Consider the following 144,179-nt stretch of genomic DNA (forward strand, 5'->3'; position numbering starts at 1 on the left):
ATCCTGTGGCACCTTATAGACGAACAGACGTTTTGGAGCATGAGCTTTCGTGGGTGAATACCCACTTCGTCGGATGCAAGTAGTGGAAATTTCCAGGAGCAGGTATATATAAGCAAGCAAGAAGCAAGCTTGAGATAACGAGGTTAGTTCAATGAGGGCGGATGAGGCCCTGTTCTAGCAGTTGAGGTGTGAAAACCAAGGGAGGAGAAACTGGTTTTGTAGTTGGTTTTCACACTTCAACTGCTAGAACAGGGCCTCATCCTCCCTGATTGATCTAACCTCGTTATCTCTAGCTTGCTTCTTGCTTGCTTATATATACCTGCCCCTGGAAATTTCCACTACTTGCATCCGACGAAGTGGGTATTCACCCACGAAAGCTCATGCTCCAAAACGTCTGTTAGTCCATAAGGTGCCACAGGATTCTTTGCTGCTTTTACAGATCCAGACTAACACGGCTACCCCTCGGATACTCAGTCAAATAGTCATTTGAATAATCATGTTACTTTCTGCAAATAATTCTTGGTCTCTTCAATGTCCACGAGCTGTTAAATTGGGGATATTCAGTATCCATAATCTGAGGGCTGCTGGTTACTTTGGCGCAGTCCCATGGCACTGGAGAGCTGGGCTATAGACAGCAACATGAAATGCAACAAAGACAAATGTAAGGTGCTACACTTAGGGAAGAAAAACCAAATGCACAAATACAGAATGCGGGGAGGGGAGGTGGAAAATGGCATGGCAGCAGCACTGCTGAGCAGGATCAGGGGTTGTGGCTTTCACAGCCTCAACATGAGTGAGCAATGGGGTGCTGTTGCAAAAAAGACAAATGCGATATGAGGTTGCATTAACAGAGGCATAGCATGCAAGTCACGGGAGGTGATAGTACTGCTCTGCTTGGTGCTGGTTAGACCTCAGCTGGAGCACTGTGTCCAATTTTGGTCACCAATGTACAGAAAGGATCCAGCGGCAAGCAGCAAAGATGCCCAAAGGGAGGGAATGCAAGTCATATGAGCAAAGGCTGAAGGAACTGGGCATGTTTCGTTTGGAAAAGAGGCAATTAAGGGAAGGAGATATGATAGCAGTCTTCAGATACTTGAAAGGCTGCCATAAAAAGGCTGGAGAAAAGTTGTTCTCTCTTACCACAGAGGGCAGAACAAGAGGCCACGGGTTCAAACTACAGCACCGCAGATTTACATGACATCTCAGGAAAAACTTCCTGACTGTAAGAACAGCAGGCCAATGGAACAGGCGCCTCGGGAGGTTGTGGAGACTTCTTCACGGGAGGGTTTCAAAAGAAGGCTTGGTGGTTTAGGCACACCAAATCCTGCAGCTTGGCAGGGGGTTAGACTAGACGACCCTTGCAGCCCCCTTCTAGCCCGAGGATTGTTTCTGGCCTTTGAAGGGTTGAACCTAACTCTTAGGATCAGGTTTCTGGTGCAGAGACTCATGTTGGCGAGATCAACGCAGCTTTCCATGAATAGTCACTAACATTTGCTGACAAGTCGTCGTTTCTGTGAACATTCCTGCCAATCAGCTCGATCATTAGGGTGTTAGTGGAGCGCAAAAGGGGTGCGAGCAGAACCACATTGAAGTCAGGTGTTGCCCAGTAGCAGATATTCCTGGGGGATCATTTTGACGCAACCACCCAGCTCGCCTTAGAACGCTGTGAGGCACCCGCCTGACTTGGCAGCTATACGCTCACTAGGCTCATGGATGGACTGGATTTAGCTGCCCCTCCTCGTGTCAGTTTGGCTTCGAGCAGTGATCGCCCTTTCCCCTTCAGCTCCCTGGTCCCCCAGCCCGTTTTTTTGCCTTGCATTCCCTCAATTTGTCTAGCTCACAGACTACAGGGCAATGATTTCCCCACACACACACTCCAGCTGCGCAGGTGCAATCGGTGGCGTTGCGTGCATGTATCTGAGTGCCAAGCACAGCCCATAGACATTGGAAGGACCTAAGTCCTGGAGTCTTAAACTTGCACCTGTCCTGCCCAGGTCACAGGACCGCAGTGTTACTGGCCATGCAGGCTGGGAAGCCTTTGCAGAAGTTAAAATTCCAGGATTAGGCCAGCTAGTCTCTCTGCTGCCCAAGCAGGATTATGCCCCAGTGCTCTGACAAGCTCATCTTTAAATGGCTCAGGCCACGCTGCTGGGTCCATCTCCATAGTGCCCCGTACTGAGGGGTACAGGGCAAATTCTGCCCTCACGTTCAGCCAGCGGAATGGCACGGACTGTGTGGAGTCTCGGGCGGGCAAGAATTAGGAGCAAAGCGTTGCTCTGTTTTTAACCCTTGACGTGCCTTAAAGCTATGGCTATAGACGCTACAAGGCAGGGGTTCTCCACCGTCTTATGTCCGTTTCGGGGGACTGTGACTGAAGACAAGCAGTGGCGCCCCTCCCTGTGGGGCTGAAGTCGGGAGCTGTGGGGCTAAAGACTCCAGGGCTGGGGACTTAGGGCTCTGGACTCCGGCCACCCAGCAAGCATAGGCATGGTTTGACTTCTGTTTTGGGGGCAGGGCCCAGAGGGGCTCAGGCCAGCTCCACACGGCAGGACGTGGGGTGGAAGCACCACCTCCATACCCTGACACACCTCAGCAGGTCACCCAGCCAGTCTGGGCTGTGGGGAGGGGGTGCAACCAAAAATTATAGCTCAAAGCGAGAGGCTGGCTCAAAAAGTGCAGGCAGGGGATAGCTCAGGGTGCAGGGAGAGAGGTAGCTGGGGCCGTGTGCAGGCAGGGGGTAGCTGGGCTGTGTGCAGGCAGGGGGTAGTTCAGGGTGCAGGCAGGGGGTAGCTGGGCTGTGTACAGGGGGGTAGCTCAGGGTGCAGGCAGGGATAGCTCAGGGTGCAGGGAGAGAGGTAGCTGGGGCCGTGTGCAGGCAAGGGGTAGCTGGTCTGTGTGCAGGCAGGGGGTAGCTCAGAGTGCAGGCACGGGGTAGCTGGGCTGTGTGCAGGCAGGGGGTAGTTCAGGGTGCAGACAGGGGGTAGGTGGGCTGTGTGCAGGCTGGGGGTAGCTCAGGGTACAGGCAGGGGGTAGCTGGGCTGTGTACAGGAGGGTAGCTCAGGGTGCAGGCAGGGGGTAGCTAGGCTGTAGGCAGGGGGTAGCTGGGCTGTGTGCAGGCAGGGGGTAGCTCAGGGTGCAGACGGGGTAGCTGGGCTGTGTGCAGGCAGGGGATAGCTCAGGGTGCAGACAGGGGGTAGCTGGGCTGTGTGCAGACAGGGGGTAGCTCAGGGTGCAGACGGGGTAGCTGGGCTGTGTGCAGGCAGGGATAGCTCAGGGTGAGGGAAGGGGTAGTGAGAGGCTTTGTACAGGCAGGGGGTAGCTCAGGGTGCAGGGAGAGGGGGAGCTAGGGGCTGTGTGCTGGGAGGGCCCCCCCACCTGCAGGTGCTGAACTCCCTGAGGGCTCTGCGAGCCCCAGAGCCGGCTCCCCCTACCTGGGCGGTTCTTACCAGTGCACAAGCAGTCAAAGGGAGCTGGGAGCTGAGGAGCAGCTGTAACCCCAGACACCAGCAGGAGAAGGAGACGGGGAACGCTGCCACTGCCCTCTCCATGGCCCCAGCCAGAGCAATAGCAGCCACCCCCCTGCCCGGCTCCAGCTTCCGGCCTCTGACCTACCCAGGGGCTGGGGGAGAGACAGAGGAATGGGAGCTTCCCCTGGGAATGCCCCTTCCGGCTAAGGCAGTGTAGTTTGGATTGCAATGACCCTATGCCCCCCAACTCCACCCATGGGCTCGAGGCTTTAGTCCTGCAGGGAGAGGCAGGACTTCAGCCCCATAGCTCCCGGCTTCACCCCCCCTCCAGGGGGGCATCGGGGCTTCAGCCGGAGGCCCTCCTGAAATGACTTACCTCCGGTTGAGAACCGCTGCTTTAAGGTGTAGGTTCACATTCAGTTTTGTACATAGAGGTGATGCCTTAAAAGAGTATAGTGGTGGCATATGTTCCCTTGCAGTCACAAGCAGACAAACCGAGGGTGAACGTTGAATCTGCAAGTTCTTTAGTTAAAATAACTGGAAACGGTCCCAAGCTCCTGAGTTCAGATCTGGATGGGGACTCCCTCCCTCCCTCCCAAAGTCCATCAGGAATGTCTGGCTCTAGGCCTGAGGATTTGGGCCTGTAATGAAAAATAAGCTAGGTTACTTGTAGGACAGCAGCTTCCTGACGTTTTCCAGAACATTAGCCTTCCCATAAATGAACTTCAGCAGGGTTCCCTGATAAACAGAGTAGGTTGTGGATGGGTGGGATGTGTGCGAGAGAGATGCAAACTACATAGGGTACATCTACACTGCAATAAAAAACAAACAAACATAGCACCGAGTCTCAGCACCTAGCTGAATTGACTCGAGCTTGTGGGGCTCAGACTGTGGGTACTAAAACTTGCGCCATAGACATCTGGGCTCAGGCAGGTTCATGCAGAAAATACAATGCAAGCCGATGAGATTCCAGCCGAAGAAAAGCAGCATTTTCCCAATGATGCCGTTTTTCTCCATATCCTCGTACACCCGCCCAGACAAGTGGATTTATTTCCTCCCGCCAACACGTAGAGACAGGAGAAGAATGAGATTTGGCCAAAAAAGCCCTTGCTGGCTGCATCAGCTCTGCTGGAGGGTTTCCAGGCAATGGAACTAAACTTACCCCGAGCTGCCTAGAACTGTTCTTTCCTCCCCTGAGTGGGTGGCGGAGGAGAAACAAGCTCAACAGGTATGAAATTACCCTGCCCCAAAATCTTACAGTAGCAGCCTAGACAAGTCGGCCTACCAAAGCAATAGCCACCTTTCGCGCCTAGAAAAGAGGCGGGCACCTACAATGGACTGCAGACCCTGCAGCAGCGTCACCCACTCCGGCGACTGTTAGACAGCGTCACAACATTTGGTGTCTTTCTTAAAGCCCCAGCGCTTGGAGTCAGCTTATTTCATGAGACTCTCAGCTTTCGGTGAAAGAAATAAAGTTGGTCACTAGCCCTCATGGTTGTGGAGAAAAGGGGACCCTAAGGATTCAGTAACCTCCCCCCACCCCCGTTTATTATCGTTAACATCTGCTGGTTGTTAAGCCGGTTGGATGATCCCGGGAGTGCCTGAGGCATGGTTTTTTGAATGCTTGGGGGCAGCCAGAGGGAGGCAGCGTCAGAGCGAGTGGCTGGACTCAGTCAGTAGTGATGGCAGCAAGTGTGGGGACAGGCCCCACGAGCCAGTCACTGCACATACATGTCAGGACAAAGCCTTTGCTTTCTCCAGCCAGGATGCTGTCACCGGCGTAAGCCTCCCAGGCCTCAGGAGGCTCTGCACCAACGCTGACTAACTTGTTCTCCCTGACTCAGTCTTGACTGTATGACCCCACTCCTGGGTGGCCCCAGGCAGTGCACGTGGCCTGCTGTCCTCTGAGGGACATAACCAGAGCCCGTCTGCCGTCCAGCATGGGAAGCCCCTTCTCCTTCTGCGTCCCTGGCCAAGGATGCAAGGCAGGTGGGGACACAGCGGGGCCTCGCCTGGGGCAGCGAGTAAGGAACAGCAGAGGAGCCAAGTATTGCGCCTAACGTCTTCCCCGCACTGGTTGTCCCTGACTGGCCTGGCTTGTGAGTCCTCCTGCAGTCGCACCAGGGGCCACCCTCTCAGGCTGGGGGGAGGCTCTAATCAAACTCAGGGCAGAGTTAACTCCTGGCTGGAGTCTAGAAGTGGCCCCACTAGAAAAGAGAGAGGGGAATAAAACAACAAATTAAATCTCATTAAACATCAGAAAATTGAAATGAACCTAACTGGCTTCGCAGGCCGGCCCGCAGCAAGTGCCTAACTGCAGCCGTGCGCCGTGGATGGTGCTGGTGGTGTGTGTGTGTGTCCGTCCATCCGGTCTCAGGATAGCTCTACTGGGAGGGGACTTGCAGAAGGGAGAAGTAGAGCTCCGTATGAAAACACACGTGACACAAGCAGTACATTGATAGAATTACAGAACCCCCATCCCCCCAAGAGTAACCCGAAGAAATGAGCCTCCCCCAAAGTAATGGGCAAATCTGATCTAGTTACACTGCTCTAAGCCCCATCGTGTGGCTCTAGTTATAACAATGCCTTAAACTGGGCTGGCTTAATCCCATTAAGGAAGCAGGCCTGAGCTACACTGCTTTATCCCAACAGACCTGCAGCCCCGTGTGGCAGCGTTGTACTGGTATAACTAATTGTAGCGCTAAAGTGGCGCAGACTTTCTTGTGTCGCCAAAGCCAAAGGCTCCTAAGTGACTTGGGCACTTTGAAAATGTTACCCAAGCCCTTTAGCCCACGGTAGCTGGGCCATGTTGACGAACACATGCCACCATCACACCTTTGACGCCCAGCCCAGCAAGGCCTTTGTGGTAGTGAGATCGGCACAGGCGCCCAGCGCGCTGACGTGAGGATGCGGGAAACTGTTTTGCTGGTGCTGTTGTAATAAGGGTGTGTGTTGGGAGGGGGGAGGAGGGGTGGGGGGATGGCCTTGATGCACACACTAGTCCAGTGCAGGCTTCCAGACACAGAATTTTTTGGTGCAGTTTTTGCACAGACAGGCCATGGCACCTGCTCTTTGAACATTTTCTGGGGGAGGGCGTTCTCTCCCAGATCCCTCTTTACTCTGCTGGTTCCTGCTTGCTTTTGGCTGGCTCCCAGCACAAGGAGAACAGAGGGTGAAGAATTGGCCAAAAAAGGTAACAGTTTTAGTTTGGGTGTGTGCGCAACCTACCAGGGACGATGGATTCTTTCTAAAAGAGGGGGTGGGGGCACAAGGCCCCGCCCCGTCCATGCCCCCCCTGCCCCTCCTCGCCCCCCCCAAGGCCCCACCTCCCAGCCAAGCCAGATGCTAGAGCCAGGCTGGGGAGCCTGGGCTCCTCTACCTGCCCGGGTGGCAGGACTTGAGAGCAGCCCCCGGCCCTTCGGGCAGGTGGAGCAGTTGTGACTCCCCACAGCAGCCGTGAGTGGCTCTTACCCTGTTCTGGCTTCCAGCTGGGGGGCAGGGGGGGTTCAGAGCTGCAGCCAGGCCATGGTACGAGCTGCCAGGGCAGCTGTGGAGCGCCATGGACCCTCCACCTGCCCTGGGTGGGGGATCCGGGGACACAGGCCAGAGGCTGCTCTTGGGCCCTCCCACCCCAGGCAGGTGGAGGGTCTGCAGCTCCCCCACAGCTGCTCGGGTTCCCGGACCACTCTCACCTCAGCCGGCTCCAGCTTCTGACCTGGCTGAGGAGTGGGGGCCTCGGGGGGAAGAGGAAGGGCAGGAGGCTGGGCCCATGCCAAAAAGTGGACGGGCCAGGTCCCTCCCCTCCCCCGTTATCTACTCCCCACCTCACCCCCAGTAGCACCTCCCTCCTGAACTTGGAACCCCTAGCGCTCCTCCCACTCCTTCAGATGAGCCCACCCCTTTACCCTTCAGTCCTACATTAACATTGGAGCTACCCTACCCCCTGCCCCTTCTCCACACCAACTGAGTTCTTCTTCGAGTGATTGCTCCTATGCATTCCAATTAGGTGTGCGCGCGCCGCGTGCACGTTCGTCAGAAGACTTTTTACCCTAGCAGCACTCGGTGGGTTGGCTGGGCGCCCCCTGGAGTGGCGCCGCTATAGCACCGAATATATACCCCAGCCGACCCGTCCGCTCCTCGGTTCCTTCTTACCGCCCGTGTCAGTCGTTGGAACTGTGGAGCGCAGCTTAGCTGTCCTCCACTTCCCTAGCTTTTCACTCGTTTTTCCTATAGTTATAGTGTCTATAGTTCAGTCTTCGTGTTATAGTTAACTTTTATTGTTTTTTTAGTAATAGTTAGTGTAAATAGTGAGAGGGGTTGGGGCTTAGCCCTTCTCTCCCTCGCCCGGTGCCGGGCCCATGCCCGGCTCGCCGGGGTTCAAACAGTGCTCGACCTGCCGTAGGCCGATGCCCACAGGAGACCCGCACAGCTCCTGTCTTAGGTGCCTCGGGGAATCCCATTTGGCGGACAAGTGCCGCATTTGCAAGGCTTTTAAGCCCCGAAGGAGCGGGACATTCGCCTTAGGCAGCTCCTAATGGAAGCGGCGCTCACTCCTCCTGCACCGACTCCGCAGCCGGCACCGGGAACAAGTTCTGCCTCCACACCGGGAACCTCCGGCACCGCAAAGACCCCGCACCAGCTGTTGTCTCATCCACGGCACCGGTCACTCTCCCCGCGGGGGAAGAAGCACAAGACTCCTGTGGCACCCGCGTCTGGGGCGCAGTCTGAGCGCGCACCGAGAGCGGATTGCCCGGCACCTTCATCTGCCGCGGCACCGCCCACGACTGCACCGTCGATTCTGGCCTCACAGGGGCCATTGAGTCCGGTGCCCATTGACTCCCTGGCACCCACCGCGGTAGAGCTTATTGTGCCCTCTACACTGGAAACTTTCGCAACGGCGAGAGACCTGATTGCCCTCATGGACCCAGGACCGCCTCAGCCCCCGACACCGCCGGTGCGGGCCCCTCGGTCTCTAGGCAAGCCAGCCATGATGAGGCACCCCTCGCAGGGCACCGTCGAGCGCCGACGCTCTGGGTCGCGCTCCCGTGGACGATCGAGATCCGGCCGCCGATCACGGTCACGGCACCGTTCCCAGTCCCGGTACCGCTACCCATCAAGGCACCGGTCCTATTCACGGCACCGATCACGGTCCCACTCTCCGTCCCGGTACTCCTGGCACCGCTCCCGATCCTGGCACCGATCCCAGCACCGTGTCTCCCGTAGCAGGTCGAGACGCAGGGACTCTAGGCATCGGTCGACCTCCCGGCACCGCGCTGGTAGTAGGTCCTGATCTCCGTCGCGGTACCGCTATGACTCCCGGCACCGCTCTCCGCTGCGACATACAGCGCAGGGACGCTCTGCCTACGCGGACCCGCCCTACTCAAGCACGGCTCCGCCATGGCTGTCCAGGCACGCCTCGGCCTCCTCGCACGCCGGCTCTGCCTATTATGGGGACTCAGACAATAATAGCAGGGGTTCCCAGAGACATCACGCCTCGGACCACGCACCGCAGCAGTGGCCCTTCTGGACGCCTTGGGCGTACCATCAGGCCCAAGGCGAGCCCACAGTACCACCTCACCCGGTGGCTGCAGAGCATCGCGTGCCAGAGGCGACGATTAGCAGGCCTCCAGTGACCGATACTGAAGACGTTTCGGCGCCGGTTCCGGAGGCCCAAGCCTCTCCGACTCCAGATGTTGCCCAGGACCAGGAGCCGCTTCAGGAGCCACTTGTTCCGGGCCTTTCCTCTTCCTCTTCCCCGGATGAGGCAGTGGCTGGCACATCCGCATCTGGTCCACCTCCGATTGACCTTCGTTCGCTTCAGGAGCTCCTCCGGCGTGTTGCACAAAATATCAGCTTGCCCGCCGAGGAAGTCCCAGAGGCGGAGGACCCGGTCGTTGATATTTTGACAGCGGAGACCCCCACTCGTGTGGCGCTCCCCTTTATTCGCACAATCCAGGCCAGAGCAGACACCATCTGGCAATCCCCAGCGTCTATCCAACCGACCGCCAGAGGAGTTGAGCACAAATACATGGTGCCCTCCCAGGGCTACGAGTACTTGTATGTGCACCCCCCTCCCTCCTCACTGGTCATGCAATCGGTCAATGACAGGGAGCGACATGGTCAGCAGGCCCCCGCACCGAAATCTAGGGAGGCCAGACGTATGGACCTCTTGGGCCGCAAGGTCTATTCTGCAGGGGGCCTCCAACTGCGAGTAGCGAACCAGCAGGCCCTGCTAAGCAGGTACAATTATAACACCTGGCAGTCAGTGAGCAGGTTCTCTGAGCTCCTGCCTCAGGACTCCAGACAAGAGCTTTCAACATTGTCGGAGGAAGGCAAAAAGGTGGCCCGTACCTCGCTCCAGGCCTCGCTGGATGCTGCATCTCGGCTGCTCGTACGGTCGCATCCGGTATAGCGATGCGACGTATTTCGTGGCTTCAGGCGTCGGGCCTGCCGCCTGAGCTCCAGTATACGCTTCAGGACCTACCATTCGATGGCAAGGGCCTATTCTCTGAAAAGACGGATTCCAGGCTTCAAAGTCTGAAAGACAATCGGGTGATTATGCGTTCCCTCGGGATGCATACCCCCCAGACTCAAAGGCGGCCCTTCTGCCCTCAGCCTCAGCATCCTTACCCCCCACCAAGACCGAGGCAGGACTTTGCAAGGCGTCGAAGTCACTACACGCGCAGACGACAGTCCGGACCTCAAGGGGGCAACAACAATTCCGGCTCCGCTAAACCACCCGCGGGCCCGAAACCAAACTTTTGAGGGTGTGCCCGAGAGCAGCGTACCGATGACCTCCGAGGACCCATTTTTGTTTTACAACCGTCTTTCCTTTTTCCTCCCTGCGTGGTCCCGCATCACTTCCGATCGTTGGGTCCTTCGCACGGTGGAACTGGGATACCACCTTCAGTTTCTTTCAACCCCATCCTCCCACCCCCCTTCCTCGTCCCTCTTCAGGGACCCCTCTCACGAGCAGCTCCTCTTGCAGGAGGTACGCCAGCTCCGCACCATCGGAGCTATAGAGGAGGTACCAGAGGGCTCAAGGGGCAAGGGGTTTTATTCCCGTTACTTTCTAATCCCCAAGGCAAAAGGGGGTCTCCGACCTATCCTGGACCTACGAGGCCTGAACAAGTACCTGAAAAAGTTCAAGTTTCGCCTGGTATCCCTGGGAACCATCATCCCTTCCCTGGATCCCGGAGATTGGTACGCGGCTCTCGACATGAAAGACGCATATTTCCATATTTCTATATACCCACCGCACAGACGGTATTTGCGGTTTCTGGTGGGCCGCCAGCACTTTCAGTTTACAGTCCTCCCCTTTGGCCTCTCCATGGCCCCGCGGGTGTTTACAAAGTGCATGGCAGTAGTCGCAGCCTTCCTCCGCTGCCGAATTCATGTCTTCCCATATCTCGATGATTGGCTAATTCGAGGAACCTCGGCCGCGCAAGTGACCACGGCAGTAGACATCAAAGACATGTTCGCCCATCTAGGACTCTTGCTCAACGTAGGGAAATCCACCCTAGTACCTACGCAGAGAATAGAGTTCATCGGGGCATTGCTAGACTCCACTCTCGCGACAGCCAGTCTGCCCTTGCCTCGCTTTCACTCGATTGTCTCTCTCATTCAGACGCTCCAGGACTTTCCAACAATCTTGGCGCGCTCTTGCCTCCGCCTCCTCGGCCACCTGGCAGCATGCACGTTCGTGACAAAGCACGCCAGGCTGCGCATGAGGCCTCTTCAAACTTGGCAACTCTTCCGCCGCAACCCTCGGTGTCCTTAACAACGGATGCGTTGTCCCTGGGTTGGGGTGCACATCTGGGGCAACTTCGTACTCAAGCCCCTTGGTCTCCCCAGGAGCTGGCGCTGCACATAAACGTTCGGGAGTTGAGGGCAGTCCGCCTGGCGCGTCAGGCGTTCCAGGCTCAGCTACAGGGTCGTTGTGTCTCGGTCTTCACAGACAACACAACGGCCATGTATTATATCAACAAGCAAGGGGGAACTCGATCCTCCCCACTCTGTCAGGAGGCGATTCTGCTTTGGGACTTTTGCGTAGCTCACTCAATAGACCCGGTAGCATCCTTTCTCCCTGGAGTCCGGAACACCTTGGCGGACCAATTGAGCAGATCCTTCCTCACTCACGAGTGGTCCATCCACCCGGACGTCCTCTATTCGGTCTTCCAAAAGTGGGGGTTTCCCCTCATAGACCTTTTCGCCTCCCGTCAGAACCGGAAGTGCCAGCAGTTCGGCTCCCTGCAGGGTCGCTCCCCGGGCTCCCTCTCGGATGCGTTCCTGCTTCCGTGGAACGATCGCCTCCTTTATGCCTTCCCTCCGTTCCCACTCGTCCACCGAGTCCTCCTCAAGCTCCGCAGAGACAGGGCTCTGTTGATCCTAATTGCTCCAGCGTGGCCGAGGCAACATTGGTACACGCAGTTGCTCGACCTCTCAGTGGCAGATCCGATACCTTTGCCGCTCTATCCAGTCCTCATATCCCAGGACTTCGGCAGACTTCACCACCCGGACCTACAGTCCCTCCATCTGACAGCATGGCTGCTCTCTGGCTAAACGAGTCAGAGTTGCGCTGTTCGGACGCTGTACAGCAGGTCCTATTGGGGAGTAGAAAGCCTTCTACGCAAACAACATACCTCGCCAAGTGGAAGCGCTTCTCCTGTTGGTGCGTTCAGCGGGATTTCCTCCCGGATCAGGTGCCCATTCCCTTTATCCTGGACTACTTATGGTCCCTTAAGGAGCAGAACCTGTCGGTCTCGTCCATTAAAGTGCATATTGCTGCCATTTCCGCCTTCCATCCCGGAGACGCAGTCTTTATGGTCTTCTCTCACCATATGGTGTTCAGATTTCGTAGGGGCTTGGAACATCTGTATCCTCAGGTCAGGTCAGGAGACCTGCCCCTACTTGGGACTTGAACCTGGTGCTAGCTCGGCTTACGCGTCATCCCTTTGAGCCTTTGGCCACATGCTCGTTGCTGTACCTCTCCTGGAAGACGGTCTTCCTCGTCGCCATTACATCGGCCAGACGAGTTTCAGAGCTTCACGCATTCACTGCAGATCCTCCATACACGGTCTTCCATAAGGACAAGGTACAGCTCCGACCGCACCCAGCCTTTCTCCCGAAAGTGGTGTCTGCATTCCACGTCAATCAGGACGTTTTCCTCCCTGTTTTCTTCCCGAAACCACACTTGTCGCGTCGGGAGCAGCAACTGCACACCTTGGACGTCCGCAGGGCTCTCGCATTTTATATCGAGAGAACTAAGCCCTTCCGACGGTCTCCTCAGCTCTTCGTGGCTGTCGCTGACCGCATGAAGGGTATGCCCGTCTCCTCCCAACGAATTGCTTCTTGGGTGACGTCTTGTATCCGAGCATGCTATGACTTGGCACAGGTTCCCGCTGGACATCTGACTGCCCATTCCACTTGGGCTCAAGCCTCCTCGGCTGCCTTCCTGGCTCATGTGCCCATTCAAGAAATCTGTAGGGCCGCTACCTGGTCTTCCATCCATACCTTTGCGGCGCATTACGCCTTGATTCAACAATCTAGAGACGATGCTGCCTTTGGCTCAGCGGTCTTACACTCTGCGACGTCTCACTCCGACCCCACCGCCTAGGTAAGGCTTGGGAATCACCTAATTGGAATGCATAGGAGCAATCACTCGAAGAAGAAAAGACGGTTACTCACCATTGTAACTGTTGTTCTTAGAGATGTGTTGCTACTATCCATTCCAAACCCACCCTCCTTCCCCACTGTCAGAGTAGCCGGCAAGAAGGAACTGAGGAGCGGACGGGTCGGCTGGGGTATATATTCGGCGCTATAGCGGCGCCACTCCAGGGGGCGCCCAGCCGACCCACCGAGTGCTGCTAGGGTAAAAAGTCTTCCGACGAACGTGCACGCGGCGCGCCCACACCTAATTGGAATGGATAGGAGCAACACATCTCGAAGAACAACAGTTACAACGGTGAGTAACCGTCTTTTTCAGCTTCACAGAAACTGGCTGGATTCAGTGACTGATCAGAAGCACTGGCAGGCTCCAGTGGTAATGATGTCCTGTTGCCCCAGGCCTAGGGAGTTGCTACCATGCCTGTACTAGGCTCCTGCTGGAAGGTTAGGGGAGCAGGTGAGGAGAAATGGAGTCCCTGGTATGAAGAGGGAGGACACCAGATACTCCCTGAACATAAAGTGATAGCCTGACTCATTGCCTTGATGGTTGGCAGCAGATGGCTGCATGAGCAAGGGAGACATGGACTTTGGGAATGGAAAAGGTGCATTTAGATTGTAGTTGCTCTCTTGCTTTGGGGATGGGTACATTTAACCTCCTCAGTAGAGTGACAGCAATAGACTTGCATGACTGCCCCCATCCTTCCAGAGTGATCTAGGAGTCCCAACTCAAATACCATGGGCCTGAGTCTGATCCTGTCTACACTGATGTCATCACATGGCCCCTAATGGTGCTGCACCTAATTAAACATGGAGTGAGGTCAGAATCACAGCACCCCTCATTTCCCTCACTTGGGCCCTACAGCATAACAGCACAATCACTATTGCTTGAGCTAAAAGAGTAACTCTGTTATCTAGCAGCTATAGTAGACCCTTCTCCTATATGGGCCAGCCATTAAAGGGAGACACAGATCACTCTGCCAGTGTAGGGAAAACCCCTTAACTTATTGAATTGGAACAATAAGCAGAGCAGCTTTTAAAAAGGGGACAAACCCCATCCTAACCACCAATCTAGGCAGGGTAGAAACTGCATTCTACCAACAGATTGAGATGTAGACTGAATTTATACCCTATTCTGCAAAAGTAAGGATCCATGTGAATAAATGGCCAAGATGTTTTAAAAATTAAATGTCAACCAAACTGGTATTACTTAAAAAAACCAAAATCCCCACCCCTTTACTAATAGTCTCCAGTTAGGTAATTAGGCTAATGATGCCGAATATTGGATTAGGAATATTAGATTCCTTAAGTGCAAGAGTGAGCGTACAGTGCAGATGGGTGTGCTAGGGAGAGTGAGCACGCACTACACATCTGATCAGGTATCAAAGAGTTTGGGGAGATTGTTTGCTTTATCATTGCAGTGTTATATTTCACCCTTATTTAAATGGTTCCTGGTCTTAAGAGAAATAGAAAAGCAAATTCCCCCACTACATCATCACCATCCTGTCCATAAGCCTCCCACTCATCTCACTGGCCTCGGTATTTCTTGTGTCCTGTATTCCTGCAGCCACTTGTTACTATTGCCGAGCAACAGACCTTAGTAGCAGCTGGTCTGCAGCGCTGTCACAAGTGTTCTAAATGCAGTACCCTGCCATTGCTGGCTGTGATTCCGGTAACATGAGCCAGTTCTCTGTAGTCGAGATGGTGTCTGTGGCATGTTAAGACAGGAAAACTCACTGCTTTCCTGCAGTTTTGAATCCCCAACTCAAGCTGCATCGCCAGTGTCTGAACCTATGGCCCTGATTGAATTTGTAAGAGAGCACCACCACCTCCAGGAATATGCAAGGCCAAACATAACCAGGGTGATATGATTCAACCCCTATGTACCTGACCAAACAAAACCCAATCCTGATGTAGATTCTGCTCAGTGAGACTCATTATTGCTTAAAACTGCTTGAGCAAAGACAAGCCCTTGCCCTCCCCACTCCTGCTATCCTGGGAAGTAACCACCACTCAGCTAGAGCTGGGGTTTTCAGGACAACATTTTTAGTGGCCTCAGAGTGCGGCCACCAACTCTTGCTGGTGGCCGCTCTCCAATTTCTACCTAAAACACTTAATTAGCTTTAGGAAAAACAAATAAATATGCACATAGACATCATTGTAATTCCTTTATTGCCAGCTAGTAAGTCTGGTGCGAAAAGTGGTATTAACAAAACATACAAGTATCGCTTTTCATACCAGACTTACTCAGCCCAATCAAGCTCGGGGACAAATTAAGCCGTGGATGGGTGGGATAGGAGAGTGGGGGAGGCAATGGGGGCTGGAGCCTGAAACCCCACAGCCACAGCCCAAAGCCCTGTGGCAGAGGGACAGGGCCCAGGGACGGAGCCCAAAGCTGTGTGGCTGGAACCTGAGGCCTGCCGCCGTGCAGCCAGAGCTGAGGGCTAGAGCCCTTCTCCCCTGCCACCCCACAGCTGAAGCCCAAACCCTGGGCCCCACCACCCCTGGGAAAGTGGAGAACTCACCTGCTGCCTGTTCCCCGGGTGACTCCAGGGGGGTGCAGGGCTCAACGCCTGCTGGCAGCCCCTGAAAGCAAGACCAACTTCCAGGAGCAACATGGACGGGGAGAGGCCGTCCCCTCCACCCCCCAAAAAAGAAAAAAAAATCACCACAGTCCAGGAGGCTGCAAGAAAAGTCCCTGGTGGCCACATCTGAGAAATGCTGACCTAGCGGGATGAGAGGGTGACATCTGAAATCCAGCAGTGGATTATATAGCAAATGGTTCCAGCTGGCTTTTAATGCCTTAACTTAAAGTGCCTTCCGTCCCTTAAAATGGGACAGATTCTGTTCTCAGCTGCACCAGCTGAAATCCAGAGAAACTCCACAGAAGGCCCCAGGGTTACTCCAGGCTCGCCCCAGCGAGAGCAGGATTGTTCACTCCTCTCTGTAAACTGACGCAGCCCCGCCAGTCAAATGCAGCTACCGATTCTACATCTAACACTTGGTGATTAATGCTGCAGGACATGAGGCCAAGACCACACTGCTTCCACACTAAACTCAGGGCTGGCCCACCCTGCCCACAGCCAAACCATTCGGAGGGTGCTCCAAGGGCAGAATCTCCCTAGGGAGTGTCCTCTTATTGTTGTTGGGGTGCAGGGTCTGCTCCCCTGTGGAATTAGCCACCTCCAACCCTGCAGAGACAACTAATGGGAGTCAAGATCTATCCCTGTGGAGGCCTTGTGCCTGGGCGGTCCTGTTCCCTCACGCCCCTCATCCAGCCTGGCTCCAACTGAGCTATGCTACCAGCAGCTGCCACCGGCCCGTCTCCCTTACAAGGAAACTCGTACCATGGAGGGGGCTCCGTGGCAACGCAGGTCAAAGCTGTATTTACCTTTCCAGGGGAATCTCCACAGAGGAGCTAGGGGGTAGAGTGCGTGTGTCTCGCACGCACAACCGGTCCCATTCAACCCTACGTGAGGCCAACCCTAATCTAACGGGGCTGGAGACGTCTGGGGATGCAAACCCCCTTCCTCGGTCAATAGGTTTCCCAAGCCCGGTCTGGATTCCCTTTTGACACAATGTTTTGGTCATGAACATAAAAATAAGGGACAAGGGTTTTGTATATTTTAATTGTTTATTGTATAATATAAAACTACAAAAGTAAGACTGCTCATTTCCATGTACATTTGTCCAATTGTTTTGATTACAGCCCATATCTACATGTGAATACCGTAATCTGGGTTCAAATGTATATGTCTGTAATATTGCATAGAAAAGGCACAGCGCTAAGGTCTGTGGGGGAAAAAAAAAATACAGCCTTCTTTTTGACAATAACAAGCCCTCTTCAACCACCATGCACTGAACATGTCACACTATATATATATACACACCTTTTCCAGAATCTCTGCCTTTGCAGATTCTAGCATGGGTTACATTGTTAACCCTCTAAAAAGTTTTTGTTTCTTTTTAAAAAGGATTCCAGAATTTGCATTAGGCCTATTTCCTGAAAGAGGGGGGAGGGGAAGCTTAGACTGAACTAAATTTCTGAGAAACATTCAGACTCATTAACGTAAGCACTGAAAGCAACTTTCACAAGAGCAGGATGCTGAAATCCGTTCAAAATTAAATTAATGTTCACGCCTCTTCAGAGCGAGCGAACCCATTTCTCAGGCAGGAACCATTACAATTTGCTCATTTAGTTTTTGAAGAACGTGTAAAACTTTGGAATCACAACACTGAAGGCGATTAACATACAGCAGGGAGAAAACTACAATGGCTGCGGCACAAGCGAAGAGTTTAGTCTCGCACTGGGCCTTTCAGGTGGCGTCTCGATCATCTTATTTTGTAGCTCACTGCGAGGAACATGAATAGACAGATGCCTTTAATTTTTAATACTTTACTGCTCCTCGAAGTTTCTTTTAAAAGGAATCTCTCTTTGCTTTGCATACAGATATGTACAGTCCACTAGGCCTCTGAGCAGGGACTGTTACTGGGGCCCAATCCTGTATTGCTGGCAAAATTCCCACTGAGAACTACGTATGAGCAAGGACTGCCTGATCAGCAAGCAATAGTAAAATCAAAAGCCATGCAAAAAAACATGGTGCCCTTGGAAAGTGCATTTACCACTTTTTGTCTGTCTTACCATTTCGCACAAATGCAGTGTCAGTTCTGTTGCACTTTCTGGAGTAAGGGCATCACCCTGCAAATTCTTACTCACTCATAGAGCCCCCCCAGACTTCACGGGGACTGCTTGCATCAGTGAAGATTTAGGGGAAGTCTACACTACGGTGCTGTATGGGCGCAGCTGCACTGGCTGTAGCGCATCTGGTGAAGACGTGCTTTGCTGATGGGAGAGCGCTCTCCCATTGGCATAATTACTCCACCTCGGTGACATGCCAAAGCTACGTCAGCGGGAGAGTGTCTCCCACCGATATAGTGCTGGTGTGGACAGAGCGAAACTTGCGTTGCCCGGGGGGAGGCTTTTTCACACCCCTGAGCAACATAAGTTAGATGGACTTAAGCGGTAGTGTAGACCTGCCCTCACTCATGCACTTACAAGATCAACCCCTAAAGGAACAGCGGCGGTATGCGGACCTTGCTGCTGCTTCTACTCAAGACTCCACCTGACTTTAAAGGGCGCAAGAGCAGGCCCCTTTAAAGGCACGGACGCATTATGAGTCTGATTTTTAGGACTAATTTTGAGTATTAAAGTCTCCCTCATCCATACTTTTTGCATATTTCAAACAACCAGACCCATGTTGGAAAAGAGTGTGTGTGTGTGTGTGTTGGGGGGGGAATTAATGTGAACCTTGCATATCCCGAATAGAACCCAATGCATTTTCTCTGAATCAGGCTCCCATCCCCTTTCCATACAGATTGACATTCCTACAAGAGAATACATTCCTACCATACATTCTGTACATGTTACAATCCAGATGTTGTTAGCTCCACAATAAAATAAATATATTTACAATGAAAAAAAGGAATAAATAACTTATGAAAAAATCACTTCAAATCCAAAGCTCTTTTATTCTGCTCCCATCTTGTCACTTCATTGCACATCATTGTCAATATACATCACCTGGGTATTCATCTTTTATAAAGAATTCTTATCTTGACTGTTATACTCAGCCCTTTGCAAGAAGGCCATGCTATAGAAAGAAAGTTACTGCCAACGCAGAAGGTTCCAACAAGCATTTCAATCTATAGAATTAAAGGTTACAGTTCAAAATAAGAATTACCAACCTTTTGCCTAATTTTATAAATCAGGTGTTTTGCTCTGTGTGTATCTCCTGCCAACTTCCTTTAAGTACACCTCTACCTCAATATAACGCTGTCCTCGGGAGCCAAAAAATCTTGTCGCATTATAGGTGAAACCGCATTATATCGAACTTGCTTTGGTCCGCCAGAGCGCGCAGCCCCGCCCACCCGGAGCACTGCTTTACCGCGTTATATCCGAATTCGTGTTATATCAGGTCACGTTATATCGGGGTAGAGGTGTACTCTAATATTAAGGATTTCCCTACTTTATTACCAAGGATACACAGATTTCTTTTGAGAGGTAAAGAGTATTTTGAGAGTCTCTCTCCTGTTCTGCAATTACAAAGAGACTTCAAACAACCACTTTTAAACAGCAGTTCACTGCTCTGAAAATGGCGTTTATTTGAACTGTTGCCTAACATATGGTGCTTGTCTAAAAACACAATTAACTAATCCAAAGAAAGGGCAGTTGTTAAGAACTGATTTACAATAACTTAGAACAACCATAATCAACTGCTTACCATGTTATTGTTCTGAACAATCAACATTATTGCATGGCTTTAGGTTTTTGTATACAGATTGATACACTTTGTGGTAGCTATGGTTCCTTGGGTGTTCCAGTTACAAAAGTTGAGGAGTGTGTGGCAGGATTGTTCTCTTACAAGGAATGGAAGCTGCTGACTGAACAATAGCCAAACATTACTGGATGCAAAACAGAGCGACCCTACCCCAGCTGGCCCTGCGCCGGCAATTAAAAATGGTCCTTAATTTTAGTTGGTTGCTGCCATTCTGTTTGAAGTTAGAAAATACTATATTGCAAGCAAACAATTGTGATTATATCAACATCTTGTTGTGTCAGATAGTATTTCTCTTTAAAATAGACTAAAACTGGCTGATTAATTAGGATCTAGAAGCATTTCCTAATTGTACATGATGCATTGCATTTAGAGGAGCAGTTCCTTCCCTGAAAAATTTATTTGCTTTCTGTTATGTGTGTGCATTATATATATTTACTAGTAAATATATATGGCCTGTTTAAAGTGCCAATTTATAAAGCTGCCTTCTTAAAGGCAGACAAGACCCAATTTTATCCATGACAAGAAGTGAGCAGAATTGACTGAATATTGCCAAATGACATAAAACATAATTTAAAATTTCTTAAATAAATATAAAAGTTATTCCTAAAGAAGCCATAGGCATGTCAACAATATAGGTTGTAACCTGCACTCATCAGCTAAAGTACCATTGAAAAACTAAAATGCCATAGCAATTTCAGCAACAGGCATGATACATTGCAAACGTTTTTTTAAATTAAATGTACACCACAATGAATACAAAAATGCTATTGGTGCAGTAATGAGAAGACTTCTCAGGTGTTACGGGGGAAGGAAACATGCATAGAAAGCTGTGTCTGTATATTCATTGTAAAACAGGTCTATAAAGTGTAAAGCAGGTAACGCGGTTGATACAAGAAACGAACCCTAAAGGAGATGCCAAGTGATGTAACACGACTGGCTCCAGTTTCAACAGCAATGGATACTAAAATAAGTCCATCCAGTGCAGATAAGAGATGAGCTTCACTGCAGTAATACTGAAGTTGCATTTTTCAGCACTTATTAACACAGTGAGGGAGAAAGAATGCTCCAAGAAAGGGCAAGTGGAATCTTGAACGCAAATTAATTGGAACAAATACCATGTATATCTTCTTTAAGAAAAATTACAAAGAGATGTATTTGTAAATGGCGTGTATATTCCCATTAAAATTAAAAGCTAAGGAAATGCCGACTTGCTAAAATGGTAACACATTTCAAGTAACAAAGACAATTGGCTGTTCCAAATTTAGAAAAAACCCCAAAAACTTTGCTTAAAAATAAAAAGATTATACGTTTGCTTGACATACTGGCTTCAGGATCAGGTTTTCAGTAGCCTTGATCTCACAAGAGAACACTTAGAATGAAGTTTCACAATTATCTCCTGCCAACTGTTTAACATAGGTCTTGGAGTCGACATGGCTCTAGGTTTTCAAATCACAGTAGTGCACAGGTGGCTACAGCAGCGAGTAAATATTTGTGAAACAGCCCCCAGCCCTTTCTTAAAGCACTGCTTGCATTCAGGGAGACCTAACTGCAGATTTATTTGATCCATTTTTCTCTTTGCACCATACACATATAAAACATTACAACTCTGTATAAAAGTACAAGGGGTTCTTGTACATCAATTATGCAGGAACTATGTGAGCAAATCCTATCAAAATAGCTATTTTTTGTGTGTATAAACAGCATTTGTTTTTAGAAAAAACAATATAATAAACTGCAGAATCTGTACAAAAATATAAAATAAATTTGGGCAGCAGTTTCTAAACAGCCATGTAAATGCAACACTTAAAGAAGACTAGTTAATGCCTCCAAAGGGCTGAATTGCTAAGTCAACCTATACAGGGCTAAAATGCCAAAAAGGTACTGAGATTATCTAAATAATAAATTTTTTACCTCTTGCAATAAAACTTATAGAAAAAATAGACAAATATGCACATGCAAATGTACAGCTTTCCCCAACATAATCCTTGTGCTTCGCTTTTACAATTCAATTTTTTTGTCGTAATATCATAGTAATATTGTCTACAATATGTATTCTTTCCTATACCAGGGTATTAGGTCTTCCTTGAGGAACCACTTAAAAAAAAATACATTGAAAGTGGTCATACATGGATGAAGGCACTCCAACTCTGCTTGAAGCAAAAACTAGTGTGATCCTTTTCTTTTAAAAAAGGCAAGCAAGGACGCATGCACAGTGCTGTGAATTTGGAGGGGCGGGGAGGGAGGGAAGGGTTGTGAAAATACTACCAAGTGTATATACTGGTACATAAAAAGTCGTTATACTTTAAGACCCAACAAGCACCTCCATTATGTGATCCAGTTCTGTGAGGTCCATTTTGAAAGGCTGATTTGGGGTTACTGGTTGACTGCTATAGGGGGCTAGAGTTTTTAGGAGATCATCTGCTGAGACCGGAGCCATTTTTGAGGCAGCCCCTGTAGCAGATGTGCAAGGGTCAAAATCATACATAGATGTGTCAATGTCAGCAAACAGAATATCATCCAAGGTCAAGTCTGTAAGGAAACCTGTGGAAGTTGTTATTTCAAAATTGCCGGGTAATGAGTCCATGAGTTTTGATTCACTTGTTCTGCTCTCTTGGACTCCCTCAGACTTTTGAACATTAGACTCACTGGCGTTGTCTTTAGAGTCATCTGTTGTTGCTGCTGCTTCTGTTGCTGCTACTACTGCCTCGGTAGAGGTAGGTGTTGGACAGAGCTCCTCAATTTCGTCCAAGGCCGAGGAGAAACTGTCTTTTACCGGTTGGACAGCTGGAGGTGGTAGTTTTGTAGGACCATCATGTTGGACAGTCTGGGAAGTGCAAAAAGTGTCATCCTCAAGCAAAGAGGCTGGGGTGAGGCAAGACTCTAATGGTGTAGTGCTTACTAAGTCAGTGGGGTGAACTGGCTGAGAGGCAAGATGACTGAACGCAGGCTGAGCCTCTCGAAAGCTGTCACCCAGAGGGTCAGTAGGCTGTGAAGTGGTGATGAACACAGGCCTCAAGCTGCCTTCTTGTTTGAGTTCCTCCTGGATTCGCCTCAGCATGTTGTTAATTAAAACTGTCTTTTGCAAGCTTGGCTCTGTTAATGGCCTGTGGTTATAAAGTTTCATAAGGGAAATGTTGAAGATAGTCTGGCGCTGTAAGGTGTAAGACACCTTAGATGGACCGTCAGTAGGAGACACCACTTTGCCTTCCAGCCCATCTTCATGCTCGTCAAACTTCCGCTTTCCTCCTTTCCCCAACATATATCTGAAAAAGAGGTAGGGCGGGGGAAACCATTACAATAAATCATTTAAAATATTTATATCTTACAGCAAAACACTGTCTTTATGCTTCACACCGACAGCTCAGCGTCAAACAGTTTCTACCTACCCTAGGCAGATATTCTACATACCAGTGACACAGATGGGTCTGAATCAGATCCCACTCATACTGGTTTCCCACTAGAGTAACTCCATTGACTCCAATGGAGTTACTCCTGATTTACACTGGTGCAATAGAGAGAACAGAATTAGGCATAGATAGGTCTAGTCAGAGCAATAGCTATCTTAGTACAACGCTACGGCTGATAATTTAAACAAACGTAAGTTAGCAAATTCAAAGTATGGTTAAAGCTGCAACTATAACCCAGCCCTCTGCACACCTGTAGCATTTACACTATACACTGTTAGGTGCATTAGTTACATCCCTCTCACGCCAATGTGGGCACGCAGGGTGGAAACGAGGCTCTTCCATTCCTCGCCAGCATTTGCTGCTGCTTCCACCTGCTCTGCGGTGTTGAGGCTGACTGTTCTGCCCTCCTCCCTACTAGGTGTATGCCTTCAATTACAGCTCTCCTACGGGCATTAATTGTTCCCAATCATAACACTGCATTTAACGTAGGGGGTTTTATACTGAATTTCCCTTTTTATTTTAAATTAAAAAAATTCCAAGCAACTGTACACAGAGAGATTGCAGAGTCAACTCTCTGGCATTCCACATATATGCAAACCCCAACCTGTTTTAGTCCAATGATTAAAATAAACTCTAGCCCGGGAAATGCTTGTCTCACCTCTCCAAAGCACATGCATTACAAATGAGGGGGAAAAATCCTTTCAAGTCATTTAGTCCATCCTCCTGCCAATGCAGGATTGTTCTCTCCTGTGTATTCGCCCGTTTAGTGTAATGTTAACAGCTACAGCCACTATCAAAAAGCGACTAGTAGTTTAGGGCACTCAAAGTTCAGGGTGCCCAAATTTAGACTCCTTAAAGGGGCCTGATTTCCAGAATGTGCTGAGCACCCATCCTGCAGAAATCAGACACTCAATAATCAAAGCACTCAAAAAAAAAAAAATCACTGATCCTGGTCTATTAAGAGTATTTGTTTCTAGGCATTTCAATGTCCCAAACTGAGGCAGTCACAAATGCACAACTAAATTCGTCACCCTATTAATGCTGAGCACTAGGATCATGATGGTCTGACAGCCTACCTCTGCCACCACCTGCCCTTTGGGTGGGGGGCTCGTCCTGCATATTTGCAGTCACTGTGGATCTTAGGCCCTGACTTTTAAAGGTATTCAGCATTCCTCTGCTCAAGGTTGCAAGGCCTAGGCCTGGATTCGCAAAGGTACTGAGGTAAAAACAGTGGAAACTAGGCACCTAAATACCTTTGAGAATCCTGATCTAAGAGGCTGACATGGCTAAGTTCCATTTTCATTTTACACTCCTATGTGCCTAAATCACATTTGGGACTGGGACTCAGGCGTCTAAGTCACTTAGGCCTTGCAACACAGAGAAGCAATGCCTTTACAAATCTGAACTTCGTCATTTTCTATATTCATTTACTTAAAGGAAGGAGCTTCCATCATTTTGTTTGGGGCACTATTTCGGCTGAACAACAGGAAACTTTGACTAACAATGTTGTCAAAAAGTTTCATTTCACTCATTTTTCACCTTGTTTATTTGAAGAAACATCAGCTGCCTTTTTCCAGTTATTAGACTGTGTATAACATCCACATGCATCTGATGCGTATATCTCGCTAATCATACTGAATCAACAGGGAAATGACACACTACTGCACTTGCACAATGGGTCTTATTTTTAAATGCCTAATCAAAGCACCTTCCTCACTGAGGCCTACATCCATGTAAAGTTGGAAGCTTAAAAATTTCTTTTGAGGTATCAGAGGACATTTTTAAAAAGTGTCAGCGTGCGCACACACCTTCCTAACACTAAGATACATTTTAAAAAGGACCATCGGAATTTCATACAACTTTCCCAAGAACATAAATTGCCTTTGAACTAAGAAAGCAGCATGGTGCTTTGCCAATCACAGATGTTTTATCAGAAAGTTAGAGAGCATCTGAAAAGAGAGGCCTAGAAAGTGTCACTCCCATCTAACCAGAGTACCATAACTGTGACCATATTATTGCCAGCAGTATTCACTGGGTGGAAAAACATCATCTTTGAGACGCACAGTAATCAGCTCAGCAAACAAATTCTACCATCACAGTAAGATGTGCACCTTATGCTATACACTTGGTGTACACACAGTACTCAACTACTTGTCAACCATGTGGAACTTCCAATAGTTCTGGAAGCAAACAGAGGTTTGGTTTTGCTTGGGGTGTTTTTTGAATCTCAATTATTCCTCAGGAAAACAGATTGCAAAGCCTGATGTGGAAATATATTTTCTGCTACAGGTGGCCTCCAGATATTTTTTCAGTGCTTGTGAGATTTCAGTCTTGGTAATTTTTTCCCTACAATTAGGCTGCATGAAATGAATATAATTGTACAAGAAGTTTTATTGGACCTAATCTAAACAGTCGAGAAGAGAGGTCATCAATACATCTCCCTTACCTGCACCATAAGCTCCATCAACCCCATCTGAGGAAAATCCTGCAGGAGGGAGACACTCTAAGCTGCTCTCACTGCATCAATCCACTGTGGGGGGTGGAATATCGCGGGTTCACATGGCGTAGAGGGTATAGGGCCCTAGCAAGCCCACATGTGCACAAAAGCCTCCCCCTTTGCATTGTTCACTTGGCTCCCGCACTCCAGAGTGGCGCTTCACACCCAGGAGCTGTGCTGCCACTGGCTCCCTGCCTGCCCTTTCCTCTTACTGGGGCGAGGAGGATAAAGCAGAAAGTGAGGAGCAGAGAACTCACATGGTTTGACCCGGAGACAACACAGAGCTTTGTGAGAGTGCCTTGAAACAGGCCTAACGAGTGAGAGCACCGAGTCAGGCGTGAAACACTGCAGAGATGCACCTCCGGTTACCTGGAATGCTGCACCGACGGTTACTGCAATGAAGAAACGAACCACAGAGCTGCTGTCCCCTGGCCAGCCTGACACCGCACTCCCCCAAAGTGCAGGGTTCACATGGGGGGCTATGCAGGGGGTTGGTGGGGCAGTGTTTCCTTGTCTCAGCTTCCATTGCTCTAACATCCCCTCCCCATCGGACAGCGGTGGAGAGGAGGTGGCCTAGAAAGATTCTCGTTTACTCAAGGCCATCTCTGCTCAGGCCATCTCTGCTCATCGTCACCCCTTTCTCTCCATCTTTTTATTTAGGAACACGTATGAGGGGAGGAGAATCAGTCCCTGGGGTAAAACACAGAGTGGCAGATGAGATCAACTCCAGATGCACAGAGGGAAATTACAACAGAAGTATAAGTAGATCTGAACCCCGAACTTGACCCTTACACAATCCTTACTGTGTTGCCATAAAGGTCTAAGGCAGTGGCCCCCAAACTATTCACAGTCGCGCCCCCCTTACTCCTGTCCACATCTCAGGGCCAGGAGCAGGGCAGTGTGGTTGCAGCAGAGAGCTGCCTGAGTCCAGAATCGTGCAGGATTACACTTGGGAATGCACTCATGCTGCCCATGCTCCTGTGGCCGCTCCGTTTCTAGTGTGCTAGCTCGTGTATGTCTACACAAGCTGGGCATTTTGTCTTCCAGCTGCTATGCAGACAGACCCTAAGGGGACATCCACATAGCAATCAAAGAAGAGCCGTGGCCTGGCTATGGCTGGCCCAGGTCTAATGACTCGGGCTCAGCTTGGTTTCCCGGGCTCACAGAGTCTCAGAGCTCAGGCTCCAGTGTGAACCAGAATTTCTACACTGCAGTTTTCTAGCCCCTGCAAGCCTGAGTCAGCTGACCCAGGCTCTGAGACTCAGTGCCCCGGGGTTTTATTGTAGTATAGACATATCCCAAGAGACAACTTCTGCAGTCCTTATTCAAGCAGAATTTCCAGTTCACCTGATGGGAGTTTGGCCCGAGGAAAGACTGCGCCGCCTGTACCCACTGGTTTAACTCTTGTGCAGCTTTCATGTGAATTGATCTAAGATCTCCAATCTTTCTTCTCAGCCCCAAGCTTGTTTTAGGAGCAGTTTTAAAAGCAAAAAACCCTTTGCAGAGTGGAGGGGCAGGAGACAGGGTAAAAGAAGCGTGAGGGAAATACTCTGACACTTTCTGAAGTTTGTCTAACATTGAATCTAAAACAAGTGGGGGAAAAGTCAATCTTTATGGCTAAAAATAAATCCAAACTCCAGATCTCTTTTCTGGAGTTACACCTCTACCCCGATATAATGCTGTCCTCAGGAGCCACAAAAATCTTACGGCATTATAGGTGAAACCGCATTATATCGAACTTGCTTTGACCCACTGGAGTGCGCAGTCCCGCCCCCCCCGGAGCACTGCTTTACCGCGTTATATCCGAATTTGTGTTATGTCGGGTTGCGTTATATCGGGGTATATCGGTGAAATTGGCTGTCTACCAAGAATCCTTGTGCCTGGAATCTCGAGTGAACGTAAACTCTGAAAAGTAGCATTACCCCACGGAAGGCTGTGTTTTCTCTCAACCCTAGTGCCAATTTCACGGAATGCTCAGCCTTTTTTGTGTGTGTGTTTAAATTCTGCAGTGGCACGCTTCCTTTCCCTTTAAATGTGTGTGCCAAGAGCAGAATCGCAAGGCTGACAGGATACATCAAAGTAAGTGTTCTGAGCCCAGCAGTTTTAGAAGCTTTGTGCTAGGATGAGCACTGGCAGCGTTACAAGCAGAAAAAGGCTCCATTATTAGAAGACTATCAATAGAACATAACAACGGCCCTACTGAGTCAGACCAAAGGTCCATCTAGCCCAGTATCCTGTCTTCTGACAGTGGCCAATGCCAGGTGCCCCAGACGGAATGAACAGAACAGGTAATCATCAAGTGATCCATCCCGTCGCCCATTCCCAGCTTCTGGCAGACACAGGCCAGGACACCATCCCTGTCCATCCTGGCTAATAGCCATTGATGGATCTATCCTCCATGAACTTATCTAGTACTTCTTCTCCAACCTTGTATTTAAAGCAGAGTTTTTTAAATGGTGTGGGGTCTGCTGGAGAAGGTTTAAAGTTTGTCAAACCCTGGAAGTAGTTAATGTTTTAATACTAGAAAATATTCATCATACAAAACAAACCCTTCCTCCCTCCGACTAAGAGGAAAGCAGGCAGTTTGGGTGGCTAATACAGCCTTCCCATGCCAAGTTTTTTGTTTTCTAAACGAGCTGATTTCTCTAGTAGGCACCAAAGAGCACGGACCCTGAAGTAAGCTCCTAAAGTGACAAAGGAGAGACAGACACACACACACACACACAACCAATAAACAAAATAAACTTCTCTACATTGTTTTCCAGGAAGCTTAGAAATGACTGAAGGCTTCCTGTACACATGACTGTCTAGCTTTCACATATCATTCAGCCTTTATGTAGCTCAGTTCAAACAGAGCGCTGGTGGTGTCTTTTTTAAAGACAGAATGTATCAAGTAACTCATAACTTCACCTACTAACTTTACAGTATTTCCCCCCTCCAGAAATCCCCTACCAAATGGGTCTAAAACTTTCAATCTACAGAAGTAGCTACTTCTAGCCTACACAAGGAGATTTTCATTTCCCTAACTAGGGGACTAGAATGACTAGCACTGGAACTTAAAGCTAGCATTAAAAATATTTTAATTCTGGAGCATAAATGGGAGTTGTTTTGAAAAAATAAGAGTTTTTCCCAATTTCCATCAACTGCTTGTTCATTCTACATGACTCCCCCCCACCACCACCAGTGATCTTGGGTCTACATTAGAAAACACTTCAATTTTGCACATCTTGACTTGTTAAAGTATCGAGTGATTTAAAATAAAAGATACTGAGGCAATATGCACCACATAAGAAACACTCTCTCCAGCTTGACTCCACTGGACTTGGTGAAGAGCCCACTCCTACACTCCCAAGTCAAAACTCCTGTTGAGGAACTGAGAAGGCCAACTTACCGGTCCGGCCAGGCAAAGAGTAAAGATTAGTGTAAACTTAAATATATTCACGCCCTCCACATATAGGAAGTCACAGTAAGTCTGAGTCAGACAATTACAGAAGGCAGGGATAAACAACCCGACAAAATGCAGCACTGTCATGGACCATTTGGTATTCACAGAAAGGCAGTGCCCAGTAAGAACTCCAAAGTATATTACATCTCTTAGGAGCTGGTTTACAATGACCTCAGGACCTCTTCCTGGCTACATAGGTTCCTTTTCCTTGGTATTTGTATCCCATTTCTAGTCATCTCTTGCAACATATTTCTGTATTTGTGTTTAGTGCTATTCAGGTCAAGCCCAAAGATGACCGACTGCATGTTATGGCCACGTGTTTTAAGGTTTGATGTGGTCATGGGCATGAGCTACTTTTAAAGAGAGACAATGTAGAACTGATTCAGCCATTCAAAAGAAAAAGAAAAGTTGCTTTGAGATTTTTCCAGAGATATTAGCCACAAAGTAAGCTTCACCGGCTCCAGCTTTTGGAAGACCCAGTCCAATATGGCATCTAAGAACCATCCACTGTTTCAGTAAGTCTGAACTTGCTTTTTTGTCCTCTGCACTTTAGGATGATTACATACACTCTAGTAGAAGATGAACTTTACAAGAGTAAAGCTGGTGTCATTAGCACAGTGGGTTTGGTTTGGTTTTTAATTAAAAAGACAAGTGACGTTATTGAAAAACATCTTTTGCCCTTTATGAAGAATCTGGTTTTGTATCACCAAAGAGAAACAGTCTGAAGATGGTGGTTGTTCAGAGCCAACGGCAAAATGATTAGTAAGTGTGGGGAAGCTTGTAACATTTCTGGTCCTAATTACTGATATGAGTCCTTCACTTTCTAGAGAACACAGATCCATACACATCTCTGAAGTAGTATTTGCCAATCCTGGTCATCAGGGTATTCTTTGCTATTGCTGGGCCCAATCCTGAAGTCTTTACTAATTGGGAATTTTGCCTAAATAAGAACTGCAGCACTGGAGCCATAAAAAATAAAATGAAAAAGAAAATGGTTTGGTCATCTTGTCCCTAGACAATACAGGCTTGTTCCCTACTGTATATACTCCAAGGCTTTGTTTGCCCAGTTTAGTTTTAAACGTCTCCCATTCACAGTGGCTTTTCTTGGAAAAGCTATTCCAGAATGCAACAGCCCTCATTGCTAACGAAGAAATAAAAAGGTTATTTTAACAAGCAGTTTAACACCTCAAGAAATATATCCTACAGAATCGGAATTGGATTTTTAAGAAGCCATATCCCCAATCCTTTCACTTGCGCAGTCACCTTAGGAGTTCTTGATACTGAATAGTCTAAGACACACTCAAAGCTAACCCGGCGAGTTTTTTAAAAGGTACTCTCATAAATCTCAACAATTCACAGGCAATGATTTGTCCTCATGGGTCCAAAGTTTGACGGAAAGAAAAAACTAGGAGGAGCTGGTGTGTGCAGGGTGGCTTAAAGCAGACCTGGCAGCGTCTACTTCCTGACTGAAATCCTGTGTAGCTGAATCCACAGCACTTAAATAAAAAGTAAGAGAGGGGGAAAATGGATTATTTCACTTTCTTTTCCCTCAGAAAAAACTAAAGCCCAAATCCTGCAGGCTGAAAAGGCAATTGGGGAAATTTTCCTCTAACTCTGAGTACGCAGCTTTTCAAGCCTCAGTGGTGATCGCTCTGAGATTTTAAGTTTTTCAGGCACTTTCTGTGCTGTTTCTGTAACATGGAATATTATTTTTCTTCCCTACTTCAAATCTCAGAGGGACAAATTCTGGTGAAACTGAAGTCAGCGAGTGTTTTGTTACAGACTTCAATGGAATCAGGGTTTTGCACGCAATGCCACAGGAGCACGAGTAAAGGGTATTTTGTGTCAATTGGGTAGTTCAACCGGCAACACCATGCTCTGATCCAGCCCATCTGTGTTTGGCACAAGGACAGAGTGGGCAACTTTAAGCCTTCTTGATAATCCCAGATCCTAGGGTTGGTCAGGGCAGCCAGAGGGACAAGCTTAAATTATGCCCAGCCACCCCTGGGGTCAAGAGGCCATTTGGACAGTGAGAAGCGAGCAGAGCAAAAGCACACCTCTTCATACACCTTTTCCCTTGGCCACACCATGGAGTGAATCCCACACAGGGTCAGACCTGCCAGCTTTGTGGCTGATTTGTGTTGGCCAAGCAAGGCCCACGATCTGGCCCCTAAATTCCTGACAAGGAAGACATTGATTGTGCCAGTCTATGACCACCAGCTGGCCAGAGGAAGGAGTCAGAAGATTAAATCTGTCCATAAAGATGGAAGCCCTCCAACCTCCTAAAGGAGCGATGGACCCCTTCTCCCACAACCACTTGTTAAAGCTAGAAATGAAAGGTCATTACCAAGGATAAAAAGCGGTTACTCAGCTCTGGCTGGAGAAAGCCAACAAATCTAGCATCCATTTCTCACTTCACTTTGTATTTTTTTTTAAATCCACACGTACTGGGTTTTAGCCCAAGGAATTGGAAGAACAAATTATGTTGATTTAAAAAACAAAACAAAAACACCCACAGTCCTTAAATACACACTTTCTTAAAGATTTTGTTTGCTTGGTACAAAGGGGTTTTTAAATCCTAGCATAGCAATGTCACACTAGGTAGCTAGTACAGTACGTACTTCATGGTAATGAGCAACTAGATTTGATATGCTGCAGCTGGCTCAGAATCTGTACGTTAACTGTTTTTGCAAAACTTCTCAGTGTCTGATTCTGATCTCTATGATGCAGGCTGAACACCAGTGTGATTCAGCTTACTCCTAAGGAGTTTTACTCCAGAGTTACACTACTGTAGGCAAGAATCAGGTCCCAGGTCTTGATATTATGGGCACATGACGGGTGGGAGAAGCCAGAAGAGATGGAAGGCTATATGGAAAGGGATAATACTGGGGTTGCTCTCCTCTCTGACTTTTAATATTTCGGATTCCCCATTTACAGTGTTTTTTTTCTAATACCAAGTCGTTAGTTTTAGGTCAATTCTGACCCAAGTTCCCTCTAAGCCACGTGGCCGCGCAGCAAGCTATCAAGGACCATGCAGGCGGGGAGAGGCGCCTCTCCTCTGGCCCCGGGCTGCTGCTGGGGGGAGTCCTCTCTCCCCGCCACAGCCCCAGGGCAGCCTGCACCCCAAATCCCTCATCCCCAGCCCCACCCCAGAGCCTGCACCCCCCCGTCGGAGCCCTCACCCCCCCCGCACACCAACCCTTTGCCCCAGCCCTGAGCACCCTCCTGCACCCCAATCCCCTCATCCCTGGCCCCACCCCAGAGCCCGCACCCCCAGCCAGATCCCTCACCCGCCTGCATCCCCTACTGACTTTTTTTTTTTTTTAAAGGAGTAAAAATATTTTTTAATGAGCATTCACAAAACTCTCTCGGTTGAATATCAAAAAGTACAGTTCCGCACTCCCAGAGAGCACTGGGCATCACTCACGTTCACCAGCCTTCTCTTCAAAGTGCTAGCAAAAACTGTAAATGCCAGGTGGTTTGGGGGTGTATTCTGTAGGAAGCTACTCCCCCCCCCCCCCATTTGCTTTTGTGGGCTGGTCTACACTGGGGGCGGGGTATCAATCTAAGATACGCAACTTCAGCTACGTGAATAGCGTAGCTGAAGTCAAAGTATCTTAGATCGATTTACCTCGGGTCCTCACGGCGCGGGATCGACGTCTGCGGCTCCCCATGTCGACTCTGCTACTGCCGCTCGCTCCGGTGGAGTTCCGGAGTCAACGTGAGCGCGTTCGGGGATCGATATATCGCGTCTAGATGAGACACGATATATCGATCCCCAAAGTATCGATCGCTACCTGCCGATATGGCGAGTAGTCTGGATGTACCCTGTGTGTGTGTGTGTGGGGGGGGGGATTATAGCAAGTTTTAAACCTCAATAGTAGAGGCTAGTAAAAATGAACCCCAGACATGTCAACTCAAGCCAGAATTTTCAGAGGTGCCAGTCATGCACAACCAAAGTCATGACGGCCATTGTGTGTGTTTGGTTCCTCTGAAAATCTGGCTGGTTTTATACAGATACTGTAGTAGACGCGCTGACACCTGGTAAATTAAATAATCATGCTTAAACAAAAGAAAACAAAAACCCCACAGGGGAAATTTTTAGTAGCTATCTTAAGTAGGCTTTAGTGCAGCGTACTGAAAGTTATGGCAGTCGTAACGCTAGGATGCCAGCGGAAGTTTAGAATCTCCGTATAGGAACATGGGAAGTCCCGCCGTTATCGCTGGAGTTCTACTTTGCACTTCCAGGAGGTCTGAGGTCCCTGCAGTGACATCCATGTTAATTGGAAAGTAAGGTGAAGCCTTCCCTAACAAATAAGCAATGCAATTATAAAGCAAGTCAATAGCGTAAAGCCAGCTAACGTGTTCCAGTGATATTTTGAAACTGTAATCCGATACTACTGTTTCCATCCTCGTGCCTTGCCTGCACTCCCTTGTTGCATACTGTACTATTTGAGGCCCAGAGGGCAAGGCAAGCTCCTGCTGTTTATTAATGATCAGACGCTGCATTTCGACTGAGCTCCGCATGCACACCACCCGCACTACTTTCTCGATAGTTTCTTAAACTTGCAGATTATTGAAACCCTACCAGAAGGTTAACCTTTTTGGAACAACTTAAGCAAGCAACCCCTCCTCCCCTCCCCGCAACTCTCTCATTTTAAATCTCCAACAGTTTTTACTGTGCTAAAAAAGGCAAAGCCACTCGAAGCAAAGTCTCTACTCTTGCTAAGTTTTGCAGGAAGCATATGCTTCTATTAAATTAGAAACAGTTTCTAATGCTGTCAGTTTGCTAAGTGTAACCTTTTCTCTTGGAAGAAGAGAAGCTGGTTTAATGTTTTTGACAAACTGCACTCAGCAAACAAAACTGTGTCAGATAAAGCTGGAACAGGCTCCAATAAATATAATTTAAAATAAATTAGGGCCTCATTAAATAATCATTTGAAAGAGGGGCAGGTTTTGGATGTTATAGCTGTGTTAATAAGAGCGTTCATAATAGTAGAAATTGTATTAAGTTTTATTGCCCGAATACAAGTTGAAATCAAATTTACCCTCCCTTAGCTTGTTAAGCCATTAAAAATTACACTGAAAAAATTAGGAGGTGCTCCAAAGTACACAGGGGCTGTATATGGAAGGAAGACCAGGCCTTTTAAAATGGTCACTTGAATAGAAATCACGAGCAAATAGCACAGGCAGCATAACACAGGTGATTGGATCTTCTTTCTGATACAAAGGAGAACAAGTGATGTGTTTTTAGAATAAAGTATTAATATGTAAAACACACACACACACACACACACACACACTGCTTACTGTCTCGTGTGGAGCGGTCTTTAAAGCAGGAATGAACTGTTTTGGGGCAATACATATTATTTTTATGCCAGAGCCCCCAGCTAGCCAAAAGATCAGTTCTGACATACTCTACCTTGTGTAGATCTTCTCTTTCGCCTCCTTGAAACAGTGACCAAGGGCATCAGTCAAGTGTGAATGTGATCACGAGACTCAAGCCTACTCCCTTTAGGGATCAACAACTAGGGAGTTTCATGCAAAAATTTGCTACCATTGCTAACTCTGGCTCAGCTCCACCAGTGGGAGTGCTAGTATGGACCCTATGACCACAGGCATAATTTAGACCTGCTTGGGGCAAGAGTAGCTAACCCTGTTAAATACACTGGCAGCCCATTTACACCATTGCTACCACTGGCATTGGCAACGAGGGGGGAAATATTTGCAAAACACAGACACGGCCTTATCCTGGGGGCACCTCTTTGTCCAAAGTCCTCATTACTCTTTTCCCCGGAATAGCTGCGCACACTGCATACCAACGAAGGCAAAACCAGGATTCCTACATGGAATCTGCAATGCCGCCTGGGATGCTGGGAAAAAAAGAGCCCATTCTCCCCTGGCAGAACGGGAGCGTTAGCTCTGCAAGGACTTGTCTCAGCCAACGTGAAGAGCGAGACTGAGGTTATTCCGAAACTCGGATCTCCACGTGGCAGTGCTGAGGAAGTTGTCAGGCTTGGCAAGCACGACTCAAGTTATATTATGCTGTATACACATGGTTCAGACTCCTTTCAAATGGTGAATTGTGCTGCCAATATACAGTAACACCAATATCTCAAGCACCATGGTTTGGTTCCCTGCACTTCTTCTGAGGGAGAGAATAAGAAATGCATTAACTAAATAGGATCCAAGGCTAATCAAGGTGCATGGACCGTACAGAATAATCCTAATCTGATAAAAAAAACACACAGGTGACGCTTTTTGTTATCTGAAGCTATGCCATGGGGCCTATTCAAAGTTACCTCAGGGGGCTGAACTCAGTTACGACGTCTCTGAGCATGTCTCATATTAAGGGGCTCTCTTGTCCAGTAGTCAGCAACGCAACGGGCCACAATCCTGAAAGGAGAACCATATGGGCAGACCCTCGAATGGAACTGCACTCAAACCCATGGGTCTCTCTGCAGCATCATGCACTTCTGCTTGGAGAACCCGGGCCGCAGTTTCTCAAAGCCGTGAAGCCTCAACAGTTAAGATGACTGGGCACTGCTTTAGGGCCAAATCCAGTTGATTGTCCTCCGTTCTCACTGACTTCAGAGCCTTCAGGAATCCGTATGTTGAAGAGCCTACCAGGCAGGCGCGGCTTAATCGTAAATTAAATTCAAAACAATCTGAAAGACCTACTACACTAACAAATAGACCTTTTCCTTTCAGTTAAAATTGCAACCTGTGATCATGGTATGCTACTGTATACAGAGGATAAGGGGGATGCTGAAATATTTAACACTTATTTATCCCTCCCTTCCTCCTCCCTTGTAATTTTGTTAATGTGCTAAACAATGGGGTATGGCTGTGCTGTGTCATGTTCAGCTGGTTAAACAAGACATCTTTATTGGCATATACATGTCATGGTCTGGTTGATGTATTTAGTGTATTTAAAGAGCCAAAGTCTTCAGAGTCTATTCTCCCCTGTAAAGGTTAATGGGAGTTATGTGCGCATCAAAGGGAGACAAGACCCCTTTGTGTATAATGGAAGGTAGTTTTTCTCATGTATTTATAATTACTTGGATGGAGTCCTTGCTTTCAGCCCTTTCATAGAGTCTTTTCCCCAAAGGTACCTTGTTTTTCCCCCTCACATTTTAGGCCCTTAATAAAACACACTGGGAACACCCCCCCCCCCCACACTTAAAACATAAGCTGAAGTGTTTGCCAAAATGCATATTATAGCTTTGAAAATGGAGTATTGCATAAGTTACCACAGTCAAACTGAAAAGAAGCAACTAGATTGTTTTTTTTTTTCTGTAAAGAAAAGTGTGGCATAAAATGCAAACTACATGTCAGCAATGGGAAATAATCTTAGCTTCTGTCTTGTAGGTTTCATATGTTAACCAGTTTCTTGCCACTGAAAGTAAAAAACCGTGAACAGACTATAACAGAAAGTATTTCCATGATGCTGTTCTCAAAGCAATTGTTCTTATGTGCTTAGGAGTAGTTTTCAACATTTTTTGCTTTAATAAGCGAAGCACCTATCGCTTTAAACAAACAGACAGGTCACATCAATCCTCAGGATCATTAGTTTTACATACGTCATCTAATCAGAGGTAATTGTTATTTTTGTGCCAGGTACTGCAAACGGAGGGCTTCAAATGTTCTGATACTAAAGAATCTGTGCATTATTACATGTAACAAATCTTAATATGTAGAAAGGAGCATAAAACATTTTAATTTATTTCAATGGGAGGAGTAGCTATTATCCTGCCTCTACCACACATGTGTGAACACAAGCAGAAAAAAATGATCCCGAAGAACCAATGTGAAAGTTTGCCAAGCCAGCATTAAATGAGGTTAGACAAGTGGACAACTGTTGGCCTTTCAATCTAGTGCACTAAAGCTCTCGCATTTGTTGAAATACAGTGTGTGTTTTCATGTTTCCTGAAGTAGAATTCCAAAAGCTGATAAAGGGAACTTTGGCTAGCGTTGAACTATAATGAACCTATGGCAATAGCAAGTAAGAGGCAGAGAGATTTAATTTTCATGGTCTCTGTTTGATTCCACAGTCAGAATAACTAAACAGACACACAAAAATAGTATAATTATGAATATTAACCCACTCGAGCTGCATAATGTCCAGTAATTGAAGTGCTAATATCCTCAGAAAAAACTGTCATGCTAGACCTACATGGTTTTATCCAATTATCCTATTTTGGAACACTTATATTTTATGGCACACTTTAGGATCAATTCCACATTTAAAAGCCTGGCTAATACAGGTCAGTTAGCTTGGAATACTGTAATTTAAACACTGATACAGTGTGTGCATTTGGGGGATGGGAAGCTGGCCCACATTTCACAGAAAAGTAACGTTAGAAGAACAGAATAAAAAGAAAAGAGAAAGTGTTCTAAGTTGCATTTCTCCTTTAAGCCAGACACAAATCATACACCATAGCCAAGTTCCACATTACATTAGTTTTCTTTCAGAGTTAGAGAGAAGAAAAAAAAAATGTAACCCAACACAGCAACTGTGTATTGTGCATGTCTTTTTGCACTCACAACTGGGGCAACACACCAGACAACCAAGGCTTAAGTTTAAAAATACAAAAAGGTATAATATTCCCTTCTGTACATTTGCAATATTTTGTGCAATGAGTGTGTGTGTAATCTTAGAAGCACCAATGTCCCAAATATATGGGGGTTGGAGTGTTTCAGAGGCTAATGTATCTCATCACAGGAAGGTAACAGAAGCAAAATTACTGTATTGTAAAATAGCCCCCTGACTGTGAGTGATAAGTTACTGCTCTTGGCGAGAGGAAAGGCAAGGGGATATGCGCGGATTTGCAACAAATCACACTATAGTGAATGCTTAAATATTGCAGATTGTCACATACATACACACTCTCTCTCTCAATGCAATAAGGAAGCAAATTTTACTACTGCTGAAAACACTCGGGTGGATTTCATGCACACCAGAGTCTCCTTTTTATGATGAATTAAGGAGACTTACTCTAATAAAAGAAAAATGTATATTTTAAAATATTAAAATATTATATATTTTAAAGAACAAAATATTTTTCCAGGGGGAGGGGCTATCTGCAACACATGTGAAAAATACTGGGTGCATGAGAACACAGGAAGATGTTGCCATATTTATGAATTAGATTTAAGAACTTCATTTCTGCAGCTACCTACAGTTAAGACAAAGCTGCCTTTAGGCATTTAAAACTAGTCAGACCTGCTGTAGCAGCTGCACAGTCTGCTTCGAATATGCCCTCCACACTCCTTCCAACCCCCACCCCTACATATCCGCATAGTTTACCTCCAATCATGGGCGTTTCTTTCTATAGTGCAGTTCACTCAACAATCTTATTGCCTCCTCTGCAAGGGAAAGAGTTGCAAAAAGAGCAGTGTGAAAAGACTACTAAGAAAAAGTTGGATGTTAGCAAATCATAGATGCTAATCACATTTCAGTTGAAAGTCTGTTCGGGTCCTGCAGCACAATTGTTTTACCATGGATTGAAAATCATGGCTCAAAGAAAAATGTTTGGTTTGTTACAGATAATCCTGTCAGGTATTAAATCTGAGGAAATGAAATCCTTTCCTTAAACACTGTAGTGACTGAACACGTGTCCAATAGAAGGAAGGGTCTAAACCTACCCATTCAAAATTCCTTTGATCAAATTAGTACCATTTTATGTCACTCAGTTTTTTAAAAAGCAGTTTTTAAAGATTCCTGTCATGCATTTGTATCTGCTTCAAATAATTTTTATATATGTCGTAACACTTCTCTTTTGCTGTTTTTTTCTTAACAGGAAACACAGGAAATGGGACCAAATCCGGTTCATTCACTGATGTGTAAGTAAGCCCAGTAGGATCTGGCTCCCACTGATTACACAGAATGAGATGTAAAAACTGAACTCCAAAGCCCCATGGGAGAGGCCATCCCAGCTTTTCCAAAGGCACAACACGGCTGTAATGGGACTGAAGTTCTGGCTCAAAGACTTCAGTAGAGTTACACCAGTGTAACAGAGAGCAGAATCTAGCCATGTAATCTACCTACCACAGTCACATATTTATATTGTGGTAGTGCCCAGGAACCCCCGTCATGGCCCTGGACCCCCTTGTGGCAGGCACTATACAAATACAGAACAAAATGACTGCCCCACCACAAAATCCTTACAATCCAAAGGCTGTACAGTCACTTTGACTTTGGCTTCTCTGGACTTTTCAGTGACTGTGCAATCAGAATGTTGCAGTAACAGTTTGTGTTCCGTTTACATTACATATTATTTTTTGCTGACTGCACTGGTGATGCTGAAAAAAACAAAACAAAAAACAAACAAAAAAGGAAGACCTCAGTTGTGGCAAACATTAAAGTTCACTTCATTTATAACAGGTAAAAAAGTATATACATTAAAGGTCTTTCTCCATTTAGGAGAAGCAGGCCCTTCTGTTCAGAAGCAGCTATACTTTTCCTGATTGATCAGTGTACTTGTAAAATAACTATTGGTAGAAATATGTCAATTGCATCTATTTAAAAAAAACAAACCAACACCACACACCAACACCCCTACCATTCTCAGATTTGCAGATTCCACTTTTTATAAACTAATAATTAGTGCGAGGATCAGCTACACTACGTATTTGCACTATTACCAGCTGGCTTCCCTTTAAACTGGACCTTGCTCCCTTTTCTTTAGTGCATTCATGATCTTTGGACTCAGCAATTGAAGTCTGCTGTTTCTGGCATGGATTGATTTTTTTTTTTTTTTGGCCAAGAAACGGTTGCCGCTGAAGCGGTCTCCTTTTGCGCCAGGCTTACAAATATGAGCTAACTCATAAGAAAGCATACCTGCATTAAAAAGAACTTATAAAAGTAAGTGGGTCATCAGAAGATTGTCTATACCTTTGAAGGGATGCATTCCCTTTTATGAAAAGCTACGCTGTAGTATATGTTACCTAAATGCAAAAATGGTCATCACAACTCTGGATTACCTGCCTTCCTTCAGCACTCCTAGTCATGGACTATGGCAAAGCATTATTCATCAGTGTGAAATATAAAACAAAATTCTAAATTGTTTTTCAGAGAAATGATTCACAGAAAAAAAAGGCTCATTAATTATTGGCAAAGCAGTTCAACTAGATACTACTAAGATCTGCTGCATCCAATGGAGATGAAACTTCACTTAAAGAAAATGTCAACCTACATTATAAAGTTTGAGTTCTCATGCTGACTGCTTTTAGCACATTGTGCCCAGTTGTGTGATGTCTTTCAAGCAATCATTTTCAGTACTTGAGTCTTATGCATTATTTGTATTACTTCCACCAAAAACATTGTGAAAAACTCATTATCTTATATTTTGGGTAAATCATGCTAAGAATAGCAGATGTGTCTAAGGAACACAGGACACTTCACAATAAATTGGCATATACGCCTGTTTAATTCGATATATTGAAATGGTTTTAAAGAAAGACAAACCTACATACGTTTAGGCTAAGAAGTTTCTTTTGTTTGTCTGTTTTTTAAACAACTTCCGAGTGAATAAAAATCAGCTTGACGCGAAAGTCAAAAGGAGTACTTTAATAAGCACAAGGTATAGCTTCATTCTGCAAAGAGCGTAATTCTGCTTCTACTGAAGACAATTGGAAGTTTTGTTATTAACTTACATGGAAGTAGAATCAGGCTCTAAAGGAGGAAACTGCAGCTGGTATGTTAGATGCTGCAATACTTGTCAGGACAATGGAAGTGTTCCCTAGGATACATGCCCTAATGTACCTGTCTGGCACCACAAGCTACTAATCCTCCTTCCATCTCTAATAAAGGGAGTGACAGTATTAATACTAGCCCATAAAGGTAAATCAGGCTCCGAAGACACCAAGCTTGTTTTATTATGCATGAAAAAAATATCAGTTTTACTGTGAACAGGAAGAGCTACTTTTAATTAGCCTACCTAATCAACCGCTTAGTTTATAAAGCAATATATGTATGTTAAGCAGCAAGTTATAAGAAAACGTAATTAGTTATGCAATTACTTTACCATGTGAAAATCCTCATGGCACTGAATCAGCAAGCTAGGTAGGGTTCACACAACCCTTGTGTATAATTTCTATACCCTCTATACACTGTGTCTGGATGTAGGGAGTTTTATGCAGGTAAATCTCTGCACGCTGAAAAGAAAAACTATGAACCTGATTCTTCTGTCACTTTAACCCATGTAAAATCAGAAGTGGCTCCATTTACTTAACTGGAGTTACACTAGTGTTAAATTGGTGTGATGGGAGAATCAGGCCTCTGCACTGTGAGCATTACAGGTACGCTGTTGGGGCAGAATACAAAATCCACTGGAGTCAGTGAGAGTTTGTCCATTGATTTCAATACACAATTGATAGGCCCTGGGTGAGGGGTGCCTGACTGTTGCTTTGGACTCCTCTAAACCCGAATTGCCAAGTGCAGCAACTCATACCACTTTCTATGTCAGGACTTTGTAAAGGCACCAACCTCCACCTGGGAGGGAACTGAAACTAGCAATTTCATTTTGCACTGTCAGCTGATCAGAACTGGAGTCCAAACTATAATCAACCACTCCTGGATCCTCCATAACTGCATATGAACAATTCAGTACTTCCTATCAAAACTCTCCTTGCATCACAAAATACAAGAACTATAGCATGCAATATGCACTACAAATTAATGCCTTTCCCTCGAAAGATTCATGTTTCCAGAAGGACCAGTGAGTGACACACAAGAAACGCTAAAATCTCAGGATACCCCAACAGCCAGGAATCTCCTTTTACAAATCCCAAAATATTCATGCAAATAAAGCAGGTCACTTTGAAATCAATGGGCACTGCAAAAGAATAAAATAATTCTTGCCTTGAATAAAATGCTTTCAACATTCCCTAAATCTGTGTATTCCTTGATGTGCTGATATTACCTAAAAAGTGATTGAATCTTGTTCTCTAACACACACACACACACACGGCATGTTTTTCCTCTGCTGGCATTGCTTCTATCGAAGAGAAATGTAAATGCACTGCTGCTCGATTAAAAGACACAATAACCCCCTGCCCTGATGCCACACAGACACCAAGCATGGACTAATCCAGCTCTTCTCTAACCTATCTGGGACAGGCAGAGCCTCCACCAGGGTAAGTCGTTTCAGCTCCAACATATCTGAAGTCTTCTAGATTTTCAGAACCCTCCCCAAACCCTTTAGTTTGCCCTGCAAAGATACACACTTCCAGGGGGCCTCCCAAGTCCTGTCTGCCAGGGTCTGAAGGCAGTGGGGGAAGGGAGGGAGGAAAGGTGGGGGCAGATTGCAAGATGCAGCTTATATTGCACCTTGTCTCTTGCCGGTTTCCAGAGCTCTCCGGCCCCATACTGAAAGTTATTACAGCACAGACTGTTTCTGCAAGTTGGAGGTAAACATGGCTCTGGGAACACTAACGCGCAGCGCTCACAGAGCGCTGCCCAACAACCCCCCTTGAGAAAGTACGTACACACACACACACACACACACACACACACTCACTCTCTCACTCTCTCTCTCTCTCTCTCTCTCCTTTTAACAGGATCCTCTTTTCTGCTCATCCCCCTCAGAGCCCAGCCGCCTCTGGAGGGGGCAGATCCTCGCTCCCGAGGATTACAAATACTGCAAAAAAAAAAAAAAAGCACTAGACCCGTGGCTCCCCCCCCGCCCCCAAGTCACTTCTTGCAGAGTTTTTGTCTTTAGTGCTAACCAAAGGAAATCGATTGTTTGTAGACACAGCACCGGTGTCATTGTGTTATTACGTATTGACCCCCCACACACACACAAACAAAACAAACACACACTTTTCTCCCCAGCACCTGCAGTACCCGCCGCCCCCGGCAGCTGGACAGCAGAGCCCCCCCGCGCAGAGAGTTGAACTCACCACATGCAGTTCCACCTGAGAACTAAAGCATCAGGGTCTGCACGCTCCGACCCTACACCCGCTCCATATGCCGCTCGCTCGCTCGCTGGCGGGGACGGGTGGGATGGAGCTGCGGGGCGGAGGCAGCTTGAGGATTTAAGCCGCTGGTGTCTCCGCGCTGCCGCCGCCGCCGCGCTCACGGAGCATTATACAATGGAGGCGGGCGGGGGGCGGAGAGCAGCCCGTGCGCCCAGCACTCGCCGTGCACAGAGAGTGACGCGGGGAGCGAGCGAGGCTCCGGCGAGCTCCTCGCCCTCCGGCTCGCGGCGAAGCTCCGCCCCTGGGCTGCTCTCCCCCGCCCCCCCCTCCGCCGCCTGCTGCTCCTCCTCCCCCGGCTCCCGCAGCAGGGCTGGGAAAGCAGCGGCGCATCCCGGGGCCGGGCCGGCCAAGGCGAGGCGAGGCGGAGCTGCGCTCCCCGGGATCGCCTGCACGTGCCTGTGTCCCAGGAGAGCCCGGCGCTGCCCGCCGGGGGGGAGAGGCTGGGAGCCAGCGGCAGCACCCCCGAGCCCCCACCCCGGGGCACCTGCCGGGGTGTGCGCAGCGGCCCCGGGCGCAGGCGGGGACAAAAGGCAGGGGCCGGGGCGCCCCGCGCAGCGCAGCGCAACCACAACTATGACAAGCATTCGCGCTATCCGGCAACTTGGGACTGGTCAACAAGTCGGGCTGGAGCGCGGCGAGTTCCTGCAGCAGCGGGCAGGCTCCGGCGGGGGAACAGCAGCTGGGGGCCTGCCCCCGCAGCTCGCAGGCAGGCCGGGGGGGGCTGGCTGGAGCGCTGCCCGGCCTCAGTCATTGGCGTGTGCAAAAAGCGGAAGGGCCGATTGGGCACCGAAGTTGTGCTGGACTTTCTCTAGGTTCCCCAAGCAGCAGCCAGAAACTCCCACCCCCGGGGACAGCTAGGAGCTCCCGCTGTTAGGTGAAGGAGGAGAAATCCCAGCGAGTTGCGCAACTGAGGCCGGGGTGCAGCAGAAAAACACAAGCGGAGCAGTGGGCTTAGAAGGTCCCGAGCTCCCTTCTGCTGGTGGAAATGCTCTTTGCAACCTCAGAGCTCTTTAGAGGGGAGCCAGCAGTGTCCTGATGACCCCGCCCCCCAAAGCCTTCATCGAGCCTGTCTATGGGCTGCAAAAGGAAGGACTGGCCTAGATCAGTTCTCAACTTTTCCAGACTACTGTAGCCCTTTTAGGAGGCTGATTTGTATATAGACCCCCCTAGGTTTCACCTCACTTAAAAACTACTTGCTTACAAAATCAGACATAAAAATACAAAAAAGTGTCACAGCACGTTATTACTGAAAAATTGCTTTCTCATTGATACCATATAATTATAAAATACACCTATTGACAAACATTGTACTTACATTTCAACACATAGTATATAGAGCAGTATAAACAAGTCATTGTATGAAATTTTAGTTTGTACTGACTTCGCAAGTGCTTTTTATGTAGCCTGTTGTAAAACTAGGCAAATATCTAAATGAGTTGATCTACCCCCGCGGAAGACTGTTGAGAACCACTGGCCTAGACCCCCGTCTTTTCTATTTCAGAGTTAAGAACATGTTTTGGTTTTTCAGAGTTTTGTATTGTAGCTTCTAAAACTGTACAAACAGAAAAACAAGGTGCACACATCCCCCTCTATGACCATATAGTGCCTTGATCAGTGCACTGTACAAACAGTCACTAATGGAATCCTGTGCAGTTAATTATGTATTACACCCATTTTACAGAAGGGGAAACAGAGAAATTAAATCATGAACAAGGCAACACAGCAAGTCAATGGCAGTACTTGGATTATTATTAAATTCTTAGTTCACAGACTTCCTTTGGGTGTCTCAGAGCCACCCCTCAACACCTCACCTTTCCAAAAAAGGGTTATGTGGTTTTAAAACAAACTAGTAGAGACTTAATTAAATTAGCAGAGAAAACTGCACACTTGTTCTCTCTCATCTTGGAAATATTTTTTTACCTGGGAAATTAATTTAATTTTGATAGTGATTTTTCTCCCCTCTATGGAATCCTAGATTCTAAATTTGGCTTTACAGATATATGCCCATGCACAAAATTAGGCCAAATGGGTGTGTTCAAATGCATAAAGACTTGAGGGGGGGAAGCTTTGAACCATGTGTTATCTGCAAAGAAAGACTGTTATAAGTTACCTAAATGATTATGTTTTAAAATGCATTTCTAGACAGTATTATAAAAGGCAATACAAACACCTTAACATTTTAGCTGCAACTTCAAAAGCATCTCAGATCATTTTGGTCCACTAAACCAGTATTTTGTGACAATAAAGCTTTAAGACCTAACATAAAGGAGGTCATTAGTCATTAATATCACGACAAGTTTAGGTATTATGTTCAAAATGTTCTGGAATGATTTGCAATCAATCCAATTTATGGTCTTGTTGCAATTTTCAACCAGAGAACTGAAAGAAGAATCATACTTTTGAAAAAAGCTGAATTTAGCTGGAAGCTGCATGCACATAAAATCCACAAAGTCAAAACATTTTGAAATGAAAATTACAGTAAGAAACCACTGAAGATTTTACTAATTTTTAAATTATAATTTAAAAAGACAAGTAATTTATATTTTAAATTTCTAGTCTTTTAGGGTCGTTTTTAGATGGTACTTCACTTCACATGGTGATGGCATACATCATTAAAAAAATATTAGAACTGAAGCATTGGTGCTTCTCCATTTCCACCAGAGCTGTATATTTTGGAGGCCTCCTCATATCTTACTGTTCTTTCCCATTCTTCCCTCCCTATCAGCCACTCATTTTGAGGAAATCAAATGAAATAATACCTATAATCTCCTGTGATACTGAGGTAGCACTGAACCAGATTTGCAAAGCAATTCATGAACCATTTATTGAATTTTGATAAGTGGCTCATGAATTGATCGGAAGCAGGAAAAAATTAATAGTAGTCTTTCTGATGGCTGGATACTATCCAGCAGATAGGATAACCTTCTGTCTGCTTGAAGGAAGCAAATCTTTTCTTGAAGGCAAAAAAAAAAAAAAAAAAAGTAACTTCATTTTATTGCTGAATCGAACTGTGATATAAGCAAAGACTCAGGCAGGTTTCAGCATTCTCATAAGCCACTACATATTTTTACGTATATTTAAAAATAATTTTCACGTGCGATATCTACTCAATTTTGCTCTCTGTTGCGTGAATGAACATCCTGAGTAACCCTTTGATTTCAGTGGATTTACACCAGAGAAACTATGAACAGATTTGGCCTACAATAGTTAGATTTAACATTTCAGACAGTATTATGAATAGATTTTCTCCAATATCTTTCATAAAAGAAGGCTAAGGCACATAGTGGGTGCTACAACACCTACTAATACCAGTCCTACACTAGGTGATTAACTCTATAAATGGAGAGGCCAGATTCTGATGTGTTTTTTTAGGCTAGTGTCATTTTGGAGTAATTCCACTAAGCCCAATTCTTCTCTTAGTTACACCAGTGGAAATCTGGAGTAATTCCATTACTTTAATCAGAGTTACTCCAGATTTACACTGGTGTAATTAAGAGTAGAATCTGGCCCTGAGTGTGTTGCCTATACGATACATTCAGACTACAGAATTCAAAAAGTTTACAGTTAACTTACAGCTTCTGCACGCCAGTGAGTTTGCTACAACAAATGTTGGCTAAAGAAGCAGTTGGGTTTGGTTCCGATATCTAAGGGCCCAGTCTTGCAGTTATATATTGCATGGCATAGGGCCAGAGTCCATTTCATATCAGTTTTAAACTGGTATAATGCTACTGACTTCAATGGAATTGCTCCCAGTGTACACCAGTCTGAAGAAAAATCAGATCCCTTCTGCTTATTATGGTGAGCGACCCCACTGGACTTTTCTTGATGAGAGGTTTTTTGATCATGTTGTAACACAATTGTTCCCTCCAGTGGGAATTTAGTACACCCTGCGTCTGTGCACAAAAGTCCCTCAACTGAGTGTCGTCACACATGCTACGTAGCCTAGGAGCTTCAGCACAACTGAGGGCTTGTCTACACTACTGCGCAGGGTCAATCTAAGATATGCAACTTTAGCTACGTGAATAGCATAGCTGAAGTCAACGTACTTACATCTACTTACTGCGGTGACTTCAACAGCTGATGCTCACCCGTCGATTCCGCTTGCGCTCCTCGTTCTGGCAGAGTCGACGGAAGAGCGCTCAGCGGTCGATTTATCACATCTATACTAGAGATGCGATAAATTGACACCTGCAGGATCAACTGCTGCCCACCAATCCGGTGGGTAGTGTAGACAAGCCCTTGGGCTCCACTATGTCAGGTCAATATGTCACTGCCAGTGTGCTCAAAGGTTACACTACATATATCAGATTAGCCTACCATTGGCTGTCCCACACTGTGAATGTGGCTTCTCTGTAACAAAACTCTACTGCCTCAAGATCATCAGAGTGACCAGATCCTGCTATTACGGCTCTAGGGTGAACTCAACCTTAGACCCCTTTCAGTCCCTCTGAAGTACGTCGTTTAAGGGACTGTACTAGCTTCCTGCACCTCATGCAGAGTGGAGCCAGGCAGTGTAACCACTCTGGATGTCGGCCCCTCGGTTCTGAACCATGCTAACAACACAGGTTCAACTTGGTTTTGGCACCTGTAATACTTTCCTTTCAGGAGTGTGACAGTCTGTTTGCAGTGACATAGACAGACACAATGTCTTCAGAACAAAGCTTTCTTTATTCCGCAAAGCATACAGAGCAAAGGGGAAAAACAATAAGAGGCCCACACACGGGTCTTAGTTGTACCTTAAACTTTCCTTGCCAGCTGTTGCAAGTTCCCCTCAGCCCAGTTAACTTTGTCTCTACCAGGAGAAGCAGCCTATCCTACTGCAGCAGGCTCCCCATCTCTGTGTGTGTCAGATGGTCAGCGTTCCCCGACATTCTCTGGGTAGCCTACGACCACTCACTCAACCCCTCTTTACCCAGCATCTTTGAGGTTTAGGATCCCATTTGATCTTAGGCTCAGCCTTGGAAAGAGCCAGCCACTCTAGACCGGAGGGGGCCGGCTGGGGTATTCCCCAACTGATAGTTGTTTCCTCAAGGAGCTTTATCTATCTCTCTCATTGTTTCATTTCCTATGGATTGGTTTCCCCCTTTACAGCCTCCTTTGATTTAACTCCTGCCATTCAAGCAAGTTAATATCAAATAGATAATCTAAGGGGCGAATGAAACTTGTGACAAACACTACACAGAACTCCCTCATTCTCCACAATGCCTACAAGAGGGTCGCCTAAACCATGTCGGTCAGCATAGAAACAGCTGCGCACTGAGACAGGTGTTGCTGCACAGGGAAATAAGTCGATGGAGGCTTCTAGAACATGAAGGAATTCTGGAAGTTTGACCATAATCCTCCTGGGCATGCACAAATCCTCCCAGAGGGCAGTTAGCAATCACCCACAATGCACCACAGTTTGGAATGGTGTGAGCAATGTTTTCCCAGAAGGCATTGCTAAGTTGACTGAATGCAGACCTAGTCTGGATGCAGGGCATAACAACAAGTCTACTAAAACATGAACACAAATGCCACAGGAGGATAGCCTGCATTGTGTTTGCTACAACTGAGTCCAAGCATAGCCTCACACCTTCGCTTTGATTGGTAAAAACATCCACAGAACAGATCAGGCTCTTTTACGCTTTCAAATATGCTAATACTTCAATATCAAATAACGTTACCATTACAAGGCTCACCTTTGAACTCCTTACTTAGGCAAAACTCACCGGAGTAAGGATTGCTGAAGCAGGCCTGTCACTGGTATCCTTACCCAGAATCCAGGTGTTACGGCATTTACAGATGCAGATTTTTGGTTCTTCTCAAAGTAATTAGACTATTATGAACTGATCAATAACATTTGAATACCAAGATGCGTGCTAATTAGGAAACAACAGCAATACTGAGGCTGCAATATTAGTTTGAACATCTACATCTTTTAATTTTTCAAAAAGAATCAGTAAAAAAAAGTTTGTTACATTTCTAGTGTGATCCTCTACCTATTTTAAAATGTATTGGACACTAGTGTTTTGTGAGATTTCACCAGGTAATTCTAGTTATAAATCTAGTCGTTAACAGCATTCTCGCGGAATTATTTTGTATTGAACTGAATTCAAACAACAGTATTTGGTGCTAATAAAGAATTTTTTCCCCCCTCAGTTCTCAATTTTTGGACAAGATTGAAAACACAAGGGAGATGTTTTTTAAGACACGTTTTTAAAGAAGTGGAAAAATAGCAATACAGGAAGGAATCCTTAGATGGATCAATGTAAAACAAAGGAATACATTCTAAATAAAAGTACAGAAATGTTGGGAAAACACCAGAGGAACCAATCAGTCTATGGGCCAAATTAACCATTGGCATAAAGAGATTTAACTCGACGGAATCCAGCAGAGTTGGGCCACTAATTCTATTCCGAGCGTGCCCCGATGTGTGAATGGTACTGCTGTTTACTTACAGAGTGTGTTAGCCCAACAATGTCTGTAAAAAGGTCACCACACTCAGTTTTATTGATGCATTATTCACTTCCGGTTCATAATCAAAATTGGACTAAACTTCAATAACTCAGTGTACAGCAAGCTCTGCAGATACTACAGATCTTTTTGCAAGAATGCTTGTAATAAAGTCGCAAAGAATCCTGTGGCACCTTATGGACAGTCTGTTAGTCCATAAGGTGCCACAGGATTCTTTGCTGCTTTTACAGATCCAGACTAACACGGCTACCCCTCTGATACTTGTGATAAAGTCATTTCCACAATGATGTAATACAGAGACACATTTACTAGTGCAGATGCACCCAACACAGATCCTTAACATATTAAAACACAGTTTGGTTCTTTCTATGCAGGCAAGACCAAACATGTTATAACATATTTGGGTCATTAACATGAAACAGGGCTTGAATACCATAAATTTTTAAGCATGACTAGGACCAGATAGGTAATCACAAGCAGAATTTGGCTAGCATGGCTCGTAAAGGGAAATGCTCTGGTTCACATTTATCGATAGCAGTGACTTGCTCGTGCAATTTCAGTCATAGTAAGGATAAAGCCTAGATGCTGATGTGGATTGATAAACTCATTTAAACCCATACTGTCAGAGTTCCAACATGCTCTTGTTTATATTTGCTACGAACGTGCTTGTGCCGAAGAATAAATTTCAGTCTCGTTTATGTGTAAACATGCATATGCATGTACACATCAAAATGGATGACCATATTTCTACCTACTTTTGCTTAAAACAAAAAACAAAAACCACCAATGGTACATCAAGCTAAGCTTTCATCGTGTTTCTGAGGTTTGGCACTCCATTAAAAACTTTAGGAAACATCACAGGGAGTACAGATTCAAGAGGCTCCAACTGACATAGGCATTTTATTAATAACCCAAATTTGTAATGATATAATCCTGCTTCTATCATCACAAAAAAGTGCAAAAAGAAAAAGAAAAAACCATCATGCAAACATGCAGTTATCTGAGGGTCTGATCAAACAGTGAATGATCTACACCAGTGGTCCACAAGTGGTTCTTTTTGGGCTCAGGACCCACTTGTAAATGTTTATTTACTGGGTGGCAACAGGCCATTGTCTGGGGTGGTGGGTAGGACCGGGGGGGGAGAGGGAAAGAGATGGTTGGGTGCTGCCCAGCACTCACCCTACAGGGGCGGCTCCTGCACTGTGTGGCTGGCTGGGCTCGGTTCTCCACTCTGGGTGTTGCAACCTCTACGGTTGCGCAGCACTGCTCAAGTTTGGCCCCGCCCCCTTGACTGGACCCCTCTTAGAAATTTGGAATTGTGACCTGGCCCATGGGGTTGCAGTGCCACTCACTCAAATTTAGCCTACTCAGACTCCCATCTTCATGGGGGCTGGGTGGAACCTGAGTGCCACGGGGAGGGGCCCTGGAGGCTGCAGTGCCTGGAGCAGGGAGGTGAGCTCAACCAGCCCTGTGGGGCAGGCACCGCAGGAGCTGCCGCCCAACCCTTTGAAACATTCTGGCGACCCAATTTTGGGTCCCGACCCACAGGTTGAAAGCCCTGCTCCACACAGCTTCCCCTTACAAAAACAAAAAAAACAGAAGCTGAATCTGCACCACCAAATTCAGAGGATAAAGTGTCTGACAGCAACTCGCACGAGATCAGATGTAGCAAAAATTCCCACTGCCGTTCTGTTCCATTACAAATAACTACACGGCAGACAGGGCCTAAACTCACTGAACCAAGGCATTAAATTACATTTGCAAGTGTTTCACCTTCCCTCCCTTTAAAAAAAATACAATAAAATGTACAATCTTTGAAATCCACGTAAGTGAATAAAGCCTCATGTCCGACTCTTTACTGACCACAGCTACAGTAATGACTCACTTGGCCTTATTAGATTTATGTTAGTGACAAGATGAGTCAGCAAAATCCAGTACTGTATATGCAGGTAAATAGCTACTAGTCTGTGGAAGCAACATTTGCACTCCCAGCACCACCTGAAATCATCATTGTAATGGTCATTACCACATTACCCTCTAGACGATTAAATAAAAAGGACTCTACATAGGTAATAAAATTCATATATTTACCTTTTAATCATTTCTAATTCTTTCCCACTTCAAGTACAGCGTGCACAAGAGCAGTTCTCCATCTGTAGGAGAACTGGACCATTACCGTGATGGTTTCAGGTGGTGCTGGGAGTGCAAATGTCGCTTCCACAGACCAGTAGCTATTTACCTGAGACTGACGGCTCTACAAATCACTATTTCTAATTTAGAGGTAAAACGTAATATCCTTGTGGACAGACTCAAGAATCAGTGTCCAACGCAAGGGAGAGAAAGCAGTAGAGATTCCGAAACTGATGAACACAAAGGGTCATGTACTCCCACTCTTTCCACCTGTGCTAGCAGAGGGAAGCCAAAGCCACCAGAATCTGGCAGGGCGTGTGGAAGTGGGGAGAGGCAGCTGTGCTCCATTTATCCCCACCCCTCTGCTGTCACAGCCTGTGAGTAGGGATTCAGAGGAAGGAAAGGGGATATTACTGAGGCAGGATGGCATGGAGCTGCGGAAGCAGCTGCTGTATGCGGCATGCTCCTCCCTGGGCCTGGTGGAGTTCTCTGAGTGAGCTGAAAGCTGCACAGCTTTCAAGTAGCATTAACTCCCGCTTCTGTGCTTTCTAACCACATGGGAGTAGGGAAAGGAGAGGCAATACAGGACACTAGGGCGGGGGGGAGCTGAGGACAAGGCAGAGCCATTATGCCAGACAAAAGGAGTCGCTAAGTCACAACCCTGGTACCTGCCAGTCTGCAGCCTGGCTAGGCTCGGTGGGGCTTCCCAGCTGTGCCCTTGGGAAAGGAGAATGGGAAGGAAATTCCATGAGGCAACCCAGAGTCCCCCCCCGGCTTTTCCTCCTACTGTGGATATTTCAGCACAAAGAAAAGGCCAGGCCCCCAGATCGCCTCTCTTTCATTATCAGATGAATTGTATTTGGTGGAATAACTTTATAAGCAAATTTCTATCTAAGCACATTTCTTAATGCAAACACAGGAATTGCCATAAGGCCCATAGTCCATCTAGTCCAACAGCCAATCCTTGACAGTGGCCAGCATCAAATGCTTCACTGCCAAGTGTTAAAATCCCTGTAAGGAACAATTATAGACTAACATGGCTGCAGGGGAAGTTTCTTCCAACACCCTGTCAGTTAGTGGTTGGTTTCTGCACTGAAGCATGACTGTCTATATCTTTTTATTAGCCTATCTAATGTAACAGTGGATGATCTAAATCATTCATAGAAGTAGCTAATCATTTCTTGAGTACTGCTAAACCTGTGGCAATGAGTTCCACATGCAGATTTCCCCACCTGGCTCTGGACTTTAAAAAGGATTTCTGTTAGCCTTTAGTTTAAATATTTGTTGATGTTCTCTTCTGCTAACTCCCTTTACTCTAATGTTTAGCCAAGGTCACAGTGATAACAGCAGAAGCAAGGCACATCTTCAAGTACACCCTCCCCCACCTCCATCCCTGCTCAGTGCTCAGAAACCTCTCACATGCCAGTAGCTACCCCAGAAGGAAACTTTCTCTCACCCGATATGTTGAGATTCAAGAAGTGCAAGTACTGTACTCCTAACATAAGTAGTTATGGTGCCAATCAAAAAAGCTGTTTCCTAAAAATGGCTGACACTACTTGCTGGCCCCTTAATGTTCCAGAGAGCTTATTTAGAAATTTAAAAAGGAAACCCAGGGTTTGTTTTCTTTTAACAACACATTTGCTTTTAAATAATATTGTCTCCCCCAGGATGTTCAAGTGAACACCTCTAAAACTCCAACACATTTTGCTTGCCTTCTGTTAGCTGTCTCTTTTGGTGGGAGAAAAAAAAATGCATTCATTGTCTTGAACTTTGGGAATGTGAGTTGCCTCCCACTTTACTGAGTGAATCTTCACCTTAAGTAAATTGAAACAGGGAGATCTTGTTGAAATAAGCCTTAAAAAGTTTTAATCACACAATTTCTTGCTAGCTCGCAGTCATTCAGTAGCTAGGTGGTTCTAAATAAAGAATTCTAGTCAACAACAGGAAATAACTCCCACAGAAAAAAAGGCAGAATACAAACTCTCACCAACTCTTGTACACAGCTCACAACGGCCTTTTGTTTCATGCACAGCACGTCTAAAATCTTTACTTTTCAGAACATGTTCTTACTAAAAAAAGTTTTCTGAACAAGATTTTCAAAACGGACTTGTTCTCAGTCAGAGACATTTCACAAGGGCCTGATTTTCAGAAAGTGCGGGGCACCTGCTGTCTGAAAATCAGACCCTTTTAAAAGGTGTCTCCAGCTGGGAATACCACAAGTCACCAGCCATTTTTAACAGTTTAGGCTTTAATCTAGAATGATCTACTTCTAAATGATATGTTATTGGCCTGATCCTGGAAACGCTCTTAGTTGCTTGCTTCTTCAGCATGTTCACTTCAGTGAGACTACACGTTACCAGGATCTGGCCCTACAAGTAACACAAGCAACAATACAAATCTGAGTCTACATATTCTGGGGGGAAAAGGAAACATTTATACTGATTCTTTTTACACCACATTTCTGTAATTCAGATTAACCAGTTCAGATTGCTGGGCTACTCTGGCCTTCATTCTACCAATTAGACAGATTGACAGGAGCGGAAGATGTTCACACTGACAACTCCTCGAGGTTCCCCACTCAGTCTAGCCTCCAGTTCAATGTTTCTGTAGAAAAATGCAGAGAAAAAACTATCCCATCTGCATGAATCAGCTGAAATGGAAGAATTCTGGAAGGGTGACTGAGGCTTCTCTACATGAGCTGGGGTGTAAATCTATGTCGCACTGCCCGCTGCATGCTACCTTTCCACACAGACCCTACTGACATGCACTTACAGTTCCTTTGGGTGCTTCGATTTAGTCCCACTTTGAAATGTGACTAAACCAAAATGCATTAAGAAACTGTTAGTGTGCATCAACAGGGTCCACAATGACTGTTAGTGCAGGGTAGATTTACACTCCAGTTTGCCACAAACTAAATGTTCATGTACACAAGCCCTATCTCAAAGAAGTCCAGCTCAGCCTGGCCCAGCTGTGGACACAAGTAGTTCTCTACATTGCTATGTGGAAGACCTGGGTTTGTTGTTTCCAAAGCTGGCTGGGGCTAGATTTGTGGTAGCTCCAGTGCTCAGTCTCTTCAGGAAGGAGCCCAGAAAGGGAGTGCCTTGTGTTGCCCCACGGTAACAAGAAGCATTAATGAGCTCTGGAAGGAATCCAATCTTGCAGAAGTCTTCAGCCAGAAGGATGACCAAGATGCAAACCCTAAAAATATGCTGGGCTATCGACTGGGAGCAAAATGAGGAAGGACCCTTAGGGGTCCCAATATGATGAAATGAGAAAATCCAATTTACAAGTAGGAAATTTCCCTTCCTGTGCACACTGATAGGTTCTGCATAGTTGTCTCACCCTGCCATTAGTTAACAGGGTGAGAAAGCTAAGAGGAATATACATAGCGAAAGTTAGTGCTAACTTTAATGAGAGCAATGAAAACTCTACAGCCAAAATCCCGCACTAGCAGCGGCTCCGACATCTAGTCAACTGCATCTAGAAAATTGATACAAATCATACGCGTTCAGAACTCACTCACTCACTCCATATTCACATAACAGAGCCATTAAGGAAACCTGGGTTAATAATCTGTATTTTTTAAAAGTCCTTCAATTTTCATTGACCGTATTCTGTTATTGTCAACATCCTGGCTGCAAAATGTACTAGGATTTGGGGCAGTGGGGTTTGAGTGCACATCCCTGTGCTCTTAGTTAGTGGAAGTTTGCTATTCTCAGCCTCAAAAAAAAAAAAGGGGGGGGGAGGGTACAATCTGCTCTATCAGGAGGAGATTTTAAACTAAAATTTCCTTTCAGAAAAAAAAAAAAAAGGCTCTTGACCCAAAGGGTGGATGATCACGCTGTCACAAGGTGGGCTAGGTGCCCACCTGTGCCACATTAACAGCCTTGGTGTGGCCTGATGAAGGACAGGGATCCTGTAAGAGCAGCAGGAAGCGACAGTGAGAGGGAGAGGAAGCTGGGCAGACAGCAGGAGGCTCCTGCAAGTAGCGTGACCAGATGTCCCGATTTTATAGGGACAGTCCCGATTTTTGGGTCTCTCTCTTATATAGGCTCCTATTGCCCCCCAACCCTGTTACGATTTTTCACAGTTGCTGTCTGGTCACCCTACCTGCAAGAGACCCTGACTGGGAGAAGGGCTTGGGCCTGGAAGCCAGAGCCAGACCGCTGAAGAAGGCTGAGGGCCAGAACAGCAGAGGGTTTTGACTGTTCACTTTGCAAAGCTGGAGAGTTGAGCTTGCCCAGAGAACATTGTAGCCTAGTGTTTTATAGTTCTAACACCAGGAGGTTGTTGGCCCTTTCCTGGAGAAGAAAGGATTCCAGGTGGGAATACTGGGGAGTTCTTGCTGGGAAGAGGAGGGACGGACTCCAGCTACAAGTCCTTAAAAGTGGGCTGGGACTGAAGAGCCGCCTCAGGACTGGCAGAGCTGAACAGGCGTTGCACTGATGGACTATATTTTGGGACATAGATGACACTGGGAATTATTTTGTGTGTGTATTTGTTATGGACTTAGGACCAAAATCTGCCACCTTTACTCAAGTACAGTAGTACTTTACTCCATACAAAATAACATTTGATATCTCACCGAATGGTCAATCAGGTCAGAAGATTAAGGGCCTGATCCTGCAATGTAATCCTCACTCATCAAATGGTACCATTTACTTCTCGGGGACTACTCGGGGGAATAAGGGTTACATGGTCCCCATGTATAACCATGCATTATTGACTCAGTTATCCCCCATAGATCAATTGTGCAAACATGTAGATAGTTTTAAAAATGCATATTATTTGCTGGCTATCATGTGGTAGGCATCTTTAGGACATTGTTACAATTTGTAAATACTGTACATATTTAGAAACCATGCTTTAGGGTTACATGTCTCAAGCATTTCTACTTCAAAAGGCCAGTGCTATTATACCACATTATAACTTAATCCCAAAACAAATTTGATTTTAGAACTCCAAGCCTGGTTTGAGTCATACAACTGCGAGAAGTCAGTTTGAATTGGTCAGCTCGCTTTTCTTATTCCCCCACTCCCTTCATTAAAAATTTACAGAAAAGGTCAAACCAAATTTATTTTGTAAACAAAAACTGGCTCTTCGGCTGAAAATTCTGTACGTAGAGATTTAGCCTGGGATGAAATTTTGTGGCTGTGTTACGAACCCCTGAAAAAGTAGGTGTACAGAGTGTCGATACCATGGTCTTTGCTACTATCGAGAAGCCGTGGTGGTCACTGCTGTAGTGATCGGACGTGACTTTAGCACTTTCTAAAGGAAGAAAAGCTAAAACAGACAAACAAGTATCCAGCAGCAAATGCACAAAGTTCACAAGCTCTCAGCTGCTGGCTGAAATACTATAACTATTTCAGCTGATTATCTGACTTTTGAACAAGTACTATACTTCAGTGATATTTCAGCCCACATACACTGACACACAATGTCTGAAACTGCCATGATTCATCCTCAGTTCTAGTCATGCTCACAAGTGATGTGGCATGCTATATGTGCCTACAGTATCTGCGTAATTTAGCTTCATTTTCCTCAGCCCCCATCCTGCATTAAGTGAAGCTCCAGCAAAACACAGTCATCCACCTCCAACTCATCCTCCTACCTGCTTGGAGGATGCATACAGCAGGATACTGATGAAGAATAAAAAAAAGGATGACAAAGGTAGAGAGAGTTGTTAGAAAGCTTTCTAACATCTTCCGGGAGTCGAAAATAATAAGGATAATTGAAATAGTCACTGTATAGTGTAGTCGTATTGTAGCAGCTGCACTTATCTTAATTAATTATTACACATTTCATATTTTTGTGACCTTGTCTTTAAGTGACTGTTCGTATGAAAGAAGATTTCTCTCTCTCTCTCCTTTTTTATGTCACAATCCAGGTTTCATGAAGACACCCACAACATCTGCTGCTTTCCACAATAACCCTGCAGCAACCACTAGCTTTCCTACCCTGTCCTGGTCAGACTGCTCTGACTAGGCACAAGAGTTAGTGCATCCTCCCTACCAGTCCAATTGTAGATCTCTTGTATCCATGGCATCCAGTGGCTGCCAGCCATTCTGAATTACGTGTGGTGGTTTTGTGATCCAGCTTACAGATCACTGAAGACTGAGCTAAACTCCACTCGTTGGAGACATTAGGCCGGGTTTGAACAGAAATGAAAGACAAGCTCTTCATTTGACAAATCTCATATCTCACCGACATTCAAAATACACCCGTCACAGAATTACAATGTGATTCTAAAGTTACTTAAAGCGTAGTGATGCTTCAGCATATAAATTGTGCGTGATTTAGAAAATGTTTACACCCCTTTGCTAACATTTCCAACCTTTTTTCTTGTAACTAGATGGAAGAAATAAACACTCATTTTTATTTATTTGTTTACAATTTAAAAGGAAAAAATAAAAAGGTCAGTCGTGTTCCTTGCAGCAGCAGCAGCAGCAGGAGACCCCAGACAGAATGAGTCACCTCGCCTCCTTTAACACTGCTCTAGAGGGGCTGCGTGACTTCCCTCCCACCCCCAGATGTTATGAAACTGGGAAGAAGGGCAATTAGCATCAGAAGACAGGAGGGAGAGAAGGTGCTGAAATACTGTGACGTTAGGGGTCATAGAAGTACATAGGTAAATCTAGAGTAGACAAGAGCAACAACAAACGAAGAGAATGGGTAAGTTCCTCCATTTACGGGGTCACTGTGTCTGCCCGTCTGTCACCATCACCCACAAAACCTGCCAGCTAGCCAGTGTCACATTACTGATTCCCCATTCATGATCCTAGCTGACTCAACACCAGCAGGCCAGAGCAGAGATTAAGTTCCCTACCTGCCCATGGGCCCTCCCTTGCTCTCTAAACTGTCATTCAGCTCTGCCTGCCTGGCTTGCCAGCCGGCTTTCTGCTACACCCCTAGCTGTTGCCGGGCATGTGTGATTGACAGGCGTGAGTACAACGCCTGCTGGGGTGTACAAGCTGGCTGACCTGTCAAGACCCAGTGGATGAAGCTCATGAGGCAAACTGAGTTATCCACAGCCTGCAACAGTTGCATCGTAGTGGTGTGACTTGCCCCGAATGTAGCACTTTCTCATCAAGCAAGTTCAGTTCAAATCAAACCACGAATCAGTCAGCGGGACAACAGCAGTCTGGCTGGCTCCCCTCCCTGCCTTCTTTTACCAAAGCCCCTGAAGTGGTGAGAGCCACTCTGGATTTTATTTTCTTAAGGTACATTTTGTTATACTGCACTGGCCCAAATGCCAAATCATTGCCACTGGGTTTTAACTCTCCCTCATTCCACCAAAGAACCTGCTTTCCGCAGGGCTCGCCCAGTTTAGTTCTTAGCCACTCTGAGAAATATACTGAATTTTCTTGTGTTCGTTTGTTCCTGCCCCCTCCTTTCCTAGTGCTCACAAATCCTCACAAAACAAGTGAAAGAGTTGCCATAGCTTGAGGGGTGAGTGGTCACTGGCAGGAAGCGACTGGGGGGGGGTGTTAGCTATACAGTAGAACCTCAGCGTTATGAACACCAGAGTTACGAACTGACCAGTCAACTGCACACCTCATCTGGAACCAGAAGTACCCAATCAGGCAGCAGCAGAGAACAACAAAAAAAAAAGCAAATACAGTCCAGTACTATGTTAAATGTAAACTACTAACAAAATAAAAAGCAGCATTTTTCTTCAACCTAGTAAAGTTTCAAAGCTGTATTAAGTCAATGTTCAGTTGTAAACTTTTGAAAGAACAACTGTAATGTTTTATGCAGAGTTACGAACAACCTCCGTTCCTGAGCTGCTTGTAACTCTGAGGTTCTGCTGTACATGAGGGCTGGAGGAAAACCTAGTCCTAAGTTGGGAGGGTGCTGGCCGGAATCCCACATGGCTGTTTGACACGACATAGGGCTCTGCACATGCTGTGTTAGACCCTGAAGGCGTTAGGGGATTTTAGTAGTAGTAGAAGAGTAACACCTAAAGGCCCCAAGACAACTGGGATTTGTGTTAAGGCACAGTACAGACAGACAGTAAGGATATGTCTGTGTTGTAATCCAAGGTGTGACAATAGCACGGGTAGGTATAGCCATTCTAGCATGGCTACAAATAGCAGCACAGATCCCCTGGCACGGGCCGTACAGGCATGCTGGGGACACTAGGTATGCGCTCCTGTTGCTAGCCAGTGCCAACGCCCATCCCATCACTGCTACAGATAAGACGTACTCATACAGGTATGTCTACCTGTTTCTGCAATCACACCTCGGGTTGCAATGTGGACCTACTCTGAGATAGAGCTTACAAACTAAACAGACAAGACAAAGGCTAGGAGAAAGGAAGGATTAATCCCATTGTAGAGATGGGGAACTGAGGCACAGAGAAATTAAGTGACTTGCCCAAGGTCACACAGGAAGCCTGTGTCAGAAGTGGGCATCTGAACCCAGATTTCTTGCATTCCAGTGCCTTAACCACAAGTTGATCTTTCCTCTAAATGTCTAGTTTATAAACCAGACCGTAAGGGCTTCAGGGCAGGGACGGTCTCTCTTACTTTTCTATTTTATGATGTGCTCACTCTAGGTTCCTCCAGAACCTATAGGATCCTCATTCTGTGCACCTGGTACATACATCTAGATAAAAACATAAGAACATAAGAACAGCCAGGCTGGGTCAGACCAAAGGTCCATCTAGCCCAGTATCCGGTTTTCCAACCGTGGCCAATGCCAGGTGTTCCAGAGGGAATGAACAGAGCAGGTAATCATCAAGTGATCCATCCCCCTGTCGCTCATTCCCAGCTTCTGGCAAACAGACACCATCCCTGCCCATCCTGGCTAATAGCCATTGATGGACCTATCCTTCATGGACTTATCTAGTTCTTTTTTGAACCCTGTTATAGTCATGGCCTTCACAATGTCCCCTGGCAAGGAGTTCCACAGGTTGACTGTCCGTTGTGTGAAAAAAAAATACTTCCTTTTGTTTGTTTTAAACCTGCTGCCTATTAATTTCATTTGGTGACCCCTAGTTCTTGTGTTAGGAGAAGGAGTAAACAACACTTCCTTATTTACTTTCTCCACACCAGTCATGATTTTATAGACCTCTATAATATCCCCCCTTAGTCATCTCTTTCCAAGTTGAAAAGTCCCAGTCTTATTAATCTCGCCTCATATGGCAGCCGTTTCAGACCCCTAATCATTTTTGTTGCCCGTTTCTGAACCTTTTCCAATTCCAATATATCTTTTTTGAGATGGGGCGAGCATATCTGCACGCAGTATTCAAGATTGAGAGTGCCTCCGAGTCTAAGTGTCCCAAATTGGGCCTCCTGCCCCAAGCCTCAGAGAACATAGTTTCCTCATTATTTCAGCTCTTCCTGTCCCAAGGTAGGAAAGCTGTTGGTCTCCCATGTGGTAATGCATTATGTTGTCAACCCAGCCTATTTTATTTAATTTACTCAAGAAGGTAAGTGGCAGACCTCCTTGTGCAAAGGTTTACAATGTGATCTGAGAAACAGCAGTGGTAATCATATACAATGGCAGGAAAAGCCACCAGGGAAATAATGTTAATTCATGGGGATTTTTCCCTTCTCCCCTCCAGCAAGTGTTAGAGCCAAGAAATTCAGAATGAGCCTCTGTTAAATATCTCCTGGTTAGGCTAACAAAATGGGTCAGTGTCGGTTAGCCCACTGTTTCCCTAATAATGGGGTTTACACAGTTCTCAGCTTCTCTGAACATGAAAAAAGATGCTTCAGCGCTTAGCTAAAGACGGCAGGTTCATCAGTCTGTGCCCACAAGAAGTGCTGAAGCAGAGGGGAAAAAATTTGTTTGGTCACTATTATCATTTCTCCTCAGTAGAGATACAACAACCCCACCCCCAGACTTTGCACTGTATCTTGACAATGGTCTAACCAAGCCGCGAAAGACTTTTCACATGACAAACCACCAAAAATCAGTTCAGTCATTTGTGCGATGGAGAACACACGTGCAGTTTCAAACCCATTCACAAAAACTGTTGCCACACTAACTTTCAGCAAAGATTTTTTTAAAATGAGTAACGCCAAAGCTCTGAGGAGCAAACGCTGCAAACACTGCACCACAATGGAGCCCATTCTTCTCCCCATGCACGTGCATAACCCATTAACATGAACGGGAGTTGAGCTTGCCCAGAGAACATTGTAGCCTAGTGTTTTATAGTTCTAAGCTGTGCATGCTTTTTTTCCCCTCCCAGAATCGACCAAAGAGACCCAAGCTCCCAGAGTGAGGAGCTTACACTTTCAATATGGATTCTGATTAGCCAACTCATTCTTCCTCAACTGATGTACATCCCTAGTTGATTAGGTCACAACACACTTGTGTACAAACTGATGTAACAGAGATATCTTTAACCAGCTAAATAAAGGCATAACTTTCTCAAAACAGAAAGCAACTTAACTGGAGTCATGCATGGAGACTAACGGCTACTTACTGAAGCAGTCTAGATACAGAAGTGTAACAGCCACAAAAAAATAATGTTAGAGCTTTGAAAGAGAAACTGTGCACAGCCATCTGTATGTTAATTAAAAAAAGCTTCACTGTCATATACTTTTGGTTCATTTTGTTTGCTAGTTCTGCAGATCACAATGGTTCCCGAATAGTTACAGTTATATAACAACTGTCTCCCGGAGGCACAAAGGTGATTCAGTCTATGGGACGGAAAGGAATTGAAAAAGGTAACTTCTGCCCCACATAAAAGAAAGCAGAGCCCTTGTCCGCTCAAGTCTGGCCTATTTGCTTTAGTCATTAGAAATGGACATAAGTTATTTTTACACACACGGCTAAGAATTGCAGCAGAGATGGTTGATTTAGTGCTGATGGTTCCATGAGCTTCTGAACACCCGGGTAATGCCACCTAACGCTGGCCTGCATTCTGCTAGAATTTCTAATGATACACCTCTACCCCGATATAACGCGACCCGATATAACACAAATTTGGATATAACACGGTAAAGCAGCGCTCCATGGAGTGGGGAGGCAGGGCTGCACACTCCGGTGGATCAAAGAAAGTTCGATATAACATGGTTTCACCTATAATGCAGTAAGATTTTTTGGCTCCCAAGGACAGCATTCTATCGAGGTAGAGGCGTATATCCATCATAGTACAAATTATTTGCTTCTTAAACCCCCGCCACCCGCCCTGCAGAAAAAAAGAAAAAAGTCCAAAACACACACAACCACTCATGATGACCTGACTTCAGAAAATGCCCTTTTTACTTCTTATATTTAAAAGAAGATTTGCTTTACGGACTATGGCCCTGATCCTGCAAACATGTATGCACGTGCTTAACATGAGCATGTGAGTAGTTCAACTGAAGTCAAGCATCTGCAGGACTGGAGCCTATTCTTCCTGTTGCATTGAAGAATACATTATAGAGTTATGAATAAATAAAAATAATAATAAAAACTAACATGAGCTTTGACTGACACAGAATTCCCCCACCCCACCCTCGCACAACCCCAAGCTGACAGAAAAACATTTACAATTTAAAAAAATATATATATAAGGACTTGGCTCGACCAAGCTCCATTACCAGCTTTAGACCATGTTGGTTTTAAAGCCTAGAAACAGACTGGGTGTCATTTAATCTCCTAGATTAAAATCACTTAGCGAATATTGTATTGTTTTACTGTCCTTGTTGTCATTTCAGCATTCAGGGGCCTCACTGGAGTTCTTCTGCTGGCTAGTTTACAAGCTAATGAAACCTAGCACAGGAACAGCTGCCTGAATCTATGTCAAACTGCATCTGGCACCCATCTATCTTCCAGCCATCTAAATTCACCTCTGAAATCATACAAAAGCAGCCGCAGCACTCCCTGCAGCCACTCCAACACACCAGTCTTTGTCTCATCAAGCCTGTTAAGCAATTTATTTTTTAATTTGCCTTGTATTTTATAGTGGCAGCTTTTCAAAGGAAGGGGAGACGTTACAAAAAAAAAAGGAGTATGTGTGTAGAAAATAAAGCCTTAAAAAAAAAAAAGTGCTGTCAAGCTCTGACTATCATTAAACCAGTTTTGGCTGAAACTGTATGTTTAGGGGTTTTCCAATGGAGACACTCTGGTGCCTACAACACCCAGACAGGGAGGGGAGACTGCTATACAATTCTTGAATTGTTGTCACGGCTATTAAATATGCCATAGTACAAATACCCACCAGGGCTGAAGGTTTTCAGTGCATTGGCTCTGGAGAGGTATCAAAAATACTGGTATTAACTAGCAGATAATTTACAGTTACAAACTCTGAACAGAAGATTAAGTCAATGTTGGAAAAAGGTTATTAAATCACCCTTATCCCCCACAATTATTTGGCTTAAGTATCTTGTAAGTTAAAAACATTTGACATTTATCGTTAGTGTTCAATTGACTGAATTGCCCTTAGAAATTGAGGAACTACTTTCTGTCCCCCCTATAGCACACACTCACGCATGCACACCCAGAGCCTTGCATCTTACGGCTTGCTGCACTTGGGTAAAGATGTCTGTGTCAGTGCCGCAGACAAGCCACAAGTTGCTGACTAAAACAGGCGAATGAAAAACAAGTTAGTGAGTGAAAATGAAACTTCTCATTTCTCCCAAGAATAGGGTGTATTTTTCACTTGCTGCACTAGCACAATTAAGTTTAATGTTTGCAAAAGCTGCTCAATAGACAAAGTCAGGTTCAGCAATACAAGTGTCACTGCACTGCCTGTGTCAGAGCACACTAGCAGGCAGGCCTGCCTGTAGAAGGAAAAGGCCTGGCCCTAGTGTTTGAACACAGATTCTGGACTGGAGCCAGGAAGTCCCCAAGTTCTAATCCTGGCTTAGTCTCTCACCCTAAACGTGGGCATGTCACTTAGGAACGAATTTTCAAAGCAGCTTGCATGTACATGCAGCGGGACTTGTACGCACATGCTCTTCTGCACACATTGGGGCCGTCGGTTTTCAAAGATTTATGTGGGCATCTAGACAGACTGAAAAAACTGGATAGCCATTGTGTGCAGCCAACCCCTGGGTCGGCAGAGATTGCAGCTGCATGCACAACAGCGGGATCTTGAAACAGGGGCTTGTGTGCATCATCCAGCTCACATGTCTGTTTCTCCTCCCTGGGGGCATCGGCAGCTCAGATTGTCATTGTACCATAGGGCCAACAGTAGATGAAGCACCAGGCTGTTTTGACCAGATGCAAGCTGAATGTTACAAGCTGTGGAATGAGCAGGAGATGAACTGGATGAATAGGCCAGTCTCCTCAATACACATCTTTCTAAGACTTCGATATTTTCCTAAAAAAAAAAAAAACCCTCCTTCCTTGACTGGACCTAGAGCCCACACAGAGCTGCTCAAATACATTTCGAATAATTTGCAGTCGATGTCTGAGGATTGGGGGAGACGATTACTAGGACAAACTAAGACTACTTTTGCATATAGTCCTCCTATCTAGCCATGAAATTTGTTTATACTGTGGCCAGCACCACTGAACCTGAACTGCTTTGGCAGGTCCATGGCTCTGCACATTTCCAGTAACCCCCTTTGAAAACTCTGCGCATGCCCCTTTCTTGCTTGGGTCCCAGATTAAGCATCCAAGGCCTTGCACTCATGCAAGTGTTTGAAAATCTGGCACTTTATCTCTCAGCCTCACTTCCCCTCCATCTGCAACATGGAGGATGCTAATATGTGCTTACCAACCTCAGAGGGGTGTATGGATTAAATCTTGTGAGGCAACTTTGAAGATGAAAAGCTCTATTTCAGTTTGGTCTCCATGCCATCCAGTCCTATGGCCTCCCAGATGGGATTTGCAAAAAGGAGGCCTGTTGAGATGGTGGTCGTCTTGGTGTGGAGAACTGTCCACTAGGAAATGGACTGAGATCAACAACTCATTTTACATAGCAAAATGGGGTGCATCTTAACCAGTCAGCCTAGGGACAGAAATCACCTTAGCCAGCCAGTGGAGCTATAGTATACCGAATTTTTACAGGGTTCTTTCCTCCCCCATTTTATAAATGTGATAATGCCCAAAGTTGTGAGCATTCTCACATGCTGAAGTCACTGCTTTGAAGTGAGGTGCGCTTGTGGAACATTGTTTGTGTGACACGCAGCAGAATACAACAGTTGGCATATGATACAACAGTCATCCACAGAATAGGTTTGGGTGTCATCGTCTGATTTGTATCTAAGCTGGGAATGTCAATTTCATATTGACTCTGTCCTCAAAAAAGATTTTTATTATAATTTAGCATCATTGGTGTGCTAAGCCCTGCACAGGCAAGTTGTCAAAGTCTCAGTCCTGAGGAACATACAATCTAGAAATACAATGTGCTGATTAAGGGTGGAAGACAGAATGGTGACAAGAAGCAAAGTGACGTGGGACTGCTTTTCACTAGAGTAGAACCTCAGAGTTACGAACACCTCGGGAATGGAGGTTGTTCATAACTCTGAAATGTAACATTTTGTTCAACATTATCAAGGGTTGTTCTTTTGAAAGTTTACAACTGAACACTGACTTAATACAGCTTTGAAACTTTACCATGCAGAAAAAAAATGCTGCTTTCCCTTTATTTTTGAGTACTTTACGTTTAATACAGTACTGTACTGTATTGGGGTTTTTTGGGTGTTTTTTTTTTTGTCTCTGCTGCTGCCTGATTGTGTACTTCCGGTTCCAAATGAGGTGTGGGGTTGACTGGTCAGTTCATAACTCTAAGGTTCTACTGTACAAGATTTTACTAGGCCTCATGGAAGAAGAATGTTTGCAGAAGGAAACAGGAGGAGAACAAGATGGAAGCACAGCAGACTAGGGCTACAAAGGGAGAGTACTAAGCACAAGGACCCAAGTGGAAGAAGACACAGTGAGGTGAGTGAAGGAAATGAAGGAGTTCTGTAGCTTGGATTGAGCGAAAAGAGATGAGAGAGAATTAGGTGTCTGAAACTAAACTGTGTAGGCCTTAAAGGTAAAGACAAGGAACTTGTATTCAGTGTTGATGCATGGGTATATAGAATAGGATGCTATATTTAGGACACTGTACATGGTTACTACTAAACATGTCAAAACCCACGTGAAAGAAAAGTCCCTTAATTGAGGGTTACGTGTGTGAAAATCCACAAAAGTCCAGGGAGGGAAGCTACTAGTGATCTCAATCTCAAAAATTAAGAGCTTAGTTTTGGATGATTGTGGTGATATCATCCTTATGATGTCCTCCCACACCGGGCTCCATGCCTACCCCTTTCCCTTCCCCGGCCCCACAAAAATGGCAATAAAGCACTGAGAACCTTCAAACATGCTGAACACCTCCCTGCCAATGGGTGCAGAGCAGATCACCTGCAAAGGAAGCACCCATCTCTCACGGCTATAGAGTGTCATCATAATTCTACCCAGAATGTGGCTTCATGACCAGCACGGGAAATTAGCAGGGGGTATCTAACACAGGTATAATTCTTTCCTCTACTGATATATTGCCTTCTGGCATGTACATTTATTCCTTAAATATATTTTTTCCCAAACGACCATTAATTGGGGAAGCCATGATCAGCATGGTTAAGAACTGTCTCAGGTCATATTTATTTATTAACTGAATAAGTATGACAATTGAGTATAATGGCAAATGTATTGCCCACAGAGGTTCATTCCTTGAACAGAGAGAATATTTGTTTAAATAATCCTCTATTTCACATAATGTGCACCACAAAATTAGTTTCCTGGCAACTGAAAACTGGGACCATTTGACAGATAACTTTCAGCATCCTGTGTAAGATTTTCTTTGGCATGAATTGATGCATCCTTGATCTCCTTACTTTTTGTTGCCAATTTTACACAACTTCTTAGAGTGACTTTCCCTGCCAGAGGTATGGAGCTAGGCACTCGCATCCTGAATGTTTGCAGGATATTTATAATACACCCTCATGCAAAGATCCAGTACCCAGCTAGGCATCTAGAGAGCAGGGAAAGAAATACTCTCTCCACTGCCACTCTGCAGAGGACATTTCCACCCAATAACTTTGAAGGAGCCCTCCTTGGCCTTAGTGCATCATCATGGGAGAGGACCTGTGCAGCAGAAGATCCTGTAGGCCTGTCTCTTCCTTGATTCCTACCAACTCATTGCTCAGTGCTGCTGTGCAGGGAATTCCTGGGCAGCTGTATCTTTGCACGTTGCAGTAGGTGACCTGTCCTGACCCAGTGCTCTGTGCTGATGTGCAGGGGATCCCCTCCAGAGCTGTGACGCAATAAGCATGTAGTGCCTGCGTGGCCCACAAATCCAGTTCCTTCAACCCTCCCTTGCCTTAATGGTTCTGAATCCATGAGACTGCGAAGGAGGCGGGTGCTGGATGTATCCCTTGAGGCATAATTTGGAAGGGTATTACTGTTTAAAAAAAGAAGTATTTTAATGGAAAATCCAGACGGCTTTTAATTTAATGGCGCTGTTCCTGTGTTGGGTGTTTGTTAGGTAAACTTTACTGTAGGGAAACAGTTCTCCAAACAGGCCAGCCAAGAACTCTCACATTTGGTTATCTATAAATCAGGTCTGGAGAGAAAGGGAATGTGGTCCTAGGGTGGTGGGTTTCAGTTCAAGCCACTGCTAAAACAAGCCATGCAGGTAAACAGTGAAAAGACCCCATTAACAGTCAAAAGAGTCACATATATGGAGTTAAAGCCCAGAAACAAAACTACAACAAAATCCACTTATTTATGCGGAAGGGACGAGCGAGCTATCAGCATGCACTTTACAGACAAACAGGAGGAACGTAGGGTGACCAGATGTCCCATTTTTAAAGGGACAGTTCCGTTTTTTGGGACTTTTTCTTATATAGGAGCCTATTACCCCCCACCCCCTGTCCCGTTTTTTCATAGTTGCTATCTGATCACCCTAACTAGGTTCCTGTGGCAAAGAGCTTACAACCTAAACGGTATATAAAAAGAGGGCTGCAATGCAAGGGGCAGCAAGTGACTGAACCGTGAGGTTATTCTGATGTTTTGTGAGACAGTGATTATTCGTGATCTGTTTTGCTAACACTTCCCTGTGGACGGGATGAAGATTTACAGGCCCTGTATTTCACAGAGGAATTGTTCCGAGTTAAGGGTGGAGGCAGCCTTTGGATGGGAGATTCCGATCACAGGGAAGATGGTGCGAGAGATGGGAGGGACACAATAAAGCGTCTATTTGTGCAGCTTGGGCATGGCAAAGATAGCAGGCAAAACACCAGAGCACAGAGACAGGCTGGAGCGAAACTGTGCAGCCTGAAGGAAAGAATATGCTGCTTAAAGCGGGTAGAGAAGGCGCTCCAAGCCAGTGAAAGGATTTGAAGAGGGGCTAGACCTGACTAGAGCAGCAGGGAGCAGACATGATTTTTGCAGCAGCACTTTGGATGGATTAAAGGGGGCCGAAGGGAGAGCCTGGGAGGCCAGGGATGGGGAAGGTTGCAGTAATACAAGCAAACAATGATCGGGTTTGGACGAAGGTGTTAGCAGAGGGAACGGAGAGGAACGAAGGGAGTTGGAAATGGTCTGGAGAAAATACAGCAGGATTCGGCAACGGCATCGATGGGCGGGAGGGAGTCAAAAACAACACTGAAGTTGCAAGCCTCTTTTCACAGCATTAATTCAGCAACGAAACACTGAATCAAATGGGTCTGAACAATGGACTATTCATTGGGGGGGGGGGGATGTTGTTCCCTTCAGCCGAGTAAACTATTGGCCAGAGATTTTAAATATTTTTTAAAATTGCAGAGGGTGAACCACTACCCGATAGCTTTGTTCAGAACAGCTGCCCTTATGCCCAGTCACAGTATTGTGTGTTCTTTAGTTTTCTGGTGAACATGGGGTAATCGCTCTCTGTGTAAGTAAATAACTATGACTACAAAGTGACCCCCCCCACACACCCCAATCTGGAAACAGAGTGATGCACAAAAGGCCGCTACATTTTCAAATGCAGTTCTACTCTGGAAATCGACTCTGTTTAAATAAATAAATAAAACCTAAAGGCACCTTCTTACTCAACAGATGCTTCCTCGGTGTCACAGCTGATCACTTCAACAGCAGGCTTTTTGCTACCACTGCCTTTAGCACTGCTGCTATAGGAGAACGAGCTGGATTCTATTCTAACTTGCGCATCACCAAGAGGTGTTTAGGAAGTTCTAGTCAGAGGTTGCTTTCACTGACAGCCATGCAACCCCACTGAAGAGATTGCTTGGAACAGAGGGCAGAATTTGGCCTGCAGAATCTTTCTTGCTGATGTCAAGAGCCGGACAGACCCTAGCATGGCTTTCAGAGCCCACGATGAGGGTGTCAGACTGGCTATTAGAAAAAGACATCATTGGGCCTAGAAAGTATGATGGCTGGCACTCTCCGAGTACTGAAGATAGGCTTTCTGCTTGTAAAGTGAGCACCCTTGTTACGGAAGTCAAAGAGGACCAAGGAACCCCACAGTGACATTTCTAACTTGCAGTTCGGAACCACACTAGTTAGGGGCAAACCTCAGGAGGCTCCGTGCAGATAAACACTTCGGGTCAAACCATAACATTTAGCCACCAGGCTGTCACATGCACAACCACATGGCCACAGGGGGTGCTCTAAGATGGACGTGTCTCAGCCACAATGCTCCCCTGAGCAGCCAGCCCAGCATACTGGCGAACATGATATCCTGCTTATCTGTTCATCACCGCCCTGGCCCCTGAGCGTGGCCTCCATGCTTTTGGGGCTAGCATGGGGATGCGGCCCCCCCTCCTCTAGGTTCCCAGGGGCATAGGGAGGGAACAGTCCTTGTGCTCTGCAGAAAGCAGGGACTGCAATTGCAAGAGGCATTTGCATCATCCATACAAGGGGGGAGGAAGGCAAGGTTGCCTGTGCTTCCCTTCCCTGCACGCGTGCACGCGCACACACACACACACACACGCACACACACGGACCTGTCAGTCTGGCCGACCTATATTCAGAGATTAATAAGACCAGAAGGGACCTGTATGATCTTCTATGCTGACCTCCTGCATGACACAGGCCACAGAACCTCACCCATCAGTTTGTACATCGAGCCCATAACTTGTTTGTGCTATGGCATATCTGTTAGAAAGCAATCCAAGTCCCAACACAACTCTCCCTGAAAGCTCAACACCGCTCTCCCTGCAGGACTGTAGTGGAAATCACCTGGGCAAGGGGCTGTCTCACAAAGTTTCTAGTATTTCTTGCTTCTGCTGAGGTCAGAAATACCATAAGAGCCTGTCTAGTTGGTATTTCATCACTACTACTTCCACCAGGAACCAGGAGTTACTTCTATGCATTGCTAAAATGATCCTTTTAAGCAAGTCAGCCAAACTTTGGACTGTTTAGCTGAAGCTTTGCAGGAGAAAGCTCAGCTCCGTTCTTTTTTTTTTTAAATCCAAACAACTCTATCCAAGCACAGTCTTGGGAACACTGGAAATGACAGACCACCACCTCTTATGTTTTGTCTTTCATACAAAAATGCCATGGGCTTCATTTAGTTCTGGAATACACGGCCAGCACAGGGGCCCATCAGAGGAATGTCGGCCTGACTGGGGTGGGGGGGAAACTGTACAAGTAGCATTTAATTTGTAATTTAATATTGCATAAATGTAGTTTGTGCATATTCTATATTGCACACACCGTTTGCACACAAAGAGCACACCTATTACGCAGGAGAGAAGTGAAGGCAGATGAGGTGATATTATATAAAACAGAGCAAATCATCACGTTTACAATTTTCATATACACATGATATATAATTTCATATTGTTTCATATTTAGGGTTGATGTAGTTCACAAAGTATCTTAATACACCAGTCAGGCATCGTGAATGACTATAGTTTAGGGACTGACATATACAACGTGTCAGCTAAGCGACAGCAAGTATACCTTAAAAACACCACACTTCAACTCTCTGAAAATCTCCTGGGTAACTGGTTGTGCCTGGAGTCCACCTTTGTGGCCCCCGGCCATGAGTCCCATGGTTTTCCAGGTCTCTCTAACATTGATCTGAGCTTTCATTTTAAGAGGGGGAAAAAAAAAGTTTCTACCTCTTTTCATTGTGAAAAGAACCTTCAAAATGTGAACTGAAGGCTGGGGCTGAAAGGACAACACAACTCCCTCCCCCCCTCAGCCCCCAAGTCATTCATAGTCCCCACCACCCTCTCCCCAAAAGAACCATCTCACTGGGTTACCAAAATAGCTAGGAGTGACCCCAGCTGTGCCGAGAACGCCTGCTTGCAATACTTAGGCTACTATGCAGAATACACACTGGCAGATAACTATACTTCCCAAGGCTGCTCTCCTCACAGCTTTGCCAGTATGCCTGCACCACACATTTTTGTCTGTCACCTACACACCGAGGACTTCTCCAATCCCCTCCATCAAAAGGTGCAGAGGGAGAATGATTCACAGGCTGGCTTGCAGAGCCTGGCCTGCCTTTCAGGAGCACTACAATCCCCCGAAAAGCTACTGCTCCCTTCTCCCTCCATGCAGCCACCAACATACAGAAGAGAAGGAATAATGCCGGGATAGGGTCAGGGAAGAGAACCACTGGGGGAGGAAAGACCAAGAGAAGGCATGAGAGGAGATATGAAGGTGGAGTCAGACCAGAGGGTGAAAGGTTTGAGGGGAGAAGACTGGTGGGTGGAATGAAAAAGAGAAACAAACACTGAAGTTAAGAATTAGAGGGAGGACATGGCCAATTCAGAAAATAAAAGGAAAAAGAGACTATTTTGTAGACAGAAGAAATGATCAAACATTTAAAAAGGATGACGTTAGCCTGAGGAAATGCACTTACCTTGAAAATGATTACAAGGAAGATATACCAATAGAGAGACACAAAACAAGTGGAGGATAAGAAGAGGAAAGGAAAATAAGAAGGGAACAAACATGGAATCAGTTATTTTTGCCTTCACTCACACAGGTGCAACTCTCCTTAAAGTTCATGTTTAAGTGAGACAAGAATTGGGCCCCATATTTGACAGTCCCAGCAGATCATCTTCACACTAGGATTAGTGGCCCCCTCCACTCCAAAAAGGATATTCTAAGAATGCCTCTGACAAACCCTCCATCACAAGCAAGGACATGCAGTATCTAGACCAGGGGTCGGCAACCTTTCAGAAGTGGTGGGCCGAGTCTTCATTTATTCACTCTAATTTAAGGTTTCGCGAGCCAGTAATACATTTTAACGTTTTTAGAAGGTCTCTTTCTATAAGTCTATAATATATAACTAAACTATTGTTGTATGTAAAGTAAATAAGGTTTTTAAAATGTTTAAGAAGCTTCATTTAAAATTAAATTAAAACGCAGAGCTCCCCGGACCGGTGGCCAGGACCCGGGCAGCATGAGTGCCACTGAAAATCAGCTCATGTGCCGACTTCGGCACCCGTGCCATAGGTTGCCTACCCCTGATCTAGACTATGCTCATTGATTTTAAAATCAGATTACCAGACTCAAGGTACCGATCAACACACATTATCAGTTCAAATTATTTCAGCTGAAAATTTTTAATTTATCAAATACATTTTTTACTTGTAGGTTAAACATTGTAGTAACAAAACTTCTAAAAAGCATTGCACTGTCCCCTACGAAACAAAAATAAGGCTCCCCCAATCATGTACCGTTACCGCACTTTGCCTCCAAACTCCATGAAAATCTGGCATGAACTTCCCTTTCAGGCATCATACTTCCCAAGGACAGACTTATAGAAAAGATGCACTAGTTCCCTTACATCATATGTACATGGACTCAGGGGCAGATAAAAATGGCTGTGTGAATGTACTGTGTGCAGATGAAGCTGCAAGCAAATGTCTTCACTCTTTCTGATGTAATATGATACCTGGCTTTCGTGATCATTCCAGCTCTTGAATTAGGAATGGAAAATGTGAAAGCTCTTTCACAGCAACGGTTTAGGCACAAAAATCTCCATGCTCCTCTCTTATGATATTTGCTTTACAATGGACTTTAACACCTGTGATAGGTACACACGTGCACAGATCTGTGTGCAAAGGCTGCCAACCAGTGTCTCTTATACTGTGGTGCCAGTAAAGCCTGTTTCCCTGAATTTATTTCAAGTGCCATATTTTTAAAGGTGGCCTCCCCAGCTTTGCCGCTGCAAGTTGCAATTTTGTGGATGCAAAAAAAGCATTTAAGCAAATAGCTACCACTAGCTAGTTAATGTTGCAAATCACAGAGTTGGATATGTAACTGCCAAGAGCTGCTTCTGCAAAACCTGTTCCTGGAGTTGACTGCAGGAGTAAAATGAGAGGCTGAGTTGAGATCCCTACGAAAATCGTTGTCCTTAATTAAAAAAAAAAAAATTCCTTCAGTATACACGTGCAAGCGAATCAAGGCATCTTCGTGCACATCTGCTTCTTTATGTCCCCTCTCATAGAACTGGTAACTTTAATTCCCTAGTAAAGTCTGTGTTTTGTTTTGTAAGGGTTTACAGTCACTATACTTTGCAATATAAATCTAAATGCTTGGCTTGTGCGTTGGTGAAAGGTACGGTGTAGCCCAGGGATCGGCAACCTTTGGCACACGGCCCACCAGGGTAAGTACCCTAGTGGGCCAGGCTGGCTGGTTTACCTGCTGCGTCCGCAGGTTCGGCCGTTCGCCGCTCCAGGCCAATGGGGGTGGTGGGAAGTGGTGGCCAGCACATCCCTCATCCCACACCGCTTCCTGCAGCCCTCATTGGCCTGGGACGGCAAACCGCAGCCAGTGGGTGCCACGATTGGCCAAATTTGCAGATGAGGCAGGTAAAGAAACCAACATGGCCCACCAGGGTAACATGCCAAAGGTTGCCGATCCCTAGTGTAGTCGCATGCTCCAAAGGAGAAACTTTCTCGCGGAGTGTTGTGTCTAAGTGACTTCAATTAAATAATTATACATGTTGCCAAGCATTACTGTAAAATGCTGCAAGGCTTTTGATGGCAACATGATTTAATACAGGGGGTTCTCAAACTGGGGGTTGGGACCCCTCAGGGGGTTGCAAGGTTACTGCAGAGGGAGTCATGAGCGCTCAGCCTCCACTCCTAACCTCCTTTTGCCGCCAGTATTTATAATGGTGTTAAATATATAAAAAAGTGTTTTTAATTTATAAGGAGAGAGAGAGAGAGAGAGAGAGACAGACAGACAGACAGACAGACAGACAGACACACTCAGAGGCTTGCTATGTGAAAGGGGTCACCGGTACAAAAGTTTGAGAGCCACTGATTTAATGGGGGCGAGGGGGGGCAGGAGTGGCACAGCCCCACAATCCTGCTGAATCCAGCATAATAATTCCTGATGTCAGATTTGCTACTATTACTGTAGGAAAAGACAGAGTATCTTCTTTCCCCTCTGTTCTAACAGGGCTTCCCACTTAGGCTCAAGGTCTACAGGAGAACAGAAAAATGGTTCAATATGGGTCAAGAGAATTTGGTAGCTCTTGAGATTAGCATACTGATTGCTTCCTCCTAGAGACAGAGCTTTCCGTCTAGCTCAGGTGGCTTTTGAGCTACTCAGAGCTCTTCTTTAGGTCTGGCAGATCTCATCTTTCTGAACAGCTGAGAGGTTTCTAAAACTGCAGCTACTGTGCATATGGAATTTACTCTAGTGAGACCATCGTGGGGCCTCATAAATGTTTACATTTGGCAGTGTGGTGGGAAATAGGAGTTCATTATGCAAATTAATAATGAAAAATAAAAGCCTGCCCTCTGAAGTAAACATTAGGGCAAGGAGAACCTAGACTGCTGGGTCCCAAACTGTGTTTTATGGAGCGTTGGCTGGTCGTATGTTGCTGGCTTTCTCTCTCATTTCCAGCTGCTTCTACAGATGCCAAGGCTCTTCACTGCAAAGGAGAACTGGCAGACTAGTCAAAGCAGCTAGAGCAGTGGGTCTCAAACTTTTGTACTGGTGACCCCTTTCACACAGCAAGCCTCTGAGTGCGACCCCCACCATATAAATTAAAAACATGTTTTTTATATATTTAACAGCATTATAAATGCTGGAGGCAAAGCGAGGTTTGGGGTGGAAGCTGACAGCTCGCGACCCCCCCCATGTAATAACCTCGCGACCCCCTGAGGGGTCCCGACCCCCAGTTTGAGAACCCCTGCGCTAGAGGAAAAAGAGGAGGAAGCAGACTGGCTGTCTCCAATAAGAGACTCAGAGGCACAACTGCACTGCCCTCAGCCTCAGGCACCACTAGTATGAGTGGAGCTGCTAACCACCGGCAAAGGAATAATAACCAGGGAGAAAGGACTGAGGCAGCAAGATATTATGTCTAGGGGAGAGGGGATAGAAGAGGGCCAGGTTGCTGGGCAGCATCTTAAAAGAGATGAAGAATGGAGCCAAAGAGAGGAGAAAAATGTGGTCAAGAAAGAAGGGAAAGAATCACAGAGTAGATGGGAGGAGATGATGAGTAGACACAGTGTGAGCAACTTCTTTTCCCCCAGATGGGACTGACCACAATAAAGACAGCTAAAATGTGGACACACTTTCCTAATATTACTTTGCTATGTAGACAGTTGAGATGGTCCACAAGACAAATCTCTTTATTCAGATATGGTCCAAACCATTAAAAATAAAAGGCCCTCATCCCAGGCTCCTAGTGCTAACGAGTTACACATTGTGCTGTGTCTGTCTTTACTGTAGTGCCACAGTAGCAGTTCTGCATGTAACACAGAAACAGACCTATTGCTTCCAGCATGATCTCCCAAATACTCTCACCCCCTGTCTGTGGCCAGGGAAAGACTTGCCCTGCCATGTAATTTGAACCCATATCCTAAACTTTACCTGCATCAGTAGCCAGACATCTAAATCTTTGATGCCACAGTGCTGGCTTCTGCAAAACACTGCTCCTGAAAAGGAGCTATTCATGGAGCAGCTGGGAATGCTTCTCTCAAGCTTACTGAACATGGATATATGAGCTAAGATTTGCTATTACATGGATTTACAAAAGGTGCCCGTCTAGACCCATTCTACATGATTTTGATAAAGGGACATTTTCCCTTTTCCTTCTGTATTTATCGGGCCAACCTCCATGAAATGGGGGACGAGCCAGAAGGCCAATCGTGCAAAATTCTTTACAGGCCTGGACAAATGTAGCCAGAATCAGGCTCAGATGGGTCTCTGGTGAATGCCAGCTGCTGAGAACACGCTGCACCCAGCTTCCGTGAGCTCTCCTACTGGGACAAAACACAGCAGACATATCCCTGCTGAGCACAGGTGCCATGGTGGTAGCATTCAGGAAGAGGCCATCTTTGAGAGCGCCCGATTCTACACCATGCACAGCTTTGCACACCATAATAATTGGTCCCTTGAATTTTTCCCAGACACAGATTGGCAGCCAAAGTAAAGTATGGAGGACAGGTGTGAGATGCTCTGGCCAACACGTCCTCCTCCCAAGGTGGGCGGCTGCGTTCTACAATAGCAGCTCTTCTGGGAAAGGCCCACGCAGAGTGCCCTGCCACTGTATGGCCATGCGAAAGGGAGGCAAAACCGCATTTGACAGAAAATGTTGCAGAATCCTGGCAAGCCAAAAGATGAAAAAGGGCATCTCCTGGGTCACTAGAGAGTGGGAATCCAATAGAAGGGACTGTGATCCCCTTTGATAACTGGCAGGCAGATTAATCAACTGGGCGTGCACTCACTGACCCTGCAAATTTCTCAAAACTTTCTCCTTTGCCAACATGCTTCACCTCCCTCTTATCCAGGCGGTGCCAAGCTCACTAGATTTCACGCAAGTCACCATCTCCACCAGACACTCCACTTAGGTAGGTGCCCTAGGCAGATGCTAAGTGAGCAGGGAAAAGCTCAAACTGGGCCTGATGGGATGGAGACAGAAAGAGGAATGTTGTCAGTATATCGATAACACTTGCATCCCTCAGCACCCCACAGTCTTCATATATACACAGCAGCAAGAGAGCAAGACTGAACCCTTCAGGTCTCCAGACAAAAGTATCCTCATGGCACAGGATGGGAAAAATGTCTCAGGCTGCAATTACATTTCCTTTAATGCACGGCCTCTACACACACCTCTCCTGCGTCATCTCTCACAGTTCATTAGAAACTCATGGTGACCTGTTAGGATGATATGGGGAGAGGGGCCCATTTGATCCTAGAGCATGTCCTAAACTAGGGATGGGCAAACTATGGCCCCGGGGCCACATCCGGCCCTCAAGCTCCCGCCGGGGAGCAGGGTCTGGGACTTGCCTGTCTCTGTGCCATGGCTCTGCATGGCACATCCCCCCTCTGGCTCCTATGTGTAGGGGCAGCCAGGGGGCTCTGCACGCTGCCGCACCCAAAGCTCCCATTGGCCAGGAACCGTGCCCAATGGGAGCTGCAGGGGTGGCGTCTGAGGATGGGGCAGCGAGCGGAGCCCCCAGCTGCCCCTGTGCATAGAAGCCAGAAGGGGGCATGCCACTGCTTCTGGGAGCTGATTGAGGTAAGTACTGCCCGAAGCCTGTACCCCAACCCCCGCCTGTGCCCCAGTCCCCTGCCCTGATCCCCCTCCTGCCCTCTGAGCCCCTCAGTCCCAGCCCAGAACACCCTCCTGCACCCCCAACCCTTCATTTCCAGCCCCACCCTAGGGGCCCGCACCCCCAGCTGGAGCCCTCAGCTCCCCCCACTCCCTCCAGAGCCCCTCCCCACACCCTGAACTCCTAATTTCTGGCCCCACCTCAGAGCCCTCTCCCGCACCCCAACCCCCAATTTCATGAGCATTCATGACCTGCCATACAATTTCCATACCCAGATGTGGCCCTTGGGCCAAAATGTTTGCCCACCCCTGTCCATCACAGCAGGCCTATTGCACAGTAAGAAGGCTGGAAACGCTTTTAGCTTGGGCTGGAAGAGATGGTGCTCAGACCACGCACGTTCCTTATACCCCCAGCATCATACGGTAAAAATCAGGTCCAGGGTGTATCCACTTACACAATTAGAATCAACAGTCACATGGGATGACCTCAGGAGTGACATGAAAGTCATGAGATGCCAGGTCACTGGGCTAAAGATATTGTCTGCACAAAGTCCCCCAGGACAACCAGTCTTGGTGACACCAGTACAAGCACCTGTCTGCCAGCTTGAAGAGGACGCCTGTGAGGGAGAGGGATGTGCACCAATAAGATTGCCAGCAGATTGTCACAGGAGTTGCACATCAAGAGGGTGCACTTAAACAACAACTTCAACCTTGATATGGGGCTTCTTCTACACACAGGGCCAGATGGAAAACGCAACAGAAAATGGATGGTGCTGTGAAGGAGATGGTCTCCTCGCAGTTCATCTGTAGAACCATCTTTAAAACAATACGAATGCATTTTATCAGGCCATTTATGCCAGGACATTTAGAATTGTTGCTGGGGATTGGAATCTTGTAGACACATCAGACTAACAATATTCTTGTTTTTATAAAAAAACACTCTGGTATCAAGGTTATATTGTTCGAAAACAGTTCAAACATGCAGTTTCAAATCACAGTTTATTTGTAAAATGTGTATATCAAGGGGGGGGGAAACCAGAGCTCTGGAAATTTCATAGATCTACGCAACACGAACACAATGGTCAGCAGGATTTACTGTATTCGGAAGAATACTTGGAAGCACTGGGTGGGGTGCCCCAACAGATGCTGACCACTGCTACTGAGGGATGTAAAATAGAGGTGAGGCCAGGAAATGGGTGGGGAGGGGCGAACAGTGAAGGACATGGCCGTGGTCAGGAAATGCACTTGGCAAGAGGTGTGGAAAGCAGAGCTTAACAGGAGTAAAAGAGACACCACAAAGCAGGAGGAGGAGGAGAATTGCCAGCTATGGAGAATTGGGAATGGTGCCATTTGACAGCACATTATGACTAGCAGTTGCTTGGTGCTGGTTAAGGCCTGGTATCATGTGATCTGTGCTCAGATAAAAGGGAGCAAAGGAAAATGAAGACTAAGAGACACCTTTATAATAAGGTAATAAAACAGTTAAAATTAGGAGGTTGGAGCAAACACCTCTGTCAAGAGCAGTACATCGGAAACAACGGATTTCTATAGGAGGTTAGTTTTGCAGTAAAGGCAGCCACCAGTAACCTGGATTCCTACAAGCAAGTTAGCTACAGAGCTGTCCCTTTATAAGGCAGAGCTGAAATAATACTTTCCCCTTTTTAAGGATGATGCATCTTTTGAGAAGGGAATAAAGTAAGAGATCAGAGTGCAGGGCACTGTACCATTTTGACACCAACCGATGGCTCGGTAAGTCCCAAAAACAACATCAGAATCATCCTGCTGCGTCTGGATGCCAGGCCCAGCGATAGCAAGTAACCAGCCTGTGCAGGAGTTACACCCTCTTAAACGGGAGAGTGCATGTGTAATGTAGGTCAGAAACTGGAGCAACAACAGGGCAAAAGAACAGTAAGAGAGTCACTTGAAGGGATGCTCGAGTGTGTTTTCTAGTTCCCAAGATAAGGAGTTATCTAACCACAAACACCATCAGGGATCCAGTGGGATCTCCAAGACGTGAGCATAACCCAATTGTCCCCCTCATACTCACTCCTGGTGTCGTCTTATAGGACATGGTTCTTTACAAATACACAATGAGAAAAATCTCTGCCCAAAGAACCTACAATCTAAACAGAAACGACAAAGGGTTGGAGAACGGTCATATTATTAATGGGGAATTGGGGCTGAAAAATTAAGTCACTTGCTCAAGCTCGCACAGCAAGTGTGTGACAGATCTGGGAACTGAACTCAGTTCTCCAGAGTCCCAGTCTAGTCGTGCCTTTAGCACAAGACCATTCTTTCTCTCCTTAATGTCTCAGTCAACCAGAGGGAGGGACAGCTCAGTGGTTGAGCATTGGCCTGCTAAACCCAGGGTTGTGAGCTCAATCCTGGAGGGGGCCATTTAGGGATTTGGGGCAAAAATCTCTCTGGGGATTGGCCCTGCTTTGAGCAGGGGGTTAGACTGGATGACCTCACAAGGTCCCTTCCAACCCTGATATTCTATGACTGCAAATTCTTCAGGGCAGGAATCAATCCCTTTATTTATTCTGTGAAGTGCCTTAGATTTTGGGGTGATGTACAAATTAATGTATTCCCTCAAACAAACAAAAAAAAACTAATCTTACTTGGAAGGTAGGAAAACGTGCTGTCCTATTATTTAGGGACAGGTATCTGTATTTGGGGCAGCAGAAAGAAGAACATAGGGGCATACACAGTGCAGAAAAGAGTAAGAGAAAGTACAGTCTCATGGAGGCTAACTGAAAGCTCCTTGAGACGTTACAAATTAGTGATGTTTGCACAGTATTTTGTAAACGTAAAACAAATAAATAAGCATTAAATATTAGGGATTCCTCTTAAATCAAGCTTAAGAAAGTCTTAATCTGAAGGAATATTTCCAGCGACACCCAGTGCTTCTTGCTGAGCATTTAGGAACTGAGGATTCTGCACATTCGTTATTGCAAACTACAGTACAAAATGAATCATGAAGCTGGTTATTAGTGGAGTTACTGGACCAACCAGGTCAGAGGTTAGCTCATAGATGGGCAAGCCTAGAAGTGTTCATAAGGCTGGAGCTTTATAAACCAATGGGGTTCTTCACAGAGGGATCTTTTTGCCCAAGTGTAAATTAACCATTAAACATTTAAAATTACAAACAACATCCTTTGTGCACATATTCCGGGCACCCCATAACTGAAAGGTCAGTATAATGTACAAAATGTTGTCATTTGAAATACAATACTTCTATGAGAATTGTTTTGATTTAGCCAGCTTTTGGAACACAACAATTGACCTAACTTTGTGCAGCACGCTGACACAAGTAGCTGTTTAGAGCACACAGCTAATATAAATTTTTAATATATTGTGGTTTGACAATCTGATTCAACACGTGTCTGATTTAACATGCTTATCTGATTTCCCAACTACTAAGAAAAAGAAAATACTTTGTCAAGGATTAGCACTACGCAAATATTTTGTGATTACAATTTTTCAAAAGTTTGTTTAAATTGGCTCCTGAGGCACAGTAAGAGAGCCCTTCACAACGCAGTTTGGAGAGAACTGCAGTTTAAGAGCACTAGAGGATGTGTTTGCTCTCGGGGCTTACAGGAATCCCATTTCACCCTTCTCTAACTTCTACTAATTGATCAGCACAGAGGCAATGAATTTTGCCTTCCTGGATGGTGCACAGAAAGTTATGATGAGTGCTGTAGGTTAACACACCTCAGCATACTCAGTTTCTGCCATCTGAAACCAAACACAGTATTCGCTACCTGTAATTAGAGACACAGGTTTTTTTCACTGTTGATTGCAAGTTATTTTTATAGGGACTTAATAATTTTTCTCTGGGTCTTGGCACTGCCAACTAATTATCCTGAGCAAAACCCATGGGTGGTGGCAGACTTGCAGACATGCACCTGTATCTGTGATTAGGTGATGGAGAACTGGACACCACTCACCCACTGTGACAGTGACACACACACACTCTTCTCGAAACACCTTTCCAGGCCTTGAGAAAGTTCTCGGATGAAATCCTGGCTGCACTGAAGTCAACAGCAATTGACTTCAATGGAGCCAGGATCTCACCCCATCTTCAGCCCATCTCCTCAACCCCACCCCCTTTACGATCTCTGTAAGGTAAAGATCATAAGATAAATATCATCTTAAGGTAAAGCTCCTATTTCAAAGGCTGGTGGTCACAAGAGCAGCACTAAACTCAGAAGCTTCAGATCACCTGAGCTTTACTTTAATTTGCAAGTTTGAATGAACCCAAAGCTGAACATGAAGCTTCTGAATTTTGCCTGGTTTGGGTTCGAAACTAGAACAGACACTGCATTTAACAAGTCCCAAGTTCGCTCGAATTACTGCCAAAGATCACCAGGCCTTGTAATGAAAGCCAAAGCCCAGCATGTGTCGTCTAGTTTCAAGTTTTGTAAGAGAAGTTTCTCTCAGCATTAGTTATTGCTTGTTTACCTTAAATGTTGGGGGGTAGGGAGGGGGAGAAGGGTGTAAAGCGTGTGTATTTCAAGTGGGAACATACATCTCAAGTTCGTATCACTACAAATATTCCTGTGCCCAAACAATTTCTAAACAAACAAAAAGAACCAAATTGTGTCCTTATTTATATTCAAATCAAGGGCACGGCCTGGTTATAACCAAGGACAGAATTTGATCCACTGTGCAAAGTTAAGTCAACTAAAAAACTGGACCCAAATGCAGTATAGAGCATCAGGTAACCTGTTTGAATCCAACCCAGACAGAAACCAGATCCCAGTTGCTGGCTTTCCCTAGGGATATTCAAAGTCAACTTTTCCCCCAGAGAACTTCTCAGAACTCACCTCTACAGCTGGTACTAACCTGGCTAGCAGCATGCAATCAGAACAACCAAGGTAGGAATGGATCTGGAGACTAAGCAACCCTCATCCCCAGAGACAGACACTTCAGCTTAAGGCTGAGGTATGCTGGCAGGACATGTTGGGGCAGCTCACATGGATGCTACCTGGGCCACACCTGTTCTATGGGTAAGCAGAGGACTTCAGTCTCCGAAACCTTTGGTTAATCTGGCTCCTTTCACAGTCACTTAAAACCAGGCATTTGGCTGTAGCATCTATTAAGAGTGCATCCATGTACAACTTCTCTCACTGATATAATCAACATCAGTCCTTACATTTGTATGGCCTACAGCCATACCTTAGGCTGTGATCTCCTCAGTTCTTGCAAGCTGAGCAGGGTCAGGCTGGGTCAACACATGAAAGAGAGACCTTCAGAGAAAAATCCAAGTGTTGCAGGAAATGGAGTAGGTAAGGGATTCAATAGTAGCACTCTTCTTCCCTCTGACTCATGTTGTTGAACCAATGAGTATTTTTTAAGGTGAGATACTGAGAACAATGTCCTGATCATTAAAGATCTAGCAGTACTTTTTGCAAGAAAAAGCTCATGTGTCCTGACCCTCTCTCAGTTTAGGTTACCTGTTTACTTAAGTTCCCCATACACTTTCAAATAGTTACAATAAACTTTTCCACTTCCTGTCCTAAACTCTTGTATGTTGCTGTACTGTTAAACAGCTGCTGCATTCCACCCTACACCTGGCTGCTTTTCATTAGCAAGTGAAGTGATTTCTGTATGTGTATATGAATAGCTTGCAAAGTGCATTAGGATCCTTTACGATGCACGATCCATTATAAATGTGTAATATTAGTTACTTTTGTTAGAATTGCCAATGCGAGTGATTTCTGCATCTATGACCGACAAACAAATGCATTTAAACCAGATAAAGTGCACAAGATACAGTTTTTTCCAGCTGTAATTCATTCAAAAGTTCTAAAACTTTCTGTAAAAGCTAATGAGTTCATTTATGCGAGTCCCACGTGCCACCTAGCAAAATGACTGCTTTTACAGTATGTCATCTGGCAGTTCCTGCACTCCCTGCAAATTCGTCTTGATTTGAGATAGCACAAACTCTTGCGGGTACATTTCCCAAGGAATTATGTGGGATGCTAGCTGCACAGTTCCCACTGGAGCCAATGAGAGTCAGATAGCTAAAATCCCAAACAACTCTTTTTGAAAATTTACCCCATGGAGTCCGTCACAAAGCTTCAATAATGGGACTTCCTCAGGGAGAGAGCTTTAAACAGTTACAGAAACTGCTAAAGAGAAACTTACAATAGCAATAATAGCAACTTGCTTTCTAATCTTTGTACTTTCAGCTACTTAAAGGTGTTTGGAGTTACTCCGAAATGACCTCAATGTGACTGTGTATGGCATTCTACCCCGGGGAAAACAGGGCACTCCCATAAAGACTCTCCTTCCCCTTCATTAATATTTCCTGCAGATAAAGTTCAGATTTTTGTTATCCATGAATTTATAAATTAAATGTTTTCAATTCCTCAGTCCACTGGGTTGCTTTTAATTAGACCTCATGCCTGTGTCAGAATACGGCGTAAGAAACTCTGGAGTTACATTTTCCATTGATCATGTAGTAAACAGCCCATCAGAAAAAGTATCCTCCTAAAACATACATATAAAAATATAGGAGAGAGGGGGAAAACCAAAGCCAGCATAGCTCTCTCCTACCAGAGCCATCCTGCATCATCACACACATATGCTGTATGTATTTAGAAGAAAGATACAACAGGATTATTGTACAGGGGGTAATTTTGGTGAAATATGGGGGGAAAGGAAAGATTAATATTCCAGTACAATTTAAGAAAAAGATGCCTCTTCTTTTTAAGATAGGAAAAACCTTCCAAAAAGCAAACAAAACCTTTCAAGTAACTTCATATCAGAAGAACATACACATTAACGCTTCAAGCTAAAAAAGCTACAGATCTGAAGCAAAATGCTCTATGGCTATTCTCCCAACCAGATGTACTTTATAGTAATTGTCTAGGCAGCAAGATCACTGCTTATTTTGGAGTTAAACTAACAAACTTGGGCTAAATTCTGCCCTCAGATCCACACAAGCTTCTCCCATTGACTTCAGTTGTACAACATGAAAGTGACCTTGTCCCACATCTTACTTAAGACTTTTTTTTTTTTTTTTTTAGAAACAGAAAAATAAAATAAATATATCTCAGGGTGCAACTGAAAAGCTGCAACTTTGTGCCAAAACATAGTTGAGACAGACACTTTTTAACTTGGCTGGAAAGGACACAGTCCACTTGAAATCTAGCCAAGTGGGGGAGGGGAGGAACAGTTCACAAATTACTTTCAGTTCTATACCTGCCCCCATTGTCCCCTGTCAATTTTGGGGGTTTTATAATCACAATGTTTCTATTTTTTTTTTAATTCTCTACCAGTTGCCCTGTGAAAGACACACACACACACACCAGAGCAAAGAGTGGAACTAACTAGCTACAACCAAAGCGTTATCAAAATTCACAAAGTCAACAAGCTGGGAAAAGAAAAGCTTTCCCCTCTAATCTCTTTCAGTTATAGTAATTTTGGATATTACTTGTGTCAAAAGTAGATAAAATATTTTGGGGGCAAATGTGCGATTTAAAAACAAACAAACAACTTGATCCCTTTCAAGTTAAAAAAAATGTGCAGTGGGGGGGTAAAGAACCACCCTCCGCCTAAGACAACAAACTAAAAGGCCCCCCCATTCTGGAGAGTGTGCACTGTTATCACAGAAGCAGTTCTGTTGCTTTCTACTGAAGTGTTTGGTTGGTGAAACCACACCCTCTGTTTGGCACACTGCATATGCTGCTCCCCGCTCCCTCAGCAGGGCCCTGTGTTTGAGACGAGTACAGCAGAAAGGAAGTAAAAAGCTTTGGCCAGCAGCTGTTACTGCCGCTTACTCTCTGTCACTCACAGAAAGGGAAAGAAAAATGTTGAAGAGGCAGCAACTTGTTTTCTTTGTTGAGTTCCCCCCACCACCACCGCCCCGATCTATTATTCATTCAAATTGCCTTTGTTGTCACACATTCCCATTTTTAAGACATTGGTTCAAAGTCCTGCCTAAGAATTGCTTCAAAGAAAAAAAAAAACCCTATTTGTCCATTTTAAACTAAAGTGATCATTTTTACAACAGAAATAAGTGAATCTTCAGAGGAGGAGACAAGAGTTTCAGTTGAGCGCCATGAGATTTTTAACAGTAATGTTAACGCTATTCATAAAATCAGCCACCCATTTGCTCAATCACACGGACGTTATGCAGCTGCGTAAGGGCCTGCGCAATCTACCTAGCTGTCAAATTATTCAAATTCCTATTTGTGCTGCACAGGTTCATAAAACGCTGTTTCCTTCTGCTCTTGAGTTTCCCCACCCTCTGGTTTCCCTTCCTGACTTCTTCCTCCCAGTCTGTCTTCTGTGGCTTCCCCGCCAAGGGAGATCAGTACATTTCCTGTGCCTGCCGCTGCCCTTAAAAGGGCAGATCTGGAGGCAAGCAAGAGGGAGATCCTTTCCAGATTAAAGAACAGCATCAAGGTCAAGAATGATTGCCTGGCTGCAGAGACCTTCTCTTGGAGCTGGGATAGGGTACTTCATGGAGCTTTACTGTCAGGGCTAGGGTGGCAGGTGGGGTGACAGCATGGAGAACATTCCTATCTACTTAGTGCTCTGCAGCAGGGGAGACTCTGTGGCCCACTGGAAAAATGGAGTGGGGGAGGGTACATAAGAACGGCCGTACTGGGTCAGACCAAAGGTGCATCTAGCCCAGTATCCTGTCTACAGACAGTGGCCAGTGCCAAGTGCCCCAGAGGGAGTGAACCTAACAGGTAATGATCAAGTGATCTCTCTTCTGCCATCCATCCCCACCCTCTAATAAACAGAGGCTAGGGACACCATTCCTTACCCATCCTGGCTAATAGCCATTCATGGACTTAACCTCCATGAATTTATCCAGTTCTCTTTTAAACCCTGTTATAGTCCTAGCCTTCACAACCTCTTCAGGCAAGGAGTTCCACAAGTTGACCGTGCGCCGTGTGAAGAAAAACTTCCTTTTATTTGTTTTAAACCTGCTGTCCATTAATTTCATTTGTGGCCCCTAGTTCTTGTATTATGGGAATAAGTGAATAACTTTTCCTTATCTACTTTCTCCACATCACTCATGCTTTTATATACCTCTATCATATCCCCCCCTTAGTCTCCTCTTTTCCAAGCTAAAAAGTCCTAGCCTCTTTAATCTCTCCTCATATGGGACCTGTTCCAAATCCCTAATCATTTTAGTTGCCCTTCTCTGAACCTTTCCTAGTGCCAGTATATCTTTTTTGAGATGAGGAGACCACATCTGTATGCAGTATACGAGATGTAGGCGTACCATCAATTTATATAAGGGCAATAATATATTCTCCGTCTTATTCTCTTTTCCCTTTTTAATGATTCCTAACATCCTGTTTGCTTTTTTGACTGCCTCTGCACACTGCGTGGACGTCTTCAGAGAACTATCCATGATGACTCCAAGATCTTTTTCCTGATTCGCTGTAGCTAAATTAGCCCCCCATCATATTGTATGTATAGTTGGGGTTATTTTTTCCCAATGTGCATTACTTTACATTTATCCACATTAAATTTCATTTGCCGTTTTGTTGCCCAATCACTTAGTTTTGGGAGATTTTTTTAAGTTCTTCACAATCTGCTTTGGTCTTAACTATCTTGAGCAGTTTAGTATCATCTGCAAACTTTGCCACCTCACTTTTTATCCCTTTCTCCAGATCATTTATGAATAAGTTGAATAGGACTGGTCCTAGGACTGACCCTAGTTACCCTTCTCCATTCTGATAATTTACCATTTATTCCTACCCTTTGTTCCCTGTCTTTTAACCAGTTCTCAGTCCATAAAAGGACCTTCCCTTTTATCCCATGACAACTTAATTTACATAAGAGCCTTTGGTGAGGGACCTTGTCAAAGGCTTTCTGGAAATCTAAGTATACTATGTCCACTGGATCCCCCTTGTCCACATCCCTTCAAAGAACTCTAAAAGATTAGTAAGACGATTTCCCTTTACAGAAACCATGTTGAATTTTGTCCAACAATTTATGTTCTTCTATGTGTATGACAATTTTATTCTTTACTATTGTTTCAACTAATTTGCCCATTACTGACATTAGGATTATCAGTCTGTAATTGCCGGGATCATCTCTAGAGCCCTTTTTAAATATTGACGTTACATTAGCTATCTTCCTGTCATTGGGTACGGAAGCCAATTTAAAGGACAGGTTACAAACCCTAGTTAATAGTTCCGCAACTTCACATTTGAGTTCTTTCAGAACTCTTGGGTGAGTGCCATCTGGTCCCGGTGACTTGTTAATGTTGAGTTTATCAATTAATTCCAAAACCTCCTCTAGTGACACTTCAGTCTGTGACAGTTCCTCAGATTTGTCACCTACAAAAGCCGGCTCAGGTTTGGGAATCTCCCTAACATCCTCAGCCATGAAGACTGAAGCAAAGAATCCATTTAGTTTCTCCGCAATGACTTTATCATCTTTAAGTGCTCCTTTTGTATCTCGATCGTCCAGGGGCTCCACTGGTTGTTTAGCAGGCTTCCTGCTTCTGATGTACTTAACAAAATATTTTTTATTACCTTTTGAGTTTTTGGCTAGCCATTCTTCAAACTCCTCTTTGGCTTTTCTTATTACATTTTTACACTTAATTTGGCAGTGTTTATGCTCCTTTCTATTTACTTCACTAGGATCTGACTTCCACTTTTTTAAAAGATGCCTTTTTATCTCTTACTGCTTCTTTTACATGGTTAAGCCACGGTGGCTCTTTTTTTAGTTCTTTTACTGTGTTTCTTAATTTGGGGTATACATTTAAATTGGGGCTCTATTATGGTGTCTTTAAAAAGTGCCCATGCAGCTTGCAGGGATTTCACTTTAGTCACTGTACCTTTTAATTTCTATTTAACTAACCCCCTCATTTTTGCATAGCTTCCCTTTTTTAAATTAAATGCCACAGTGTTGGGCTGTTGAGATGTTCTTCCCACCACAGGGATGTTAAATGTTATTATATTATGGTCACTATTTCCAGACGGTCCTGTTATATTTACCTCTTGGACCAGCTCCTGCACTTCACTCAGGACTAAATCGAGAGTTGCCTCTCCCCTTGTGGGTTCCTGTACTAGCTGCTCCAAGAAGCAGTCATTTAAAGTATTGAGAAATTTTGTCTCTGCATTTCATCCTGAAGTGAAATGTTCCCAGTCAATATGGGGATAATTGAAATCCCCCCACTATTATTGAGTTCTTAATTTTGATAGCCTCTCTAATTTCCCTTAGCATTTCATCATCACTATCACTGTCCTGGTCAGGTGGTCGATAATAGATCCCTAATGTTATATTCTTATTAGAGCATGAAATTACTATCCATAGAGATTCTATGGAACATGTGGATTCACTTAAGATTTTTACTTTGTTTGATTCTACATTTTCTTTCACATATAGTGCCACTCTTCCCCCCCCTCCCCCCCCGGCACGATCTGTTCTGTCCTTCCAATATATTTTGTACTCAGGAATGATTGTCCCCCATTGATTGTCCTCTGTCCACCAGGTTTCTCCTTTATCACAAGGCACTCTAGTTCACCCATCTTATTATTTAGACTTCTAGCATTTGTGTACAAGCACTTAAAAAACTTGTCACTCTTTATCTGGTCTGCCCTTTTCTGATGTGTCTGATTCTTTATGTGAATGTTTCTCATCTGATCTGGCCCTTACATTATCCTCTTCCATCCTCTGCTCCTGACTATAACCTAGAGAATCTCTATGAATAGACTCTCCTCTAAGAGAAGTCTCTGTCCGATCCACATGCTCCTCTGCAGCAGTCGGCTTTCCCCCATCTCCTAGTTTAAAAACTGCTCTGCAACCTTTTTAATGTTAAGTGCCAGCAGTCTGGTTCCACTTTGGTTTAGGTGGAGCCCATCTCTCCTGTGTAGGCTCCCCTCATTCCAAAAGTTTCCCCAGTTCCTAATGAACGTGAACCCCTCCTCTCTACACCATCGTCTCATCTATGCATTGAGACTCTGAAGCTCTGCCTGCCTACCTGGCCCTGCGCGTGGAACTGGGAGCATTTCTGAGAATGCCACCATAGAGGTCCTGGATTTCAGTCTCTTCCCTAGCAGTCTAAATTTGGCCTCCAGGACGTCTCTCCTACCCTTCCCTATGTCATTGGTACCTATATGTACCACGACCACCAGCTCCTCCCCAGCACTACACATAAGTCTATCCAGATGCCTTGAGAGATCTGCAATCTTCGCACCAGGCAGGCAAGTCACCATACGGTTCTCCCGGTCATCACAAACCCAGCTATCTCTGTTTCTAATGATCGACTCTCCCATTACTAACACCTGCCTCTTCCTAGTGATTGGCGTTCCCTCCCCCGGGAGAGGTACCCTCAGTGCGAGAGGCAACCCCAACATCATCTGGAAGGAGGGTCCCAACTATGGGAAGGTTTCCCCCTGCTCCCACTGACTGCTCTGCTTCCCTGGGTCTTACATCCTCCTCAACAGCGCAGGGGCTGTCTGAGCGGAGATGGGACAATTCTACAGTGTCCCGGAAAGCCTCATCAACATACCTCTCTGCCTCCCTTAGCTCCTCCAGTTCCACCACCCTGGCCTTCAAACCCCGTACGCTGTCTCTGAGGGCCAGGAGCTACTTGCATCAAATGCACACATACGCCACCCGCCCACAGGGCAGGTAATCATACATGCTGCACTCAGTGCAATAAACTGGATACCCCTCCGCTGCTGGGCTTCTGCCTGTATTGTCTCCTGCAGCGACCTAGTTAATGAAAAGGTTCTGTTTAAATCAAGACGTTTTGAATGTGGTTTAGTTTATAGGTTTTAAAGAACAGCAAGTGAACTTTGCCCCCTTCCCACTCCCCTTCCAAACTCCCTGTTAGCAGCCCCTGTTCGCAAAGCATGAAGGCCATGATATTTATAGGGACAGTGGGATGCTTGCAGGAGGGCTTAGTTGCTCTACATAGCAGCTGCCTTCCTCAGTTCCGTAGCTCCCAGCTGCATAGGGGTAGGGTTATTCTCCAGTGGAGGCCGACACCTGAGAGATGACGACTGTGTGGTCGGTGACAGGGCCAGGGCAGCAAAAGGAAGGTTTGTAGCACTTCTAGGGCCAGGAGACCGCTTGCAAGCGCAGGTGTCTTCCCTGCCGATTTCCTAAACCTCACTAGCACTGCCTGCCCTCCTTCTAGCTCCCTAGCCTTGCACGAAAGAAGAAGAAAAAAGAGCCACCCCTCCCCCACACACACAGAGCAAAAGCTAATGTGAACTACCCTCCCCTGCGCCGCACTCACTCGAGCCAGTGCTTGGAGCAGCAGTAGCTCTCAGAATAGAACCCTAGGTACACCTGAACTCCAGTGGAAGGAGCCCCACGCCCAGTGTCCGTTACGAGCCATGATGCTGTCACCCCTGTTCTCCTTCCCTCTCTACATCTAGGCTTCCCCCTGCCAGCTCACTGTGACAAGCAGCACAAGGTGCCTCAGTGGGGTGGACCCTGAGACCTACTCTTCATCTTTGTGAGCCTCTCCCTCCTCACACCGCCCTGTTCATGCTCAAGGGAGCAGAATAAGGACACACCCCACTAACTGGGTAGGCTGCTGGGGTAGCAAGAGCTCAAAGGGAAGTAGATGGTCAGAGCCCCAGAGGAAGAATTCCCAGCCTTAGCAGTAAGGGAATGGAAGAGCAGAGAGCCAAATGCCAGCCAGCCAGCCACCACTACCTCTCCCCCAAAGTGATCATGGCAGAGATTCACTCAACAACGTCCCGCCACAACAGAGGACGAGTTTGTAAGAATTTATGGTCCACCGCTGACCTGAACAAACTTCAGAATTTAAGTCCCTCTCATTTCCATGAAGTCAGATCAAGGAGTGCTTCAGCCACGAACCCTCCCCCACTTCACAAACCTCGGGCTTGTGTACTTAGTAATTTGCTTCATGCCCAAGGGTCTGAAGAGAAGCCATCTTTGCAATAGTTCATCACTATTTTGATCATTGTGGAAATTCAGTAAGATGCCAGGGCAGTCTCCTGCGGCATTGCCAGCTCTTGTGGTCTGATTCCCATTCTTGCAATACCAGGTGGTTTTCTTAAAGCCCCACCTCCTGGAGTCAACCGATTACATGACAATCTAAAACTTCACTTCATTTTTAATAACATTAATTTCTAGCCCTTATGGTTGTGGAGAAAAGCTTGAAAACGGGAACCCTAAAGCTCAAACAGCAGAAGGCAAATAAAAATCTTTCTTTTCAAATGAATAGTTCCAGGATTGTTAATTATTCTCACGATTTCTGGGGGACTGATCCATGACTTTTTAACACTGGAGCTGGCATTACAGAGCACAGAAGTGTAGGACTAGAATGGACCTCAGTAGGTCATCTAGTCCTGTCCCCTGCACTCAGGGCAAGACTATGTAATAACTAGACCATTCCTGACTGGTGTTTGTCTAATCTGTCCTTAAAAACCTCCAGTGAGATCTTCCACAACCTCCTTAGGTAACGTGTATCAGTGCTTAACTACCCTAACAGTTAGGAAGTTTTTCCTAATGTCCAGCTTAAGCCTCCTTTGCTGCAATTTAAGCCCATTGCTTCTTGTCCTATCCTCAGAGGTTAATTAGATCAATTTTTCACCCTCCTCCTTGTACAATCTCTTCTGAACGTGAAAACTGTTATCGTGTTCACCCTCCCCATCTTCTCTTCTCCAGACTAAACAAACCCAGTTTTTTTTTCAAGCTTTCCTCACAGATCATGGTTTCTAGGCCTTTAATCATTTCTGTTGTTCTCTGGTGGACTGTCTCCAACTTGTCCACAACTTTCCTGAAAAGCAAATAGACATTGAAAACAGATAAAGCAATCTGACACACTTTTTAAAAGAATCATTTCAGTAAGACAGGAGGTCATAGAAAAAATTCATCATCAACTAACATTACTCTGTAACTCTGCCGGGCAAGTTTGGGACCATTGACACAAGTTGGGTCGAATGTGCTGCATGATATACAAGAGGCTGCCTATAAGCAACGAACCCTAGTTACAAAAACAGGGCAAACTGCCATCGTTACCTGGGGGCACCACATGTAGGGGGGTGAGAGATCCCAGAGCAGGGCCAGCAGTGCAGCCATCTCAAGGGCCATCTTGCAGTTGCAGAGCAGGAAGTCTTGGCAAAACAGCCTGCAAACACACGGCTTATTGTTCCTTGGACCGGGACTGGTCTGTAAGTGTCTGGCAAGGGATTACCACTGACGGCGTGTGCATTACGCACAGCCCATATCCCCGTTAAATTGCGCTGCGCGACCAGCATGTTAGATGGGCAAGAAGATGAAGCAGAAGAGCACCATGGCACTTACACATGGGAGTAGGGAGAAGAGGAGAACCACCCTATTCGTTCTTTCTTCTACCCTTTGCAGAACAGACAGCAGGATCTGGTCTGTAGCGAGGCCGCACCTGAGAACCGAAATGCCTTTGCCGCTAGCTGATATTGGAAATTTACACATGCTGCAGAGGGCCAGCACAAGGCCTGGTATGCCACTTACACCTCATATGGAAACTCTGGGTGAAATCCTGGCCCCATAGAAGTCAGTTGCAAAACACTCATCGATTTCAATGGAGTCAGGATTTCCCCCTCTGTGGGCGTAAGTACAAAAACCGTGCCGGACCGTGGGAGAACGAAGACACACAGCAGAGCCTGGGCTTACACAGTATGCCACCAGATCAGGATGAGACAGAAATGACAGTGGACGCAGGGCACTGAACCCCACAAACAGTGTGTAACCGCCCAGAATGCGTCCTACCCTCTTTGAACCGAGGTCTGAGGGAGATGTCTTTTTCTTACATTTCGGCAACACTTCTCTAAATTTCTCACGCCCACAAATTCTCACTGAGCTGTGCTTTGTTTGACACTCTGAGTCAGAGATCACCTGCACATCCCTTAAATGAGCAGAAAGGAGCTACGTGCTGGTCCTGAATAGATTGGTGCACAAACCTGCTCCAGGGGAGAGGCCTCGGGATCCACATTTACATGGATCCAGTGGCCCCCCCAGCTGGTGCAGAGGTGTGTGTAGCAAAATCAGTTCACTTGCTCTGGTTTGGGAGGGGTGAATTTCACCCTGCAGCCCCTCTACACTCCACCTGCAAAGAGTCCAAATATTTGGGCTTCAGGCGGGTGGATGAATTTTACCCAAGTGGATTACTTGTGAGCATTCTTAGCTTAACTGGGTTATCTTTCACTTACAAGTCTGCTACAACATAAGGGTTATCTGAAGGCTTCAATTGTTTTGTCTTATCTAAATGATCTGAGGCTTACACATAAGTCAAGAAGGACCAGATCCTACTACCACATGCCAAAAACCTTGCATGTGTGCCGAGTACTTTCTACCCACATTGATTTCAAGAAATAGCCTGGCTAACAGCAGGCTAGGGCTCTTCCAGGTTTAAGAGATACACTATTGTGCCTCCCTTCTGAGATCTAAACAATCCCCGTTTTACATTCTTTCTATAAAATGTGTGGGAAATACCCTATGGTTGTTTTCATCCTATACCAAGTAGTTTCTTTATGAAGCGATCTATGACTCTGCACCGATGGTTGTGAAAACACGTAACAAAAAAGGCCCCCTTCCTCGTCTCTCCCCTTCTTTGCCCCCCACAAATAAAGCCAGATTGTATTACTAACCCCGTTCATGTATACCCTTAAAAAGAGATTTAAACATTTTTGAAATTCAGAAAACTGTAAGGTTTACTATTGTTCTCATTCCCTTCTGGGGTTTTACAGATTCTGCAAACTCTCACTACAAAATCGACAAGGAATACATACTTTTTAGCTGTCTCCACAGCAGCACAAGGAATAATGCAGACATGCAGCTCTTTTACACAAGACAAATATTTTAACATGTGACTGAGAGTCCTTTTCTGGCCCGTGTTTTAACCATGGAAAGTTGTTTATAGCAGTTTGTCAACTTTTTGCTATAATATTCTGGTTTTCTGTCAAACAATACCGTGATTTTTCATGTTTGTTTTGACCCTCCCACTGTTACCAGCACAACAGAATTACAAACCATTCATTTTTAGCTGTGGATTTTGGCACAGGAATATGGTATGTTCATAATGCAAACGAGCTTTCAGTGGTAAAACGGAACAATAGAAAAGTCTTTAACTGTCTGGATATAAGGAAAACCAGTTGTTAATAAATTTAAGTCACAATGGTTCTATTTCAGAAGTACAATAGCGGCTTCAATAGCTGTACAATCAAAATATTTGTAGTGTTACACTAGAGTAAGTATTCACAGTTCCCGCTCCCCAAGGAGATCCTATGTAAAGGGAGGTAATCTATTGGTTTCCAACCACTGCCTACTGTTGGAGATTCCCTGAAACACTTCACTGCAGCCTAATTTAGCCATTATTTATTTAGCCATTCACTGTACCAAAGGCTACACCTCATTACTGGGTCTACATTTTGGTATGAACAAGTAAGTAGTATATGCAGTTGGAAGAAATATTCCTTATACTGGTAATACAAAGTAACAAAATACATAGAACCTTAGTTAGAAGCTTAAGATGTCAGGTTCAGTTCCCTGAACTATCTAGACTAAATAAAAAACAAAAAACCACTAAGAATTAAAAACCATAACGAAAAAGTGTTTAATTCAACACAATAGGAAAGTCAAATTTCATCATCTGCTTGATTGCCTGTTATACGGTACTTTAATTGTGCTGCGATCTCCAGTACAATCATGGCAACTCTACAAAGCAGTAAATATTTTAGAGCATGAATTGACAGAAAGGACTACTACATACAATGAGATCAGAATCAAAATACCTCTTTTATCCAGCACTTAAAATCACTTCTCCATTGCATACAAAGTTATCAGGAATTGCTCTATTATTTCTGTCATTAACCAATTTTTTTTTTTTCACCAAGTCCTCTAAAGTCCAGCCAGAGATTATCAAAGCCAACGACAGGCTTTCAACAGCTTGGCCCGTTGAAAATCTCTCAAGTTGTACTGCTATCACCACTGCACGAGCTGACGTCAGACTGTTGTTTACAGGAGATGGGATACTGCCAATTTCCACTGAGCTGAAGACAGCAGTGCCCGGCCTCTTTTGGCTGTGCACAAGCAAGAACAAACTCCTTTTGTGTGTTGGTGCACGTGGGAGAGAAAGAAAGAGAGTGCGCACATGTATGTGAGTGAATGCAGGCAAAATGCTACTTATTCTTCACTAGGACACCAAAAAAGCCAAAACAAAAACAATCTTCTCTAGGACAGCAAAGCCTCATTGTCAGACTGCAAATAAAAACATGGTTCTGGTTTTATCATATTAGATATCATACTGCATATGAAAACCACAGTTGCAAACACAATGGATAGCAAGGAAGTTTGGAGTTCTCCCTACTGCCCCTGTAAATACTCCCAAACTCTAAAAATGTTTGCCTACCAATAAAAGGATTAAGATGAAAATGTGAATACGCAATGTCAAAACTTTGCACTAAGTGACCAAGCATTACAGGAACCATTTAAAATTTCAGAGTAGCTACAGTTCCTTCCTCTTCTAAGACCAGGAAATCCCCTTGTCAGTGCTAACATACGTGAATAGAATCCACCATAGGAAGATATTGTGTCAAATTTACTGCCAGTAGAGAAAAAAATAAGAGTGCCTGACTTAACTCCCCCCCCCCATTTATGGTATTTCCTGGAACATGGCAAACTTAAATGTAGGTGTGTTTTCAGGGCGGGGCGGGGGGGAGGGGGAGCGATGGCAAAGCAGGAACGGGAGGTGCGGAATAGGGACAGTATCAGGTCCAGTCTTTCTTCAGCTAACTTTTACTTATTAATCTTGCTTTTAAAACAAACAAACAAACAAAAACAGCCAACCAACAACAGACAAATAGACAGATCCATATCAAGTTTACAAGTGCCACACCATAGCTTCTGCCTGTAAGAAAGTTTCAGTTAAGTGCTAATCGTGGAAAAAGAATGTGCACGTATTTGTACCTAAAGTGAAGCTTTTAGGATTCGAAGATGATCTAAGAGCCTGCATTTCTGTTCTCAGCCCCTATGGCTAGAGGCTACAATGCAAAAAGCTAAAATATCCAACCTTCAGCATAGAGTTGGCAGAAAGCATGTTAACAGACTTCCCAGAGGCGGCAACACGTTGCAGATTTCCTTTACAGGAGTCTACTTCCTCACAATCCAAAAGCCAACGATTGCCTTTTTCAAATACTCCAGGACAAAGTGGACAGGACAGCGCTTTTGCGATCTGTCTGAGATTCTGCTGCACCTCAATACTAATTAGGAATAAGACAGACACTTCCCTTTGTAAGCTGACAAAAAGAGCATTTCACCAGCACAAAAGCTACCTCTCCATTTGGACAGGATTCTCATTTCTGGGTCTTGTGCTTCTTAGTACAAGACAGGTGCCTCTCCCTTAGGTTTCTGAGCCCAAAGGATAATGGTAGTTGTGTACTACTAAGGACAAAGTCAGTCAGAACTTGCTTGACCAGTCTGTAAAAGAAGCTGTGTAATATGAATGTTACACAAAAAGGACTGTGCTGGTAATAGACTGGACCCATTGATAATACATAGTCAGGGCTTATGTGTGACTGAAAGGATATATCAAAGAGGACCAATGAAATGAGTCAGTCATGAATTGTGGGATATAGCCATTATTAGGTCATGGAATCCCATGGTGAACAGGTACAATACACAATATGTTATTGCATTGTTACTTGATGTGTTGTCTGTGCCAATCTTGGACCAGGGCTGAGTGGAAATTCCATGCAGCGCTTTTGCATTCTGCTTCCTGTATTTATTACAGATTTCAAAAACTTATCTTCAGTGGCAGCATGAGTGCCTGGCCACAACAGGACATCCCAGCCTCTGTTCTTGCATTTTTCTGTACTCAGATTGTGATTTGCATTTATGACCTCTTGCTGTGGTATTATGACATAACATCCTTTACACAGAAATCCATCATCTGTAGAAATTCCATATCCCAGTAAGTTTTTATGCATGAAAATACCTGGCCTTGACTCACTTTTTGTTTCTTATTTGAGCTTATCTAATTTTGTTGCAGAACTGGGTAGTTCTTGAATTGCACTTATTTCAAATTCCTCTTCCTACAGATCTTTGCTTTCAGTATTTCTAGACATCCAACCACATGAACTTACATCCACTCCAATTTTAGGCTCCTGGTTCATCTCAAAATATTTCAGTACAGATGTTTCTGTAACAGTTCTTTCTTTCTTTTTAATTCCATGAAGTTTTTCCTTTTCCCAGTCATACTATTGCCATTCTGTACTGTCCTCAAGCTGTGGTCACACTTAATTGTAACAAATTAGTAACCCATTTACTTAGTGATAACATGCCCACGAATCTCTATGTTAGGCCTCCTTGTTTTGTGGTCTTTCCACTAGTACAACTGCTTCAAGCTTTCTTGGGTCTGGTCAAACTCCTTTGTCAATGGGTGTATGTTCTCCCCAAATCAAGAGAGCATCAACAATTACCTTCCCTCAATGCAGATTAGAAGATGTGATACATGGAGTTTTCATCCAGAACTGAATATACTTTGGATTTTTTTAAGTCTAGACATGGTTTCCTCATCTACTTTCATGGGCTAGAGCAGGGGTTCTCAACCTTTTTCCTTCCGAATCCCCCTCCTCCTGACATGCTATAACAGCCTCCACGGCCCACCTGTGCCACAACAACTGTTTTTCTGCATACCCAGTAGATTAAAAGACAGGGCTGGCGTCAGGGGGTAACAAGCAGGGCAACTGCCTGTGGCCCCACACCACAGGATGCCCTGCAAAGCTGAGTTGCCCGGGATTTGGCTTCAGCCCCACGTGGTTTGGGCTTCGGCATTCTGCTCTGAGCCTCAGGGAGTCTAATGCTGGCCCTGTTCTCCGGTTTATTTTGGTGGTCCCCCTGAAACCTGCTTGCGGCCCCCCCCAGCGGGCCCCAGACCCCTAGTTGAGAACTGCTGGACTAGAGCGCTAGTGTTTGATGGCCTTATTTAGACTTTTTTGGATAGGTACACGTACATTTAAACTTTTTTTTTCCAGTGACCACACTGTTAATTCAGCTGCTATCTATATTGAAGCAATAATTAACTATTGTTTGGTCATTTTCATCTTTTGCTTCATCTCTCACATGTGAATATGGTGTATGTATCTTGGTGATGCACTGAGATCTCTCTCATATGTTGTATTGTATCCTTAATTCATCTCAGTCCATGAAACACCTCATTATATTCTTGAAGTCCCTATTCTGTACACCCATTTGAGCATCCGTATTTGTAGACTGTTCGTCAACCCTACATACGACACTCTTTCTAGCTTTACTGAGTAGTATCTGCCCTTATTCAGGCATGCCTGCATGGCTTACCCACATGGGTTCATTGTATGCCAGCTACATGAAACTAGCTTAGTTTATTTTAACATCAGGCAGTCACTAATGTTTCTGTATATGTTTGCTGTGATTTCTTTGCACTCAGCTCCAGTATCTATTTTCAAATTCATTGTTTGTTCATTTATTTCCAGGGTCACAGACCACTCCGTTGTAGAACCTTCCTTGGTCATTTTAGTTAAGTGACCCAACTGCATCATGATTTGATTTTTGTCCTTCAGCTGTATGTTCATGAACATCATTTGCTTTTATACTTTCAAATTGGTGCTGAGGTGATGTGCTTTTTCAAAATGGTAGCATACGTTATGTACACATTGTGCTGGACCCCTTGGCTTTATATTGCAATTATCTCTGCATTTGTTACAAACAAATCTGGGTCTGCCATTTCTGTTTACGAATGAATTCTGTCTTTATGGCTCCATATGTTTTTTAGTTAGCTACACTTCAGTTCTTCCACTGCTTATTAACATTTTCATTGAGGGAAAAGCGCAGTTTTCACCAACCCTGCAAATACCCACTGCTCTTTGCAAAGTCAAGGCTGCTGCTCACAATACCTTTTTCATCTTATCAGTTATACTACAAATCATTTGGTTTCCAATTAGTCCATCTGCTAACAGTTCAAAAATCACATGACTTAGCTTTATGCAAGTGTGGAGCACTATGGTAAACGAGAGCTAGCATAAAGAAAGTGTACCTTTCCGAAGTGATATTCCTGCATTGATCAAAGGATTAAATGATGTGTTTTTAATGACTTTCTAGCAGTTTGCAGTTCTCCCCATGCTTCCATAGGAATTAGCTGTAGATCTCAATTGCTGCATGTGTCAGAGTCAGAACCAAAATGCCCTCCCCAATTTCTCTGCAATGCCACTTGTTTTGAGAAAGATTTGGAAGTACTGCAACCACATCCTCCAGTTCTTTGCCAGGCTCCCTTCCAGGCCAAGGGATTCAGGTGGCTTCGTTTGCTCAATTTTTGTCAAGTATCTGGTTTACTTCCCATACCATTTAGCAGATGTCTGACCACACAGGAGTGCAAGTAAGAGACTGAACTTTGTTTCTTGACATGGGTCAGGGCTACAAAAAAAAATGCCGCTTGTCACATGACAGGGGTCAGTATCCACAAGCCACTCCTCCAGCTTTCCACCCCATCCCAGCTTTCAGGCATACTTTTCTGGTGTGTCCCTTCCTGCCTTCCAGTTGGGTCCATTCCTCACATTTGCTTTTCAGGAGCGAGCAGCCTTCTGGCCTCCAATCAGTCAGGAAGCACTGAGAGAGCTCCAGTCTCTGCTCTCCAAAGACCCTGGAGAAAACCGAGCCATGCTTGGATCTTTGTCAGCGCCTTGGTACTTTGATGAAAATTCCCCCTCCCCTTAGCCTGCCATAACGACCTCCTGGCAAATAGAGTCACTGGGCCAATGGCACCAGGTGAATGAGGAAAAGGATCTCTTCTAGGCACTTTCTGATCCTTTCAGACATGAGGGCCCCAGTTCACCCTGGCTCTCAGGGACCTTAGTCAACACCCAGTCAAGGAAAATTCAAGGGATTGGGGTGCTCGTCAATGGAAGGTTGAGTCCTCCCACTCACCATGCTGTGAGATGAGTGGGCAAGCAGGCAAAGGAGATACTAGGAGGGGCTGCTGACAGAGCAGGAGTCCTCCCCTATTAAACTGAGGGGCTGCACACTTGGCACGTATCCAGGATTGGTGACTGTTTAACTCTCCAGGGCTGAGGGAGAACGCAGCAATTCTAAAGCCCCAGCTGCTTCAGCCTTAGTGATAAGAGGCCCAGAAGGAGCTGGCAAAGGGCTGTAACTCTCCTTTGCTGTCTTTTTTCCAGGCTGTCACTGAAGCTTTTGTTGATAAGGCTCAGGTGTACTGAACAATAGTGGTGGAGCCGGTTGCAACTTTGCTGCTTGGTGGCAGACTAGAAACTGGCTCTCAGGAGAGAGAGAAACTAGTCAAGCCAGTCTCAGAACACCATCATTCCTTCTGGTTCATTGTGCCTGAGTGACAAGCTAGAGAGACTGGAAATTAAATTAGTCTAAATTAATGGGTATGTTGAGTGAACCAGATATTCCAAAGATACGGACCATGTTTTTACTTAGGCTGCATCTGTAATGGCAGTAGGGACCATGATTGTAGCTCTCGGTGCTGGCATCGCAGTCCCTTCCTTGCCTTATCCTTACCTCTGGCAATTGTGCATAGGGGTGAATTGCTCCCGTCCTCTCCCTAAGCCAGATGCCATGAAGTTGCAGGGAAGTGAATGCTAGGGGCCCATTACCGCAGCCCCAGCCATTGTGGGGTGGGCACATACCATGCCCCCCAATCCTCCAGAAACCAGCTCATTCTTCCAACTCCTACAGACCCGTGCAGAAAGGACAATCCCCCTCTAGTGAATTGACACCAACTTCCATGACTCCACACAGTGGGAAGAACAGGCATTCCAGCTACCACTCACTGGCTTTGCAGCAACTGACAGAACGGTGTGCTTGGCACGTCCCTACTCTCCAGTCCCAGACGCTACTGCTCCTGCATCCTCCCTGTTGCACAACATTGCTTGCTCTGCTCCTTAGCTGGCATTGTTCTTGGGAGGGGAAAAGGAGCAGGGTCTGGGGAGAATCAGATGATTCATGTTAAAATAAAAATTTAAAACAAATTTTAAAAAACAATTTTATATTGAATTTTTCATATTGCAGGGGGGAGTCTTTCCCACATGCTCAATTGCATATTGCCGCCCCAGTACCATGAGGGCCCCCACAAATGGAGACTTTCCAGCAGAAGCATCACAGATGGGCAAATAGAGGCTACAAGCAGGACCTCTGGTACTAGTTCTGAGAACTAGGTCCATAACAGTACGACGACTGTAGCTGCTTTTTAGCATCACGGTGAATTTGAAAAATAAATACTTGGCCCATATATGGCACTGCTCATCTTCAATGTTTTACAGACATCAGCAAAATCAGCCCTCTCAACAACTCTGAAGTGGGCAGGTATCACTCCTGTTCTACAGACAGGGGAATTCGGGGAGAGGGAGTAGGTAATTTGGTTCTGGTTACAGAAGTCAGCATTTGAGAACAAGCATTTGAACCCCAAAGATCCTGGCTCCCCATCCTATTATCTCTCTTCTCACTGTTACGATAAAGTACTATTTCCAGTGAAAAAAATAAACAAAAAACAAAACAACCCCCCCGCCCAATATTTGTGCTTACATGTTAAACAAGATGAATGGGGAAGGAAATCAATTGAACTGAGCGGGGGGCTACTACGCTTCCACCTTGTAGGTGTATGGTTTGAACTCCACTGTAGTAAAGTCCTTCGCAAACATCTACCTAAAAGCAATATATAGCAAATATTGACTTTTTTAAATGGAAAATTGCTAGCAGATGTCACTCTTATCAAAGGTTGACTTTCAACGGCAACTACTGCATCTTTGTCAGTTGTTCAATAAAGGTATCAGATTAGATACCTTGCTGACTTTTTCCTCAAGGACCAGGCTGTATGCACGGCCATACATATCATGTACAAAAACCATGCGCAAGTATCACACCACCAAGTACCAATAGGAGGAAGAGAATCTACTGCAGACATGTGGCTCAGACACTGCTGGGAGTTTCAGCATCCTTCTTCACACTGAATTCACTCTCACTAAAACTCATTGCAACCTAACTGCATGTGAAAAATCTCTGCTTAGGAATTCCAGCTCTAACAATTAAGCTTATGGACAAAATGTCCTTTTCTCCCCTTTAATGAAATTACTATTTATTTCAAAACTATGATGAGTACTTATTTCATTATGGTATCCCGTGACAACTCATCATTCACTGAACTTCACATTATGATACATGAGAAACTGCAGCACTAGCTTAGACAGTTCTATTTAAACGAGCCCCTGCAATTGAAACAAATCATTCCAACAGCAGTATTGAATTATGGAAAGGACCATTCAAAATCTGAAGACATAATATTCTTCAGTATTCATAGAGCTTAATATCTTCAAACAGAAATTACTCAAACTGATGTATCTCATTATTACGGAGTCAAAGTTCCTCCCAAAAGGAGAAAAATGTAATAGAGAATAAGAGACTGTCGGGGCCAGCATACGGAGAGATCAGGTCAGAGCAGAGATCAGTTCCTGTCCCTTTCTCCAAGCCACCAAGACTAGGAGTGCTACAGTCCCTCCTCTCATTCCATAGTGCTCCTTCCGGTACCAGTGAGCAAAGAACACTGCCCAAGCCCTCTTGGCTAAAAGGATGGTAGCTGTGATACAGTTTGAAAGTTGGAAGGAATGTAAAAATGCAGGGAGATAACATGTACTCCATAAAAGACTCTCCTGGCCTTTTTCCTCCCATGCCACTGGGAACAATGTCATACAAGACAAAAGACCTGATCAGGAGATATGTGGAACACCTCTCAGGATCAGGCTCTGCATTTTGTAGGTACGAGTGGGATAAGTTTGGGACTTAAATTGCTCAAACTGGGGCTGGTGAGAGGCTAGGAGCCCAATCTGATATGCATGGGAGCCCTCTAGAAAATGAAAAGCTCTACCATTGGCCTAGGCAGCTCTCCAACAGCTTCAGATGATTTCAGAGGCAATATATTAAAAATATAAAAGGAGATTAGGCCTTTCAGTGTCAGAGGCCAGAGTGGAAATACCCCAATTCTGACTCAAGCTGGTAGATGCTGAGCATGCGGTATATGAGAAATATGCCATCTGTAGTATATGTAATACTTCTTGGTGTATCTGGGGCCCCTATACGTTGTACACTGACCTTTCACATAGGAAACAACAGTGTGGAATCTGTGTAAAATGAAGTATGCCCGATATAACACGGGCCTCGGGAGACAAAAAAATCTCACCACGTTATAGGTGAGACCGCGTTATATCAAACTTGCTTTGGCCCCCCCTGTTCCTTGTTCCCTGACAGCCCCCTCCAGAGACCCCGGTCCCTAATCACCCCCAGGACCTCACCCCCTACCCAACCCCCCTGTCCCCTGACTGCTCCGACCCCTATCCACACACCCCGCCCCCTGACAGGCACTCACCGGCAGAGGTGGGAAGCAGAGCAGCCCGGCCCCAGCCCACTCCACTCTGCCCGCTCCTAGCTGCGGCGCTCCGCTTCCTGCCGACGGTGAGTGCGGGGAGGTCGGGGAAAGGACACCCCCTGCACTCACCTGTGGCGGGAAGCAGAGCGATGTGGCTGGGAGCTGGCGGAGTGGAGCTGGCTGGGGCTGGGCTGCTCCGCTTCCGCCACTGCTGGTGAGTGTAGGGGGGATCCCTTCCCCCAAGCCCCCTCCCCCGAGTGACATGGCTGGGGCCGGGGAAGCAGAGCAGGCTGCTCCCAGCCCCCTGCTAATCCCCTGGGCCACTCTGGGACTGCAGGGCCCCCAAAAGTGCCCTCCCACAGCTCCTGCCCCCCAGACCTTGGTGGGGGGAGCCCCTGACTGCCCCCGAGACCCTCTGCCCCTTATCCAACCCCTCGGCACCCTTAACACGCTGCTCAGAGCAGCATGTCAGAGCTTTATCGCCTTGTATGCGAACCCGTGTTATATCGGGTCGCGTTATATGGGGGTAGAAGTGTATGTGTCACAGTCAAGCATTGCAAGCCACATGCACAACATGAGGGACGTAGGATTGCCATCTCCTATATTCCCAGCCTACCAGAGCACACTGCTGCCCAGAGTCAGCCTTAAAGAAAACCAGTTTGCACTTTATACCTCCTGCTTATCGCTGCCTGACCACTAACCAGAGTCAAGCCACTGAACTAATTTCCAACTCTGAATGGCATCATTTCCTTTCCTTCTGTTAATATATATCAGGAAATAGGTATAATGGCCATACCTCATACATAATTAAGAGAGATGGCAGTGGTACTGTGTAATATAGATAGCATCCCCCACACCTGAGTTAAGTCAGTCAGTATCTTGTGTAAGCCATTAAAATGGAGGAGAGATGAAAGTAGCAGCTTGTGATATAGTACAGGAAAAGTCCTCCATTATGAAGACTTAGATACTCAGCATTAACACCCATGTGTATTTTGCTGTGGGCCCACCACATCAAGTGGCTTTCATCTACATACCTACAAAACCTCTGTGCCCAAACTACATGCTGTTTTTACAGAACAGCTTCAGGGAGAGAAAGATGCTGTTTAGAATTTCCCCTCATTTTCTATCTAAAGCCCTCGTATGGGCTCTCAACATTCTAGCATCTAAGCACCTCGCAATATTGAGTGCAGTTATCTTCACAGCTCTCTGAGACAGAGAAGCACTATCATCTCCATATTGCAGATAGGGACCTGAGGCAGAGAGAGACTAAGTGACTTGCCAAGGGCCACACAGGAAATCTGTGGCGGAGCAGGAACTGAACTCGTCTCCCACACAGCCCAGGCTAGCACTCTAACCACTGGGCCATCCTTCCATTACGGGCTTACAACTCATCTTTGCTTGGTCCATGAACACCTTTTGTTCCCTCTGTGCCTAAAAGCCAAGAGGATGATTTGGCTGCACATACTGCTATCCACACATCTGTCTCCTTCTCAGTTACTAAAAGCTTAGAAATAATATGAGAAAACCAAAAATACAACCACTAAGCACTAAGACACGTGAACAAAACCTCTCCCTATGACATAATTTAGTGTGTCATGTAAAGAGAAACACTAACAAAATATCTCCACTTACTACGTGATCATGCACTGTATATACAAGTCTGCATGGGGAGGTGGAGCCACTAACAGGGTAACAATCTAAGCTGCTTTTTAGTAAGTGGTTCAAGAAATATCTTGTGATTAAAGCAGAGGACTGATAATCAGAAGGTCTTCCTTCTACTACTACTTCTGACTCAGATTTCCGGGGCAGCGGAGGAATATCTGTGCTTCAGTTTCCTCATCTGTAAAATAGGGATAAAAAACTCTCATTCCACCTGACAGGGTGCTTGCGAGGTTAAGTTAGCTGGACCAGATCCTCAGCCCTGTCAAACAGCTGAAGCAGAGCAAACGTAGTCAATGCTGACTTAAGTGGCCAGGTGAGGATCCCTCTTGTGTAGCAGAATCCTCTAGGAGCAGGATAGCCAGCACTAAACTACCCCCTCACAGTCTCCAGCACAGGGGCTGGCCGAGGTCAGCCCCAGACAGCGTGGGCCCATTCCTGCTGAGAAGCCTTCAGATACGACAGTGACTTGTCGGCAGATTTTTTTCTCCCAAGAACTTGCATACCCCTCTATGCTGAAAAGGACAAGACCAGGGCCTCATTAACATCCCTACTGTGAGAACACCACAAATGCAAGCACAGGATTGATAAGCAAACAGCCCCTGCGGTATTTGCAACCAACACCCCCTTACGATATATTGAGCTTTCACAGGTTAAGCAAGCTGAACTGTTTCGACCAGGCTGTTCTCCTCCATCAGAGCCTGCAGTCTGACGTCAATGGGTCTTCTGCTCCTGAGTCACTTCGTTGCCTAAGACTGAGCTAAGAAGCCTAACTGTAGGTTGTTTTTGAACTTTTTGATCTATGTGCATAAAAAAGTTTCACAATAACTTTAACATATTGACAATCTAAATAACTTTTCACAGTTTACACTGAAGCAATTTTTTTTTTGAAGTGACAGATTTTATGCCACTAGGAGAAATTTGCTTAACAAAAACCCAATTTTATCCCTTTCAAATCAATGGGAGCATTCATGTGAGTGAAGCTATGTACCTGCTTGTGTGTTCACAGGATAACACTTCAGTTTTCAACATTTTGATTTTTGCTTACAGCAATTTTGTAAAATTCAAATACGATACCCACTGAGTGATGTCACTTAAAAACATTTAAAATGTACATTAAATTATAATCCGACATTGTAATAGCGTAAATTTTCAAATTAGTTTTCATGAAGCTTCAACCTGTTTTAAGTCAATTATTAAAAAAAAAAATCAAGTGATTTAAGTCAATGATCAGAATCACCTTTAATTAATCACTCCATCTTGCTGTGCTCAGGGCATTCAGTGCTATTATGTTATTACTTTACTGTGCGCAGAACGCTGAGGGTTAGAAATTATCTGAAGTCCTCCACCACACAATGGCACTGCCAATTACCTACCCAACTTCTCATCTCCCCACCCATCCCAGGATGTTCCCACTGCTCCCCTGCAAATTCGGCTCCCGTAGTTCTCACCCCTTCTGTCGTACTGTCAAATAAAGAAATAATGGTTTATTACCGTTGCTCCCAGGCCATGTTCTTTGGCCACCAATGAGACCACACACAACCACACTGTTTGTGTGTCTCCAGGACCGGCTCAGCACGCAGATGCTTGTGCAGTGTGCTCATTCACAAGACATTATGTTTCCAGTGGCAAGAAGGATGGGAAAATTGCCAGCCACTTGCTGTAACCTTTTTGTAATGCCACTTACTGGCTAATTTGAGGACGTGTTAGATACCTTCTTAGAAAAAGCTCTGCATTTCATCCTTCCAAATGGAGGAAGAATGAGAGAGAGAGAGAGAGACACACACACACACACGTAATGATAGAATTATGGCTGAAGAGTTTTTATTCTAAATTATTATAAGAACATACATAAGAATGGCCATACTGGGTGAGACCAGAGGTCCATCTGGCCCAGTATCCTGTCTTCCGACAGTGGCCAGGTGCCCCAGAAGGAATGAACAGAACAGGTAACCATCAAGTGATCCATCCCATCGCCCATTCCCAGCTTCTGGCAAACAGAGGTTAGGGACACCATCCCTGCCCATCCTGGCTCATAGCCATTGATGGACTTGTCCTCCATGCACTTATCTAGTTCTTTTTTGAATCCAGTTATAGTCTTGGCCTTCACAACATCCTCTGGCAAGGAGTTCCAAAGGTTCACTGTGCGTTGTGAAAAAAAAATACATCCTTTTGTTTGTTTTAAACTGGATTATTGATTATTTGTACTACCCTAGCACCCAGGGGCGGCTCTAGGAATTTCGCTGCCCCAAGCACGGCGGCACGCCGCGGGGGGCACTCTGGCGGTCGCTGGTCCCGCGGCTCCGGTGGACCTCCGGCAGACGTGCCTGCGGAGGGTCCGCTGGTCCCATGGCTCCGGTGGACCTCCCACAGGCACGCCTGCGGATGCTCCACCGAAGCCGCGGGACCAGCGCACCCTCTGCAGGCACGCCTGTGGGAGGTCCACCAGAGCCGCCTGCCGCCCTTCTGGCGATAGGCAGAACGCCCCCCCCCGGGGCATGCTGCCCCAAGCACGCGCTTGGTGCGCTGGGGTCTGGAGCCGGCCCTGCTAGCATCCAGAGGCCTCTGAGCACTGTTTGAAACATAAATATATGAGACAGCCCTGGCCCCAGTGTGCTTACAGTCCAAGTCCCTGGTTTCAGGTACTTACAACTTTCAGAGAAGTTACTCTTTGCACCGAAGTGTCTCATGATTGTTCTCAACCCAAAAGTAATGGAACTCAACATGGCATGCACTCAGTTAATGTTTTTTACTCCTGTTAGATGCAAAAGAAATTTTTAAAAAATCCCTACACAAACTCAACATTATATAATTGAGAGTTTAAATGAAAAAGAGCCAGAAAATTCAAGCGTACAATAGCTGCTAACATAATAAATCCAACCACACTGCAACTTGTATGTACATTGTAACTTACCTCCCCTTTTTGAATCCTTCCATTGGCTTCCCATCCGATTATACCAAACTCAAATTTAAGCTTCTGGTCACCACTCTCAAAGTTCTGTCTCTCCCTTCTTATCCTTCCTGTCAAACATTGCCTTGCCTCCCCCGCCTCTCCCCCTCCTCCCCATTCCCAACCTCGTTCACTCATTTTGTCAGATTTGCACAAAATCTGTGCCACACGCCTCCTTTCATGCAGCCCCCTACACAGGGTTTGACCTCCCTGAGGTCACCTGCAAGGCACCTAACCCTGCCTGCATTTACATCTCTCTTAAAAGCCCCAGCTCTCACACGCTGCCTATAGTAAATCTTGTTGATTTGTATATAAATTGCCTATTGTTATTCTCCTTCCCCTGACCTATGACTTTAGCTTGTGAGCTTCTTGGAGCAGGAACTGTCATCAACTGCCTGGCACGCAGTGGGCACTATTGCACATAAATAATAACACAAACACACACAAGTATATATAGTAAGATAACTAAATACTGGTCTCATCTTTGACCCAAAAAATGAGCACAGTAGTAGCTCCTGGAGGTGATGGTGGGGAACCCGCACCCTTTGCTCATCCAACAACTGGGAAAGTGTTCAGATTTGCCTTCCCCCAGACACGTTACCTCTCTCTGAAATGATCCACTGCCCCCTTTTCATTATAATAATTTCTAATCAGTTTTGTGGCATGGCAAAAATCCAGCATAACCATTAAAAACACACACGGAAACCACACACACACACACACACAAATCTAGCCTCTTCATTTAAAATAAATAACTCGTGTATGTAATGCAGATACACAATCTGGGGGGATCCGGGCCAGATGAATAGCCCCTTGGCTCTCCAGCACTTACCTGATGCTGATTTTTCATAAGGGGTGCTACTATCTCACTCCCCTTTTCCTCTGGAAAGAGGAAATTTCACTGTCCTCTCACAGAAGTCAAAGAAAGGGGAGCAGCAGAGAAACCTTCATTCCTCTCCCTTGGAGGCAGAGGGATGTCATTGCAGGGCCAGAGGGAGCCCTTGGGAGCTTTCTCTGTCCCATCCCTGCTCCTCCCATGAGCCTGGGAAAGCAGTAGGAGATCTTCCCAGCTTCTCCACTTCAGAACATGAGTCCAATTGGTGCATGGGGAGGGAAAAAAAAAAAAAAAGACTATCAGAGGAGAAAAGCAACAGAGCTACTGGTTAGAGTTCTTACTTTCCATGTGATCTGGAACACAGTACTTGCTACAGACTCCCCTTACCAGTACCTGAAGGAACCCGTTTGCCTGAGTAAGAGCAGTAAGGATTTATACTACATTCATAAATGGGGGAGATAGTGCTTGCTTCCTGCTCTTACTCTCAGGCAAAAGCAGGACCCTCGGAGGCCAGGATTCTCAGGCAAAGCCAAGGAGAGTGCTGCACCCAGAAAAAGAGAGGGAAGGAGAAATCAACAAGCACTTAAAGAAGAGCGGCTGCGTGAGCTTGAATTGCAGGTGATGAGAGAATGTGGGTGCGTGCAGGTGAATCACCCAACATGCGTGTATGTCCTGGACAAAGGGGGTATGTTGACCATGATGGGCATAAATCATCAACACGCACAGGAATATTAACGAGTGTGTGTGCAAAAAAGGACAAGTTAACAAATGCTCTGGAAACTGTAACTTTTGAATTTTCTGCACTGTGTACTTAAATCCCTAGCAGGGTCATTTTGTGTGGGTAACCACTTATGCTCGGACAACTATGATGCCGCCCCTACAGAATAATAAAATGTATGAAGGAACAAAGTTTAATCCATACGTTACCGTCCAAGAATCCAATATTTGCCCTGAGCAAGAAGGCAGTTCATCTAATTTTTAATTAACTACTGGAGGAAAAAAAGCCTGTGATTTAGGAGAGTGGATTTTCTAAGTTAGGGATGCCACGTATGCCATTATGTCAAACCTCTCAATCTAAAAGTTTGAAAGATAAGAAGCACTTTTCCCTGGGAACAAACTAAAATATTTGAGAATTAGGAAAATTTTAAATTTAAAAGTTTAAGCAAAACATAATTTTGTCAGTTTCAAAGTTAAAAAAAAATTGCTTGGGAAAGAAGGGGACTACTGCTACTTTATGTTGTTTCTGCCATTGCAAGCCAATTTCCAACTTGCTTTCAGTACTGATTGAACAGCATATACATCAGCTTCCTGCTTTTACCCTGCAGAGTCATCATAGCAAGATGACCCTGGCTAGCAGGAGCCTTAGATACGTCAAGTCTATTTAGAAACTATATTTTCAAATAGGCTACTCATCATGGTGAAAAGCGCTGCTTACCTTTCAAATTTTCAGACTACTGGGCCCAGTAGAATAGCTGATGTGGTCCTTTAAGAACTAATAGGAGATGTATCTTTTACCTCTATAGTATTCCTGAGTTGGATTTGTGCAGCATGTAAATTACAACACAAATGCACCAAATATTGCCTTTTCCCTGTCTACATTCATTTTTTAAAATATATATTTTGGTGCCTAACCTGACCGTACATGTATTCTTCTGGTATGTGAAGCCAGTGGGCCTAATTGTGATTTCACATATTCCTGTATAAGTCAGGAGAAAGTCCACTGAAATCAGTGATGCTGCATCAGTGTAAATGGTATCAGAAGAGAAATGTTTATGGCTACAGAACTGTCCCAAAATGCACTCTGAAAAGTCACTCAGACTCAGAGTGCATTTAAGATGGAAAAGAACAAATGGATGAGGAACGCAAAAAATAGAAAGCAGAAAGAGGTGAAAGGATGTGAGGTGGGTGGTCTACTGGACAGGGTACTGGGGTGGGGCTCTGGACCCATTTTCTATTCCTGGCTATCGTCCTCACCTGCTTTGTGCCACCTTGGGCAAGTCATTACACCTCACTCTGCCTCTGTTTCCCCTCCCACCCTTTGTTTATCTTGTCTGGTCAAGTTGTAGGCTCTTTGGAGCAGGGACAGCTACTATGTTTTTGTATAATGTGCCTAGCAAAACGTGATCCCAATCCTGACTTCAGCACCTAAAGGCTAATGTAACTCAATAATTGATAATACTAATAATGGTACTAAGAGGTGAAAGAAGGAGGAAAGAAACAAAAGGGATCAAGAGGAGAGGGAGAAGAGAAAACAAGAGAGGAAACTGAGAGGAAATGGAAGAGATGAGACAGAAAAAGAGAAGTAGAAGCAGGAGGAGTAAACACAGGCGTAAATATGCACATCTTCTATTTTATTTCAAGAAAAAATACCATGCATGTTCCTTACCCACAGTGTTAGTGCTTTATTTTCCCCAAAGTCTAACAAACTAAAAACTTCCCCAAAGTTTCTAGTATATATAGGAAAATGCAATACATTCAAATTTTAATTTTGACAAGGAAAATTCCAAGTTCACAAGAAATTTGATGTCAGAATTAATGCTCTTTAACTTCACTGTTAATGGCCGAATGGTTTAAAAGACAGAAACAACGGTGTGATTACAATTTCCTCTCCACTTAGAAGCCTCACATTTTATGTGACTTTATGAAAAGTAACCTCTTCGTTATTTCTTGAGATTCTGGCTTTATGTTATTGAATCTAACAAAAGTTTGTTCTGGCTCAAGTTAGAATTTCTTTATCCCTGTTTTTCACTTCTATGTTCTTACAACTATCCTTGAACTGATTCCCACAGCAGTGCCAAAGAAAAGTAGTGAAGGCCACAGGGTCATAATAAGTTTCCTTAACTACAGGCAATATTTTGGAGAATCAGGAACCTATTTGTAAAACGTGCTAACTCTGACTCCCATGGTCCTTTGGGAACACAACCTGACCAGAAGACAAAATACAGCTTCTAAAATGCAGATGAACACTAAAAGCCCCACTCTGACCCTCACTGGCTCTGTTTAATAATAGATTAACAACAAACAATAAAATACTGAAGATTACAAACATTTTCTCAGTTTCACCATAGAAAGGATTTTGGCTGGGGTGGAGAAAAGGGGAACACTGCTGATTGGGTGTGTTTCAATGCAGTGAAAAATGCAGATCCAAAAGAACCACCAGAACAGACTGGGGTGTGGCTCACTCCAATCTGCATTCCCTCTTAAATGTCAACATGAACCATATTATTAATTTTCCAAGTTGGTGACCTTTACTGTTGCATGCATCATGAATATGGCATTTTGAACAGTTTCTGTTCATACAAGAACAAGCTTTGTAAGCCCCCAACATACCAAATCTCAGTACTTTCACTCCTCACATGTGTCCTGAAGTAGGTTCTTCATAAAGCTGCGGACTTGGAGTTTGTTATATATTAATTTTAGGGGAGTTAAGAATTACAGTATAGATCACTAAGGCAGGCAAGTTTCCTCACAAGAAAAGATTCAGAATTCCTTATCTTGCTTGAATAAATGTTTTGGAGTATCTGGTTCGGGGTTATAACACTCTGGAGATTTTGAACAAGTTATCTTATTTTAATTAAGTAATGTTCATTTCAGTTGCAAAACACAAAGTCCCAACATTAAGGATTAACAGCTCCCATTTACCGTCCCACCGTATCTCATACAGATCACCAATACTTAATGTTTCATACATGCTACAGAGGAAGGCTGTCAATTTGTTAATTCTTTCTTCCCAGGTACTTAATGTGATTGATGGTCTAGTTACTTGTTTTGCTAATCCCAGAACAGGTGGACCTTTGAGGCAAGGCGAGGCTAACACATTTTACATATTCTACAGAGATCAATACCACCTCTCTCCACCCCACCCTCTAAAATAGTTAAGGTCACAATTTCTCTTTCAAATTTACTTTGGGTACATCACATTCTGGTATACTGGAACTTTCCATACACCTGAGTTACTTCAAAGCATGAGCATGAGTATGGAACCATAAGCCAGAAGCGAAGGAATATACAATATTTAGGAAATAGCAACCAATGTCATGCCAGCATGTCATCTGAAAAATAAGTGACCTTCCCTCTTGATTCTGCTGACAGACACACTGAAATCACTTATAGGCCAGCATGTTAGTGTGAGTTCTGGAAGGCAATCTAATAAATAAAGATTTAAAAAAACAAAAGAAAAAAATATTTATCATCTTTACACGTATTGTCTAAACTGAAGAGAACGCCTTTCTAAATTAACTATTTAGCATGCCAATGTGAAATGCTACCAAGAAAGAGCATTTTTTTCTTTTAATGTGGATCTACAATTAGAAGAAAAATCAGCATTTTATTGATTTTCATAAAATCATTTCCATGGCTTAACACACACTCACTAGATTGCTAAATGGTAATTTTCTAATACTATGGAATCTTCCCATTTAATTACATAACCTCCACTTGTTAGAGCCCAGGGCACTGTTTTTAACTTTCCAGAGGACTACTGTGATGGTCTTGCACAAAAGACAAATACCGAATATAAACTGAAAACAAATTATTGCTTATTTGGTATGGAAAGTCAGAGGAAAACTGGGAATCGTTTTCTAATGTCTTACAGTATGTTTACACACCAACACCTTAGAATATTGACAGTGTAAAAGAATTCCAATTTAAATTCTCCCTCCGCCATACTTTTTCTCCTGTAAGTATATTATGAATATAAAAACAGAACACAAATATCCCTGCAATTATGATTTCTATTGAGATTCTAACATGAATCACATTCAGCTCTCAAGTATTTCATAGGGGCAATTCAAAGTCAGATTTAAAGATTTCTATTAATTTCACTATAATCAATCTGAAGGAATTAATTCAAATATCATGTACTTCCTCTATATAAAATATTATTAGACTTTAATCATTTCTTCTACAAGCACTTTTGTTTAGAAAAGTTAGGGTGTAAAACTAATATCACCCTTCAAGCTGATGCGGAGGTTTTTAGAGACAACAAAGCAAAAATTAAAAGCAACAAAAAAGAAAAAAAGAAGAATTAAGCAAAGTTGCCTGTTCCATCAGCTTGTTTTGCCAAAGCCAACAGTTTACTACCTGCCAAATTCTGTTTTCCTTAAGCAGGCAAAAAATTCTCACATACTTAAACGGAAACTTTATTCAAATAAGGACTGCAGATTTTACTCAATAATTCTGTCTATCTTGACAGAATATGGTGAAACTCTAAAGTCTAGATACTCTCTTCACACAGCCACTATACTTACTTCCTATTTTGTATCCTTGTTACCGTGCCTCATTATTTCAGATCAAATTGTGTGACTAAGCAGTGCTGTCAAATAAAAAATTTCATGAAATGTTTGAGCTAAAAGTGGTATTTGTTTTTGTTTCCCATGCAGTTACTATTTTGTTACTAAGAAGTTCCTCCAGCATCCTGAAATGTCTGCATTCTTGTTTAACAAACAAACAAGATGACAATATCAATACAGAGTGGGAGAACCTCTAAAAATCTAGTTTGCATAATTAATGTTAATTACAATAACATCGCAATCAGTGACACAAAAGCGTAGCAATGTATACAGTCATAAAAGGAAGTGAAAACATGAAACAAACATGAAATAATTGTCTTTCATCCTGAGCGTGTCCTATACAAGTTTCAGGAAATTTATAAAAAAGTACATGTAATGCATCAAGACAGGAAACAACATCACTTCACTAGACAGGTTTTCTTCTTAACAATCTGTTTAGCACAGGTCTTTCTACTAAGACAGAAGTCAGAGGAGTAGCATTGTGAACACTTCCTACAACATCAACTGCTCTAAGAAAGACTATCGCACTGCTTCTGCTCCCATTGAAATCAACAATAAAATTCTTCATGCCATATTGTAAAAAAGCACCTCTAACACTGCATTACCAACTTGCCTCCCACAAGACCTTTAGTTTTCAAAGCTCTCTCCAGCACAGAATTTCATTACAAGATACTGAATTTCACAACAATCTTTTTCTACCTTCCACAGCATCAAGAGACACACCCAGAATACTTACTTGCTTGCTTATTTCATTTGTAGCATAGGGATCATCTTAAACAGTTATTTCTGGTGTAATCATTTAATAGAATAACTTCACACTTAGTTCTCAGAAAAATTTGCCATGACCCCAAGAAATATATCAGTAATCCAGTATATTCTTATTTCAAGGGAAAAAATATATATTAAGGACCTGATCCTGTCACCCTTACTCACACTGATTGGTACTTTAGCATGTGAGTAGTCACACCGGGATCAAAGGGATTACTCGTGTAATAAAATACCACTCCGTATGAGTAACAGTAGCAGAACTGCCTCCAATGAGAGCTGGAATCACAGTTTGTCATGTAAGTATTTGGAGGCTTTTTGAAAACAGTGGATTCTAATCTCTTCCCATACAGATGTAAATAAAGAGTAACTCCATTAAAATTATTGGAGGTGCACTAGTATAAAAACTGGTTTCAGAGAGGTGAAACAGGCCTATGTATAGGGCTCCACCAAATTCACAGCCATGAAAAACACATCACGGACCGTGAAATCTGGGCTCCCACCATGAAAACTGGTCTGTTGTGTGCTTTTACACTATACTACGCAGATTACATGGGGGAGACCAGCGTTTCTTAAATTGAGTGCCCTGACCCAAAAGGGAGTTGTGGGGAAGGGGTCACAAGGTTATTTTAGGGGGGGTCGCAGTATTGCCACCCTTACTTCTGTGCTGCCTTCAGAGCTGGGCGGCTGGAGAGCGGCAGCTGTTGGCTGGGCACCCAGCTCTGAAGGCAACACACCAGCAACAGTGCAGAAGTAAGGGTGGCAATACCATGCCATGCCACCCTTACTTCTGCGCTGCTGCTGGCAGCGGTGCTGCCATCAGAGCTGGGCTCCTGGCCAGCAGCCGCTGCTCTCCAACTGCTTAGCTCTGAAGGCAGCACCACTGCCAGCAGCAGCACAGAAGTAAGGGTAGCTGTACTACAACCCCCGCCCACAAGAACCTTGTGACCATCCCACAACTGCTTTTTGGGTCAGGACCCCTACAATTACAACACTGTGAAAGTTCAGATTTAAATAGCTGAAACCATGACATTTATGATTTTTAAAATCCTAAGACCGTGAAATTGACCAAAATGGGTCATGAATTTGGTAGGGCCATAACTATGTAATATTGACTCAACAGACCATATCTAAAAGGGCCCCATGAGAACAACTGTAGCAGGTATTTTAAAAAGATTTACACACATTGGGCAAATTCATGCTTGCTGTAAGTACATGGGGTCTGACATTGTTATGCAAGCAATGATTTTGGCTCATAATTTTTTTATTGTACATATCAATTAACAAAAAGTAGCTACCAAGCTCTGAATTTAGTATCTCAGCCATCTACGTTTTTTTTTTCCTTTTTCAATGTCATGGGTGACAACATATGAATTTCTCACCTGTCCAATCGCTGGGTTTCATTTCAGTAGTCACTGGCTAACGAAATCATAGCTATCTTGATTTCTTCTCATTTTAAAATATATATATATTTGTAAGGACTGTTGAAACTTGGTATACAAGATCTTAGTCTGGCACCAATTATTGATTTTAACAACGTTTAGTGGAAATTTCTAGTGACTGTTTTTAGCCACGAGTTAGAGACAAAATTGGAGTGTTGTAATAAAGGAGCATAAACATCCAAACACCACAATTCAAAACTGCTTTATTTACCTGATTTGAATGTTGTAAGTTATTAGTCTTCTATTTAAAATATTTTATACATAGATCAAAGTACTGTATACTTTTATACATAGTAAACATAGGTAAAGTACTTAGGCTTAGAAAGTATCTTCTGGAGATACGCTGTAACTACTTGTTGGGGTTGGGACTTAGTTTTTCATTTTAGCAACTTTGGGTATTATGGTTATACAAAACACAAATTAATGCTCCAGTCTCATTTTTTAATTATATATTAAACGATCACTACAAACAAACTCCAGGTAAAACTATTTTACACTAATATTTTGAATCTGAGTTTAGTCCACTAAAAGGACATTCAAACTGAAGGCTAAAAATCTAATTGGATACACTCATTTTCCTGTGATTCAGTCATAAGGCTCATACATTCCATATGTGTTGAAATATCTAGACAGATCAGAGTGTGGTAAGGATGCAATGGTAGAACAAATGAATTTCCCTGTTGGTTGTGGGTTCAAACACTTTACAACTACTTAATAGTTTCGTTTTAATAAAAAGGACATACACACAGCACAAAATTTCAAAGAGTTGAACTGCAGTATGATTTGGGCAGTGAGCTGTCTACTGCTCCATCAAAATACATTTCAATATGAATTACTTTGAAAAGTTGGTATATATATATATATATATATCTCACATAGATTTTTTTCCAATGTCAAAAAAAGAAATATTTTTATTTCAAAACAATGAATGTATCTATAGCCATTTCATGTGGATTTGTACTGATCACAGGTACTTTATAAAAATAAAAAAATCAAAATCTAGACAGACAAAAGGGGAGTAAGGGGGAGGGAGTAAAATAAGATAAGGAGAGAGAAAAAGGTATCATCTTTGATCTATGTCAGAGTTAACTTTAAGGAAATCAATTCAACTTTTAAACAGTTTGCAACAGATAAGTGACCCATTCAGCAAGTAGCAGTAGTAAAGGATAATGATCATTTACCCTCTCTCCCACCCTCATTTTCCTTTTAATTCTAGATTTTTATTGAATAAGCAAACAGCACATGCCAAGGCAGACCCCAAACCCCACATAAGATTTTTTCCATTAAAAGAGGGTACCAGGCAAAAATGTTAAGTCAGAAAGGCCATGTCTTGTACTCACCCTTTCCAGAAGAACTCAACAAATCTAGGCTCCAAGACAAGGGGAAAGGAGGGAATAAAATAAAGAAGAGAAAGGAAGAGAGGAGGAAGAAGAACCAAGGAATAGGAGAAGGAGACAGGCTGCAATAAATAGGAGCCCAGGTGCTGGAGTGGCTTTGCTCTATCCCATCACTTTGCAGCAGCCCCGGGCAGGAGGAGACTAGCTGGGGGGGAAGTTGGTGCTGCAGCTGGCGGGGAGGATGTGACACTGTAACAAGTCCAGCCAGCCAGCCATGTATCAGAGGGGGAAGCGGCGGCAGCCCATACACAGGGGCTGGGGCAGCGCAGGGAGCAGCAGAGGCAGCACCGCCTGCCCGCACACGGCATTTAATAGGATTGATGGGTTGTGCAGTGACTCACAGACTTTAGTTAGTCACAGGAGGGGGAAGAGCCCCGCCCACACTGCTCCAGGGAGCCTATGGCCAGGCCGGCCAGGCTGAGTAGCAGGGCTCCCAGCCAGTGCCCTGGCAGCTCTCACCCAAGGCGGAGGGGAGGGGCTTCGCCCAATGAGTCTTCCGAGGACACTGCTGCGAAGGGAAAGGGGGAGGAGGGGAGCCCTGTGGGGACCGGAGCCTCTCCTGGTCTGGCAGCCTGGCCAATGAGCTGCGGGCTTCAATTTGATGGGCATGGCAGATCCGGCCAATCAGAGGTAAGGGGGAGGCAGAGGAGGCGGCATCGTCCCCCTCCTCCCTCTAAATTGGTCACGCAAAGACAGGGGGAGGTTGGGAGCCTGGCAAGCAGGGAGAGGGACACAGAGATTGGGGAGGGGCGGGATGCACTGGGGGCTGCGAAGCCTGCTGCAGGCGCAGGGGAGCCCTGTCCTGGGGAGCCTGCAGCACGTGTGGGGGGTGGGGAGCTGAGCCCTGCCCTAGGGGAGCCTGCAGCACGCGTAGGGGGGGGGGAGGTGGAGAGCCCTGCTCTGCCCTGGAGGAGCCTGTAGCACCGGGGGTTGGGAGCCCTGCTGCAACATGCGTGGGGGGGCTGTCCTGGGGAGCCTGCAGCACGCGTATGGGGGGGCAGGTGGAGAGCCCTGCTCTGCCCTGGAGGAGCCTGTAACACGTGTGGGGGGTGGGGAGCCCTGCTGCAACACGCGTGGGGGCTGTCCTGGGGAGCCTGCAGCACGCGTGGGAGGTGGGAGCCCTGCTGCAACACGCGTGGGGGAACCTGTCCTGGGGGAGCCTGCAGCACGCGTATGGGGGCAGGTGGGGAGCCCTGCTGCAACACGCGTGGGGGGGAGCCTGTCCTGGGGGAGCCTGCAGCACGCGTTGGGGGTGGGGACCTTGCAGCGGGGGAGGGGGGGCAGGACCCGGGGCGGGCAGGCTCTTGCACTGAGCGGAGCAGCAGATGGGGCAAGCGGAGGAGCTGCCGCCCCTCGGTGCTGGGGGAGACCTGGTCCTGGAGCACGAGCAGCGCTTACTTTGTGCCCGGGCTGAGCCGCGGCCCCGCTGAGCTTGGCAGGCCCCGGCCCCCGTTTCTTTACAGCTTAGGCCCGGGGAGGGGGGAGCGAGCCCGGGGGACGGTCTCCGGGGCGGCCTCTGACAGCCGGCGGGAGGCGCGGGGGCTGCCCGGCAGAGCCGCCAGCTCCGGGCGTGGCGTGGCGCGGCTGGAGCCCAGGAGGGCGGTGCCTGTGGGCTCGGAGCGGGGGGCAGATGCTGCCGGGGCGGGGCCCTGTGCTGGCGGGGCGGGGCTCGCTGGCTCCGGCTGAGCTGCAAGTTGCGATGGGCTTTCCAAGTGGAGGGTGGGGAAGGCTTGTTACCGCCACGGCCCCTGGGTTCCCTGAGCTCGGGCAGGCCCGTCCCGCCAGGTTTGCAAGTGGTGACTTTCTGGGTGCTCAATGGGATTTTATTGGCATCTACTCAGTGCCCAGGATTTTTTTTTCTTAAGTTTGAGTTGGCTTTTTAAAAACTAGGACACTTAAAAATGCTCCCATGTTAAAAGAACAGGAGTACTTGTGGCACCTTAAAGACTAACAAATGTATTTTAGCATGTTAGTCTTTAAGGTGCCACAAGTACTCCTGTTCTTTTTGCGGATACAGACTAACACGGCTGCTACTCTGAAACTCCCATGTTAATTATTTACACTAAATTGACCCCAGGTGCGGAGATACAAAATCAAGTCGGTGATAAAATCATAGTTGCATTACAAGTATTAGTCTCTTGCCTTGCAGATTGCCAGACAAAACTGACAGCTAAGGAGAACATTAGTTGTGGATAAGTGCAACATACATTATCTTTCCAGACTACATTCCTGTTATTAATAATGGACATTTTTTGTTTTTTTTGGTGTTTAGGGAAAGTAAGACATTGACCCGTAACTACTATTTGTCAATGAATTCTGATCCTGCCAGGCAAGCCTTATTACAACCAACAAAACCAGATAGTCAAGGCTGAGCATTCATACACACATACAGCAACCCTAAAATTCTGCAATATTTTAAGGGTTAATTTTTACAGCAGGCGCATACGATAATTGTTAGCCATAGGTATAGGGCAGGGGTCGGCAACCTTTCAGAAGTGGTGTGCTGAGCCTTCATTTATTCACTCTGATTTAAGGTTTCGCGGGCCAGTAATACATTTGAACGTTTTTAGAAGGTCTCTTTCTATAAGTCTATACTATATAATTAAACTATTGTTGTATGTAAAGTAAATAAGGTTTCTAAAATGTTTAAGAAGCTTCATTTAAAATTAAATTAAAATGCAGAGCCCCCCTGGACTGGTGGCCAGGACCCGGGCAGTGTGAGTGCCGCTGAAAACCAGCTCGCGTGCCGTCTTCGGCACTCGTGCCATAGGTTGCCTACCCCTGGTATAGGGGGTTTTTTGTTTTGTTTTTTAAGCAAGGCTACCAAAAGAGGAACCATCCCTGCCTTCTGCAAAACTGCAAAAAAACATACCTGTTCTAAAGATGATCTGAGATAGAGAATTGCATTGTGCCCTTTTTGCATCATGATAAAAGGCCTGAAAAAAAACTTAAATTATTTATTCTGCTTGGTTTTACCTTAGAAATATCAAGAATAACAGGATGACTCTTCTTTGCTTTTGCTATGGATCAATGAACTAGACTGGAAGCTTTCATATCCCTCCATTGAAAGAGTAGGAATGTTGAATCACAAGTGCTTTGGTCTCTCTTGGTGTTTGTGCTGATGTCATCTTACTAGTTCTCCAGTCATCCATTGAGCCTTTGAGGAAATACAGGTTAGGCAAGACCTGAATTTCTAGTAAGAGAGAGTAAGCAGAATAAAGCCATTTGAGCCATCATAGACATATACTTTTTTTTAACCTTTGCAGAAAGGTATACTTTCATTGAAGGGCTCCTGGCAATCCTCGCTATGCTTACACATGTACCTAGGGCTACCCTGATCGCACAAGAAATTGTAGGAACTAGGCTGTCATTTTATTTAAAACTTACTATGCAATAGTTATGTTGACATGAGTTATATGAATGAGTTAAACTCAGTTTATATTGTGCCGCTGCAATGAGATTAATGGGGGGTACAAGGGAGTTAACATTTGTCTGCAGACCCAGGAAAACAGTACTGCTTTAGCTACACTCAGTTCACAGGCATGAAAAGCTAGAAACTTTCTCCCAGCCTGGGTAGACAGACACATGCTAGCTCTGCTTGAGCTAGAATGCTAAAACTAGCGGTGTGGGTGTCGCAGCATGAGCTAGTCACCCAAGTATAAGCCTGTCTGACCCCCTGGGTTTGGATGGCTGGCCCATCCCACGCTGTTCCCAACACTGCTACTTTTAGGCTTTGTCTACGCTGCCAATTGAACGACAAAACTTTTGTTCAGGTGCTTAAAAAAGCTTCTCCCTCCTCCCCCTCAAGACAAAAGTTTTGCGGCGGAAATATTGTTCAGCAAAAGTGCCGACAAACAGCATTTACACGGCTGTGTCGCTAAAAGCTGTGTAGTGTAGACAAAGCCTTAGTGAGCAGAGCCAACATGTCTGTCTACCTGGCTTGGGATGCATGCTCCCAGCTGCAGTGTTCCTTTAGAGTGAATTCCAGACCCCATTGAAGTCAATGGCAAAACTCCCATTGACTTCAATGGAGTCAGGGTTTCAACCTTTTTTTTTTAAAAAAAACTTAGATTCTGCACAATCTGCATATGGATGGGATGAGGGTCATGTAGAGCAGACCAGATTTGGCCTGTGGGACATGTTAGACACCTCCGGTGTAGACAGACAGATACTGCATAGACTAGTGAACCAAACCTAGAAACAGAACCGCAAGACCCTGCCCAAGAAGAGGTAGCATCCCGTTACACAATGATATTTTTCTCCATATGTACTGAAGATACTAAAGTATGTTTGTCTGCTCTTCATAAGAGGACACTGGCATTTTGAACTCACACTTTTGATTTCTTCTCCAGCCCAGCTTTGCAGTCCCTTTGTATGTAGACTGCTATTGATGTCAATGGGAGTTTTATGTAGTGCTTCAAGATCGGTTGTCAGGATAGGCAGGCAACAGATACCAGTATTTGAAGTGACATTATGTGGCATTTTGGATGCTGTACGTTGTAAGTTTACAGTCTAAAAGTTAGAACATAAAGCAGAGTTTTCCCAAAAGCTCTAAGGTGGTAACCTCACATGTTTGCTTTCTTAACCCTGCACCAACTTTTCTGAAAGTCACAGTTAAAACCAAAACAGTTAAAGCTGTATTTATCAATACCCACACCATATGTTCCAATTTTGGGGACACATGCGGAGAATGTTTGAAGGCTCCCCACAACTGTTGACTAGTATTTTGAGTGAAACCTTGTAAAGTCCCATTGAAACGACCTGGGTTTTTATATTTCCATTCCTTTTGTTCTATATCTGAAATATGTAACAACTATGCTGTAAATGGTACTATGGAAAATTCTACTTCAATTAATACTGGATTGTGGTCCAGCAGGACTAAATCCAAACACTGGATCAAAACCATCCTATTATTATCTAGTTTCATCTTATTTTATGTATCTCAGATTTTGCTTTTCTTTTAATGACTTTTCACATTAAAATGTGAAAGTCTGAAGACACATTTTACTTGGAATGGGCCCATTTTCACTCAAACACAAGCCAATTTACACTGGATAGGAAGTTCGTTTTTAAGCTAAAAATTGGGACACGCGGCAGTTTCTGAATCATAATAAAATGCCACCATTTAGTTTTTCAAGGATTTTTGCTTGGCATCATGAATATTTCGAACACCAACTGTCAGGCATTGGGAACTGTATCAATATTTGTATGGCTCTCCATGCTCAAAGACTTCTGGGTGCTGCTGAAAAACATGTCTTAAAACCATAGGCAAAATGTCTAGCAGATAAAGTCGGTGACAAAATAAATCAACCCCTCACCAAAACAAGTCCCTTCAAAGAACAAAAGTGTGTGTTTGTGTGCTTGGGGGGGAACGAAAGTCAGCAGCATGAGACCACTGATCACACACAGCTATCACAATGGGACATAGTATATCCACACTACAGCTGTCCAGTATTAGGAGGTAGCTGTGTTAGTCTGTATCCACAAAAACAACAAGGAGTCTGGTGGCACCTTAAAGACTAACAGGTTTATTTGGGTGTAAGCTTTCGTGGGTAAAACACCAAGTGAGGTTTTTTACCCACGAAAGCTTATGCCCAAATAAATCTGTTAGGCTATGGCTACACTTAAACTCAAGCGCTGCGCGCGCGCGCGCAGCTGGCCGCGCAGCGCTTGAGTCGCGCCCAGCGCAGCGCCAGAAAAAAGGAAAGCACTGTCCCCGCTCCAGCCCCCCCCTGTGGGGAATGACAGCTGGCGGCGGCGCTGGCCCTGGCCTGGGGGCTTGATTACACTGGGGCTTTAGCGCGCCATGGCACGCAGCAGCAGGTGGCAGAGGACACCCTTGCTGCCTGCTGCAGCGCTGCCGCAGTAGCCAAGCCCTTAGTCTTTAAGGTGCCCCCAGATACTACAGCTGCGAGATGAGTCCCAGCACAGATCACCCGAGCTCTAGCTCAGCTAACGCATGAAAAAACAAACAAACCCAGCATGGACATTGCTGCACGGGCAGCAGTTTGAGCCAGTCCAAGCCCACCAGACTGCTGGGTCCAAGCTTGGGGAGCTTGCCCAAACCGCCGCCGCCGGGGCTGCAACATCCACACTGCTATTTTTAGCATACTAGCTCAAGCTGAGCTAGCCCAAGTCTGTCTACTCACCCGGAATCACACCTCCCAACTACAGTGTAGACACATCCACTTGACAGCTCTTCCCTCAGACGGGCACCGTACATGGTTGGCAAGCCCTTGAGGCACACTAGTTGGATAACAAGCGGCTAATGCAGTTCACTAATGTGGGCATCCTCATACCGCTGCACTCTGTGCTGCAGTAATCTACAACTGGGTATCAGTGCAGGCCCTAGTAAAGTACATATATATACACAGCTCACTGTTGCCAACTCTTGCAATTTTATTGCAAGTCTCGCAATATTTGGTATTTTTTCTTAAGGCTCAGCTCCTTCAGTAAAGTGATTACAAAAGACTCTCAGCTTTCATTTAAAAAAAAAAAGTTTCTTGCCCTCATTGCAGAGAAAAACTTGAAAACCTGACCCCAGCGTACCTAACCAGTGCAAACCCTTTTGCAGACACTCTTATTTTGATTTAAGAATGGTATTTTTTTTAAAAAAAGGTTTAGCTTAAGTTTATTGGGAACTGGCTTAAGTTAAACAGAAATAAGCCAGAGTGTCTACACAGAGGTTTGCACTAGTTTAACTAAATCAGTTTAAAAAAATTTTAAGTTAAATTGGTGCAACTTCCCTGTGTAGACAAGACCTAACTGTGCAGAGGTAGTTGTTATTTCTAGCTTACAGGTCCAGTAACACTCAGTCCAAAATGTACATGTGGTGTAGTGCTTTGGAAGAGGGTTGCATGTCTCAGTTTTGGCCCTACTTCACCCCCATCTTTGTTGCTCCAGTGTTTCTCCTTTTATTGCTTTTGTAGCAGTGCTTGGGATAGAGGCAGTGGGCAAAGAAAAATGCCACTTTCAGTTTGGGTAGTTTGTAGAGACATCACTGTGACACTACACCTCATATTCTTCATAGAGATATTGTCATGATATGAATATGGCATAACTAAGATGTGTTCTGTGCAAGATGGGGCATGTGAGATATCATTGGAAAGGTTATTTACTGAATATGATTATCCTGTTTGTATGCATGTATCATTTCTGTATCTGAAGTTAGGAATATTGACTATGTAACAATTACAAGTGGGTTTACATCTGGGGAATGCCCAACAGACAGAAGGCAAACAATAGGACTTTGACTCATGGCTGGTGTGACACTGCAGGGCCATGTGATCATGTCACCTGGTACTGGACTCCATCTTAGACTACTAGTATTTTTCCACTAATAGGGAGTGGAGAACAAACTGGGAAACTAAGGATTCCTGCCACATGTAAATCCTATTTAAGGCAGGGAAGTGAGTTAATCAGGGTTCATTCTTCACTGAATCCCCGCTCAGGATGACTACTGGAAACATCTAAGAAACAAAGACAAAAAGGGGGAGGGAGAAGAGCTGAGCCCAGGCTGGAAAGGGTGTCTGGCCTATGAAATAAATGCCTAAAACAACATTTAGGGTAAGAAGTTACTACTTGTAACCAGTTTCTTTTGTGTCTTAAGCTTACATTGCGGTTTTTGTTTTATTTGCTAAGTAACCTGCTTTGATCTGTTTGCTATCCCATATAATCACTTATAATCTACCTTTTGTAGTTAATAAACTTGTTTTTGTTTATTCTCAAAGCAGTTTGTGGAATTCCTAAGGAGGGCAGGGAAAGCTTTGCATATCTTCCTCCACATTGAAGAAGGGGGCGAATTTCATTCGTTTACGCTGTACAGTTCTCAGTGCAGCGCAAGACAAAACAACTTTGGGTTTACACTCCAAAGGGGGTGTGCACTTGAGTGCTGGGCAAATCCCCAGCTGAGTCTTCCCATACAGAGCTGATCTCAGCGTCTGTGTCTTCCTGCAGCTGGGTGTTTGCTGGAGGAGGCTTCAGGGCCTGGCTTAGCAGGACAATGTAAGGGAGCCCAGACTGGTGGAACATGCGGGCTCAGTGGTACCCCAGTACATCAGGTGGCACCTTGGAGTGGAGGGTAACTCATCACGATCACTAATGCACAGCTTTATTATACCCCTGAAATCCAGCACAGTCTGTCACAAATATAAACTATTCCATAATGGGGCAGACCCCAAGAGTTTGACTCTGCTCTCTCTCTCTCACTGCTCTAACTCAAGAGTAACTCCACTGAAGTCTCTAAAGTTATACTAACGTTAAAAGACTAAGAGAGATGAATCTGGCAGCAAGGGCCCAATTTTCCACTGCCTTGCATTTCGGTGCATTCGCACCTGTGCAAAGTTCATTTAAAATACTACCACTTCTGAATTCTTCACTCACACCAGTGGTAGCATTTTACACCACACTTCTCACAGGTGTTAAATGACTACACAAGGTGCAAGGTAGCAGAATCAGGCCCCGAGCACCATGGATTTCAGTTAGAGTTGTGGGAGATCAGGATCCTGCTGGGTGCTGAGTTCTTTGAAAATCTGGCCCCAATTATGGGTATTAAGCACTTAAAAATCTGGCCTTAAGTGATTACATTTCTAACTACCTAGAAGCAGTCAGTAACCTCCTGATTTCTAGGCACATCCATTAGCTACATAAACACTTCCACCTACAAACACTTTTTTCCCAGGGAAAATCCCCAAGTTTTTGTTGGATTAAAAGCAATAATTTACTAACACCTTTATTTCTTTTGACCAAAGAGCTGCAACAGTTGTAACTGGTACACCCAAAGCTCTCAGGCTGGCCTTTATACTGCATTGTGGGTATCTGCAAAACACAATGGCTTAGCTATAAGCCGAGCACTGGGGGAATACCTCTAAAATGTTTCTGCACATATTTGCTCAGATCAATAACACTGAATCCACTTCAGCTGTGTTTTCATTCACTTTTAGAAAATATTATAGTAAATGAGAGTAGCAGCAGGAATGTTTATGGAAACAGTTTAAAGCCAATTTGAGAGAGTATTTGCAGAATGCAAATTTTTCATCTCAGAAACACAAGTATTTGTACTGGAAACTTTGAGTTGAAGTTATATTAACCCAAACAAGGAACAAAAGCAATCATCTCTGATCGGTGTGTTCAAACGCCACACCTCTCTACTTACACACACTCGTCTGTTTGTGTGTCACCCCACCCCCCTTGTCTGCTCTGCCAATGGTGCCAGCTTCAACACTTTATTTGTCCACTTCTCCCACAGCATTTCTAAACTTCCTGCACTGTTCTCTGCCTAGAGCTTCCTCCAGTGCAGGATCCGGCCCAACTCAGGAACTCCTGCATAGAGCTTATAGCAGTCCTGCTGCAGGGATCACAAAACAGAATGCGGGCCCTGGAACATAAGATTACTATCCTCTGCATTCAATTCCTCTTGAAAGCCTACTTGCACCATGACACCTATCAACACGGTCTGGTTATGGCAAGGTTATACAGACTTGGAGATAACCTGAATATAACAAAAGAAACAACAACATTGTGGTCCCAAGGTGTGGACAATTACCACTTTCCTTATATTCTCCTTTCTCTGGCTTCTACAGTCTATAGCAGGGGTCGGCAACCTTTCAGAAGTGGTGTGCCGAGTTTTCATTTATTCACTCTAATTGAAGGTTTTGTGTGCCAGTCATACATTTTAACCTTTTTAGAAGGTCTCTTTCTAGAAGTCTATAATATATAACTAAACTATTGTTGTATGTAAAGTAAATAAGGTTTTAAAAATGTTTAAGAAGCTTCATTTAAAATTAAATTAAAATGCAGAGCCCCCCGGACCGGTGGCCAGGACCAGGGCAGTGTGAGTGCCACTGAAAATCAGCTCGCGTGCCGCTTTCGGCACACGTGCCGTAGGTTGCCTACCCTGGTCTATAGTCTACTACAGGCTATTTGGGGCAGAGATTGTCCTGTTTGTACAGTGCATCATACACCTAACAGATAAAAAACAAACAATAACAACTAATCAACACAACTCATACCTTAGACCCTGTATGCTCACAACAGCTTCTGAATGATCTACAGGCCAAAAATTAGTTACAGATAATACTTGAGGGGGGAAAAAAAATCAAACAACGAAAATTCAAGCAAATTATAACCTGCTCCTGGACGAATAGGCTAAATTCATGGAATAAGTTTATATACTATGAAATATTTGCTGAGTTCAGGATTTTATAACAGAAAAGCCATCAGACATCCAACTACAGATGCTGCTACCGATTACCTACATGCTGGAATAACAGGAAGTGTGATATAAATAAAAGGAATGGTGTTGGAAAGTTGCTTCACCCAGACTGATGTATTCCTATCTTAATTATGCTATGGAAAGGTCAAATCTGGATCCATGCTGATGGATGGAAAATTTGCTTTTATAAACGAATCTCTCCCAAACACAAGACCTGAGAAATTAAAATGATTTTTTCCTCCTGAGATCTTGGGCTCCAAATCTGATTTTAAAGCAGTCTTATGGAGAGGTCATGAAATTTTACTAGTCCAGTCCCAAATCTACTCAGTTTAGTCTCCAGTCCTGCAGCGAGAATCACAGGAGTGCCCCCATGGTTCTCAGTGCAGGACTGGGGCTCCCTCTAGGACTCATATACAAGCGTGTGACTCAGTCTCTGTGTTTAGGCTGTAGTGGGGGTGGTGAGGAGTCCCAGCACCTTTGGACAGACACTGGTCTGCTCTGAGAATGCCTCTTTAGCTCAACATTTGTGCTGGTATCAGAGGGGTAGCCATGTTAGTCTGGATCTGTAAAAGCAGCAAAGAGTCCTGTGGCACCTTATAGACTAACAGACGTATAGGAGCATGAGCTTTCGTGGGTGAATACCCACTTCGTCGGATGCATGTGCTGGGGGAGCAGTGTCTGCTACATTCCTTTAAATGTTGCAGCATTCCCTCCACACACCCCTAGTGTGGGCAGCTAGCCAGATTTGCCCCTTCCCCTCACTTTCAGCCAACTTACTCTTTGGGGAGCAACTCAGAAGCAGCCCCTGTACTCCCTTAAACTCGGAGACTGTGATTCTTTAGAGAGCTGCATAACAGCAGGGAGAAATTCCTTACCTGTTCCCCATTCCATGCTGCCCAAACAGACTAGCCACAATCCAGCCATAGCACGGCTCAATGATAAGGGAAAAGGGAAAACATCATAGGAAAACTTATCAGCTGGAAGGATGAGGAACGGAGAGAGAAGCAACAGCCAGATACCAAATAGCCTCTTTAGGACTACAGCTGCTTGTCTATACTAAATTTAAAGGACCAGAGATGAGACATGCAGGCTGGGAAAGTTTCCTGTTAAAAGGTGATCCTGCCTTTAGAAGTTTAAAAAAGATGACCAGGGAGTTGAAAAGTGGTGCTTGTAGGGAAAAGGGCAAAGACAGAGAGAAAACTCCAGGATGGAACCTGAAATAGCTGTGTCCTTTTGTTGTTTGCAGTGTTGTTGTAGCCATGTTGATTCCAGGGTATTAGAGAGACCAGGTGGGTGAGGTCATATCTTTCATTGGGCCACCTTCTGTTGGTGAAAGAAACAAGCTTTCGAGCTTAACAGAGCTCTTCTTCAGGTTTGGGAAAGGTACTCTGTGTTAGCTTGAAGGCCTGTCTCTCTCACCAACAAAAGTTGGTCCAATAAAAGATATGACCTCACACACATTGTCTCTCTAATGTTTTTCCCCCCTGATATTATGTTTCTAATAAGCACAGAGATGTAATTTTGACATCAACCCCGTACTGTTTAATATACTACCTGCACATCACACATTCGCATGCTTTCTCAGGAGGGGCAGATGCAAAAGTTATTATTTATTTGTACTACAGTAGTGCTTAGAGATCCCACCAAAATTGGAGCATTGTTGTGCAAAGCCTTGTATACTCATATAACGAGAGACAGCCCGTGCCCTGAAAAGTTTACAATCTTAATCAATAGGACAAAGAGCGAGAGGGGAAAAGAGGTACAGAGAGGGGAAAAGGTTTACCTAAGGTCATACTGCAGGCCAATGGCTGAGCAGAGAATAAAACTCCCATCTCCTAAAACCTAGTGTGGTGGCCGATCCTCTAGACCACATTCTCTCTCCAGGGGGTAAAAATGGCATGATGCATAAGTTGTCCCATGGCTAATATACCAAAAGAGCTGGAAATGCAAACTTCTTTAATTTTGGGTTGAGGAACCAGACAGAGTTGTCCCTACCACCTTTATTATAAATCAGGGTCACCTGTCCATGTAGCTATTTCCTACTATTAGAAATTATTCCTGTGGCAAATATCTTGAAAACCTTTTGTTTAATACATAGGACACATACAAATATAGAAACCCTTGAATCAACTCATTTTTCACCTTGCTGGTTTAATAACGTGATCCAATGGCTGGAAATTGAAGACAGACAAATTCAGAATGGAAATAAAACAAATATTTAACAGTGAAGATAATTAACCATTGGAACAATTTACCAAGGGTCATGGTGGATTCTTCATCACTGACCATTTTAAAATCAAGTTTGGATGTTTTTCTATAAGATCTGTTCTAGGAATTATTTTGGGGGAAGCTCTATGACCTGTGTTATACAGGAGGTCAGACTAGATCAGTGGTTTTCGACCCCAGGGGTCCACAGACAATGTCTAAGATTTCCAAAGGGGGCCGCACCTATATTTGAAATTTTTTTAGGGGTCTGTAAATGAAAAAAGGATGAAAACCAATCAACTAGATTAACACAATGGTTCCTCCTGGCTTGGATTCTGTCAGTCTAATTATACATTTTTATTTCTCCATTTTGTGTGGATAATGTTAATTGTTTTCCTTTAATACTCATCTTGTACCTTATATGGTATTTTATTTGTCTATCCAAAAAAGCTCTCACGATGGCCGAGAAGAATTCTTCAAAACTGATTTACATTGTACACAGAGGCTCCCCGTCAGGATCAGACCCATTATGCTGGGTGCTGTACAAACAAATGTACACACAGTTCCTGCCCCATAGATTTTTCAGTCTAACGCTCTGATTTCACAAGTGTCTCTGTATAAATGAACCCGCGGGGCTCTGCACAGGTACAGGGATCTGCCTGAGCAAAAGCCAGCTGCAGGGCAGGTGACATATGAAGGGTTCGGGAAAAGAGAAACCATCACATAAGACAATTTAATAGACACATTTGTGTCTATAAAAATAAAAAGATAATAAATAGATAAAGTGAGCTTAGAGTGTTGGAGCCAAGATGGGTCTTGAGAGGGGATCTGAAGGCCAAGAGGATAATGACTTTATTGATCAATTCAGAGAGGACGCTCAATGCATAATGGGTACAGATTTGTGTGGGAAGCTGATAAATGAGACTGGGATCTCTGGCAGAACTAAGGAGGTGTGGAGTGTGGGGCCCACACGATATGAGACAAGAGCAGACCAGTAGGAAAAGACACAGCTGTGGGGGACCAGAGCTTGAACCTGACCGAGAGGACGGCATGAGCCACTGGCAGGAGTCAAAGAGGATTCATTTTAAAAGGTTCTGCCAAACCTTAAATGAAAACAGAACGGTTTCCATTATTTCTTAAAATGTCAATAAAGCCTGATGTATTTAACCACAGCTAGCAACCCAAACAACACTGCGCTGGGAAATGAAACTGAGGAGAAAAGGAGAACCAACCAGTCTGTTTTTATTCTCCAAGGAGAGGGAACTGGGGAAAAAACAAACAAACATTGACAAGTCAATGTGTTTAACCAGTTCTTTCAGGTTAAATCTGCTGTGTGCTCAGGAGCAGAAGGGCAGAAATCTTGCTGTACGGGGGAATGTTACACTTGGGAAACTGCTTTATTTACAGCATTTCTTTTTTCCTTCTGTGCTGAGCCAGAGCCAGAGCCAGCCAGAGAGCTTCTGCGGTCTGGGGAGTGTCTATAAATAGAAGGTGAAGTGTACTAATACCAATAGGGTGCGTCATAATGTCCCTCCCTGAGACTCACTCCCTGCAGCAGCCCTGGCCACAGCAGGAGCAGCAGAACTAGTAGCTGCAGCAGCACCTAGGCGGAGGCTCCTTTCCTGCTGCTCTGCACGACACAGGCTGCTGCTGGCTGCCTTTTGTGTCCTCTCTACCAAGAGCCCTTTTCCTGGAGCTGGGAGAATGCAGGAGGGAGGAGGAGGGGAAGGAGGTTGCCCATTGACTGCTGCAGTCAATCACAGGAAAGAATGAGCAACCCATTGTATTAGCCTGAATTGCATTGCCTGCCTGTCACAAAAAGCCATGCTACTTACATGCCAGTTGCATGTCACTGCCTGAGAAATTCACCCATATCTGCTTGGGTGGGTGCCCACGTCACTCGCTGGAAGTTGGGAGGATGATTTGAAGTCCTCCCGAGCGGTTTGTTCCCCCAGCACTGTGGGTCAGAGGGGGTGGCAGCGCTGCACTGTTAACATCCTGGGTGTTCACTGCCCTTGGGCTATCTCCACTGCACTTCAACCACCATTATCAAGGGTTGGTGGCCACCCTCTAAAGCCTTGTCTGCCCCTGGGGTGTTTCTAGCCCAGGGGCTCTCAAACTTCCTTGCACCGTAACCCCCTTCTGACAACAAAAACTACTAGGCGACCCCAGCAGGGGGGACCGAAGCCTGAGCCCGCCTGAGCCCCAGAACCCCAGGTGGGGAGGCTACAGCTGAAACCCCCAGGCTTCAGCCACAGGCCGGGGGACCTGTAACCTGAGCCCCACCACCCCGGGCAGTGGGGCTTGGGCTTCCGCCCTGGTGACGCCATTAAAACGGGGTCCCAACCCACAGTTTGAGAACCAGTGTTCTAGTCAAAATCTCCCAGCGTTGCTAACATCAAGTGCAGCTGGGCTGGAGGGTGCCCTGGCATAGACAATGCTCCTCTAGCTACTGGCATTTTTAACCCAATGTTTTCTAACCCTACACAGAGCTGGTCTGAATGACAGATGTTAAAAAACTCAGTGCAGGCTGGAGCCTCGGGCTCTTTTTATTAGCACCACTGATAGAGCTACACCAGGGTTAGCACTGGTGGAACATTTATGCAAAAATCCTAGTACAGGCAACATGCCTATCTGAAGCGAGGGGAGACTCTTCTCCCCTTTTAAATTTAGTATCCCACTGTTTTCCTTTTTTCATCTCATGCTACAGCAGAAGCTGTTCTGCCATCCATGCTCCTGTCTCATTAGTGAAGACGTCCGGTTCTTTTAAAGTTGTTTATTTTTATGTCTGACCCTTGTAAATCTTTTTCACTCCCTGGGCTTCACTTGTTATTTTTAAGCTAGTCTCTGTCTGACAGCTTCTTTTTTCACCTATTTCCCCCCTGGTTTCTCTACCCCATGTGTTTTAGGCCCCATCCTACAACCAGTTATGCCCAGTGTTTCTGCTGCGTAGACTAGCGCCCGTATAGCACTTTTCATCGGTAGATCTCAAAGTGCTTTTCAAAGGAGGTAGATATCATTATAAATGTCTTCGCTTGCCCATCCTAAGTTTCTTTCTTTTTTCCCTTTCTTGGTGTGATGCAGTTTCATTTGCAAGTTGCTTCTCTCCCTCCTTTGCTTTGTCCCCTTCAATTGCTTGTAGATAATTTTTGTAAACTAGGATATATTTGGATGTATATTTCAAGTGACGGGGTAGTGTGATATCATTATAAGACCTTTTTTCCACTGGCTTACAATTATGAAAAAAATGGTTTTTTAGATCACAAGGGGGGTACATTTAGCTTCCTCAAAAGAGGAATTTTTATTTTTAAAATATTGGAAAAAGTGCGCAAGTGAATTTGGTTCAAAGAAGCACAATAGGTTTGTAGCAATTTCTAATTTGTATTTGATTACCTGTAACAACAAATGGACTTTTAAAAAAGAGAGGCCTCACAAGTGACATTCTGCTTTCATCAATAGAGATGAGACCCATCGGTATCGGGGAGTTGCATGGTTATAGTGCAGGAAACTTTGTAGCCTGGCATTTTTTCTCTTCTTAACGTAAGTGAACGTAGTGTTATAAAGTGGTGAAAGCTGCCGTGCGGACAGCATAGACACCACCTGTGCCAGCTTCCTCACACTGCTCTATAACCATGCCTCAAGCTTGCTCTGAAAGAGTGAAAGGATAGTTCAGTCACCAGGCTTGAAAGCTGCCAACAAAGGAACTGATTGTCGTGGGTGGTGGTAGCACTGTGGACACCTGTGCTCTGCAAACCAGACTGAGGCCATTAAGTCATTTAACAGAGGCCACCCAGCAGCTGCTGAGTTATGACTTTTAGTTAATACTAACCTGCAGTGGATTTGAACTGGAAACCCAGAAGCACAAAGCCATTACCAGTCACCCCCTAGACCAGCTGTAGCCTGTGCTGGTGCTTTCTGTAAGTTTTTAGAAGCATTGTTTTAGCACAGCCAAGGAATGGATTTCTAAAAAGTAACACCCCTTTCTAAAAAAGGACACCCCAGCCTCTTGCCTGCCCTGAATAAGGGGCAGCTACTGCTTTCAGAGGTCATAGAGGAGACTACCAAGTTGCTTTCCCCCAGGGGCAAAAAGTAGGAAGACAGGTGCATAACTCCCACACCCCTTGCCCCCCTCCACCTTCCAGTGGAACTGCCTGCCTGCCCAGAGCTCAGTATACCACAGCCTTTCAAGGAAATTACTTCCCCCATGCAGCTAGGGAGGTCTGGGAGGCCCTGTGCCTTTCAGAAGCCCAAGGCCTCCCACTACTCCCCACGAGGGACTGGGCTTCTGCACTGGATCTTCCACTGGGCTGTCAAAATTTAAGCCCCTTAATGTTAAATGAACAGAAGCGAGTCACTGGCATTAAGATCATTATACCACAGGAATACTGCAGAATCAAGATTTCCCAGAGAGCTAAATTATATTAGTTCCCCAATAATGTATGTGGACTTTCCAGATGCTCATCAGTTCTATGCTACTGTATGATTTACTCCTGAACAATGCCCAGGTAGCCATGAACACACTTAAATAGTGGTCTAGCTACAGCTAAATGCTGCCCATGTTTATGATGAGAAGTACAGATGCAGGAACCTTGCACAGAGAGATCTGAGAAATAGCTGAGTGTATCTGGCCATTTGCAGAGATCACTGACATTTTGCACTTAAACACATGGATCTTTGGAAGGTCAGAAAGTGGGACAGACTCTGATCTCTGTTACTCCAGTGTAAATCTAAAGGCTTGCAGTGAAATGGGTTTATACAGGTTTTGATTTATACTAGCCCTGTAAACACTTTTCTTTATTTCCACTCAAAAGGGGCCGGAGGTCTTAAAACCGGTAAATTAAACATTAGCTACAGGCTGACATTAAGCTTCTGATCAAAACAGCTTTTCACAACAAAGTATAAACACCTGAAAGTAAAGCATGTCCATTGGAAGTAGCCAAGGCCCCAGGAGACAGCCTGCCAGGAGCACAGAGGGGCAGGGTTCCTGTTACTTGTGCCCCTTTAAGCACAGTTTACATCCCTCTGCTCATCTGGCCATCTCCACCGGACAGTGCTTATGGGTGGCAAAGCAATGCCCCCACCTCCCACCTCCAGTCCACCCTTCCCCAGCCCTCTGTCCCCAGAATGCAGGGCTTGCCATTCTGAGCAGCCTTTCCACAGGCTGCAGCAGGGTCGGAGGAAAGCTCCTTACACGGTCCCTTCCTGCCGCGCACTCATGGGCAGCCAGGCAGAATCTGACCCAAAGAGATATTCATAGCATGAGCTAACTCTCAACAGGAGCAAGACAAGGCACCTGTGGGTAAGGCGCTGGACTGGATTCAGGAGCTCTGGTGTTTGCATTTTTCTACCACGTCGGTAACACTTACCTGCCAGCATGGAAGGGGCTGGGATATGGCTCCCAAACCCTGTGGATCTGCAAGAAGCCAGGGCCAGCCTCCTCGGCTAGATGCACAAAAGGACTTGGGTGTTACAATGCCTAACTTAAGTGCCCTGCTGCTCAGTGTAATCCTCAGCCCTGAGTTAGGTACCCAGGCTCCTGCTACAATGCATGGGGGGAGCTGGGACCTAAGAATGGGATTCATAGAAGTCAGCAAGCTGAAGAGCAGGGCACAGCCTAAGCCTCACCTCTCAAAGGTAATTAGGCACCTAACTCTGTGCTGGAGAGAGGCACCTATCTCTGCTCGGGACTCAGAGCTGTGAGTTAGGTGCCTGAGCCAGGTGAGTCTTTTCTCACGAAAAGCACAGAGAGGGATGTCCATCCCAGTGTACCCAACAGCCCAGTAGTTAAGGCATTCGCCCAGGATGCAGAAGACCTGTTTGCAGGTCAGCTCTGAGAATACCTACGGGATCAGAGTCTGCAGGCAAGGTAGGTAGGGGTACACCTAGTTTGTTAAATCCCAGCGGGATGCAAGTGTGAGCAAGGTCACTGCACATTCACTGGCATCAGAATCTGCCACTCGTAGAAATGGATTTTACCAGCAGAAATGTGGGTACCTAGGGGATTTGAGTACCTACTGGATTTGAGCACCTACTTGCAGCATCTGACTGGGGGTTTTTTTGTGGGGAGGGGTTCCTGGTCATACTTGCAGGCTAGGGGCTCTATAGGGAAGTGTGCAATCAGAGTTAGTCTGGAAGGGGCCAACTTAAAGCAAGGTGGGGTGAGCTGTGCCTCTCTGCCTTATTGAGCAGCCTGTTTCCTCTCTCTCTGGTTTTGGGTTATTGAGAGTATTTCATTATGAATTCTAAGTATAGTCATGTTATGCTGCAAGCTTTCTGCAAGAGTATTTATGTTTTATCTAACTTCTGCGTGTGTGTAATTACAAACCCTCTTCCCAAGTAAAGATCCCTAAAGCCAAGGAGAAGGTCTGTGGAAAAGGCTGCCAAGAAGATGGCTAATCCCCCTTTCTACATGAGGAGGTGGAGCTCTGCATATGGAGGGTGCCACCTTGTGTCGGCATAGTCTGGCCCTGTAAGTTTAAAAGGTCTGCCCTCTGCCTCAAACAGGCAAAGTATTTCAGGAGGGCTGTAAATGAACAAAAAGATGTGGCTTTTTAAAGACAAATGGAATTTTGCTTGGATATTTTAAACAACCCTATATATGGGGACAGTATTATTGGTCTCAAAATATTCTGTCACAGTAACCGGCACTGGTTACTTCTGGCAGCAGGCAGCGCTCCACCCTACTCCCACCCACCCACCATAGTGATGAAGAACCGTTATGCTGCCCTGGCAACGAGCGATGAGGAATCACCTCCAAAGGTGGTGGAGGAGAAGTTCTATACCCCCAAGGCTGGTTGGATCGGAGCCACCACCCACCACTCCTAGGAGGAAACATAGGATAGTGGTGGTTGGTGACTCTTCTGAGGAGGACGGAGGCACCCCTCGGTCAGCTTGACATGGCATCCTGGGAAGTATGCTGCCTGACAGGTGCCCGTATCTAAGACATTATGGAGGGATTGTCAAGGACCATCTGGCCCTCTGACTATTACCCCATGCTACTCATCCATGAGGGCATTAATGATAGTGCGAGGTATGACCCTGAGCAGATCAGAAGTGACTACAGGGCTCTAGGAATGAGGGTGAAGCTGGTATTCTCTTCGATCCTTCTGGTCAAGGGTAGGGACCCAGGCAGAGACAGATGAATCCTGGAGGTGAATGGTTGTAAGGATGGTGTCACCAGGAGGGCTTCAGCTTCCTGGACCACAGGATGCTGTTCCGGGAAGAAGAACTGCAAAACAGAGATGTGGTCCACCTATCATGGATGGGGAAGAGCAGATTTGGATACAGACTAGCTAACCTAGTGAGGAGGGCTTTAAACTAGGTTCTATGGTGGCAGGAGACAAAAGCCCATAGGTAAATCAAAAAAATGGAGATCTGAGAAAAGAATTGGAATCTGGGGGGAACATGGGCTGTTATAGCAGGGATAAGGGACAGACAAGAGAGAACACAGGGAGGAAATCAAATCAGTATCTTAGATGTCTGTATACTAATGTGAGAAGTATGGGGCATAAGCAGGAAGAACTAGAAATGCTAGTTAAACACAACGATGACATAGTTGGCATTGCAGAGACCTGGCGGGATAATACACGACTGGAATATTGATACAGAAGTGTAAAGCTTGCTCAGGAGGGACAGCCAGGGAAAAAAGGGAGGTGTTGCCCTATGTATCAAAAATGTATACAACTGGACTGAGGTTAAGATGGAAATAGGAGACAGACTTGTTGAAAAACTCTGGGTAAGGATAAAAAGGGTAAAAAATAAGGATGAGGTTGTGGTAGGGGGTCTACTACATACCACCTAACCAGGAGGAAGAGATGGATGAGGCTTTTTATAAACAATTAACAAAATCATCCAAAGCACAGGGCTTGGGGATGATGGGGGACTTCAAGTACCCAGACCTCTACTGGGAAAATAATACAGCAGGGCACAGATTATCCAACAAGTTCTCGGAATGTATTGGAGACAATTTTTTATTTTAGAAGGTGAAGAAAGCTACCAGGGGAGAGGCTGTTCTAGATTTGATTTTGACAAATAGGGAAGAACTGGTTGAGAATCTGAAAGTGGAAGGCAGCTTGGGTGAAAGCGATCATGAAATGAGAAGAGTTCATGATTCTAAGGTACGGTAGGAGGGAAAACAGCACACTAAAGTAAATGGATTTCAAGAAGGCAGACTTTAGCAAACTCAGGAATTTGGTAGATAAGATACCTTGGGAAGCAAGTCTAACGGGAAAAACAGTTCAAGAGAATTGGCAGTTTGTCAGAGAGACGTTATGAAGGGCACAAGAGCAAACTATCTCACTGTGTAGGAAAGATAGCAAGTATGGCAAAAGACCACTCTGGCTTAACCAGGAGATCTTCCATGATCTCAAACTCAAAAAAAAGTCCCACAAGAAGTGGAAACTAGGTCAAATGACAAAGGAATTGAAACAAACCACAAGTAGGTAGGGACAAAATTAGAAAGGCCAAGGCACAAAATGATTAAACTAACTAGAGACATAAAGGGTAACAAGAAAACATTCTACAAATACATTAGAAGCAAGAGGAAGATCAAGGCCAGGGTAGGTCCGTTATTCAAGGAGGGGAGGGAGAAGGAGGACAATAACAGAAAATGTGGCAACAGCAGAAGTGCTAAATGACTTTTTTGTTTCAGTTTTCACCAAAAAGTTTAGTAGCAATTAGCCGTCTAGCTTAATGCCAGTGAAAATGAGGTAGGATCAGAGGCTAAAATAGGGAAAGAACAAGTAAAAAATTACTTAGACAAGTTAGATGTTTTCAAGTCACCAGGGCCTGATGAAATGCGTCCTAGAACAGTGTTTCTCAAAGCCAGTCCACCGCTTGTTCAGGAAAAGCCCCTGGCGGTCCAGGCCGGTTTGTTTACCTGCCGCGTCCGCAGGTTCAGCCGATCGCGGCTCCCACTGGCTGCGGTTCACCGCTCCAGGCCAATGGGGGCTGCGGGAAGCGGCGCAGGCCGAGGGATATGCTGGCCGCCCTTCCCGCAGCTCCCATTGGCCTGGGATGGCGAACCGTGGCCAGGTGAGTGCATAACTGGTTGGAAAACCATTCCCAGGGAGTAGTTATCAGTGCTGGAAGGGCAAAACAAGTGGGGTCCCACAGGGATCAGTTCTGGGTCCGGTTCTGTTCAATATCTTCCTATGCCATTATCCCTGTCATTGTCTAACCTGCTCTTAAAAATCTCCGAGCACCTGTCAGGGATGGTGTAGATCAGTGGTTCTCAAACTGGGGTCCACGGACCCCTGAGGGCCCATGAGGGTACTCCAAGGGGTCCATGAGTCATGTCCAGCTCCAGGGGGTCTGTGAGTGAGAAGATCTTCAGGTAAATCACAAAGGGAAGGTTAAGTAGTGACTTGATCAAAGTCTATACGTACCTCCATGGGGAACACATATTTGATAATGGGCTCTTCAGTCTAGCAGAGAAAGGAATATGATCCAATGGCTGGAATTTGAAGCTGGACAAATTCAGACTGGAAAGACAGTGCAAATTTTTAACAGTGAGAGTAATTCACCATTGAAACAATTTACCAGAGGTCATGGTGGATTCTCTATCACTGGCAATTTTAAAATCAAAATTTGATGTTTTTTTTCCCTAGAAGATCCTGTTCTAGGAATTCTTTTTTGGAAGTTCTCTGGCCTGTGATATGCAGGAGGTCAGACTAGATCAGGGGTCTCAAACTCAAATGACCCCGAGGGCCGCATGAGGACTAGTGCATTGGCCCGAGGGCCGCATCACTGACACGCCCCCTTGCTGCCCCTGGCCCCACCCCCAATCCACCCCTTCCATGAGGCCCCGCCCCTGCCCTGTCTCTTCTCCACCTCCTCCCCTAAGCGCGCGGCTCCCCGCTCCTCCCCCCTCCCTCCTGGAAAGTGCTAAGCGCCACCAACAGCTGTTTGGTGGCTTGGCGGTGGGGCACTTAGGCGGCGGGTCCCAGAACAGAAGGGGCCCCCCACCGCCGAAGACCGGGCTGCGCTTCGGCGGCGGCGGGTCCCTCTTTTCCCCACCCCGGCCGGTCCGCTTCCCACCCGGCCCCGGCGGTCCTGCTTCCCTCCCCACCCCCGGCCCGGCCCGGCCCGGCGGGTCTCGCTTCTTCCCCACCCCGGCCCGGCCCGTGGGTCTCGCTTCCCTTCCCCCTCCCGGCCCGGCCCGCTTCCCTTCCCGGCCCGGCCCGGCGGGTCTTGCGTCCCTTCCCAGGCCCGGCCCGGCCCCCGGCCCGGCTCCCGCTTCCCCCCACCTTACCCGAAGCGCGTCTCGGCGAGGCCTGAGCTTCCCGCTCAGAGCCGCGTGGTGAGGGGGCGGGGGTGTGCGCCACGCCGAGCGCCGCGCGCAGCCCAGAGCTCCCAGCCCCGCCCCCTTCCCACGTGGCTCGGATCAGGGCGGGGCTCAGGCGCTCGGACGGAGACTCGGCGCTCTATGCGCCGGGGCTCCAGGAGAGGGGCGGAGGCGGGAGCCTCCGCTTTTCTCTTGGGGGCCCCTGCGGAGCCCGGGGCCCAGGGCAAATTGCCCCCTTTGCCCCCCCCTCTGGGCGGCCCTGGGGAGCTCCGCGGGCCGCAGGGAAGAGCTCCGCGGGCCGCATGTTTGAGACCCCTGGACTAGATGATCACAATGGTCCCTTCTGGCCTTTGACTCTATAATCTTGTGTTTCTATGGCTCAATCAATACTTTTGTAACTTCAGACAACACTGCTATTGTAGATATTGACTACATTGCTCATGGGATAGCTACCTATCTAGTTAGCTGCTGGAGATCAGCTAATGAAATGATTTGTTCTGGTTTTTAATTCAGAAGATTTATTTTGCAGCACTCTTGTCAGATGTTTATTTTAGCTGTTATCACAGAGCAATAGGCCACTGGAACACAATCGCTTCTAGTGCCATTAGACAGGAGTTATTCACTGCCACTGCTCTGTGATAACAACCAAAACAAACATCTTGAACCTGATCCTCCCCTGCCTTGCACCTGGCAGAGTCATTTAAATCTAGGCAAAGTGGGTGTAAAATGCTATCGAATCAGAATTCTCCACTCCACTGGATCACCATGACCCAGGTGTAAATGGTTACATCAAGGTGTAGGGCTGAAGAGAATCAAGACCCTTATACAGACAGCTCCTGAACTAGATAAGGCAATGAAATAGCCAATGCGTGTTTCTCTTAAGTGTGTTCTGACTGCTTAAGTAGCTAACTACAGCTGATCAGGCTGCTTTTCTGGAAACCACGGACCTGATTTTGCTCTCAATTACACAGGTGCTACATCTGTGTAACTCCATTGCCTTAATGTAGTTACTTAGGACCTACAGTGGTGTAAGCAAGGTGAAAGTCAAGCCCCAAATCTTTATTTTCATAATACATTAAAAAATTGTACATGTGAATTATTTTAGCTCACACAGGTGATTTCCTGCCACACCACCCTGAGGATCTGGTCCATTATTATAAATTGGTATGTATGGACAAATGTCCACCTCACAAAACCACCACCACAACTGGTACTGATTGGCATGTTAGGTGGCAGGCATCAAAGCGAGGACAAGGATGAAATGGGTTTCGAGAGGGGCCGAACAGCATTCTTGCCCCTTTGTCACTCCTGGACAGGATCAAAGATATGAACGGTAGAACACGAGTGAGGTTGCCAGTTCTGTGAATAACTAGCGTCTCCTAGAATAACAACTCTGAGAAGCACTGCACGCTCTCCCTTCCTTACCCACTCCACTAACATGCTGAGCTCAGAGAATCCATGTACACAAACAATCCTGCAGTTCAACACTTGCTTTTTCTCTGTTCTCATCTCCTTTTGAGAGAACGTGGATAACTCCAAAACAGGGGAAGTTGAGATTTTGCATGCACATTTTTAAATACATAGGGAAACGCTTCAAAGATTAAGAGAGTTTCTAACAGATCAAAGCTCCCCCACAATTGGGATTTTTCTGCCTAGCACCTACACATAGCGTTGTCGTCGGTCCCAGGATATTAGAGAGAGACTGTTAATCTGCTTTTTAAAAAATAAACAGTGTCTCACCATATACTTATCCAGTTGTAAACTCCGGAGCATATTCCCATGGATTGAAGCTGAGGCACTGTGAAACGTGCCAATACTCATATTGTTTTCCTGATAATCCCTACTGCAACCAGCACTCCTTACCGTGGTTTTTAAAGTAAGAATTATTTGGTCACTTCATTTGCTCATCACAAGCATGGCATTTCTTTAGCACTTTGCCTGCTACGTGAGTGCATAGATTCAGGAAATTGATGGCTTTGTCTGCACTGGAGATTCCAGACACCTCTGTAACTGCACTGGCACAAACCCCTGTGTGGGAGAGTCCACTCACTGCAGGTGACCACCCCCCCTTGTGGCTAGGTGTGGTGTAACAGCTCCCCTCCTCTGTCCCGGCAGTGATCTTCCACTTTCTATGACTTGGCCATCCAGCCAGATTACTTTTAGTTCTGCCTCTTTCAGGGAAACTCAAGTCCAACACACCAGTGATCTGGCAGCATCACACCAGAGGTTTGGACCAACTTCAGGCTTCTGGGCCTCCTGGCCCTTGACTCCAGGGTCTTCATGTCCCTGCCCTAGGTGGGCTGGTAGGGGAGCCCAGGCCTACCCACTATTTGGGCTCCACGTATCAAGCATATGAGGTCTGTTTGTTCAGACACTGCTATATCCCTGGGCTGCTTCCTGCCATGGCCTGCAGATAGGTCTTCCTGATGGTCTCTTCCAAGGCGGACTCTTCTGCAGGTCGCAGGACAAAGGGGATCTAAATTAGTTCAGGAACAAAAAGGTTCTGCAGCAGGCCTACCTGCCCTGGGCTCTGACCCGTAGGAGTCTCTAGTTAGGCTCTATCTCTAGCCAGGCTTCTGTTCACAGGACTAGAGCACAAGGTCCCCCTCTTCCAGTCAGCCACAACTGAGCTGGGCTTTTCCTCTTTTCTCTCCTCTCTCCAGGTGTACCAGGCTGTGCCTGATTGGGCCCAGATGCTCTCATTAACCTTGCTTGGTCTGTGTGGGGTCTGTATACCCCAGAAGAGCCTAGTGGAGACAGGCAAAGCCTCACCTCTGCTTGCAACTGCAGCTTAGCCTGGCCAAACTAGGGATCTGCACTGTTGTAGCTACACGAGGGGCTAATGTCAAGCATTGGTACGGCCTGGGTATGCCAGAAAGCTGCAGTTAGCCTTGGCACAGATAGGTGCTTGTAGTAAGAACCACACCCCGGAGCACCCTCTGCACCGGTCTCCATTTCCCTTTTATCTGCCTGTAGAAAGGAAGATCGTTT

General features: G+C 45.4%; 1 protein-coding gene across 5 annotated transcripts; it reads right to left on the minus strand.

The window, feature by feature from the left end:
• Positions 1–16,769: 16,769 nt before the first annotated feature.
• Positions 16,770–118,820, minus strand: SERTAD2 (SERTA domain containing 2). 5 transcript variants are annotated; one of them, XM_039531886.1, is made up of 3 exons: positions 118,429–118,820; positions 109,588–109,833; positions 16,770–22,731 (listed from the first exon to the last, which is right to left on the minus strand). In XM_039531886.1, the coding sequence occupies exon 3, from the start codon at positions 22,725–22,727 to the stop codon at positions 21,771–21,773; it is 957 nt and encodes a 318-aa protein (XP_039387820.1). In that variant the 5' UTR covers positions 22,728–22,731; positions 109,588–109,833; positions 118,429–118,820; the 3' UTR covers positions 16,770–21,770. The 5 variants fall into 5 exon arrangements, with proteins under 5 accessions (XP_039387820.1, XP_039387822.1, XP_039387819.1 ...); XM_039531888.1 differs by lacking the exon at positions 109,588–109,833; XM_039531885.1 differs by lacking the exon at positions 118,429–118,820 and having other exon boundaries at positions 109,588–111,847.
• Positions 118,821–144,179: the final 25,359 nt, after the last annotated feature.

The sequence above is a fragment of the Mauremys reevesii genome, linkage group 3 (assembly GCF_016161935.1).
Source record: "Mauremys reevesii isolate NIE-2019 linkage group 3, ASM1616193v1, whole genome shotgun sequence".
Taxonomy (NCBI): domain Eukaryota; kingdom Metazoa; phylum Chordata; order Testudines; family Geoemydidae; genus Mauremys; species Mauremys reevesii.

What these genes read in the sequence shown, in the direction of transcription:
- SERTAD2 (XM_039531888.1), bottom strand. Translation starts at nt 22,727, where the DNA reads ATGTTGGGGAAAGGAGGAAAGCGGAAGTTTGACGAGCATGAAGATGGG.